General features: G+C 44.9%; 2 protein-coding genes across 3 annotated transcripts; one reads left to right on the plus strand and one right to left on the minus strand.

Annotated features, from left to right (window-relative positions):
• Positions 1-14,154: 14,154 nt before the first annotated feature.
• Positions 14,155-19,014, plus strand: LOC147123044 (liver-expressed antimicrobial peptide 2-like). Its single transcript, XM_085964261.1, has 3 exons — positions 14,155-14,303; positions 17,333-17,484; positions 18,761-19,014. The coding sequence occupies exons 1-3, from the start codon at positions 14,160-14,162 to the stop codon at positions 18,795-18,797; spliced, it is 333 nt and encodes a 110-aa protein (XP_085820387.1). The 5' UTR covers positions 14,155-14,159; the 3' UTR covers positions 18,798-19,014.
• Positions 19,015-19,118: 104 nt separating this feature from the next.
• scarb2c (scavenger receptor class B, member 2c) lies at positions 19,119-114,544 on the minus strand. 2 transcript variants are annotated; one of them, XM_085964247.1, is made up of 12 exons: positions 114,466-114,544; positions 76,023-76,180; positions 72,516-72,663; positions 71,371-71,562; positions 70,124-70,215; positions 69,622-69,741; positions 66,222-66,400; positions 62,472-62,590; positions 59,719-59,792; positions 34,015-34,066; positions 29,528-29,686; positions 19,119-22,808 (listed from the first exon to the last, which is right to left on the minus strand). In XM_085964247.1, the coding sequence occupies exons 2-12, from the start codon at positions 76,112-76,114 to the stop codon at positions 22,767-22,769; spliced, it is 1,269 nt and encodes a 422-aa protein (XP_085820373.1). In that variant the 5' UTR covers positions 76,115-76,180; positions 114,466-114,544; the 3' UTR covers positions 19,119-22,766. The 2 variants fall into 2 exon arrangements, with proteins under 2 accessions (XP_085820373.1, XP_085820366.1); XM_085964240.1 differs by lacking the exon at positions 114,466-114,544 and adding an exon at positions 107,615-107,924.
• Positions 114,545-144,179: the final 29,635 nt, after the last annotated feature.

The raw sequence follows: 144,179 nt of genomic DNA on the forward strand, positions 1-144,179 counted from the left end.
TTGTGGCCTTATCTACCCAGAAAGCCAATGCTCTAACATCTAGAAAAATTCTCGGATTGTCTGGAGTAAAGGCACACACTTGATGCAGAGGTCAGCTATACTGCTATCTAGGAAACTTCTTAGCTGACTTTCAATACAAAGGATCCCACCTGTGACAGCTTTCTTGACAAATTTAGATGCTGATTTGTGAGATTGCATGAAAATTTTTAAATAGTTGAGAAAAATCAGATAACTGTACACTATGTCCAGGGGTATATGTATCAGGCTGTTTATGTAGCTGTGTTACACAGTGAAGGAATATTTTAAAATCGTATACCAGTTTGCTGTTTAATGGGCCATTCAGCAGTACAGAAAATGGACTAGAATTCTCATCCATCCTTTTCCTCATATCTAAAAGAAGAGAATATAACTTTAATGAACAGGGTTTCTACCTCACCCCTCAACACCCCCCTCCCCCGGCTCAATAAAGGAGTATCACTGTGATCAGCTGCCCTCCCCCAGTTTCTATAGATCCACCTTTTATGTTTCCATAAACCCTTACTAATACTAATACTAATACTGCAGCAAAAGCTCTGCAGAGACAACAAATAATACAATATATATATTGTAAATGCTGTTAAAATAGATGAAACACACTGATACCATTGGGTTTTTTTATTGAAGAAACTAGGTGAAGAGCCAAGGACCATAGTTCAGGACATTGCCAGCATTGAAACTAATAGTGGCTAAGACAAGCTACATCAAGAAGCAGTGAGTAGGTGAACCCAAGCTTGGGTTTTAAAAGCTGTAGATTTTTAGGAAAGTAAGAAGACTCATTCGAAGGGGATGTCATAGAAAGGCCTGTTCATCGTTGTTTAACTGAAGGACTGGAGCCCAGGTGACTTACATTGTTCCACTGGGACCCCCTAAAGTATACTATTCAACAACAACTTGCATTTATATAACGCTTTTAATGTAGGAAAACGTCCCATGGTGATTATACTCTTGCTAGACATTTTACAAGGAAAGAACAAATAAATTACATGGGGCATATCTTTATATTCATTTTACTTAAAAGCAAAAAGAAAGACTTACATTTATATAGCGCCTTTTATGACCTCAGGACATCCCAAAGTGCTTTACAGACAATTAAATACTTTTGAAGTGTAGTCACTGTTATAATGTACCTTTAACCTTGTTTGGAGTGGGGAAGGGGAGAAAGTTAGTCATCTTTATTGAAGTTAGGGCTGCGCTAGAGAATTGCATACTTCAACGGTCAGGGCTTCTTGTATTAATAACACAAGTAAGTAGGAAGAAGAAAAGTCTTTTCAGCCAATTCAACTCTAATTATTGTTTAGGTTCACTATTGTGAATCTGGAAGCTGTTCCTTTTTTAGTGATTTAGGTGACAGCTTATTCATAAATTGACAACAGGATACAGAATGGGTTGGTAAATGGTTTTGTGTTAAAATATACCTACTATAAACAGAGAACAATCAATGGTATTTTATTGAATATGGCCATCTTAGAAAGAACTGAATAACTCAAGTGGCCCAAAGGTGCAGGAACTGTGTAGTTCCTCTTCACGTATAGAACAAATGCCTTAATTTGCAGCTGCAAAATATAATATCCAATTGCATTTTAATTTGTTTTTATGCAAGAATATGATTATCATCAGCACTTTTTATGAGGTAGTTTTCAGCTCTTTCCAAAGGCATTTGGCTTAAAAGTCCCTTCAGCAAGAAATTAGGGGCAGGTTCAGTCTCCAAAACAGTATGGGGTAAAATTTTGCAAGATAAAGGGCTCGATTTTAATAGCCCTGAGGAGGTGGGTTTGGAGGCGGGTCTGTTGCGAAAATCAGAAAAAATGGCTTCAGACACCCAACCCGCCTCCATCCAATTTTCGTGAGTGTCTGTTTAGCCGCTCCCAAACTGACCCGACTGGAACCAGTGGGACAGATAGTTAAGGCAGTTAACAGCCTGTTAACTGCCTTGCTAATCATATTTTCATAGTGGTTTCCCATTTTCCTGCTTCTGGCTCCTCTTTCCTGACTTGTCAGAAACAGGCCAGCTTCAAGGAGACGAGTTGCTGGAGGACATGATTTGTATGCATTGGTGGAGCGCTTTAAAAGTGCCCCTGAAACATGGCTGACATTCAAATGCAACAACTTTGCTGTTGTAGGTATGGGATAACATTTTGCACATCTACTGACCTTCTGACTGTTCAAGCTGACACCCATCTGCAGTGTGGCATGAATGGAATAATTTCAGGCCACTTCAACTGTGCACTTGCAAGATTGTCGCCTCAAATTAAATCTATAGCAAGGGGATGGGAAACATTTATGCCCTCTCGCCCTGGTCCTCATAATCAGAGGAGTAGCAGCCGCGTGGCTCAGCGCAGATCTGTAATGATCAATAACATGTCATTCTAGAGTGGTACACTAGATGGAGCCGTAGAGCTGTATATTTAGTTGTGTGTGTTTAAGACTACACTACCCACGATGTACTAGGCTAGCCCACAAGGCAGTAGTCAAGATGGCTGCCTGCACACAGAAGTACACATGCTGAATCTCTACAGATGCTGTACCTAGAGAACGTGTACTGAATAAATGACTAGCTAGAAGCTAGCTGTTCATAATAAGAATGTCTAGTTATTAATGAACATAACATGGCACCAGGATTGGTGAAGATCTGCTCAAAATTGTGAAACGCGACATGGAGAATTTGAAGCCACCGGAGTTTTTGAATCTCACGGGAAATGTCGACTACAATTGGCGGACTTTCAAACAACAATTCGAACTCTACATTGCTGCCAACGGGTTCGGTACAAAGCCAGACGCAAGGAAAATAGCGTTGCTGCTCACGGTTGCAGGCCCACAGGCGATAGAGGTATTTAATACATTTGTATTTAATCCAGAGGAGAACAGAGAAAATTTAGACGATGTGCTAAAGAAATTTGATACACATTGTTCTCCCAAAAAGAATGAGACCTATGAAAGATACGTGTTCCGTTCAAGGACACAGCGGCAAAATGAGACTTTTGATAGCTTTGTGACCGATCTGAAACTGAAAGCACAGATATGTAATTTCTCTGAACTGAAAGCATCCATGATTCGTGCCAGATTGTGTTTGGTATTCAGGATAAAAAGGTCAGGGAACATCTGTTGAGAGAAACCGAACTGACATTGGAAAATGCTGTGAAAATATGCCAAGCCAGTGAGCTAGCTCGACAGCACACGAAGACTTTCAGTGAAATCAATAATGGGCAATTGTAGTCAGTGCTGCTGTCGGTGCTGTATCCTACAAAGGAAAGAAACGTGGGCAGAACAGAAATGAAAAGCAATCGGAGGATGGAATTTTTAATTGTAAATGCTGTGGTTACAAACACCAGTTAAAACAATGCCCAGCATTTGGAAAAATGTGCACAAAATGTCATGGAAAGAATCACTTTGCCAAACAATGCTTTTCAAAAGTAACAACAAAGAAAGGGCAACAAGTCAATATGATTGAGGACACTGATTTAAGTGAGACATTTTTTGTACGAATGGTGTCATGTGACAATGTCAAAAATGATACAGAAAATGTGCAGCCCTCAGATATGGACAATGCTGAACATAAAATTAATGCAGTAAAAGAGGACAAATGGATGATCCCACTGCAGATAAATGGAGCATTAGTTACATTGAAACTGGACACTGGGGCAAAAGCAAACTTAATCAGTATGAGTGACATTAAAAACATGAAAGAAAAGCCCAAAATACAGAAAAAGTCAGTACTACTGAAGGACTATAATGGACAGAAAATAGATAGCTTAGGTGTATGCAGATTTAAAGTGACAGTCAAAGACAAAGTGCATCATCTCATGTTTTCTGTTGTGGCTGAAGGACTTGATTCACTACTGGGTGACAAAGCTTGTGAGGACTTAGAACTGGTCAAGAGAGTATACCATATAAACTGTGCCATAAACAGACCAGATGACTCAGTGGATTCTGTAGTAAATAATTTCCAGGATGTGTTCAAAGGATTTGGAGTTCTACCATTCACTTACAAGATCCAGCTAAAGGAGGATGCTCAGCCAGTGGTACATGCTCCACGAAGAGTTCCAGCACCCCTGCGTGACCGGCTCAAGAATGAACTGGACAGAATGACCACACTAGGAGTCATCAGGAAAGTCGAAGAGCCAACAGACTGGGTTAACTCCATGGTATGTGTAAAGAAAAAGAACAATGATCTAAGAATATGCATGGACCAAAGGACTTAAATGCAAACATAAAACATGAACACTACCAGATTCCCAAGCGAGAAGAAATCACCAGTGAAATGTCAGGTGCCAGATACTTTACAAAGCTCAATGCCTCACAAGGATTTTGGCAACTGAAACTGGATGAAGAGAGCACCAAATACTGTACCTTCAACACACCATTTGGCAGGTATTGTTTCCTCAGAATGCCTTTCGGGATAATATCTGCATCTGAAATCTTTCATAGAGCGATGGAACACATAATTGAAGGTCTGGAAGGAGTTCGGGTCTATGTTGATGACATCATCATCTGGGGCTCCACACTGAAAGAACACAATGAGAGACTGACTAAAGTGCTACAGAGCATATGCCGGAATGGACTGAAACTCAACAAAGCCAAGTGTCAGTTTGGCGTCCAGGAAGTCACTTTCCTAGGAGATAATCTATCTGGTAAAGGAATAGAGCCAGATATGGAAAAAGTAAACGCCATACTCAACATGCCCCGACCCACTGACAAAAAAGGAGTGCTACGCATCATGGGGATGATAAACTTCATTGGAAAGTTCATTCCTAACTTGTCAACCAAGACAGCCTGTCTGCGAGACCTGCTACATAAAACAAATGAGTTCGCATGGACAGAAAGACATGAACAAGAGTGGATGAACCTCAAAACAGTGCTGACAACCACACCTGTACTCACTTTCTTTGACCCGACAAAGAGAATCAAAGTGTCAACGGATGCATCAAAGGATGGCCTAGGCACGGTCTTGCTACAAGCAGAGGGTGAAGATTGGAAGCCTGTTGCCTATGCTTCCAGGTCTATGACTGATACTGAGTGTCGATATGCCCAGATTGAAAAGGAATGTCTAGGCTTGGTAGTTGGATTAGAAAAGTTCCATGGCTACATATATTGACTTCCCACCTTCACAGTTGAGACAGACCACAGCCCACTGGTTGCCATCATAAAATAAAATCTGAATGAGATGTCTCCAAGGATTCAACAACTCATGATGAAGCTGCAAAGATATGACTTTGAACTGATCTACACACCAGGCAAATACATAGTGTTAGCAGATGCACTATCCCGAGCACCCACAATGAGTCAAGTGAGTGCTACTGAAGAAGACGTGGATGTTCATGTGAGTATGGTCACTGCTGCGCTGCCCGTGTCAGACACAAAATCAAAGCAAATAGCAGAAGAAACAGTAAAAGATACAATGTTACAAACAGTAATAGAGAACATTCATCATGGTTGGCCAAAAGGTTCCTGTCCAAAATACTATCACATAAGGTCAGAGTTGACTGTCGTAAGAGGACTATTACTAAAACAGAACAGAATAGTCATTCCACAGGCTCTATGTCAAGACATGCTCAAAAGGATTCAGGGGGGACACCTTGGAATTGAAAAATGCAAAAGGAGAGCAAGAGACACTGTTTATTGGCCTGGCATAAATAAGGACATTGAGAACATGATAGGCATATGTGAGACATGTCAGAAACACCAAAACAAACAAACAAAGGAACCAATGATAGTAGCTGACATACCAACAGCACCATGGCAAAAGGTTGGTATGGACCTCTTTCATTTGAATGGTAAAGAATACCTAATAGTGATTGACTACTATTCTAACTATCCTGAGATGGCGCTGCTCTCAAGCACCACAGCAAACAGTGTCATAATGCATGTGAAATCCATCTTCGCCAGACATGGAATTCCCAGGATTGCCGTTAGCGACAATGGTCCATGCTTCAACTGTAAGGAGTGGCAACAGTTTGCAGCACATTATGACTTTCAGCACATCACATCCAGTCCTTTGTATGCTCAGTCAAATGGTAAGGCAGAGAAAGGTGTTCAAGTTCTCAAGCAGCTACTGAAGAAAGCGACAGAAAGCAAGTCTGATCCTTATCTCGCCCTGCTGAGCTACTGAGCCTCACCTTTAGAGTGTGGTTCTTCACCTGCTGAACTACTAATGGGTCACAAGTTGCGCACCACGCTGCTCTGCTGTGCAAATGAAAAGCAAAGTAAGGAACTAAGACAGAGACTTCAACTGTTAAAGCTGAAACAGAAATCATACTATGACAAGTCATCCAAAACTCTAAAACCATTGACAAGGGATGATGTTGTCAGGATTGAGGATCCAGATGCATGGAACAGGAAAGCTACAGTTCTTGAGGAAGTACACTGTTAGAACTGAGGAAGGACAGATTCTCAGGAGGAACCGCCATTCTCTCCTGAAGACACAAGAAACTATCCAAGAGCAGATTGATGACAATGCTACAACTGAATCTTGTCAATCACCACCAGAACAATCTCATGCAAACACATCAGACTTACCCGTGCTGAGAAGATCCACATGTGAAGTAAAAAAGCCTGATAGACTTAATCTTTGAGTACAAAGAAAAACTATATTGAAAATGTATTGACTGTTGTGAAAATGTTTATGTTTATAGAGCACTAACAAAAGTGTTACTGATATCATCTTTATCGTTTTTCTTGAAAGTTGATTGATATTGATTTTGTTAACCTCAAAGAAAGGGGGATGTAATGATCAATAACATGTCATTCTAGAGTGGTACACTAGATGGAGCTGTAGAGCTGTATAGAGCTGTATATTTAGTTGTATGTGTTTAAGACTACACTACCCACAATGCACTAGGCTAGCCCACAAGGCAGTAGTCAAGATGGCTGCCTGCACACAGATGAACACATGCTGAATCTCTACAGATGCTGTACCTAGAGAACGTGTACTGAATAAATGACTAGCTAGAAGCTAGCTGTTCATAATAAGAATGTCTAGTTATTAATGAATATAACAGGATCTTCCTGGGAAGAGGAGTAGGAGGAGGACGAGGGGCGCCTTGTATGCCCTGTTGTGACCAATGCAGCATCCCTCCAGTTCACTGCTGTCCGTCAACCAGGGTATGCACACTGCCATGCCACATTAGCATAAGCTTACTCTTCATAGGTGGCTACCATATGGCTCTGTAATTGCAGGTGACACTTGTCCAATGTCATACTTCATCACTGCTATACCCTGTTATTTCCTATCACTTTTACCATCTGCATTACAAAAGCAAGTCGCCCCGAGTCCTCAATGCGCTTTTGCCATTTCCCATAACACATAGGCCACACAATCAACTGTTTGACATAATTTATCTTTAACACTTAACAAAAGGATAATAAGCCAGCAAGAGTCAGAAAAAAAAGAAACATCACCCAAATGACTCCCCTTGTGATTATAGGTGCTTAATCTTTCTCTTACGCGTGTTTCTACATGGTGCTACCCCTGTGGCTTCAGCAGATGTAGAGGCACCTTGCTGACTAGGATGTTGCGCCTGCTTAGATGCCTTTGGTGGGCGTTCTCTGGGTTTGTGAGCCTGGGAAGGCTCTTCAACAGTCTGCTCTTCCTGCGGCTGTGCAGGGGCTGAAATGGCCATCTCAGTTGTCTCTGCAAAGTGGGTCTCTGACCAAGGGCTCCGCAGTGGCATGGTCATGTGAGCGCTTTGAGAGGAGCCCACACTTCCTTCTGTCCTGCCAACAACATCCCTCTCATGGGTCAGTCGCACCTCAGTGCTGGCAAGTGGCAGGAGAGCACCTTGCTGCATGTCAGAGGGACCATGAAGACCTGTATCTCCACTGGCAGTCCTACTCAAAAGGACGACCATGAAACTCTGGTCTCTCTGCTCAATAGCTGCCCATCGCTCCTCCATAGATGTCATTCTATTCTGAACAGCCACCATGTTTTCCTGACTCTGGCGACTTATTTCCTCCATGACCATAGCCATCCTTTCCACTGAGGTAGCCAGCCTTTCCACGGAGGCTGCCATCCTATCCATGGTGGTGCGTTCATGTGCCATTGCCTTCACCATAGCAGTGTTGATGTTAGAGATGGACTCCTACATTCTCTCCACACTCGCACTAACCCTGGAGGCAAACCCTTCCAGAGACACCTGCACTTGTTCCTGTATTTCACAAACCGCTCTTTTTCTGGATGGCCCCAGAGGCACAGCATCTACATGTAGCTCAGCAGAGCTAGGAGTCCTGCGACCTCCGCTGAGGACTCTCCACTGCTGTCGCTGTCCCCACCATCTGCTGATGCTCACTTGTGCACTGTGATAGACCAGGTGGCAACACTACTCTAACTCGCAATTGCCCCACCGAGCTGTGCGTTGCTGCGCTGGTGCTAGGTGTGCTGAGTCCTAGTGACGCTGCTCCCTCAGAGGCTTCAGGTTCCTCTGAGGAGATGTCCGGGTCTTTGTCCTGGATCGTGGGGAGCTCGATGGTCCTGTGGGAGAATAAAGGCGTGATTTAGACATCTGATATTGACGTAGCAGACACATCCTTTTGAGCAGCTAATACAATGCGATTCTCTATGAACATCATATGCCATTGCTTTCTGAGAGGGATGAAACTCTATTATGTCACCAGCTTCCTCTAGTGTGCCCGTCTCTCCATTGCCCACTTCCAGGTCCTCGCCACCTCCAACAATCGCTTTTGCAGCCTCCTCAGCACTGGTCAATGTTGCTAGGGTAGGTGTTCCTCCTCCAGCCATTGCTTGCTCCCTCTTATTATGGGCTATCTTTTCCTGCAAGGAGGGACACAAGCGGTGTTTCAGCCACAGTGATGGAGTGAGGGAGACGAAGATGGGATAAGGTGCCAAGAGGAAGGTAGCTCCCTGTGCGTTGTTAGCTGTTGTCACTGCATGACAGTGAGAGCAAGTCTAAGGGGTGCCATAGGCAGATTGCTGAAGTGATTCAGTGCAGAGACAGAGATGGATAGGAAAGGGTGCAAGGGAAGAAAGAGTACGGTGGGATGTGAAGGAGGAGGCTTACAACGCAGAGTGCTGGTGATGAGAAGAGAAGGGAAGCAGAGTGAAGGCAAATGAGATGGGATACTGACTTTTGATGTTCTCACAAGATTATTAAACCTTTTTCGGCACCGGATCCATGACCGTGCATAAATGGACCTTGCACTCACCTCCCGAGTAATGCGCAGCCAAGCTGCCTTGGTCTGCTGATGAGGCTTCCTCCGGCCATCAGGAGGGAAGAGAATCTCCCGGTGCCCTCTGACAGCATCAACAAGAATTTGGAGGGGCTCATCATTAAACCAAGGAGCTGCCTTGCCTCTGGAAGATGTCATAGCATTTCAATCAAGTGCAGGAAACCACAATAGAAAGGCTCAGGCTGGAAGGCAGCTTTAAAAGCAGCTGCTATTATGACATCACCAGAGTCAGTCAGCCGACCCGATTCCACTCATTGGCCCGGCCAGTGCACCTCCTTGAAATTAACAAGCTCATTGAATCAAAATTGGACTTCTGCAGCTGATCCCACCGGAAGCGGCTCCCGCACCTGCCCACCACGCAACCTGACTCCAACCCACCTCGGGAATTAAAATCGAGCCCATAATTTCTGGCATGGGACCTCATTGGACAGGAGTTCAGATCACACAATCACAGAATCACAGAATCACAGAAACCCCACAGTGCAGATAGAGGCCATTTCGGCCCATCGAGCCTGCACCGACACATATCCCACCCGATCCCCGATCCCCGATCCCCGTAACCCCTACATCAACACATATCCCACCCTATCCCCGTAACCCCACGTATTTAATCCCCCTAACACTAAGGGTCAATTTATCATAGCCAATCAACCTAACCGGCACATCTTTGGATGTTCTCACCTCCCGCTGACCCCTGGCCCACTTTCGCCTCCCGGTTACCCGACATGCTCTCACCTCCTGTTGACCCCTGACCACCTCCCACTGACCCCGGACCTTCACTCACCTCCCGCTGACCCCGGATCGCTTTCACCTCCCGCTGACCCCTGACCTGCTTTCACCTCCCGCTGACCCCTGACCGGCTTCCGCCTCCCGCTGACCCCTGGCCTGCTCTACCTCCGCTGACCCCTGGCCTGCTCTACCTCCTGCTGACCCCTGGCCTGCTCTACCTCCCACTGACCCCCTCTACCTCCCGCTGACCCCTGGCCTGCTCTACCTCCTGCTGACCCCTGGCCTGCACTACCTCCCGCTGACCCCTGGCCCACTCTACCTCCCGCTGACCCATTCTCACCTCCCGCTGACCCCTGGCCCATTCTCACCTCCCGCTGACCCCTGGACCATTCTCACCTCTCGCTGACCCCGGACCTGCACTCACCTTCCGCTGACCCCGGATCGCTTTCACCTCCCGCTGACCCCTGACCTGCTTTCACCTCCCGCTGACCCCTGGCCTGCTCTACCTCCCGCTGACCCCTGGCCCGCTCTACCTCCCGCTGACCCCTGGCCCGCTCTACCTCCCGCTGACCCCTGGCCCGCTCTACCTCCCACTGACCCCGGGCCCGCTCTACCTCCCGCTGACCCCTGGCCTGCTCTACCTCCCGCTGACCTGGCCTGCTCTACCTCCCGCTGACCCCTGGCCCGCTCTACCTCCCGCTGACCCCTGGCCCGCTCTACCTCCCGCTGACCCCTGGCCCGCTCTACCTCCCGCTGACCCCTGACAATAATGTTAATAGGTTTATAAAAAGAAAAAAAAATTGTTTCCAGAATTTTCTATTTTTATTTCAAAGTTCAGCAAGCATCTGTAAAGAGAAAAGACACATTTCAAAGCATAAAAGATAGAGAAATTTTAGGAAACAGGAAATGTAAGAAACAGAAAACAGTTAGTTCGCCCAGGAAACATGCCTCTTTATGGGTGATCTGGATCCAACTCTCTTGTCTTACTCTATAAACATATCTAGCTGTTTCCTGAATCCATTTATACTATTTCCTTCAGTTGCCTTCCTTGGGAACTTATTCTATATGTTTATTACCCTTTGTGTGAAACCGTTCTGCCAATTCCATCTAATTACTATATTTTTTTAAATTATAACTCCTTATAATTCCTCATAAAAGGAACAGAAAAGGAGCTGTTATATTGCTGGGTGTTTTCAATAGACCCCCAAATAGTGAGAAGGAGACAGAGGAGCAAATCTGTAGGCAAATTTCAGAGAAATGTAAAAATAATAGGGCAGTAATAGTAAGGGACTTCAATTACTCTAAACAGACTGGGAGAAAAACAGAGTAAATGGCAAGGAGGGTGAAGTAGTCCTAAAATTTGTACAGGAGAACTTCCTTAATCAGCGTGTTTCTAGCCCAATGAGGAATGAAGCAGTGCTGGATCTAGTTCTGGGGAAGTGGAATGTGTTGCAGTGGAAGAACATCTAGGTAATAGTGATCATAATATAATTAGGTATAAAGCAGTTATGGAAAGGGACAAAGAAAAATCAGAAGTGAAATTACCCAATTGAAAGAGCGCCAATTTCAGTGCTTTGAGAAGGGATCTAGCACAGGTGGACTGAAAACAAAGATTGGCCAGAAAAACAATTAATGAGCAATGGCATGCCTTCAAGGCGGAGATACTATGGGCTAAAATTTAGGGTGTTTTACGGCCACCCATTACCGGTATTAGGATAGTTGCTTTTCCTGTTATATATAAATGACCTGGACTTGGGTATAGGGAGTACAATTTCTAAGTTTGCGGATGATACAAAACTTGGCAATGTAGTAAATAGTGAACAGGTTAGTAGCAGACTTCAGGAGGACATAGACAGACTGGTGAAATGGGCAGACATATGGCAGATGCAATTTAATGCAAATAAGTGTGAAGTGATGCACTTTGGGAGAAGCAGTATAATCTAAATGGTACTATTTTGAGGGGGGTGCAAGAACAGAGGGACCTGGGGTGCATATTCACAAATCCTTGAAGGTGGTGGGGCAAGTTGATAAAGCAGTTAAGAATGCATACGGGATACTTGGCTTTGTAAATAGGTGCATTGAAAACAAAAACAAAAAAGTCATGCTAAACTTTTAAAAATTACTGGTTAGTTCTCAGATGGAGTATTGTGTACAATACTGGGCACCACACTTTAGGAAAGATGTCAAGGCCCAGGAGAGGGTACAGAGGAGGTTTACCAGGAATGAGGCAGTTCAGTTATGTGGAGAGATTGGAGAAGCTGGGATTGTTCTTCTTGGAGCAGAAAAGGTTAAGAGGAGACCTAATAGAGGCATTCAAAATTATGAGGGGTTTTGATAGTTTCTCCCTGCTTGCTTTATTTCCTCTGGCAGGTAGGTCAGTAAACAGAGGTCATGGATTTAAAATAACTCGCAAAAGAACTAGAGGGGAAATTAGGAGAAATTTCTTCACACAGAGGGTTAAGATCTGGAACGCACGACATGAAACTATTGTGGAATCAGATTCCATAATAACCTTCAGAAGGCAATTGGATGTGTACTTGAAGAGGAGTAACTTGCAGGATTATTATAGGAAAAAAGCTGGGATGTGGGGCTAAATTGGACAGCACTTTCAAAGATTTGGCACAGACATGATGGGCCGAATGGCCTCCTTCTGTGCTGTAAAATTCTATGGCCCAGAACTTGCGGTGCTGATGATGGTAAACTGGCAGCGTTCGCCGTCATTTCGCCTTTGAAACTGACCGCAACTTCAGGATTGAGCGCATGTGCAGCCTAACGTGGAAAACCTGAAGTTGCGGTCTGTCCTTCACTGCTCCTCCACAGGCTGCGCTGTGGACCCCCCCGTCCCCACCCCCACCAATCAGTGAAATCACTGATCTGAAGAAAACTTCCCCTTTTCCAAACAAATATCGCTGTTAGACACCCCATAAAAAGTTAGACCCATTCAAATGAGGTATAACTGGGTTTTTAACGGCGATCTGAGTAATAACTACTGATGAACAATCGTTCTCGCCCTGAAAAGCTAATTTTATAGTGGTAGAATGTCAAATTTCTCCATTAAGTTAAAAATTATTTGTTTTTAAAATTAATAACGTAAAAAAAAGTTTGTTCATGATACTTCAGCTTCTACCTTAACCCAATGTGTATGACCCAATCTTTATTTCGCTTTAATTTTTTTTTAGAAAGTAATTGATTATTAGTGCTTTCTATTTCCTGGTTCGCTGTCTGAGAGAATTCTGCAATGCAATTGGCTGCTTAGACAGCTTGTTGACGTCACAGCAGTTCGCACTATGGGATTTCAACTGCACGTCGGAAAAGCCGAACTTCTCGTCACAGAGTTCGCAAGATCTTTGTGGGAAGCTTACTTTGGGGCCAGCGGCGAACGCCTTTGCATTGCTGCTGACCGCAAATTACGGGCCATTGATTCCTTGTTCTTGAACGCTTTATCAGTACAAACTATTTGATTGAATGTTGTCAATCCTTTTTTTGAATTGTAAAACATTCCAATTAGATCACATTGAAACTGCTTTCCCAACAATAACAAGCCCAATTTCTTTAACCTTTCTTATAACTTGAAACCCCGATAAGCGTTAGGAGAACACCCTAACTTCTGTATACAGTGAAAAGGAATGAACAGGGACTAGTTTGGAACAGGAATTCATTACAAGAACATTATCCCCGTTGGTTTTCTTGAGATGATGGGGCTTCTCCTATGGTAAACAGAGAACAAAACGAATGAGGATTTGTGATAGCAAAGATCATGCGATCTCCTTACAAACAAAGACATTTGCTCTCTTTCTCAGATAAATGAACAGCCCATTTTGTTCACCTTGTTTTTTTCGAAGACGCTCATGGAAAAATACCTACTGTATATAATTATGAAAATATATATATATTTTTAAAGTAATTTGCAGATCCTCTGTGTTGAACCCAGATTTATAGGCTATTGTTCCACATGTAAAGTTATGAAAGTTAAAAAAAATCTCTTCACACAATTACATAATTCATGTCACTAGAACCCATCCCGTGACACTGTAGATGCTGCTCAGCTCATTCACACTCTTTAACTCTTGGGAGGAACAGACCGAGTAATAATCCATAGCAAGCAGAACTTTCCCCAGGCTGTCTGGTGTGTCATCAGTTGCCCTTTGTACAGCTTGTGTTCACTTCTCCTGTTCATTGACCGCCTTCCTCCATGATCAGGTGATAGTCGAATGCATCTAATAAATCGTTGCAAACCGTTCATGCATGTGTGCAGAGACCTGAAAGCATTGACTGGAAGAGCTGTCATCATGAGGGCTCAGCTGAGCAAGGTGTTTGCGGTCACAGGCATACTTTTATTAGTCTGCAGCATTACGGTAAGGAACTTAAAAAAAACTTACATTGAAACCATGAAGAATAAATGAGTCTGTTTTGTTAAAGAGGAAACACTTTGAAGGTTAAGAGAGCAATGTGTTAATGCGTTAATCAACTGTTGTACTTGGGTGCTATGGCAAAATGATTCCCTCAAGAGCATCTCCAAATCAGCTTGCTCACATTACAATAACTTAGAAACGTCAGGTGAATAAATAAGAAATAATACACAATAGGAAAACAAAATGTGGCTCGTTAGAGGCTATATGTGGCCAGATATGAAAAGTCCAGATGGGTCTCAGCAAGTTATGTTCTCAGCTGAGCAGAATGTCTGCTCCTGACCTGCTGGACCAATAATTATATAGAAAATAGTATAAGTTAGTATTTTCAAGCTGTTGAAGGTTTATTGTAGGAATGTGAAAGTCCCAAATATTCTGAGTAGTGCAAATACAAGTGACTTATGAGATCTTGAATGAGTTAGACCCAGGATACCACCATCATCAGTCTGATGGTCTACTTTATTAATGTAATTTTGAATTTAAAAAAAATCAATTCTGTTTTTCTAAGTTTTCAAATGAGAGGAGAGAGGATTCATACACTGCTTTGGTGGTAAACTAGTGCATTTAAAGAGATATAGCTTTCAAGAATATTCAAACTTTGTTGTTTTGGGAGGGAGAAAGGGCGGTAGAAATGGAGTACTTTTGAAGTTGATGTATTTCAGTGACACAATCATATTTTGCATTTCTAAGTGAAATGAAAAAAAGTTTGCCAAATATTTTTTCCAAGAAGCCAATGCTACTTTAACAGCAGTATTAGGAGCATGGAAGAATTCATATGTTTTAACGGCTGCCAGTTACATGAGTTTATCATCAAAAATGCTTATTTGTGGTGATAACCCTATTTTTAAACTTAATAAAACTGCACAGATTACCACTCTTAAATTGATCAAGAAATAAGTTTTAAATGGAGGGGGAAAAAATAAACAATGATGTTCCATTATGCTGCCTGATTGCACTGGAGCATGGAAGATTTTAAGTTTGTGATTATACAAATTAATTTTAGCAGAAATTTGAAGTGTAACCTAACCAGTTTCAAGACCACTTTGGGCGCACTTTCCTGATTGCACTTAAAGCAGAAACTCTACGCAGAGAAGTTTAATAGGTGTACCAAAAAGCTAACAATAATCTGCATGCAGCAAGAGCTTTTAACTTAAATTCCTCTCGGACCCAGCAATAGGAGACCAGACATGTAGTTTTAAAACTCCTGGTTTATGAAGCCGTCTTGCAGTACACAAATAGAGCAGGTTCATGAAATAAAATAAATCAAACTGAGGTCAGATTCAAATTTACATGTCAATCCAATACATGTCTTGTCCTGTAAACTAGGCATTTCAAGATGGAACCAAACCAGAGATTTAATGGGATATTGTTATCTAGTTTAGGCATTTCCAATAGAGATGGCATTGTAGAAGCTACGTCATTGGTTCACGTTCAATGTGTGCAATTTATTAGAGCGAATGTACCTCACCATTGCAATAACTCCGAAAACACAAGACACTTTGCTCAGATGTCAATAGGTTCTTTAAAAGATGGTAAATACTGGAACAAAGTACTGTTGTTCGGGACTCAATCCAAATATTTGTTTCAGATCTGTAAACAAATCAACTTTTAACCATAATTAATCCAAATATATTTTTGTCCAAATAATTTAACAGTAACTGTGTATGCATTAGAAACTGACTGCTTAATTGAGGGAAGATAGGTTTGCTCTGTAATTTATACAAGTCAGGTCAGTTACTAATTATTTATGACAGAACACAAATTTATAATAATCTGAATTTTTATCGTGCCTTTAACATAGAAAAACATCCCATCTCACTTCACATAGGTGTAATCAGACAGAAATGGACTCAAGCCAATATTAGGAGGAATGACAAAAAGCTTAATCAGAGGTGGGTTTTAAAGAGGATCTTAAAGGAGGACAGGGAGGGGAGGGAGGAATTGGGGGACAGAATTTCAGAGGATGCGGCATAGGCGGCTGAAGGCATAGCCGGCAGTTTTAGGGTGAAGGGGGGGATGCACAAGAAGCCAGAGTTGGAGGAACGGAGAGTTGCGGGGGGGGGGAGAAAGAGTATTGCAGGGGCATTTATATAATGGGACTTCTTATACATTAACATTATACACACCTTGAATGTATAAAACCACCCCAAAGTGCTTTACAGAAGTGTATTGAGACAGAAATGGGCACTGGGACAAAGAAGGAGATATTAGGAGGACAAAAGATTTGCCAAAGAGGTAGATTTTAAGGAAGGTCTTAAAAGGGGAAGGAGGTGGAGAGGTTTAAGGATGGAATTCCAGAGCATGGGGCCAGCAAAGGTGGGGCAATTTAAAAAAATTGAAACTTACTCCCACCCTGAAGATTTCCTTCCCTTTTTTTCCCCTCTCCATCTCCCAGATCCCAATTTAAACCACCAGGTTAGTAGATTGCAAAATAACAACCTTATTAAGCACTTTGTTGTGAGACATGAGTCAGGTCAACATTTCTTTGACCATCACAAGGCTTTGCATACAAAAGACCAACCAGATGAAATGTGTAAAGCAACAATCCTCAATTTGGTCCACTGATTGGAAAGGGAACATGTCTCTGCCGGGTTGCCCAGTTTATTATTAGCTGTATTTACATGAACTCAATGATACTCGGTTCATCAATTAGATTAGTTAAAATATATAAAGATGTTCCAGCGTGTTCACAGGGAAAATGTTTGTTAACTAGATAAATCGATTTGCCAACCAGGATTACGACATTAAGATCTGATAAATGGCTACAATCTGTTGAGTAGTTTCTATGATTTGTCAACACCATTCAAAAGTAACCATTTGTCAGAAAAAATATTTGTAGAATGACAAATTCTCAGATCTCAGTAATGCAATTCAAAACAAAACACAAGCTCTAACAAAGTCAATTGAAAGTTTGTCAATGTAGAGTTCATCGGAATGGGACAATTGAGTGTTAAATTGGCGCTAATTATTTGTAGGTCCAGTTATCTCCAGTTTCCAATAACCAGAGACCATTAGTTCAGCGGATTAAGAGATCGATGCTTTGGCGCTGGATCACTCAGAGACCCATTGGTGCGACTTGTCGAGTGGACTCCGAATGCATCACCAATTACTGTGCAACTCAGGATACGTACGTATTCAAGTATCATTCCCAGGCATCTAAATGGTTTACAAATGTTTTGTCTAAATAAAACTTGCTTAAAAAAAGAGACTCTGAGAAACCTCAGGTTTTAAACCATGTTAAATAGACATGTCGTTTACAAAATTCAATTTCAGTAGCAATGCAAATTGAATGGTGGTTTTACCAATAAGTTAATTTCAACGCAGCGCCAGGCAGGTTTAAAGCAAGAATTTTCTGCAAGTTTTTACTAGGGTTTCTCCATGAAAATACTACCCTGTGTATGGGAAAAGGGATCAGAAAATGCTGGGTTACACAGCACGTTTAAGTAGAAGAGAGAGTTTTGAACTGATCGGAGAATAAAAGGTCGAGAGCCGAAAGATTAACAGGCCCAGTTTCTTTCCAGATGCTAACAAATCTCCGGTGTAGATCCAGCACTGATGTTTTTATTTGTAGCTTTAAAGACTCTGGATAGAGAGAACTTTTGCCAGCCAATTAAACTAGTGTTTTAAACAAAGAAATTGGCAAAAATGTGTGTAGTCACAGACTGCAATGGTCATTCTGTATTTTATGTACTATTTTTACAGCCAGTTTGTTTGTATCTCATTGCGACGAGAGCTCCTAGTACATCATCAATATTTACTATTGCTTTGTTGACTTTGACGAATTGCAAAGATTTAACACCGACTACCAAAAGCTATCCTTGTTTTCTTCTTACAGGCTGGAGAGGTTTAAGGGTTACATGAGTCAATTTGCTCTTGTATGCAAGAGTATTCCTGGATAGACTTTCTCTTCATGCCCAGAAGAGTAAAGATTGACATTATCAAACCTCCCCCCCCACACACAAAATTCTGATATTTTATAATTGAGCAAAATACAGCACTTTTGCTCAGTTGAGGCATTGTATATTGCATTACCCCAATCAGTCACACTCATCTAGGGCAAGGGGGTGGTATACATTCCAGGCAACTTGTTGGCAATTTGTTAAATTCTATCCTGGATGTACATATCCTGCTTTACATTTAGCTGGCACAGACAGCCTGTTAACCGGAGGTCAAGGTACCTCCTCTTACTCACATTCCTGTAGGATACCAGCTTTCCTCAATTTACCTTCCTACATCTGTAGACCAGTAAATACTCCTATAAAATGTGGGAATTCCAGTACGTACAGGAGCACTGCAGGGCAGCCATGTGAAACACAGGCCAGGTTGCTCTTAGAAAGTAGAATAGCTTGAAGAATGAGGTGAACCAATACACATTGTGAACATGAATGTTTTCTCCCTAGCAGGACTGCACTTTGTTCCTTACAAACGTTCTCGGCCTAAACCAGCATTGGTCATGTGGTCCATCATCGGTATTTTGAAGTAAAGGAACTGCACTCCGGAAACTACACGCTTTCATCCTCCTAAAAGCGATCTGCAGGTGCAAACCTATTTCCCTTCCCCGAGGGTGAAAGAAAATACCTTTCACAGAAAAAGAATGGTGATTTAATAAAATCAGCTATGACGCCACTATCAATAAGTAGAAATTTTAGTATGTACTGTAGAAAATGGTGATTTAATACAACCCAACAATATTGATCTTGTGCTGTAAAATTGTATGAACATTTTTGTATGGACATTTTATAAGTGATTAAAATGCACAAATTGAATAGCACATAATTTATTAATATTTTGTAAGCAACATTGCAATTATAGACATTCTGCAGTGCCAAACAGGAGTCAGCAGTTTCATTAAATGCTTAAATGAACCACAAGGAAGTGTGTGTGTTTTAAAAAACAAAACAAATGCATCATCCAAAACATTTTTATCCTTATAAAAAAAATATATACAAGAGTGCATTATTTGTTAATGCGTGCAAATGCATGGTATACAGAGTGGAGGAAAGTAAGGGCTCTCCAAACGGTCACATTTGAGGTTGCTTTCCTGGAATTTTGTTCATATTTTGGGCGATGCTTCTTTGGCCTGAACCCAGAAGGATCAATTTGGAAATTTAGCCATTTGACATACAAGTGGTAAGGATGGATGGATTCTTAGCAGTGATTCAAGGATGCAAAATTAAGGATGGACACTAAATTGGTTATAAAATCACCTGAGAGCTGATGGCTTAACAACCTTTACAAAGTATTAATTTGATGCATAATACACCTTGGACCTCTATATTCCTTTTTGTTCCTACACAAAGCTGTGGTACACCACCATTCTCTGGCAAAACTTTCTGCATTACTTCAAATTTCAATTTTAATACTAACTAGTCCACAGTCCCACCTCTGGATTCACTTGATCACTAAACACAGGAAAAAAAGGGAAGTATGGCTGCATAATAAAGGTGTCTTTCCTCATATCTGTTCGATTACTTTTTAAATCAAATCTCAAATATCTGGGCCACTGATGGTGGCTGGAGCATGTTGAAAGAAGATCCTAGTACACATTAAGACCAGATTACTGTGTAGTATCAATTAGAGAGGGAATATTGTTTGGGAATAGGTGCTCCAGCTTAATTTTGATCACATTCATCCACTCTCTCTCCCCACCCACCCAGCACCTCCCCCCCTCGTCCCCACTTCTCCAAATACTAATATATGAGCAAAACCATTTTTGCATTTGCATCCATGCACAAATTGGAATTGTGGGGCTACTTGACTGCTGCCATCAATGCAGCCCTACTGTCTAATATCACAAGGTGATCATTTAAAAAAAATCAAGTCTTTCAGTCTATGTGGCAAGTGTAGCTTAAATATAATAAGTACAAGCAGGGTTTTTTGGTGGGGGTAGGGGGAAGAAATAAAAGGGTGGGGAGGAAAAGCAATAATCCTGAGGATTGGGAGCAGTTTAGGATTCAACAGGAGGACAAAGGGATTAATTAAGAAGGGGAAAATATAATATGAGAGTAAGCTTGCTGGGAACATAAAAACTGACTGTAAAAGCTTTTATACATATGTGAAGAGAAAAAGATTGGTGAAGTCAAGCGTAGGTCCCTTGCAGTCAGAATCAGGGGAATTTATAATGGGGAACAAAGAAATGGCAGACCAACTAAATACATATTTTGGTTCTGTCTTCACAAAGGAGGACACAAATAACCTCCCATAGATGCCGGGGAACAGAGGGTCTGATGAAAGGGTGGAACTGAAAGAAATCAGTATTTGTAGGGAAATGGTGTTAGGAAAATTGATGGGACTGAAGGCCGATAAATCCCCAGGGCCTGATAATCTACATCCTAGGGTACTTAAGGAAGTGGCCCTAGAAATAGTAGATGCATTGCTGGTCATCTTCCAGAACTCGATAGACTCTGGAACAGTACCCATGGATTGGCGGGTAGCTAATGTTAACGCACTATTCAAAAAAGGTGGTAGAGAAAAAGCAGGGAATTATAGACCGGTAAGCCTGACATCGGTAGTGGGGAAAATGCTAGAGTCCATTATAAAAGATGTAATAGCAGAGCACTTGGAAAGCAGTGACAGGATCGGACAAAATCAACATGGATTTACAAAAGGTAAATCGTGCTTGACTGGAATTTTTTTGAGGATGTAACTGGTAAAATAGATAAGGGAGAACCAGTGGATGTGGTGTATTTGGACTTTCAGAAGGCTTTCGATAAGGTCCCGCATAAGAGATTAGCATGCAAAATTAAGGCACATGGGATTGGGGCAAGGTATTGACTTGGATAGAAAGCAGAGAGTTGGAATAAACGGATCGTTTTCCGAGTGGCAGGCAGTGACTAGTGGGGCACCGCAGGGATCGGTCCTAGGACCCCAGCTGTTCACAATATACATTAATGATCTGGACGAGGGAATTGGATGTAATATCTCCAAATTTGCAGACGACACAAAGCTGGGTGGGAGGGTATGCTGTGAGGAGGATGTCGTGAAACTCCAGTACGATTTGGACAGGTTGGGTGATTGGGCAGAAACATGGCAAATGCACTATAATGTGGATAAATGCGAGGTTATCCACTTTGGTGGCAAAAACAGGAAGGCAGATTATTATTTAAATGGCAATAGATTGGGAGAAGGGGAAGTGCAAAGAGACCTGGGTGTTCTTGTGCACCAGTCGCTGAAGGGAAGCATGCAGGTGCAGCAGGCGGTTAAGAAGGCAAATGGTATGTTGGCCTTCGTAGCAAGAGAGTTCGAGTACAGGAACAAGGATGTCTTGCTGCAGTTGTACAGGGCCTTGGTGAGACCGCACCTTGAGTATTGTGTGCAGTTTTGGTTGCCTTATCTGAGGAAGGACGTTCTTGCCATGGAAGGAGTGCAGCGAAGATTCACCAGGCTGATACCTGGGATGGCAGGAATGACGTATGAGGAGAGATTGTGTCGATTAGGCGTATACTCACTGGAGTTTAGAAGATTGAGAGGGGATCTCAACGAAACCTATACAATTCTGTCAGGCCTGGACAGACCAGATGCAGGAAGGATGTTTCCGATGGCCGGGGAGTCCAGAACCAGGGGTCATAGTCTAAGGATAAGGGGTAAGCCATTTAGGACTGAAATGAGGAGGAATTTCTTCACCCAGAGTGGTGAACCTGTGGAATTCTCTGCCACAGAGGGCAGTGGAGGCCAGTTCATTAAATATATTCAAGAAGGAGTTGGATATATTTCTTGAAGGCTAAAGGGATCAAGGGATATGGGGAGAAGGCAGGGACAGGGTACTGAATTTGGATGATCAGCCATGATCTCATTGAATGGCGGAGCAGGCTCAAAGGGCCGAATGGCCTACTCCTGCTCCTATCTTCTATGTTTCTATCACACCTGAACAAACCAGAACTCAGAATAAAATAACTCACCCACAACTATAGCCATCAGTTTATCTAGTGCGGAGTTAAATATGCTAAATTACATATATTCCAATATACACACAAGTTATTTGGAAATCTCACAGTGCCATGCACAACACTGATACGAGAATAGCTACACTTCATCATAATTATTGTAGATCATAAGTAAAGGCTTAGTTACAAAAGGCTGCTCTACTTTTACAGACTGAAGACAATAGTCAATATTGCAAAACTGTAGTGGGTAGTTCCATTTAATATCAATCATTCTAATCACATCATTATTAAAGTTTTAAAAATTCCATTTGATACTAGAAGTAGTGTTACAAGCCATGATTTTGCAAGTTTAACATTGAAGAATTATTACTGACTTCAGTAACAGAATTTGACGACATTTTAGGGAACAGATAGTGCTCAATGAGACTCTGAAACCTGTGCAACTCTAGAAAATGTAAAAAAAACAAACATGCATCCTTTGCATAGCTGTTCTCAATCAGAGCTGCAGAAGTGCTGGCATGGAGGCTCAAGATGGTTTCAACAGGGGTGTCCTTTCTGCTTCTGATGCCTGTTTTAAAAAATATATATACTTCATTATAAAAACACAAGTATGGGGCAAGAAAAGGCTGCATCATTGACTGCTCCAACTCCTGAGGAAGATGAACATTTGGTTTCATATTTGAATATGGATATTACCGATACAAAAACATCTCAAGAGCCAATTTTAACGGGCCAGGTGTCATGCAGGTGAGGACCGAGGCTGATGGCAAACTGTCCGGACTTCTGAATCATAATCATAAATCATAATCAACTTTATTGTCATTGATAGTGCACAAGTGCAGTACAACAAAATGTAGGCTTGCGGCTCCCGAGAGTGTACATTTAGATTAAGACATTTAAACATTCAACATACATTTGGCTTGTAATACATTAACATAAACATAACCATAATAAAGTGCATTGGCAGATGTGCAGGCTTTAGAGTTTATTTGTGGAGTTCAGTAGGATGACAGCCCTGGGAAAGAAGCCGTTCCTAAATCTGGTCGTACGGGTGCGAATGCATCTGTAGCGTCTCCCAGATGGCAGGAGGGCGAACAGACTGTGGCTGGGGTGGGTAGGGTCTTTGATGATGGACCGTGACCTCCGTAAACAGCGTTTCTGGTATATGTGCTCTATGGTCGGTAGCCGGACCCTTCTTGGGCCCTTCTCTCCTGTCTCTTCCCCTTTCTGTCTCCCAGCCAGGCCACCTTTTATTTCTCTCCTCTTGGGTATTTTTCCTTCCCTAATCCCGATCCAACCCATCCCTACTACTCCATTGTCCTACTCTCCTGCCACCATCTCAGGTTTAAATCCCCCTTGGATAAGTCCACAGCTTCTCTCTGTGCCTCTCTCAGAATTCTCTGAAGGGCCCACCAGTCGCTGCTTCCTTACGAGGAGCAACCCCATCCTCCTCTCTCATCAACCTTCCCACTCAACGTGCCTGCTGGGACTAACCTCACCTTCATCCTTCCCATCCCACTCATCACTCTCCCCTTAGACACTGATAGCAAACCAACAATCGCCGCCCTTCTCCACATTTCCCTCCAGAACGTCTTCTCACAAAAAGGCTCTTGCCTTCAATTACCTTGTTGTAGATGACTGTATATATTTTATCATGGCTTTGATATCGATACAGGGCGATGGGGAAAGGGCAAGGGATTGGGACTAGCTCAAGTGCTCTTGCAGAGAGCCGCCACATGCTCGATGGGCCAAATGGCCTCCTGTGCTGTAACGATTGTATGATTCCATGATAGAAATTTGGCTCATGGGTGTCAACACTGTGCTCCTTACTGAAGCTTCCATGCCTGGCTATACAATCCACCACCTACCTCACCCAAACCCGACATGGGGACGGTGTGGCCCTCTTTAAAATCCTCATTTCCCCTCAAACCCCACAATACTCATCGATATATCCTACCTCCTTTCCTCCCTACACCTCTGTACCAGGGATAAGAAGTCACTCAATGATTTCAATCTCCATCACAACTCCCCCTGCCCCCTCTCCCCTGCTTTCACTCCCTTAACCTCTCCTTCCATATAAACTCTCCTATTGCCATCTCACATGGCCATTCCCTCATCTTTGCCATCTCACAAGGTCTCTCTACTCTCATGGTCTTGTCTGTGATCAAGACAAGACCATCTCAAACTACTTCCTTCTATTTGTTACTACTCACATTCCCCAAATCCTCTGCACCCGTCCCTGGAATAAACTATCCCCCTCAAGTTACTTACAACTGCACTTTTAAACTCCCAACTGTCGAGCCTTTAGCTCTCCATTCTGCATCTGTCAATTTGCTCAACCACTGCCTCATCTTCACCTTTGATGCCCTTGTCCCCAGTAAAATACTTCCTCTCTCCCACCCTGTTTGTTACTCTGGTATGGCCCCCATCTTTACTCCCTCAGGCCCAAGGCACACAACTGGTTTTGCCATCTAGCACCAGATCTGGCTGGGCCACATCAAGCACAATCAGGCCTTGCTCTCCTCTGCCAAAACAGCTTTTTCCAGGGTCATTTTGGAAAGAAGCGATAATCCCCAGCTTCTTTTCTCCACTACCAATTATCTTCTTAAACCCCTCTCCCCACCCCCACCCTTAACTCCAACAAGTACAAGGAGCTCACAGACTTCTTTGTCACCAAGATTCAGACCATCCATTCAGCAACCCCCCGTTTTCTTGCCCACCAAGCCAAACTTCCCCCAGGCTCACCCCTGCCCAGGCCTTGAACCCATGCTGTCAGTCCTAGACCTTCAGGCGAACATTAAGGATTCCATAGCAGCATTGAAGAGCAGGAGGTTCATCTGATGTCCTGGTCAACATTATTTAATGAGTAGGAGCAAAGGATTCTTGTTGCAAATTATATAGTTATTTGTTAATTGTTCTACCATGTTAATTTAAGAGTTAATTTCTCAATTCCAAATTCCTTAGCTATCACGACCAGCAAAAACAGATGAGCTTGTCACTCATCTAATTGGTGCATGAAAGACATTGCTGTATACTAAGTGGCTGCCATATCGCCTACATTAAGCCACTGAACTTCAAAATAATTGTGGTACGTGAAAAGCTTTGGGGTGCTTGAGAAACATTATGCACTACACAAATGCAAGTTCTTTATTTCCCTATGCTGCAACCTCAAGAGCACCAATAATTTTTCCTGTTAGGCTGTATCCCAAACTGCACAAGGTACTCCAGATGACATCTAACTAGTTTCTTTCACAATAATGCCACTTCTTTTTAATTGCATCTTATCCTTCTGCCAATGCAAGCCAGTGCTTTGTTTGCCCATCTTACTATAGCCACATGAGTCAAATCAGTTTTCAAATTTTCCTCAATAACTTCCAAACCCAATTTCTGATAAGTTTGTTGCTCCATTCAACATGCTAATTTTGGTTCCTTGCTCCTATCCTAATTTTATATTTGTATGCAGACAGTTTGCTCAATTGATGCAGGCTGCACTAGACAGATTTTTAAAAATGGCCCAAGAAATTGTGAGTGGAACTCAAAGACCAAGGAAGAGGCTACTTTTTAATTTTAAAAGTGAACTGATATAGATATTTAAGAAGTTTACGTTATGGAAGATGGGTTGGCCAACATTTTCTGTAAAAGTTAAATGTTAGCTTGCCTTTTCAGAGAACATTTTGCAAGATGAGATAAGGTATAGATTGGCTGAAAGAACAAAATGTTCAAATCACAGCTCATATCAGAACAATGACAAGTATTATAACTTTCAGTCCATATTTAAATCAACCCAAAACATTTAAGAACAAGATGCACAGTCTCAATGTGACAGGTTCCCCTACCCCACATTAAAATAGCCTGACCTAGGTTTAAAAAAATATTGGATTGCAATGTTTGTATACTGCTGTTCTCGAATTTTATAACCAGGACCTTGGACTAAGATCGAGTGATATCACAAAATAGAGGGAAAAAAGTCAAAACCAAAACATCAATTATTTTTCAAATTTTCAAACTGCCATGTTGGGATTTGAACTTGCATTCTCTGGATATTAGTTCAGTCCTCTGGATTACTAGTTCAGTAACATACCATGACCTTATCGTGCCCAAAATCTGAATGCACAGACTTAAAATGTATTAAATTGGGCCCAATTAAGGAGCGCACATGTGGCTTTCAATGGGAGGTGAAGTTTGACAGGGTCACGTGTAGGAGGGATGAGCAGGGAGTTCTCTACTGCTCAAGCTTGTGTCTTGAAAAATTGGCCACTAGAAGGGAAAGAACCTGTCCTCCATCAGAAGGCCACCAGAGCTCAGACATCTTCAATAGATCAATGCAGCTCCTTTTCAACCAGACAAGAGGCATGTTTAGGTAATAGTGAAAGGCAATCTTTTCTCTTTTCCCAATCAGCCTCTCTGAAAGCAGTGTCAATGTCAGGCAAGATTAGGTTACAAACTAGATTCTTATGTCACAGCTTAAAACTGTTGTAATCCAAAGTAACAATTTCACATTTGTACAGTTGGGCATGTTTAATATAGGCACATGGTCACATATTGCCTACTTTTTACATTGGAATTGCTTTGGTGAACCTTTGCCTCCATTTAGCTACTGGAGGGGTTGGTGTTTTGACTATGATCTATGGATTTGTCATTAGACTACTATAAAATACCACACTCAGCAAATAGTACATAAATGAAGACCCACACCAGTGTAAACTTGGGCCAGGTCAAATATAATCTGCATTATGAAACAATGCAAGAACTCATGGAAGGTGTAGGACCTACCATTTTTGGCTCATTTTCTTCCTATGGTAGCAGGCTGCTTCGTCCTAGATTGCTTCTTACCTTTATAAATCGAAGGAGGGCAGGAGCAATTTTTAATTTTTTTTTATTCGTTCATGGGATGTGGGTGTCACCGGCAAAGCCAGCATTTATTGCCCCCGAGAAGGTGGCGATGAGCCGCCATTTCAGAGGGCAGTTAAGAGTCAACCACATTGCTGTGGGTCTGGAGTCACATATAGGCCAAACTGGGTACGGATGGCAGATTTCCTTCCCTAAAGGAACTTCGTGTTCCTTTTTGGTTTTTACGACAATCCAGTAGTTTCATGGTCACCATTACTGATAGTAGCTTTTTAAATTCCAGATTTATTTAATTAACTGAATCTAAATTCCCCAGCTGCCGTAGTGGGATCTGAACTCACGTCTCCGGATCATTAGTCCAGGCCTCTGGATTACTAGTCCAGTAACATAACCACTATGCTACCGTACCCATAACACAACAATCTAATATGAATCAAATTCTTACTACAGACTGAGGAATTTGGTGAGCAGGTAGCAGACACACTGGAAATAATTGGTGCCTAGAACCTGAAATGGAGCAGAGCCCAATTTGTAACTAGCTTCAAGCCTTTGTTCTCAGGTAGTTACAAAATGTCTCCTCCTCAATACATGAAAGTTAGTTATTTATAGGCTATGGGATTCAATTAGGCAAATGATGACTGGTGAGCAAGAATGTAACCATTCTAGAGTTGGGCCGCCAGGCAAGAAAGGGAGCAGTTAATACATGGAAGGCAAATTTAATGGGAGGCTTTTTTTTAAACTCATTTGCTTCCATGTGTCATGGAAAATTCTTCTGAAGCAGTACACTTAAGGAAGGGGACAGATCTTGTTCAGGAACTACAGTGGAGGCCTTAATGACACAGAGCAACACACACCACAGTTTCAGTAAACTCCCAATAATATTTGATGCAAGAAATTTCAACATTTGGTCACTAAATGTGCATTTGTCTTGGAAGGTAGCTGCCAAATACGTTAAGGAGGATGTATGTTAGAGCTTCAATGTACCGCACCCCAGAATCATAGGACAGAAGTACATTCCTGGAATGCTTTTGTGCTGAGCTCCCAATCTCAGCTACATCATGCCACTGTGAGGTGCTGTTGGTTAGAGGCTGGGTGCTTCTTTAGTAGGAGTCAAGAAAAACAAAAAGTAAGTGGAATTGCCATCCTGTGCTGCTCATACACCATACATTTCTGGTTTCAGAGTGGCACTAAAAATGACCCAGGAGCAAGTTGCTCACTCATCCTCTCAGTTGGGAATACTACATGCCAAGAAAGTCAAGAAAAAAAAAGGAATGGGGATCAATATATAAATGGAATAAATAGAGGAAAAATGGTTTGAGAGCTATATTGGAAATTTGAAGCCCCATAACGTAAAATTAAAGTAAGTTTAACTGTAGCATTATTTTCCCTTTATCATTGCAATTTTAGGGATTGAAGGTCAATTGTTAATTTATAGCAATTGATTACAGATACAGTTGATGTCATAGTTAAGATCAGTTTGCAAGCTCATCAATTTTCAGGTAATAAAAGTTAACAATCCGGCCTTTATCTTCAGTTAATGTGCTCAACATCTAGTACACATCATGTAATACTAATGGAAAAAAATATAAATCTGAAAAAAAAGATTTAAAGTTTCAGACAATAGAAAGATTTGGTCTTTCCACCCCCTCAAGTTGATTTAGGAGAGTAATTTTCAGTCAAGATGATCAAATCCTCAATGTAGGCAGCTTTCCTATTTGTTGATGAGTCTTGCATAAGAACACAAGAATTAGGAGCAGGAGTAGGCCATACGGCCCCTCGAGCCTGCTCCACCATTCATTAAGAACATGGCTCATCTACCTCAACTCCACTTTCCTGCCCTATCCCCATATTCCTCGATTTCCTTAGTGTCCAAAAATCTACCTATCTCAGCCTTGAATATACTTAACAATTCAGCATCCAAAGAACTTTGGTGTAGAGAATTCCAAAAATTTGCAAAGTGAAACTTGCTTATCCAGCCTAAATTTTCCTTTCTTCTCCATATTTTCTCTTCCTACCCACTTCTCCTGAAGCCTGTGACTTACACTAGACAGATTTCATAAATATGCCTGGACATGGGAGCATAAGGAGGTGACCCTAGCAAGGGGCCATCACAAGGGACCATCACAGTCGATGCCCAACCAAATCCTTACTCAGTATCCACATATTTAAAATGACAACAGGAGGCAATCAGAAATGCTGGCAATGTGTAAGGCCCACGGTGCACTGGAGCTGAAGTCAGCTAACAGCGCAGGCCAATGGGCTGAAGCAGGAGCTTGCCTGGTCTATACGGATTATCACTACTCCACATAGTAAATTAAAAGGAATAATTCAAGTGAGTGGATAAATATACTATTTACTACTATAAACTCAGTGTTGTGTGAAATATAACTAAGGTACAACAAAATTAGAACACACCACACACAGATCATGAACACCCACCTCATTATCCACACTGCGATTAGTGCACACTAGTACGATGAAGATCAATCCAAAGAGAAGCCCCAGACCCATTATCATAAATGGAATCACAGTTACCACTTCTGCCTGCAGGAGCATGGAGTTCAACTTAGCAGCTGATAAGTCATCGATCAAAACACTCTGCAACAAGAAAAAAACACATGAAGCAAAGACAAAAAAACTCTTTGGATAAGATATAACTGTGTAACCACAACCTACAACGCACAACTACATTCTTTACTCTGAAAAGATCAAAACCCTTATTGTTCACTGCAATAAATTGTTCCATACTATCCACATTGACTTTCAACAGCAAAAGACCATTTGGCAAGTAGGCATAATTGAATGACTTAGCACAGAACTACTTATAAGCAGACTACGTCATAGGTTACATTAATACTATAGATTCAAGGTACTTTAAAGCAGTATTTTCACTTCCTGTATGTATTTTGGAATAGCCTAGCGTCCACAGCATTGTCTTGCTTTCTCATGGGGGGGGGGGGGAAAAAGTGTGTTCTAGATTGTCCATATCTTTCAAATGTCCAAATACCACTAATTCCTGCTGCAAGACTGATTAAATACTTGAAACGACAGTTCCAGTTAGCACTTTGTCTTTGGAATGGACAGGTCAGGATTGAATCATGCCTGTTGTAATGTTAAAACTTGCAATTTTCAAGTCTTTTACAAGATTATCCTGGGGATGGTTGGGTACAATTTTTTTCAGAGCTTTCTTTTCTTAATTAAAAAAAAACTTGTAGTCATTGTCTTAAGATTAATCAACAGACAAAATCCCAAATAGATCCCAAATCTACATCTGTAGAAGGCTTTGATGAGTTAAATGACCTATCATTCTACCCTTTTTAATGCAAGCCCAGGTCCAAGTAAAAGATACTGTAATTCCACTCACAGACTAATCCTTACCATAGTTGAGCCATCAATACCAAGACGACTATCTCATTAATTAGGCATAAAGAAATTTTGTTTTACATTAAGTTTCAATCAAAATTACAATACAGCCATGGTGATAAACTGCACTCCTTCCTCTGTCCAAAAAACACTTGAAGAGGCCAGTAATTTTACATGATGTATAGTGAACTTCATTTAAGGGAATCACAATTTAAGTAAATCATCCTAGTTATTGGAATTAAATTTTTGCAACCATTCTTCCTTTGAGCATAACTCACTGCACTAACCAACAAAACACCAATATACATTTATATAGCACCTTTGCTGTAGAAAAACTTCCACTGGCGCTTCAGAGGCGTAATCAGACAAAAATGGAGGCCAAGCCAAAGAAAATATTAGGAGGGGTGACCAAAAGCTTAGTTAAAGTTACGGGTTTCAAGGAAGATCTTAAAGGCGGAGGGGCTGAGGGAGGGAATTCCAGAGTGTGGGGCCTAGACAGCTGAAGGCATGGCCAATGTTGGGGCAAAGGGGGGGCGGCGAGAAATACACAAAAGGCCAAAGTCAGAGGAACGGAAGCTTTGGGGATTGGGGTGGGGGGCGGGTTACAGAGATGGGGGCGCAAGGCCACGAAGGGATTTAAACACTAATATGAGAATTTTAAATTTCAGGCGTTGGGGTCTGAAAACCAATGTAGGTCAGCAAGAACAAGGGTGATGGCTAAGCAGGATTTGGTGCAGGATAGGATAGTCAGCAAAGTTTTGGATGAGGCAGGGGGCAGAGGTGGGCAATGTTATGAAGATGGAAGTAGGTAGTCCTTATGATGGAGAGGATACGGGTTTGGAAGCTCAGTTTGAGGTTAAATAGGATGCCGTGATTGCGAACAGCTGGGAGGGGGATGGAATCGGTGGCAAGGGTACAGAGTTTGCGACTGTGGCCAAAGGTGAAGAAGGTTTCAATCTTCAGTGTTTAACTGGAGGAAATTGCATCTCATCCAAAAACTGGATTCAGACAAGCTGTCCAACAGCGCAAAGACAGTGGAGGGGTCGAGAGAGAGGTGGTGGAGAGGTAGAAATGGGTATCGTCAGCGCACTTGTGGAAGCTGACCCCATGTCGGTGGATGAAGTTACCAAGGGTCAGCATGTAGTTGAGAAAGAAGAGACCAAGAACAGATTCTTAGGGAGCTCTGGAGATAATGGTGATGGGGCAGGAAGAAAAGCCATTGCTGTAGATACTCTGACTAACTGGATAGGTAAGAGTGGAACCAAGTCAGAGCAACCCCACCGAGTTGGAAAATGGAAAGGTGTGGGAGCAGGACGGTGTGAAGGCTGGAGAGAGGTCAAGGAGGGATAATGAATGCACAGTCGGAGGATTCATTTGTGATTTTGGTTTGGGCCGTAACAGCATTGTGGCAGGGATTGGAAACCCGATCAGACAGATTCAAGCAGGGAACTGCAGGGGAAAAGAAAAATCAGGTGGTGACTCCATAATAATGTTCATTTTACTTGTAGCCTCTCAAAGTAATCTTTAATTTCCAAAATATAGCAATAGTTTCTACACACTGCTCTCAGCAATAAAGATCCATTGTGCTTCTGCCCATTTAAAAATATTTGTCTTCAAGACTCTTGATTTATTAAAACTTTATATAATTTGTACTTTAAAAAGCAGGGCAAAAAAAATGTTCCATTTATAAAAGATAAACACCAATAATCCCAACCAGCCAGATTTCTGTAATCTTATAAACCTAGTCCAATAGAAAAAAATATAAAGGCATGGTACTGGGAGCAAATGATCAAACTCTTACCAAACCAAACAAATTAGTTAATCTAGCATACGGTGATTTAAAAAAAATATAATTTGTGCAACAGCAAAAATAAAACACAAAACACATAGCACAGCAGTTCTGAATAAAATATATTTTACTGAGTAACTAGCCACAGTAAACTTGCACCTATACAGTGCTCTTTATTATTGATAAACCTGTTCCACAAGATTATTGCTCGATTCCAAAACATTCCTTGTGGAATACATACTGAACATAGCAAATGTCCCCTCCCACAGCCGTTCCCAGCCTTTTTATAAAACTGCATATATAGTTATAAAACAGTGCTCCACTTAGAAATGAAATGGTATATAGAAAACAATGCTTGCTAGCTTTTACAAGGAAGTAATCTATTTGAAAGGAATTTAAATAACTTACATTTTGTAATCTTAACCCCAAGATTAGATTGCAACTTTGAAATCCTTGCCAGGTGTGTTTTATGTTTTTATAACTACAGGAAACTTTCGTTTAACCGGAGGTTAAATGTCCGGAAAGCTCTATCTACCGGCAAAATTCAGGAGCCGTTTTCTATAAGTTTTTTTACTTCTCGTTGCTTTTTTTTTCCCCAGTCAGGCTCTGCAAGGTCTAGCTGAAGCTGTTGCTTAGCTACAGAGATGCTTTTAAGCTGCGGCCGACTGTTTTGAAGCTGTCAACAGGGTTTGTTGATTCACACGGAGCTCAAAAGCTCCGTATGTTTTAACATTAGCGCTGGTTTGTACGGCAGTTTTGATGGTACAGCACCAGCTCGGTCCCGTCAGTGCCGAATACCAGAAAGTTTCCTGTATATATGCAGTTATAAAAATTGTCTCTGAGGATGGTTTTGGCTCATCAATAGGCAGTTAACATTAATAAGGAGTTGGAAAGAGTGACAACATCTACAGCATTGGAGCAGATGGAGAGTTTGGCTGCAATTTTCTGGTTGGAGGCGGCTTCTGAGTTCCAGTCCCGCCCCAACGACATCCGGTCCACAGACGTGATTTTGTGTCAATTGGCCTTGCCAGCCAATTAGGAGGAAGCTGGTGTCAGATGACGTCATTTGATGATGCATCATCTGCCGATTTTCTTAAAGGGGCCATGCACATTTTTTTTTTCAAATAAAACAGCTGATTTCTCAGTGTTTGACAGCATGGAGGTACTGCAAACACTGAATCACTACAAAGGTGAGCTCTTGCACCCAGGCTCTCCAGTGACTCCCTCCTTAGGATAGAACAGATGGCAGCTGCAGGTGAGGTTACAGAAGCGATCCGTCAGTGGTGAGAGAGATTCTCCCAATGAGGTGGGATTACACATACAAATCAAAACTTGTTACCTACAGAAAAGTCTAAATGCATTAACAATCAATGCGCAAATCGGGGACCCGGCACTTGGGAAGACTGATTGGAGGCGGGATGACAGCGGGTTTCCGACCAGCTGTCAATCTTTGCTATTTTGCCGGATGTCCCCCCTCCAAACCCGCCCCCCCCGAGCACCAGCAAAATTCCGGCTGTAGACTTGAATGCCATTGGCACACATGTGAAAGCAGACCACCCAGCCCCCCACCCCTTATACAGAAAAAGAGAGGAAGCCTCAAGGACAGAACCCGGAGTCAGAGGTGATTGTAGAAGCAAGCAAGCAAAATCTACTGGAAGATAATGTAAAATCTAGGTGGGAATACATCAAAACAATGGCTTCACACACTGGCAGTAATAACTGCATATTCAATCTGAACATTAGATTCAATTTAAGCATTCTGGAATAGTCTTACCTCATTGAGATACATCACAGGAAAGATAAGTGTTTGAACATTCCCAGTCTGACTGCAGAAATAAAATAGAAAGTTTGAGCCATAAAATGGCAGACATTACTCCTCACCTTCTGTTCTGTAAGTTTCAAAAAGTCCTTCTATCCCTACTTATCCTCCCCTCTTCTGAAGAAACCTATCTGGAGCATGGTGTTGAAATCACTGGGCACTTCACACGTTTTTGACACAGGAGCATAGAAAGTGAACATCAATACAAGTTTAGCTGTGCGTGGGGCAGGAGGTGAAAAGGGAAGAGGACATCATAGCTGAGCCAGACCCCGTCCTCACCCAGAGTGTAGTTCCAGCAGGGTGTGCTGGATAGCGATGAGAGTAGGAATCCACTCTTCTCTTCCACCTCCCCCATGTAAGTCAAAGACAGAGACCAACTGAAGCATCCACCTCCCTGATTGAGAGCTAACTCAAGATTGGGGGATTGGACTTCAGACTTTCCTCAATATAGGTCAGCTAGGTACGCGATGCCTAGAATCAGTTTCGACATCAAAAGGAGGAGAACACAACAATCAAAAAGTGCAAAAAAATTGTACCTTTAAATGTTAAAGAACTTTTGCAATTAAAAAACTTCCAGAGTACAGGCAGCTCATTGGAATTAACCCAACATTTGCAAGTCTGTTGCTTTGAAAATCTTGTACTATTCTACTTTTGTTTAGGCCACAGGACCCAGAACGTCACCTGCATCCTAATTTTAAGTCCGAGCATATTTTGCCTACAATCTAGACATCAACTTTCAGTCAAGATTCAGTTCAGAATTACATTACAGAACCAGTTTTGTATTAAACCAGGTTTGATGGTGAGACTCTTATATAAATTAACAATAAAAAACTGAACCATGTCGGTGCCACCAAAGTCCATGATATAGGGGGAAAAAAATGTAACAATGAATAGTCTAACAACAGATGGTAAAAGTCATGATTCAATTTTTTTTTTAATATAAGGAAATCATTTAAAATAGAAGGGCATGTAAAGTATCAGTATTTTAATGTAATCTTAATATTCATTTGAGAACTGTAGCCAATGTAGTAGATGGTTTATGAGGTTGGGCAGTGAAATACACATCTGCTTTTGATGCCAAACAATAGTCTATGGGGTTGGGGGGGGGGGAGGGGGTGGAGGGGGAAGGTAAACTGCATTTCAAGAATTTCTACTGGAAGCAGCAAGACCTTGGCCTGCTGGAGACCCCAGTCCTGTGTACAATCTGCCTTAAATAACCGATGAGACCCAACCATATGCACAAGATTATATTTTATGGGCCCAGAATTTGCGGTCAGAGGCATAGCTCCAGGAGTATGCCTCCGACCCGATAAAAAAATCCGCATTTACCTTCAGGCTCCCAGGCTTCAGATCCTGTAGACATATGCCTGCGTGAAGGCCCACGGATGCCAGGGCTGCAGGTGGTTCCGAATCGTCCCTGGGATCATGTGGGCCAGGTCCTCCAATCAGAAAGGAGGATTTCCAATAAGAAGGATTTCCAATATGGAGATTCCATTTATGGATGGAATCCCCATAAGCATATGTGGAATCTCCAAATAATTTATAAACTGGACTAAAAATAAAAGTTCCCATTTTCAAATTTAATGAAAAATCCCTTCAATAAAGCATACAATAAAAAATTATTTTTTAAAATCCAGATCAAAATTTACAAACTCATTTTAAATGTTTGTGCATGATTTTTATTTTTAAAATTTTAAGATTTATAATAACACGCTGGTGAAAGCAGGCTCTACGCTGGCTTTTACCAGGCGTAAGGGTTTCGTGGGCATTTGCTGGGCAGTGGTTGGGCAAATAGCCCAACTCTGCGCCAGCGAAAGTCATTTTATTTTTGGTGCAGATGATCTGTCAAGGCGAACTTTGACAGATCGCAAGTTCCGAGTTTTCGCACGAGTAGTGCATGCGGAAACGCAGAACTTGCGGGACCTTTCTGAAGGCTTATTACAGCGTATGCATCGGCAGCGCAAAATCCGGGCCTATATGTATATTCCAGCTGCTCAGGGAAACAATGCTTCCCTGCACTATGCACAGAAATTCAATGTTTATATTTCTGCCCCAAAATGTGTACCTGGGAAATGAGAGCAGAGGAGAAATTTAGCTCTCAATTCTAGCATGCTGGGAAGGTTTACTTTTCAGAGCGTGTGTTTCCTCTGGGTCACCTTTTAGCTTACCCCAGTTGCCATCCCTTTCCAGTTTTTAAATGCATAAAAGTGGATCAGTTTGAGATTCTCACTTTTCGTCTTTAAAAAAAACCAAACTAGCCACAGGTACCAACTCCAATGGAAGCTAGGACATAAAAAGTACGTAATGTAAAGTGAAATATTTAGAAAGCTAAGATAAATGAGGAGATATAGGAGAGATGGAAAGGGTAGGGGAAAAATTAAAGATGGGAGAGAAAACAGGGTAACGGGATAGTGGCAAGCAAAACTGAAGTTTAAAAAAAAAGGTTGTAATTTTTAGTTCCGAGATATTACAACACAAGCTACTCTTGCCATTTGAGTAACTTATTAGCATTATTTCAGCTTCACTACACACAAGACTTTCATAATTTTCACATTACTACCTGTATTAGTTAAAATTAGTGTGACAGAATTGTGCTTCTGCTCAGCAATTTCTGAAAAACTGTTCAACGAAAAAGCACTTGGAGGTAGTGAAAGTTTTAATCAGTGATGCAGGAAAGTACACATTTCCAGGTTGTCTTTTAGCTATACCTGCCAACAGGACTGAACTTTATAACTTACTTCAATTTCATCAACTGAGGGCCATTGCACTGTACTGTGAAATTGATTAGAGGTCATCTCTTACATTGATTTACATAACTACACCCGTTATATAATTGAATCATTGCCATAAGCAACTTGCCTTTAGAGTGGGAAAACACTCTATAAGTGTATATCAGACACAATCTGTAACCTCATGGCCCGGCATATCCCTCACTCTACCATTACCACCAAGCCAGGGGACCAACCCTGGCTCAATAAGGAGTGTAGAAGAGCATGCCAGGAGCAGCACCAGGTGTATCTAAAAATGAGGCGCCAACCTGGGGAAGCTGCAACACAGGACTACATGCATGCTAAAAAGCAGAAGCAGCATGCTATAGACAGGGCTAAACGATACCACAATCAACGGATCAGATCAAAGCTCTGCAGTCCTGTCACATCCAGCCATGAATGGTGGTGGACCATTGAACAACTAACGGGAGGAGGAGGGTCCAAGAATATCCCCATCCTCAATGATGGTGGAACCCAGCATGCGAGTGCAAAAGACAAGGCTGTAGCGTTTGCAACCAACTTCAGCCAGAAGTGCAGAGTGGATGATCCATATCGGCCTACTCCCGAGGTCCCCACCATCACTGAAGCCAGTCTTTAGCCAATTCGATTCACTCCACGTGATATCAAGAAACGGATGAGCGCACTGGATACAGCAAAGGCTATGGGCCCCGACAACATCCCGGCTATCGTGCTGAAGACTTGTGCTCCAGAGCTAGCCGCACCTCTAGCCAAGCTGTTGCAGTACAGTTACAACACTGGCATCTATCCGACAATGTGGAAAACTGCCCAGGTATGTCCTGTCCACAAAAAGCAGGACAAATCCAACCCGGCCAATTACCGCCCCATCAGTCTATACTCTCAATCATCAGCAAAATGATGGAAGGTGTCATCGACAGTGCTATCAAGCAGCACTTACTCACCAATAACTTGCTCGCTGATGCCCAGTTTGGGTTCCGCCAAGACCACTCGGCTCCCGACCTCATTACAATCTTGGTCCAAACATGGACAAGGAGCTGAATTCCAGAGGTGAGCTGAGAGTGACTGCCCTCGACATCAAGGCAGCATTTGACCGAGTCTGGCATCAAGGAGCCCTAGTAAAACTGAAGTCAATGGGAATCAGGGGGAAAACATTCCACTGGCTGGAGTCATACCTAGCACAAAGGAAGATGGTTGTGGTGGTTGAAGGTCAATCATCACAGCCCCAGGACATCGTTGCAGGAGTTCCTCAGGGCAGTGTCCTAGGCCCAACCATCTTCAGTTGCTTCATCAATGACCTTCCCTCCAACATAAGGTCAGAAATTAGGATGTTCGCTGATGACTGCAGAGTGTTCAGCGTCATTCACAACTCCACAGATAATGAAGCAGTCCATGCCCGCATGCAACAAGACCTGGACGACGTTCAGGCTTGGGCTGATAAGTGGCAGGTAACATTTGCGCCATAGAAGTGCCAGGCAATGACCATCTCCAACAAGCGAGAGTCTAACCACCTCCCCTTGACATTCAATGGCATTACCATCGCCAAATCCCCCACTATCAACACCCTGGGGGGTCACCATTAACCAGAAACTTAATTGGACCAGCCACATAAATACTGTGGCAACAAGAGCAGGTCAGAGGCTAGGTATTCTGCGGCGAGTGTCTCACCTCCTGACTCCCCAGAGCCTTTCCACCATCTACAAGGCATAAGTCAGGAGTGTGATGGAATACTTTCCATTTGCCTGGATGAATGCAGCTCCAGCAACACTCAAGAAGCTCAACACCATCCAGGACAAAGCAGCCTGCTTGATTGGCACCCCATCCACCACCTTAAACATGCACTTCCTCCACCACTGGCGTACCGTGGCTGCAGTGTGTACCATCTACAAGATGCACTGCAGCAACTCGCCAAGGCTTCTTCGGCAGCACCTCCCAAACCTGCGACCTCTTCCACCTAGAAGGACAAGGGCAGCCGGCGCATGGGAACACCGCCACCTCCAAGTTCCCCTCCAAGTCACACACCATCCTGACTTAGAGGTATATCGCTGATCCTTCATCGTCGCTGGGTCAAAATCCTGGAACTCCCTACCTAACAGCTCTGTGGGAGTACCTTCACCACACGGACTGCAGCAGTTCAAGGCGGCAGCTCACCATCACCTTCTCAAGGGCAACTAGGGATGGGCAATAAATGCTGGCATTGCCAGAGACACCCTGATCCCATAAACGAATAAACAAAATTAAAAATTGGCAAAGCTAAAAAAAAAAATTTATTCGGAGGGATGACTAAAAGCTTGGTCAAAACGGTAGGTTTTAAGGAGGTCTTAAAAGGAGGAGAGAGAGCTGGAGAGGTTATGGGAGGGAATTCCAGAGCTTAGTGCCTAGACAGCTAAAGACACAGCTACCAATGGTGGGTGTGCAAGGGGCCAGAGTTGGAGGAACAGAGTTCTTGGGGGTGTTGTAGGACTGAAAGGAGGTTAGAGATCGGGAGGGGCAAGTCCATGGAGGGATTTGAAGGATGAGATTAAAATGAAGCTATTGGTAGACTGAAAGCCAATATAGGTTCAAGCGAGCATGGGGTGATGGGTGAATGGGACATCAAATAGTAGAATCTGGAAATGACAAAGTTTCAGCAGTAGTTGTGCCGAGGGAGGGGCGGAGATGGGCGATGTTACGGAGGTGGAAGTAGGTGGTCTTTGTGACGGACAGGATATGGCACGGTAGCTCATCTCAAGGTCAAGTAAGACACAGAGGTTGCAAACATTCTGGTTCAGCCCAAGATAGTGGCCGGGGAGGAGGATGAAATCAGTGGCGAGGGAATGGAGTTTGTGGTCTGGGCCAAAGACGATGGCTTTGGTCTTCCCAGTGTTTAACTGGACGAATTGGAGCTCAACCAGGATTGGATAAGTATATAAGAAATAGGAGCAGGAACAGGCCACTTGGCCCCTCGAGCCTGCTCCACCATTCAATAAGATCATGGCTGATCTTGGGCTCAAAGCCACTTCCCTGCACGCTCCCCATAACCCTTCACTCCCTTATCTTGCAAAAATCGGTCCATCTCCACCTTAACTGTATTTAATGACCCAGCCTCCACAGCTCTCTGGGGCAGAGAATTCCACAGATTTACGACCCTTCGAGAAGAAATTCTTCCTCATCTCAGTTCTAAAAGGGCGACCCTTTATTCTGAAACTGTGCCCCCGAGTTCTAGATTTCCCCACGAGGGGAAAAATCCTCTCTGCATCTACCTTGTCAAGCCCCCTCAGTATCTTATGTTTCGATAAGATCACCTCTCGTTCTTCTAAATTCCAATGAGTATAGGCCCAGCCTGCTCAACCTTTCATGAGTAAACCCCCTCATCTCTGGAATTAACCTAGTGAGTCGTCTCTGAACTGCCTCCAATGCAAGTACAGGTACACTATCCCTTATCCGAAAGCCTTGGGACCAGCTGAGTTTCGGTTTTCGGATTTCAGAAGGTATTATTATAACACTGGGAAATTTGTATTTAATATAAATTGTAAAAGTTCAGGCTACCTCTTGCGACTGTTCCGTGTCTCATTCCCCTTCCTGCTTCTCTGGAAAGCCGGATATCGGCTGACTCCTACTAAGCTGGCCCGCAAATCAGGTCGGGGGTCGGAGAAAAGAATATCGGACAGGCCGCGGTTCAGGTCGGGGTCGGTCCGGGGGGAGAAAGAATATCAGACGGGCCGCGGTTCGGGTCGGGTCGGGAGAAAAGAATATCGGACGGGCCGTGGTTCGGTTCGGTTCGGGTCGGGGGGGGGGGGGGGGGGGTGGTGGGGGGGGAGAAAAGAATATCGGACGGGCCGCTGCAGCTATCGGACGGGCCGCTGTATTGTTGGGTTCACTCTCCCGGTACCTCCTTCACACTGCCCGGCTCAGCCTGCAATCTCCTACCCAGGAGGGAACTCTGTGACCCTCTGCCCTGCTCAGCGTAAGTCGTGCGCCACTCTGGTCATGTCGTGCGCACGACTTACGCTGAACAAAAAAACTTTTGGTTTTTAGAGGTTTTCGGAAGTTCGGATAAAGGATAGTCTACCTGTATATCCTTCCTTAAATGAGACCAAAACTGTATGCAGTAATCAAGGTGTGGGCTCACCAATACCCTGTACAGTTGTAGCAGGACTTCCCTGCTTTTATACTCCAACCCCCTTGAAATAAAGGCCAACATTCCATTTGCCTTTTTGATTACTTGCTGTACCTGTATGCTAACTTTTTGTGTTTAATGCACAAGGGCCCCCAGGTCCCTCTGATGTCAGACAAGCAGCTTGACAATATAGAGGCAGTGGAGAGGTCAAGAAAGGTGGTGGAGAGGTAGAGCTGGGTGTCATCAACATACATGTGGAATCTGTTGCCATGTCTTCGGATGACGTTTCCAAGGGACAGTATGAAGATTCGGAATAGGAGGGGATGCAGGATATATCCTTGGTAGACTAGAGAGGTAATGGTGCAGAGGAAGGAAGATAAGCCATTGCTGGAGATTCTCTAGCTAGGGTTGGATAGGTAAGAGTGGAACCAAGCAAGGGCAGTCCCACTCAGCTGGACAACCGAGGAGGGGCATTAGAGGAGGATGTGTGTCTAACTGTGTCAAAGGCTGCAGGAAGGGCGTGAAGAATGAGGGGGGATCGTTTAGCAGGTCACAGTCACAGATTATGTCATTTGTGACTTTGATTAGTTCCATTTCAGTGCTGCAGCAGGGGTGAAAGGGTTTGCAGAGGTTCAAATATGGAGTTGCGGGAAAGAGGGCCACAGATTTGGGAAGCGACGGCATGTTCAAGGACTTGAGAGGGAAGGGAGTTTGGAGATGGGGTAATAGTTTGTAAGGACAGAATGGTCAAGGGTGGGTTCTTTGAGGAGGGGGTAATGATGGCAGTTTTGAAAGGGAGGGATAGCACCTGAGGAAACATGGATACCATATGGATTCAAACAGTTTGTTTTCTTACCTTTGGGACCTACATTCAAACACAGTTCAGGCAGCTAGGATTCAAGTTTTCACTTGGAAAGCCATAAAAATTCTTTGGGTAATCGCAATCCAGTTTGGACCTCGCATCAACGCACAGCATAAAACACGATAATTTGGGGTCAATTGGGCAATCAGTTGGTCAGTCTAGAGGGATGGAGAGTGTGGGAAATGGAAATATTTCCAGTGCAAGAAACTCTGGAGGTTGAGCTAGTGTAAAGGGAATTTATCCCTGCATCTGACCTAAAACTTCAAACATTAAATGACAACACTATGTGCAAAAAAAGTGGAAAACATTTTTAAAAAAGTTATAAAATGTGTTACTATTAGCACATTTTATGCATTTAGAGCAGTGGTGTCTAACCTGTAACTCTTAGGCTACATATAGCCCCAGAGCCTTGGCAACAGTCCTTTGTGTTTATATTTCCTAATTGCTAACTTGTCCTATTCCAATTTTATGGGCCTGAATGCTTGGAAAGGGCCGCTCGTGTATTGATGCTTCACTGGCAGAGAAATCCTAAATCAGAATAGCACAATCTGTTAGTATCAACAACATGGATACACATGCAAAATTAAGGAGAACACAGATTTAAACTAGTCCAAGGTTTCACGGTACATATCCATGTAGCCCATGAAAAAAAAAGGCTTGGGTGCCTGTTAGAGCATTAGTACCAGATTAGAAAAAAAAACACATTTCAGTTCTTGATAGTGCAAACCACCCACCCCAGCAAACTGTTCTAGATCCATAAACTATGCAGAAACATCACAGCACGAGGCATATTGAAGAATCTGTACTGCTGAGAATAACCCAACACAAGAGCTCAGTAAACAGAGTTTTATGCAAAATCTGGATTGCACGCTCACATTTTAGTATCTGAAATGAGGTTTTGAAGTGCCATCCATAACACTACCAAGGTGGTGAATTGTTGTCAGTATTACATAAATCTGCCAACATGTCTGATTTTTCACATTAAATTCATTCACTTCCAGGTGGCTAGGCATTGCAGGTATTTTTAGTATCAGTGCAGTATAATTCTTAGTAATTACATTGGTTTTGAAGACACAGTTCAGTCGCCTAGACCTCCATAGAGATCTGCAGAATCATTTACAAAGCCACATCATACATGCATTGTACTTTGGGTAGTTTGTATCTTTATACATAAGAACGTAAGAAATAAGAGCAGGAGTAGGCCATACGGCCCCTCGAGCCTGCTCCGCCATTCAATAAGATCATGGCTGATCATCGACCTCAACTTCACTTTTCCGCCCAATCTCCATATCCCTGGATTCCCCTAGAGTCCAAAAATCTATCTATCTCAGCCTTGAATATACTCAAAGACTCAGCATTCACAGCCCTCTGGGGCAGAGAATTCTAAAGATTCACCACCCTCAGTGGAGAAATTCCTCCTCATCTCGGTCTTAAATGGCCTACCCCTTATCCTGAGACTATGCCCCCTAGTTCTAGACACTCCAGCCAGGGGAAAACAACCTCTCAGCATCTACCCTGTCATCCCCTTCAGAATCTTGTATGTTTCAATGAGATCACCTCTCATTCTTCTAAACTCCAGAGAGTATAGGCCCATTCTACACAATCTCTCATCATAGGACAGCCCTCTCATCCCAGGAATCAATCTAGTGAACCTTCCTTGCACCATCTCCAAGGCAAGTATATCCTTCCTTAGATAAGGAGACCAAAACTATGCACAGTACTCCAGGTGTGGTCTCACCAAGGCCCTGTACAATTGTAGCAAGACTTCCTTACTCTTATTCTTACCTTTACTCTTATACTCCAACCCCCTTCTTCTCTTAGAACCCCTTGCAATAAAAACTAACATGCTATTTTCCTTCCTTATTGCTTGCTGTACCTGCATGCTAGCTTTCTGTATTTCTTGTACGAGGACACCCAAATCTCTCTGAACACCAACATTTGAAAGTTTCTCACCATTTAAAAAATATTCGTTTTTTCTATTCTTCCTACCAAAGTGAATAACCTCATTTCCCTACATTATACTCCATCTGCCACCTTACTGCACACTCACTTAACCTGTCTATATCCCTTTGCAGACTCTGTGTTCTTGCTGTCTGCCCCCAATCTCCATTAGAAGATAATTAAATCTGTTTTACTCTGTGGAACTTTAAACACCCTTCGTGCAAGTAACCATGGCATGTCTAAATCCAGGAGGCGTGTGTATTGATTTGTATGTGGGTTCAATTACGACACATTCATGAAAGAGATGTCTTTTTATCTAAAGTATGTTCAACTCAGTTAACAGCATTACAGGAGACACCATCTTAGAGATCCATCTAAAACGAAACTAAAACTAAACTGCTTGTCTCTCACATGCCCTCTGCTGGTCAGGCATAAATAATCAAACAGGCAAATATGCTGGTAAGGCATCATAATCAAACAGGCAAATACCATCACTATTTGCTGATATCATTACATCTCCCTTTCTTAAAACAAAAGTATTTTACTTTTATCTAACTACATGTTTTCTTTGTATTACTCTGCATTTTAACTGTAACAATTAATGAACTTACATTATCATTATCAAGGTTAGTTAACCTTGTTTTGTGTGTTCACATGAAATATGTAAATACACTAGAACTTGGAGAGAATAAGATAACATTACTTCCTTCTATAACAATAGTCCTTAAACTTGTTCAATGAGTCTCTCAGGAGGCTTCACGCGTCTTGAGGATTTTCTGATTGATTGTCCTTGAATCGGAGTTGTTGCCTCAGATGATGATTTCTCAGCTGTGTGATCAGGTTGTTCAACAGTATCAGTCTTTTGACTTGCTGTGGCTGGTCCCATGAGAAGATCTCGACAATTTCTTCGCAGAACAGCACCCTCATCTGTCTGAATGGTGTATGATCTTGGTTGAACTTCACTCAGGACAGTTCCCTTCTGAGTCCATATGTTTGTTTTGTCTTTGAACCTTACTTGGTCACCAGTGTGGAGTTCAGGTAGGTTTTGTGTTCCTCTGTCATAGTAGTACTTTTGCTTTTCTTTCTGTTGTTCTTTGAACTTCCTCACTTTCTCCCCCTCTTTTGTTTTCAGGAGGTTCTTCGGGATGGGTAGGTTTGACCTTAGCAGACGTCCCATAAGGAGTTGGGCTGGTGACATACCACACTCTAGCGGCGTTGTGCGGTATACAAGCATGCTCTGGTAGAAGTCAGTTCCACTGTCTTTTGCCTTGTACATCAGTCTTTTCACTGTCTGGACCGATTTTTCCACCAGTCCATTGGACTGTGGAAAGTGAGGACTTGACGTTGTGTGGACAAAGTCCCACTCTTTGGCAAAGTGTCGGAAACTTGCATTGTAAAACTGGGGTCCGTTGTCTGTGAAGACCTCGCTTGCCACGCCATGCCTGGAGAATATGGCTTTCATACATGTTATCACAGCATCTGCAGTGGTGGTGTACAGTCTACAAACCTCTGGATACAGGGAGTAATAGTCTGTGACTACAAGATAGTCCTTCCCTTGACATACGAATAGGTCAGCGCCTACCTTCTGGTAAGGTCTGTCTGGCGCTGGGTGTGGCTTTAGTGGTTCTACCGGATTGCTTGCTCGCTATTTCAGGCATATTGTGCAGTTTGACACCTCATTTGTCACATCTTGGTTGATTCGTGGCCAGTACATCACCTCTCGTGCTCTTTTCTTACACTTTTCGATTCCCAGATGTCCATGGATCCTTTTTAGCATCTCTTTTCTCAGACTCTTTGGGGTAACTATTTTACTTCCTTTGTAGATGATGTCTTCGACCAGTGATAGTTCCGCCCTGCAGTTCCAGTACTCTGCCATGTCAGGTGAGCAGTCTTGCTTCATGTTGGGCCATCCATCCAAGATGCTTTTCCTCAGTCATCTCAGTGTTTCATCTTTGTTTGTCTCAGTCTTTATGAGCTCCATTTTTGCATCTGCTATGGGCAGTGCACTTGTGATCATGTCCACGTAGGCGTTCACTTTTTCATCCATTTTGGTGTTTGCGGGCTCACTTGGGTCAACAGCTCTGGACAACGTGTCTGCTGTATACATCAGCTTACCCGGGGTGTACGCAACATTCAGTGTATAGCGTTGCAGCCTGATCATTTTTTGTATTCTAAGCGGACAGCTATTTAGTGGCTTTTGGAACAATGCAATCAAGGGCTTATGGTCAGTCTCTACACTGATTGCTTGTCCTGACACAAACTGGTGAAATCTTTCACAGGCGTATGTGATGCTGAGCAGCTCCTTTTCTATTTGAGCATATCGCGTCTCCGCGTCTGTCATTGAGCGCAATGCATATGCAATAGGTTGCCAGTAGTCATATTTTTGCAGAAGAACGGCACCGAGCCCACTCTGTGATGCATCTGATGATATCTTGATGGGTCTCGCTGGGTCATAAAACCTCAGAACTGGTTCCTCTGTGAGCAGTTTCTTTAGATCGCTCCATGACTTCTCATGCTCATGATTCCATTCCCATTCTATGTTCTTTTCAGTTAGTCTTCTCAGTGGCGCCATCTTTTCTGAGAGGTTGGATATGAATTTACCCATGTAGTTGATCATTCCATTAAACCTCTGCACGTCTTTTTTGCATTGTGGCTTTGGCATATTCTCAATGGCGGACACCTTTCTGGGATCTGGTCTGATGCCCTCACTGCTAAGGATATCTCCCATGAATGTCAGTTCTGTCACCCCGAGCTGGCATTTCTCTCTATTCAGCTTCAGGTTTGTTTTCCTTGTTGCTTCCAGCAATTTTTTCAGTCTCTCGTCATGCTCAGTTCTCGTGGTTCCCCATACTATGATGTCATCCATTGATGTATCAACTCCCTCCAGGTGCTCATAGATCATATGGATAGTTTTGTGATACACTTCAGGAGCTGAGGCAATGCCAAATGGTAACCTTAGGAATCTGTATCTGCCAAATGGACTGTTGAACGTGCACAGTCTTGAACTTGCCTCGTCCAATTTCATCTGCCAAAATCCTGATGATGCATCTAACTTGCTGAAATACTTTGCATTTGCAAACTGTGACATGATTTCCTCACGTGTAGGAAGCTTGAAGTGCTCTCTCTTTATTGCTCTGTTTAGATCTCTTGGATCCAGGCAAATTCTGAGCTTTCCATTCTTTTTGTCCACAACGACGAGGGAACTCACCCACTCAGTTGGCTCATCTATCTTCCGAATCACATTCAGGCTTTCCATCTTGTCCAACTCTGCCTTCAGTTGCTTTTGAAGAGCAAACGGAACTTTTCTGCATGGATGTATGACCGTTGGCATACTTTTATCTACTCTGATCGTGTGTTCTCCTGGAAGGCAGCCTAGACCCTGAAATAGGTCGTTGTACTCTTTCATGAGTTCATCATAGACTGTCTCTCCTTCGCTTTCCACAACGAGGACTCTCTTTACCAGGTTCAGTCTCTCGCAGGCTATTAAACCTAGTATGGCTTGCACATCCTTTGGCACCACGATTAATGCTAGCGTGTGCTCTCTGTCCTTGTGTGTCGCTTTGACAATGCATCTTCCTTTCACTGGTACATCAGTACCTGAGTATCCTGTCACTTTCACTTTTATTCCATGTATCTTTGGTCTGGGTCTAATTTTCTTAAAATCAGTCTCTGATATCACATTAACTTGTGCTCCAGTATCCAATTTAAATGGAATGTGTATGTCATTCACTTTTAGTGTCAACGTCCAGTCTCGTTTTTCTTTTTTGTTTTCAGACACAACATCTACATAGAACTCCTCTATCTCGCTTTCATCTACTGCATGGACCTTGCTTTGTTGCGCTTGGTTCTTACAGCAACAGGCATTATGGTTGTTTTTGTTGCAACTATTGCATGTTTTACCATATGCTGGACACTTTTTTGGTGGATGCTGTGTACCGCATCGACTACATGGCTTTCGATTGTCCCTTTCATTTTTGTTCGCTGGCCACGCCTCTTTTTTCACATTGGCGCTCTTTTTGTTAAACGGTTTGTATCCGTTCTCTCTCACTGCATCCACGTTGCAGCTACTGTCACTGAACAGCTCCTTTGCCTGCGACTTCACAGTCTCTGTAGCCCTACAGTGCTATGGCTTTTCCCAGGTCTAGATCTTGCTCTCTTAGCAGTCTTTCCCTTAGACCATTATCTGGAATACCACACACCAGTCTGTCTTTTATCAGCGAGTCTGTCAGTCCCCCAAATTCACATGTTTTGCTTCGGTTTCTCAGTTCAGTCACATACTGATCAATAGTCTCTCCCGTTTTCTGTACACATGTGAAAAATCTGTGCCTCTCAAACGTCACGTTACGTTTAGGTATGCAGTAGGCCTCAAACTGTTCCATTATTTTATCCAACTTCATTTTGTCTCCATCAGCAGCGAATGTGAAGTTATTATACACCTCCAGCGCTTCATCATCCACGACATGCAAGAACACTGACGCTTTCATTTTATCACTTTTCTCGTCAGCTCCGATTGCTGCTAAATACAACTCCAAACGTTGTTTGAATCTCCTCCAATTTTCAGCCACATTACCTGTCAACTGAAGCTTCGCCGGTGGGTGTAATCCTACCATTTTTCACTTCGTTAGCTATTCTCCAATGGTAAGTAATGATGTTCTCTTTTGGTTTGCTAATATGTGGAGAGCTGATTTAACTTCAGATTTTTCCTCTTCATCTCTTTCAATCACTTCTGACACCATGTATTGATTTGTATGTGGGTTCAATTACGACACATTCATGAAAGAGATGTCTTTTTATCTAAAGTATGTTCAACTCAGTTAACAGCATTACAGGAGACACCATCTTAGAGATCCATCTAAAACGAAACTAAAACTAAACTGCTTGTCTCTCACATGCCCTCTGCTGGTCAGGCATAAATAATCAAACAGGCAAATATGCTGGTAAGGCATCATAATCAAACAGGCAAATACCATCACTATTTGCTGATATCATTACAGAGTGAACGTTTATTTCATTGGAATGAAAGTGCCCTTGGATCATGTTTGGTTTTTAAACAGGTGACATTTTGTCTTTAAACTATTTCATTTTGTGCTTTTTCTCAGTGAAACAAATGAAAGAGGACTTTGTACTTGTCAATATTTTTGTTATAACAGATTTTGTATGACCAGGTCATTATGGACAATTCATCCCTTAAAATCTCCTTTGTTGCTACACTTGACAAATTATCAGGTTCCATTGACTTGTTAAAGAAAAAAAAACCACAGAAAGACTCTCTTAGGATAAAATTCACTTAATTTTAAAAACAATGTAATTGCTGGAAAATGTGGGAACTCAGTCCTGCCAACACAAAGCCTTTTTCGTACAATGCCTCTGCATGGCTAACAAAGGTGACTTCTGTGGGGTTCACCTCTCATCTCTGCCACCTGTGCACAATCTTATTCAGTCAAGTGTGAACTTCTGATTTACATTAGTGCTAAATATAAATTTCCAATGCCATAGCTGTAAACACGAGAGTGCGCAACTTTTTAATTATATTTAGAGTAGCAGTCAGCTTTGAACTGTCCAGTTTCTATTAGCTGAATGTAAAAGTATTGATAGGCCACTGTTCAAAGGCCAAGTTAAGAGTTGGAACTGCAAAATGGTATGCTCGCAATCTATGAACCTGGTATCTCTGCTATTAGGAGGCTGGGGTCAGACTGCATGTGTGTAAAGATATTAATTGCCCAAAATACAGTGCTACTGCTCTGTGATAGGACATGGTAAATGATTCTGTAGATCTCTAGTCTCTATTAGAAGACTGGACTGTGTCTTAGTAGGCGGAAATGTGGAGTTGAGGTCGAAGATCAGCCATGATCTTACTGAATGGCGAAACAAGCTCGAGGGGCCATATGGCCTACTCCTGTGCCTAATTCTTATGTTTCTTAATAACTCCATTTATTGCTAAGGGAATTATGCTGCACTGATAATAAAAATACTTGCAACTCCTAGCATCTTGGAACTAATGTAATTAATGTAAAAACCAGACATATTGACAGATTGATACAGTTCAGAGGATAATCCACCCTCTCGAGTGATCCTATGGATGGCACTTAATTAATACATTTTAATCTATGAAATTAGGTTTTCATGAGGTGAAACAAGCCACTTAGTTGCATCAAACTGCTACAAACACTGACTACAGCAGTTCACAAACAACCACCATCAACTTCTCAAAGTAATAATTGCAGCCTCGTCAACAACTTTCACAACCCAAGAATGAATTTTTAAAAACCTAGGACCAGTTTAAATCCATGTTCCTATTAATTTACATGCATGATGTGTTTCTGATACCAATTGATCTTGGTGTTCTGATTTAGGATTTTTCCTATCAGCAAAGCATCACTGCTAAAAACAGTTGGTAATTTCCTTCACAGCACCAGGGCCCAGGCAGTGGCAGTTCCTCCAGAATACTAGGGCCCAGGCAGTGGCAGTTCCTCCACAGCACCAGGGCCCAGGCAGTGGCAGTATACCAGACCCAAGCAGTTCCTTGAGAGCACCAGGCCCCAGGCACTGACAATAACAAATAATAAAAAGGTAAAACTCAAACAAAAAACAAGTAATTAAATCACAATTTCTCTAGCTACAGACATAGCCAAGAACAGTTAATACTGTGCTATGGGTTCTGGTTAGACACCCGAATTTGTTGTAGAGCAGGATGTGCCACCAGAATTGTTACATTGCCAGCTCCATGGAGCTCTCTCTGAACTTCAACCTGTCCTGGCATCTAAGGCAAGTATGGAGAAATTATTCGTCATTCATTCAGTCACAAAACTAGTTAATTCCACAGGATTTGACAAATGTTTAAATTCATATATTAAAAAATTAAAGAGATGGGAGGGGCTGAGGAGAAAGAAGAAAGAAAATTAAAGAGTGGCATTTAAAAAAATGAAGGAAAGAAAAATTTGGAAGGTTTCTTTGTTGTGACAGAATTAGATTTTAAAAGTTTTATTCTTAAGCATCAAAATGAACTCTCTGCCGCCCCCACCCATCACTACCCCAGGCAAATTCTGGGGAAGGGTGGGTAAAGCCCCTCAGTGTCAAATTCAAAATGTTTTCCCTCAATTAGAAACACCTCCACAGTCTCATCCCTGCCCGACTCTGCAGACTCCTGACTCTACATGCCTGTGCATACCAACCAATCTTCTGACTGTCCTCCTTTGCATTCCTCCCCTCCACTATCAATGGCAGAGCCTTCAGCTACCTCAAAAATACTCTTCCCAAATCCCTGTCTTGCTATTTCCTGCACCTCCTACAAAAAGCCTTTTATTCAAGAAAAATTCTCTTTGACCATATCTTTGGGCACATTCCCCAACTCTATACCCACCACTACATAAAAACATAGGAACAGGAGTAGGCCATTTAGACCCTCGAGTCTGTTTCACTATTCAAGTAGATATTGGCTGATCTGTATCTTAACTCCATCTACCCGCCCTGGTTCCGTAACCCTTAATGCCCAACAAAAATCTATCAATCTCAGTTTTGAAATTTTCAATTGACCTAGCCTCAACAGCTTTTTGGGAGAGTTTTCCAGATTTCCAGTACCCTTAGGCTGGAATTTCTCTTACCTTAGCGGGTCGGGTGCAGCCAGTGTCCGTGGCGGATCCCGACCCCGCTGCTGGCTCCATCCCGCTGTACAGAATAAACTTACCTTAATGGGGCCTATTAAGCCCACCCAGTTAGTTACCCGGCCCAATTAGATGGAGCAGGTCTGGTGATGTCACTCATGACATGTTTTAAGCTGGGATCCCTAAAGGGACCCTGGCCACATTAAATTTTAAATTCATTCAATCTAACAGTGGGTATTGAATCTTTACTGTACAATCATAATAAAAGTTATGAGTGACAAAAAAATATTTAAATAAAATTAAGTAATATGATGCCATCTACAAATACGATCAGGAACATAATTTAAAAAGTACATTAATTGGGAAGTTATTGGTGCTTTAGTTGCAAATCTATAGGCTTTTGTATCAGTAACTGGTACAAATAAAAGGTGTGTGTGTATATAGGTAACACATAAAATTAAGCAGCTTTTAAATGTAATTGTAAAGGAGTGGATTTACAATCTTATGCAAGTTCAGCGGAAGAGCTGCGGAATCCCTGACAAACAGCGCAAGTGGTGCTTACAATGTGTTCCTGGGATTTCTGCAGCTCTTCCGTTGAAGTTAACATTGGACAAGTGAGAGAACCTCTGCAGAAATTCACCCTAAAGTCTCAGACTGAAATTAAATTGGTCATATTCAGGACTGAAAGCAAATTGAACCAGTGGAATGAGTGATGAGAATATAAGAACATAAGAAATAGGAGCAGGAGTAGGCCACTCGGCCCCTCGAGCCTGCTCTGCCATTCCATAAGATCATGGCTGATCATCTACCTCAACTCCACCTTCCTGCCCGATCCCCATATCCTTGATTCCCTTAATATCCAAAAATCTATCATTCTCTGTCTTAAATATACTCAACCACTGAGCATCTATAGCCCTCTGGGGTAGAGAATTCCAAAGATTCACCACCCTCAGAAGAAATTTCACCTCATCTCAATCTTAAATGGCCAACCCCTTATTCTGAGACTGTGACCCCTGGTTCTAGACTCCCCAGCCAGGGGAAACATCCAACCTGCATCAACCCGGTCAAGCTTGTAAGAATTTTATATGTTTCAATGAGATGACCTCTTATTCTTCTAAATGCTAAAGAATATAGGCCTAGTCTACTCAATCTCTCGGTTACAGTGGAGTCAGAGTCATAGGGGGAGAAATTGGGTATGTAGCGCCACCTATTAGCGCCTAAAGAGGGCAGTCAGTGGCTGTAGCGCCACTGGCCGCGCCGCCCGCGATATTCAGCGGGGGCGCTAATGGTGGCGTTAGCCTGTTACGCTGCGCCGCCACCGATGAAATCATCGGTGTGTGAAGCGCCCCATTAGGTAGCGAACGCCGCTGTAGCGCCATTCGCTACCCGCACCCGGTTCACAGGGCCTTGCTGTGCCGGCAGTGGCGCAAGTTAAGGTGGAGGTGCGGGGCGGCCGCCTGCCAGCACCTCCGTCCCCGGCCTCCTGACCCCCCCCACCCCCTCGCGGCATTGCCGGCTATTTCCCCGAGAGCCCGGCACTTCTCCTCGGTGCCGGGCTCTCTTGCCGGCACTCGCGTTCGGGGATCGCGCCTTTGCAGGCCCCGCCCCCTTAACAATGGGAGGAAGGCCTGCAGTACCGCAGCGTGCCGTGCCGCAGCGTGTGGCGCTGCGGCACGTTGCGCTGCGACATTCCATTTCAGCGCCCAAGAGGGATGCGGAGCACCTCGAGCCTCGCCCCGTCTCCCTCTAGGGGCACTGAAACTGAATTTCTGGCATTTGTTAATGCTCCGAACGCTGCGCAAAAATCAGCGCCCAGGCGAACTTGGCGCCTCAACCCAATTTCTAGGCCATAGAGTCATAACAGCACAGAAGGAGGCCATTCGGCCCATCGAGTCTGTGCCGGCTCTCTGGAGAGCAATCCAGTCAGTCCCATTCCCCCGCTCTATCCCCGTAGCCCTGCAAGTTTACTTCCCTCAAGTGCCTATCCAGTCTCCCCTTGAAAACATTGAGGGTTTCTGCTTCCACCACATCCGTCGGCAGCGAGTTCCAGGTCCTCACCACTTGCTGCGTAAAAAAGTTTTCCCTCACATCCCCCCCTGCATCTGTGTCCCGTAGTCCTTGTACCATCAACTAGTGGGAACAGCCTTTCCCCATCTAGCCTATCCAAACCTTCATAATCTTGTACACCTCTATCAAATCACCCCTCAACCTCCTTTGCTCTAATGAAAACTAATCCAGCTTCTCCAACCTCTCCTTGTGACTAAGATACCCCATCCCCGGAACCATTCTGGTAAATCTCCTCTGCACCCTCTCAAGGGTCTTCACATCCTTCCTAAAGTGTGGTGACCAGAACTGGACACAATACTCCAGTTGTGGCCTAACCAGCGCTTTATAAAGGTTCAGCATAACTTCTCTACTTTTGTACTCAATACCTCTATTTATGAAGCCCAAGATCCCATATGCTTTGCAAACCACTCTCTCAATATGTCCTGCCACCTTCAGGGATCTATGCACAGGAACTCCCAGGTCCCTCTGTCCCGGCACACTCTTTAAAACTGTGCCATTAAGTGTATATTGCCTCTCCCCGTTCCTTCTGCCAAAATGCATCACCTCAGTTCTCTGTATTAAATTCCATCTGCCACTTGTCTGCCCATTGTGCTAGCCTTTCTATGTCCTGTTGTAGTCGATTGGTATCATCCTCACTGTTTGTTACACCCCCAAGTTTGGTGTCATCGTCAAATTTAGAAATTCTACTGTATTCCAATATCCAGGTAGTTTAAAAAAATGCAGTGGCCCCAGCACTGACCCTTGGGGAACACCACTGTCTACCATCCTCCAGTCTGAAAAACATCCATTTACCACAACTCGCTGTTTTCTGTCCTTATCCAAGCTGCCACTGACCCACCTATTCCATAAGCCTCAATTTTGTTAACCAGCCTTCTATGTGGTACTTTGTCAAATGCCTTCCTAAAGTCCATGTAGACACATTCATTGCATTCCCTTCATCAATCTTCCCTGTTACGTCATCAAAAAATTCAATTAGATTAATCAAACACGATCTGCCTTTTACAAATCCATGTTGGCTCTCCTTAATTAGCTTAAACCTCTCCAAGTGCCCAACTCTCCAAGTTGATGACTTGATTTAATGTGTAACTGGACAATCACAGTATACTGTGAGAAAAGCCTGACCAGAAACAACACAAAAATTTACTTAAATGATGTCATTTTTTTTTTTATAGTGCAGATCAATTCACTGCAATTACTGTTCAGTTGGAAGACAACAGCCAAGAATGGCCAGTAAAAAATTAACATTTATCAATAGCTTTTCAAGTAGAACAGAATCTCCATCAATCTGTTAGCTGATGTAATCAACATGTTTTTATTTTGGTTTGTTTTCTACGCTGTCAAGTAATCAGCTGGAACAATGGCCACAGAACTCACACCTCAGGTTGACAGACGTGGTTCCGGAGCTGTGTGAATTCCGTGGCCATGCAGGGGAATTTAAAAAGTAGGGGGAAAAATGCTCAAGTGCCTGTAAAGTATCTCAGTGATTTCAATTGGGTCCCCCGCTGCTGCAGGTCAGGTCGGCTCAATGCTGACAGATGCGGCTGTAGGAAAGGTACGTGGGAGCGAGTCGACAGCGGGTTCCTGAACCGCTGTAAAAAAAAACAACTTTCCGACCCGATACCGACTTGGAAAATTCAGCCCTTAGTGTTAGTTTTTCACTTATGAAGCACTCTGGGAAATATATTAAAAGACCCTATAAAAGTTGTTAATCCATCCAGAATGGACAATAAATTGGGGCCACAGGGGAAAGGTGCTCGTCGGGGCGTAGCAACGAGTGGCATGGGCAGTAGGATCAGAGATGGGTGGAATAGGCAGAGGAGCTTGGGTCCTGGGTAGTTGCTGGTTTGCAATGGAGACAAGAGCAAAGGTTATGCATTAAACAGTAGAAATCAGAAGCAGGTTACAAGGCCAAATAGTCTGACCATCCAAATCTGTTGAATAAGTTACAGGAGGCAGTAAAAAAAAAAGTCTAAAGAGAAAATTTACAATCTACATCAATGACTTATGTGAGGAGGCAGAGTATAATGTATACAAGTTATCCACTTTGGCATAAATAGAAAAGCAGAATATTTTTTAAATGGTGAGATTGGGAAATGTTGCAGTTTGTGAGAGCTTGTGGAGAGCATTTGTGATCCCAGACAACCACATCTGCAATAAGTGCCTGCATCTTGAGGAACCTCAGCTCAGTTTTTTAGCTGGAGTTTGAGGTGCAGACATTGCAGGGCATCAGGGAGGGGGAAAGAGTTACCTGGGCACTTTGATCCAGGAGACAGTCACACGCCTTAGGTTAGGTAGTGGTACAGGTCTGGTTAGTGCTCAGGGACAGGAGGGTGTGACTGCAACTCAGGCAGGTAAGAGGACCCCAGGTGCAGTGCTGGAGGAGCCTCAGCCTTTGCCCTTGTTCAACAGGTATGAGGTTCTTGCTGCTTGTGTGGATGAGCAGGCTGACCATGGCACCATAGTGCAGGAGGCCATTCAAGTGGGGGGAGTGAAAGGGAATATAGTTGTGGTAGGGGACAGTATAGTCACGGAGATAGATACTGTTCTCTGCAGCCACGACCGAGAGTTCCGAAGGTTGTGTTGCCTGCCCGGTGCCAGGGTTAAAGACATCTCCTCGCGGCTGGAGAAGAACTTGGAGTGGGAGGGGGAGGATCTAGTTTTCGTGGTCCATGTAGGAACCAACGACATAGGTAAAACTAGGAATGAGGTTCTGCCGAGGGAGTTTGAAGAGCTAGGATCCAATTTAAAAAGCAGAACCTCAAAGGTAATAATCTCTGGATTGTTACCTGAGCCACGCGCAAATTGGCATAGGGACAAACAAATTAGATGTTTAAATGTGTGGCTCAAAGAGCAGTGTGGGAGGAAAGGGTTTCAGTTCATGGGGCACTGGCACCAGTACTGGGGAAAGAGGGAGCTGTTCCATTGGGACGGGCTCCATTTAAACTGGGCTGGGACCAGTGTCCTGGCGAACTGAATAACTAGGGTAGTAGACAGGGCTTTAAACTAATGAAGGGGGGGGTAGGAGGATTCAGGAAAGAGCAAATTTAAAAGCAGCGAGAGAAGTGTCAAGGCTCTGGAGCAGAGTAGAGTTTCGGGTAAAAATAAGCAGAGGTCAGGAAGGGACAGAGAGAGTAACAAAGAAAATAAGGCATCAGTGACTAAGGTGACATCATGAAAAATAGAAATAAGTTAAAGCTAAAGGCACTATATCTGAATGCACGAAGCATTCGCAACAAAATAGATGAATTAATAGCGCAGATAGAAATGAACAGGTTTGATCTAATAGCCTTGACGGAGACATGGTTGCAAAGTGGCCAAGGTTGGGAACTAAATATTCCAGGATATTTAACTTTTAGAAGACATAGGCAAAATGGAAAAGGAGGAGGGATAATAAAGGATGGGATAAAGACACTAGAGAGAAAGGATCTTAGCTCTGAAAATCAAGTAGTAGAATCAGTTTCGGTGGAGCTAAGAAAAGCAAGGGGCAGAAAACAGTGGTGGGAGTTGTTTATAGGTTCCCAAACAGTAGTTGTAATGTAGGGCAGAGTATAAATCAGGAAATTAGAGGCACATGTAACAAGGGTAATACAGTAATCATGGAGGACTTTAATCTACAGATAGACTGGGCAAACCAAATTTGCAGTAATAGTGTGGAGGACGAATTCATGGAATGTATGCAAAATAGTTTTCTAGATCAGTATGTTGAGGAACCAACTAGGGAACAGGCTATTTTAGATCTAGTATTGTGCAATGAGAAAGGGTTAATCAATAACCTTGTATTAAAGGAGCCTTTAGGGAAGAGTGACAATAAGTTTGAAAGTGATTTAGTTAAATCCGAAACTAGGGTCTTAAATCTAAACAAAGCAGGTAGGTATGAGGGGCAAGTTGGCTAAGGTAGATTGGGAAACTGCATTAAAAGGTATGATGGTAGAGAAGCAATGGCTAGCATTTAAATAATTAATACATAATTTACAACAAATATACATTCTTTTAAGGCACAAAAACCCCACAGGAAAAGTGGTCCAACCATGGCTAACAACAGAAGTTAGATAGAATTAGGTCAAAGGAAGAGGCTTATAATGTTTCCAAAAAGAGTAGTACGCCTGAGGATTGGGAGGATTTTAGAATTCAGCAAAGGAGGGCCAAGAAATTGATAATGGGAAAATAGAATATGAGAGTAAACTAGCGAGAGACATAAAAACAGACTGTAAAAGCTTCTATAGGTATGTAAAAAGGAAAGGATTAGCAAAAGTAAATGTGGGTTCCTTACAGGCTGAGACAGAAGAAATTATAATGGGGAATAAGGAAATGGCAGAGAAATTTAACAAATACTTTGTGTCTGTCTTCATGGAAGAAGACGCAAAAAAATTCCTGGAAATAGTGGAGAACCAAGGCGAGAATGAGGAACTGAAAGAAATTAGTGTTAGCAATAAAATAGCACTGGAGAAATTAATGGGACTGAAAGCTGATAAATCCCCTGGATCTGATGGCCTACATCCTAGGGTTTTGAAAGAGGTGGCTAGAGAGATAGTAGATGCATTGGTTGTTGTTTTCCAAAATTCGATAGATTCTAGAACGGTTCCGGCGGATTGGTAGGCGGCAAATGTAACTCTACTATTTAAGAAAGGAGGGAGAGAGAGAGAGAGAGAGAGTAAAATGCTAGAATCTATTATTAAGGACGTGGTAACAGGGCACTTAGAAAATAATAATAGGATTGGGCAGATTCAACACGGATTTATGAAAGGGAAATCATGTTTGACAAATCTGTTTTCTGAGGTTGTAACTAGCAGAATAGATAAGGGGGAACCAGTGGATGTGGTGTATTTGGATTTTCAGAAGGCATTCGATAAGGTGCCACACAAGAGGTTATTAAACAAAATTAGGGCTCATGGGATTGGGGGTAATATACTAGCATGGATTGAGGATTGGTTAACGGACAGAAAACAGAGAATAGGAATAAACGGGTCATTTTCGGGTCGGCAGGCTGTAACTAGTGGGGTATCGCAAGGATCAGTGCTTGGGCCTCAGCTATTCACAATCTACATCAATGATTTGGATGAGGGGACCAAATGTAATATATCCAAGTTTGCTGATGATACAAAGCTGGGTAGGAATGTAAGTTGTGAAGAGGATGCAGAGGCTTCAAGGGGATATAGACAGGCTAAGAACATGGCAAATGGAATATAATGTGGAGAAATGTGAAGTTACCCACTTTGGTAGGAAAAATAGAAAAGCAGAGTATTTTTTAAATGGCAAGAGATTGGGAAATGTTGGTGTTCAGAGATACCTGGGTGTCCTTGTACAAGAATCACTGAAAGTTAACATACAGGTCCAGCAAGCAATTAGGAAAGCAAATGGTAGGTTGGCCTTTATTAAAAGAGGATTTGAGTATAAGAGTAAAGACGTCTTACTGCAATTATATAGGCCCTGGTGAGGCCACACCTGGAGTATTGTGTACAATTTTGGTCTCCTTACCTAAGGAAGGATATACTTGCCATAGAGGGAGTGCAACAAAGGTTCACCAGACTGGTTCCTGGGATGGGGGGATTGTCCTATGAGGAGTGATTGAGTAGACTAGGCCAATATTCACTAGAGTTTAGAAGAATGAGAGGTGATCTCATTGAAACGTACAGAATTCTTTGAGTGCTTGACAGGGTAGATGCAGGGAGGATGTTTCCCCTGGCTGGGGAGTCTAAAACCAGAGGGGGTCACAGTCTCAGAATAAGGGGTCGGCCATTTAGGATTGAGATGAGAAATTTCTTCACTCAGAGGGTGGTGAATCTTTGGAATTCTCTACCCCAGAGGGCTGTGGAGGCTCAGTCGCGAGTATATTCAAGACAGAGATCGATAGATTTTTGAATACGAAAGGAATCAAGGATATGGGGATAGTGCAGGAAGGTGGAGATGAGGTAAAAGATCCAACCATGATCTTATTAAATGGCGGAGCAGGTTCAAATGACCTACTGTTGCTCCTATTTCTTATGATCTTATGTTCTTAAAATGGTCTCAAAATGAGTTTCTATTTTTCCAATGTTTTGTGATCAAATTAATGAAGAGAAAATCTTCCAAACACAGGTCACAATAACATTTTATGGAAACACAGCCTTTCCCTCATGTATTGATATTAAAAATTTATGAGATAAACCAAAAGCTGGTTTCAAAACTGTTAGGAATCATAAATGGCTTTCAGAGGTGCAAATCCTCTATTAATGCAATTTTTGACAAAACATAAAAGCACTACATTTTAAATAAATGTAATTTTAATGATGTTTCCAAGAACAGTATTATCCCCAAAACCCTCCTCACCAAGCACTGGTGTTACACAATATTTTAAAATCTACTTACTGAAATCCCTCTATTTGCTCAACGTAAACATTGATCTGAACTCGTTTTGCTGCCCTCACGAGGAGTCCTGTAAGCTAAACAGTAAAATAAGTCAGTACAGACAGGTGTGCCCTTGTGTATTTAGACAGTAATGCAATTTAAGTCTATTTTTTTCCTGTGTGCTGTTCACCAATCTATAATAAATTCCTTACGACTGTAGGCATGGATGCAAGTCGTCAGCGATTCTGAACCCAAGGTGAGTATCTAGTGGAAAAAACCCCAAAACGCAACATTCGATGTGAACAAAGTTGACTACTTTTATATATTTGTAGGGATCTTCTTCAGAAGCCTATACATTTTCCAATTCATCCTGGCGCCCCCACCCCTCCCGACCCCAGGCAAATTCTGAAACAAACACTATGGCAATTTCAGCCAAGGGGGTTTCCCTGCAGCTCCATGATACCCGGCACTGCTGAAATCAGTCTGTTGAAGTAATCCAATCCAGCAATGTATAGCTTCAAATAGAAGATTGAAGGGACAAGTGTTTCCCAGTAGAGTTATTGCTTTTAAAAGTGACGATAAATGTATTTTATATTGTTGGTTATTTTACTTCAGCTAATTTGCAGAATGTCCTTGTAGAACATGCCATTCCCATCCAACTTTATAAGTCATTCATTAAGAGGTACAAGGGAGGCACCCAGAGTGATTTGCTCAAATATTCTTTCTAGTGGGGAAACAGTGTATACAAAGCTTGCTGTGCAGGGCATTTTACAACTTCTTAAATGCAATTGCCTTATCGCTAGAACATCAAGATTTATTAAGAATGAGACCACACTTTTTTAAACAATCACACACCTTGCACCATTAATTACTTCTAGATCTGTTAGAAACTACTAGAGTGACATGTAGTGGTGCCAAACTGATATGATTAAAATGGGAAGGAAAGATTACATCCACAATTGAGTACTCTGAAAGTAATAAAAAATAATGGTGAAACTGAGCGCCCACAGTCACATTGTTGCTCATGAGCAACAGTGAGTCTGGGAACCAGAAAATGTTTGTAGTGCTCCCAATATACGAAGCAGTGGGTGGATCTTTATTTACAAAATAAAGTAACATTTTGTTACTTAGAAACAAAGGCCTTAAAGTCCACGAACATGGACGGAGAGAGACTTGCTCGGACTTTGGGTGGGCAGAGGAAAGGAGGAGGGAGGGGCAGTTAGTGCCAGGTGGTGTTCCTAAGGATCAGTGCTTTTCAACAAATAGATTTGGGTCTATCTGCCTCGTGTAGCATTACTCACAAGTCAGCGATATACTTTTATAACAATAGGGGTGTTATGCCTCATTAATTCAGACCTACTTTTGTCAGTGAAATTGGATCAATACTTAGTTTTTAAACCAGTGTTTTGGGAGATCAGATTCCACGGTGCCCCGTTTTTCTGTGAAAACCTCAAACAAGGACCAATATGTTCCTTTACCTACATAAACAAGTTGAATCTTTTACTGTAAAAACAAAGTGCAACAATACCAGGAGGGTGATAGGGAAGATTTAATTGGACTTAGGTACCTGTTGCAGAGCATAGAGGGGGGGCTGGTTCCTGTAAATCACCTCAACTGGGATAGGGCTTCAGTAGAATGGTGGCGCAGGTGTTGAGATTGTCACAGGGCATGGTTCTTGAGTTTAACAGTACTAAGGTGGTCCAAAAGTTGTGTGTGTTGTTTTGGGGGGCGGGGGAGTGTTTAGCTCACTGGGGTGGGGTAGCACTTGTTGGTGGGTATGCAAGACCCCCAACCACCGGGTCTTACATACCCACCTGCCTCAGTTATTTCTCAAAACCCACTGCTCCCCAACACAAGATAGGTTCAGTTTTCACTTCCCTGTCCAACCTTCTGCTTGTGCCATTATCTTCCTAAAGTGTGCACCAGAGCCAACTGCCCACCTGGTGAGCGGTCAGGAATAGAACAGCAGAAATGACAGGGGGATGTGGTCCAGCAGAGGCAGGCTGTGAAGAGACCATATTCCATCTCCTCCCCTGTAACCCTTTCAACCTGTACCTCCTCTTTCCCTCTCCAACCCATCATAGTCCCAACTTCAAAACATGTATATTTATATCGTAGTTGTCAACTGTATACACCAACAACATTGTTTCAAAACAAGCCACCAATAACAGAATGCGATGTTCTAGCCTCTACAGCCCTAGCAGCACTAAAATAAATTAAAAGAACATTCTAAATAAATAGAGGCAAACTAAAGAACTAACCCAGCTTTAAATGGATATTAAAATTGCAACCATCCAGTCATACTCTGGAAAATACTTAAAAACATAGATTGCAGTTCCAACAATTACCAGTAGATGGCATGAGATCGTTACTATGCCATATCAAAAAATGCAACAAACTAAGTTATTGAATCTTCTGCCTTAAGGATTGTCCTCCTTCAATAAATGTGATTACAAGTCATTTAAGATAGCACAAAATGCCAAGGAAATGTCTCATCCATTTTTATTTTAAAGTTATAGTTCTTAGGTTACAATATATATATTAATATACATTCATTGTGCACCATATACAAGGTACAACGCCATAGTGAGTGATCGCTGAAGTGAAGCTTAGCTTGCAAAGGACACTGGGAAACAGTGACTGTGCTGATGTGTACTGTAGCACTTATCTTTGTGCAATGGACTTTGGTTTTGCTGTATGAGTTGCTATATTCAGGTGATGAGGCACATGCCTTATCCTTATTTTTCATTTTTAAGTGAATTACATTTACTTACAGGATTTATGTCCAGAAAAGTTTCATGATTCGCCTTGTCTGGATGCATTCCTGCGATATCATCAATATATTTTTGATCTGCCTGGTAAAAGTGTGGAGAAGAAATAATAATAGGAGCACCTATTGTATCAAAAGAAAAAAAACTTCAGTTGTTTGAGAGGGCCAGTATTGCACTCTGTAAATAAGGCGACGTTGGTTTAAATTGAAACTATACTGTGCAATGAATGCATGCAAATATTAAACTTACGCACACTAGCGGAGGAAAGAATTTTTTTTAGGGCTGGTTATATTCACTAATAGTAAATGGTGATCTGCCACAGTAACAAATAAAATTAGATATCTAGGAGCAGAGAAACAGACACCACCACAAATATTGTCTTTGTGTCAGCTTGGCCCAGCAGTAGCACTCTCGCCTCCAAGTCAAATCGAGAGTTCATCCCCCACTCTAGGTACTTGAGCACATATTCCTGACTGACCAGCTATGATGTTAAACTGAGGTCCAGTCTGCCTGCTCGAGTGGATGTAAAAGATCCTATGGCATTATTCGAAGAAGAGGAGCAGGATGGTTCTCCCAGTGTCCGGGCCAACAATTATCCCTCAAATCAATCAACACCTTCAAAATAAACAAAGCAACTGGTCATTTTAGAAACAATAACCAAGGACAAAATTATCACTCACTTGGACAAGTGTGGATTAATTAAGTAAAGCTAGCACGGATTTGTTAAAGGCAAATCATGTTTAACCAACTTGATCGAGTTTTTTGATGAGTTAACAGAGAGGGTTGATGAGGGCAATGCGGTTGATGTAGTGTACATGGACTTCCAAAAGGCATTCGACAAAGTGCCACATAATAGGCTTGCCAGCAAAGTTGAAGCCCATGGAATAAAAGGGACAGTGGCAGTATGGATACAAAATTGGCTAAGTGACAGGAAACAGAGTAGTGGTGAATGGTTGTTTTTCGGACTGGAGGAAGGTATACGGTGGTGTTCCCCAGGGGTCGGTACTAGGACCACTGCTTTTCTTAATATATATCAATGACTTGGATGTGGGTGTACAGGATACAATTTCAAAATTTGCAGATGACACAAAACTTGGTAGTCAACAGTGAAGAGGAGTGATCGACTTCAGGAAGACAGACAGGCTGGTGGAATGGATGGGCACGTGGCAGATGAAATTTAATGCAGAAAAGTGCAAAGTGATACATTTTGGCAGAAAGAATGAGGAGAGGCAATATAAACTAAAGGGTACAATCCTAAAGGGGGTGCATGAACAGAGAGACCTGGGGGTATATGTGCACAAATCGCTGAAGGTGGCAGGGCAGGTTGAGAAAGTAGTTAAAAAGCATACGGGATCCTGGGCTTCATGAATCGAGGTATCGAGTACAAAAGCGTGGAAGTTATGATGAACCTTTATAAAACACTGGTTCGGCCTCAACTGGAATATTGTGTCCAATTCTGGGCACCGCACTTTAGGAAGGATGTGAAGGCCTTAGAGAGGGTGCAGAAAAGATTTACAAGAATGATTCCAGGGATGAGGGACTTCAGTTACGTGGATAGACTGGAGAATCTGGGGTTGTTCTCCTTAGGGCAGAGAAGATTGAGAGGAGATTTGATAGCGGTGTTCAAAATCATGAGCGGTCTGGACAGAGTAGATAGAAAGAAACTGTTCCAATTGGCAGAAGGGTTGAGAATCAGATTTAAGGTGATTGGCAAAAGAACCAAAGGCAACATAAGAAAAAACGTTTTTACGCAGCGAGTGGTTAGGATCTGGAATGCACTGCCTGAAAGGGTGGTGGAGATAGATTCAATCGTGGCTTTCAAAAGGGAGTTAGATAAGTACCTGAAGGAAAGAAATTTGCAGGGCTACGGGGAAAGGGAGAGGGAGTGGGACTAGCTGAAGTGCTCTTGCAGAGAGCTGGCACGAGCTCGACAGGCCGAATGGCCTTCTTCCGTGCTTTAACCATTCTATGATTTATCTAACTACTACTTGTGAGATCTTGCTGTGCACAAATTAGCTGCCATGTTTGCCTACAAAACAGAGACTGCACTTCAAAAACCATTAATTGGTCGTGGAGCTCTTTGGAACATCCCAAGAACAAGACAGACACAGTATAAATGCTAATTATTTTTCTGTACAGCACACACATACAAAATGCTGAATGCCCTCAGTTATTTGCAAAATAAAAACCAGCTGGCTTTCAGTAGAATTATTAAAAACGCAACATCCTGTGAGCTTCAAATGCCAACTATGAGATCTGCAAGTGCAGCCTCGATATGAGTCACCCGTCACTTCCAATTCCCTGTCGCAATCCCACTCTGACCTCCGAAACAGTATAGAAGGCCAAGGATAATGAAACTCAACGCAAGCTCGAGGAAGAGGCAGTCTGCAACCCTAATAATTTCAGACTAATAATAAAGTAATAATTTCAGACCTCAACCCCAGCTCCCACTTTGTCTTCAGCAGGAGGCGCTGGCGATGTAGAACAGGTTTGCCACAATGGTGGGGTATGACTGAAATGGGTTGGTGTGAAGAACCTCAGTCAGAACACAGTGCTGGCAAGGTTGGCATTGACCTGATCTTTCCTCCCTTCTACCAGGCTCTGGGCCGCTGGCGCCTGCTCAGATTTGCGAGTTTTACATACTTCTATTTCGATGTGCCTCATCTGCCACCTCTTTCAGCTATGCACATGTTCTCTGTCATCTAAGCATCTTCTTATTCCTTTGATTTTTTTCATCGTGCCTCCCGTTATCTCGTGCTTATCTATCCCTTCTCCAGTTTTCCACTAAAGCACCTTACAGGTCATTTTGTGCACGCACGTACGTTTGGATGCTGCATGTCCTCCCTACCCCTTTGTCTGTTACTCTCTTAAAATGCTGTTCATCTGTTCTTTTCTCCGGTTCTGAGGGAGGGTCCACATCAGAAACAGCTACTTCTCTGTTCTCCCAATAGTTGCTGCCTGCCCGGCTGAGTGTTTTCAACATTTTTTGTTTTTGTTGTTTCAGATTTCCAGCATCTGCAGTATTTTGCTTTTCGTTCCAATTATGAGGTATAGCTACAAAGAATTATACAAACATTGCCTTATTTCCAGTAGCAATTTCAAAGAAGGAAATTGGAACACAAGTGCTAATTTCAAAGAAAGATTTGCATTTACATAGCACCTTTCACAACCTCAACACGTCCCAAAGTGCTTTACAGCCAAAATACTTTTCAAGTGTAGCAATTGTAATGTTATTTGCGCACAGCAAGGTCCCGCAAACAGCAATGAGATAATGACCAGCTAATTTTTTTTTTATTTTTTTATAAAAGTGATGTTGCTTGATGGATAAGTATTTGCCAGGACACCAGGGGAGAACACCCCTGCTTTGCTTCAAATAGTACCGTGGGATCTTTTACATCCACTTCAGGGGGCAGATGGGGCCTCGGTTTAACGTCTCATCCAAAAGACGGGCACCTCAGACAATGCAACACTCCCTCAGTACTGCACTGGAGTGTCAGCCTAGATCAATCTCAGTATCTAAAAACAGCAGTGCAGTCTACAGTAGATGACTGAACTGACTTCTATTCTGCTTGGTAACTTACTATTGGGAACATCAGAAGCAGGAATAATAAATGCTTAAAAGACTACAAATCTAAAAACCCTGCTGTTGTAATATTAGTTGACAAAAACTTTAATTTCATCTTGGAAGATCCAGAACTCCCCTCTTCGCCTACCCCACTATCATTTAACAACAGGTGACTTTAAGCCGGTTACCTTGCCTGCATGTGCTCACGTTCAGTACACCTGATCCCAGGCAGTTGCCGGCTGGAATACAGAAACCAGAATTTGCTGGGTTGTCAGAAACATTGGCAAAAATCTCACTTGGCAACACGAATCGAAAGACTGGTATCCCTTTGACACGAAGCTCCTGCTCAAAATTAGCATAGAGAGACCTGTTTTCAAAATAAAAAACCAGACACACATTTAAAAGCAGACATTATTACTGTTTTCAAAAGGAAAATGGACATCAAGGCAATGCAGAAACCAAAAATAAAAATCAACAGCTACACAATGGAACTAATGCTCCAATCATCGGGAAGCATCAAAACGCTCTGGCAATGGGCTCCCTCTCAATCCAAGTTACCTCTGACAAAATCTGAAGATGGCAGGAAATACAAACAGCATGTGCCAGTTGTTCAGTTGTTTGCCAAACATCTTTGTGTGATGGGAGCCTTCTAAACATTACAGCAATTATACTCGCTCCCCTTCTCCTGAAGTCATGAAGTCCTTGCTGTGGTGCAGTTCCACAGGTGCTGCAGGCTATTCACTGCAGATAGCGCCAAGCAGAGTCTGTTCTCATCCGATGTACGCACGGTCATCAGGAAAAGGACTTTCTCCTCCTTAACCAGAGGAATTTGGGCCAATTATAGCATCTCTCGATGCCTCCAATGAAATAAGCCAACTCAGCACAGGCTGGGTTGGAACTAGGACTTTCCTGGCCTGTATGCTCAAGACCATGTCCCGGAATTTACAGTCAGCAGCGAAGCAAAGGCATTCGCCGCTGGTCCCGACGTAAGCTTCACACAAAGATCTCGCGACTTCGGTCGAAAGGTTCGGCTTTTCCGACACGCAATTGAAATCAACGGCAATTAACAGGGATTCCCAGCGAAGAGCAGCTGCAACGTCAACAAGCTGTCTAAGCAGCCAATCAAAACGCAGAATTCTCAGACAGCGAACCAGGAAGTGGGTAAGCTCCTTTGATTCTAACTTTTTTTAAATGTTAGAGAGAGCAAAACAAAGATTGGGGCTCTCACACGGGGAAAAGACAAACTTGAAATAAAGATGAACAAACTTTAAAAATATTAACATTTTAAGTTGCTTAATTTTATTAAAAAGGAGGAATAAATTTGACACTCCACAAAATTAAAATTAGTTTTGCAGGGCCATAATGTTTGTTCAGCAGTCAATACGCAGTTAAAACCCCAGTTACACCTAATCCCTTTGGGTTTAACTTTTAAATGGGGTATTTAACAGCAGTATTACCACAGCAGAGCCAAAGTTTTCGGCAGTTTCCACTGTTTGAGAGATTTCACTGATTGCCGGCTCTGGGGAGGCGGGGGCACAGTGCAGCCTGTGGATGAGCCGGCTCTGGGGAGGCGGGGGCACAGTGCAGCCTGTGGGTGAGCCGGCTCTGGAGAGGCGGGGGCACAGTGCAGCCTGTGGATGAGCCGGCTCTGGGGAGGCGGGGGCACAGTGCAGCCTGTGGGTGAGCCGGCTCTGGGGAGGCGGGGGCACAGTGCAGCCTGTGGATGAGCCGGCTCTGGGGAGGCGGGGGCACAGTGCAGCCTGTGGATGAGCCGGCTCTGGGGAGGCGGGGGCACAGTGCAGCCTGTGGATGAGCCGGCTCTGGAGAGGCGGGGGCACAGTGCAGCCTGTGGATGAGCCGGCTCTGGAGAGGCGGGGGCACAGTGCAGCCTGTGGATGAGCCGGCTCTGGGGAGGCGGGGGCACAGTGCAGCCTGTGGATGAGCAGTGAATGACAGACTGCAACTGCAGGATTTCCGCGTTAGGCTGAGCACGTGCCAAATCCTGAAGTTGCGGTCAGTTTCAAAGGCGGAATGACGGCAAACTTGCCGTCATCAGGACCACAAATTCCGGGCCCATGAATATCCGAGACAATCAATCAGGGAACCCAGACAATAAATGCACTCAGGTAAAATTGTAATATAATTCCAAAGGACCTGAAGTACAAGCTACATGAATAATCAAACTCTTGCTTTCCTAACGGATTGGCAATCATCCAGAATTGCACACATTTCCAAATGTGCCCAAGGCCAGTTTAGTTCAAAGTCAATGTATTGGAAAATACTCCTTCCTGTTCGCCTTCCCCCATACCAATGAGCAAGACATGTTCCTCGTTAAAGTGGTCAGAAAGTATAAACAACAATTTGCATTTATATAGCGCCTTTAACGAAGTAAAACGTTCCCTCACGGCGCATTATCAAATCAATATACTAAAATATATTAAAGCATACAAGTTTGAAAACAGAAAATATTTTAACATGTTCTTAAAAGTAGTAAAATGGAGACAGATACGGCAAAGCAACAGTTCAAGTTGTGCAGACCTCTTCTTGGTGGGATGCACCAGTGGCTAAAAAGTGAGCGAAAAACTTCATTTTGAAGGAAGAGCTTTCCCAGCAGTGTCCCTTTCCAGCTGACAGTGCTTTGAAAGTTAAAAAAGGTTTTATTTTTCTTTTAAATTGCCGCCATTCCTGCCGGCACAAATGAAAGGTCCACAAGAGTGGCTGAGGTTGGCAACAGGATATCAGCATTCGGAGGATAAAGGTGGCCCTCAATCCATCAGCTGGAGTGTGAGTGTTAGACACTGAGGCAAAGCAGGTGAGCAGCAGATTGGCTGCACTCTGCCATGGTGAGTACCTGATGAATTAAGAGATTGGTTATTGGTGCTGCTGCAACACTGGTCAACTTCAGCTTTCTTTGCACCAGGAGGAGCCATAGATTCTTTTACAGAGATCCTGTGGTGGGGAAACTGGAGGGAAAGGTGGCTTCAGCTTGGTGTGTCAGATTTTCTTTTGTACTTTATCATGGTATTCACAAGCAATATGTGGGAAGAGAGGGGGTACAGAAAAGGGAAAATGAGGGAGAGAAAGTGACAAATATGCAAGAGAAAAAGAAACCTGTTCAAATCCCTCTATGGCCGCACCCCTCCCTATTTCTATATCCTCCTCCAGTCCTACAACCCTCGAGAGCTCAGCGTTCCTCCAATTCTGACCACTTGTGCATACGCCATACCCTTTGCCGCACCATTGGAGGCTGTGTCTTCAGCTGTGTAGGCCCTAAGCTCTGGAATTCCCTCCCTAAACCTCTCCGCCTCTCTTTCCTCCTTTTAATACGCTCCTTAAAACCTACCTCTTTGACCAAGCTTTTCGTCACCCATCCCAATATCTCCTCCTTTGGCTCGGTGTCAATATCTGTTTGATTACACTCTGGTGAAGCCCCTCGGGATGTTTTAACATGTTAAAAGGCGCTATATAAATGCAAGTTGTTGTTGATATCAGCTTTGCATATTTACCAGTACTCCTAGCTAGTTGGGTGTAACAAACCATGAAAGTGATTTGGTGGAATGCAACACACAAAAATCAACCTATTCTTACCGGCAAAGATCGGAAGAAAAGAAGAGAAGGGTTTCATTTTTGGTTATTAATGGGTGGAAGGAAGTACCATCAGTACCATTGATCATATTGCACGTATCTGTTGTCCACCAATCCAATGACCTAAAGATATTTTTTTGTTGGGGAGGGGAGGTAAGAGAAGAGAAAACAAGAGAAAAAAAATTTAGCGGGAAAAAAAGTCTGCATTAGAGCTGTAATAAAAACAACCACCAATGTGCATGAAATGCACTAGAAATTCTACTTTTACAAAACTGATCTGTACATTACAATTCATTATGATCAAAGAATTTAATTGATAATTCTGTACATTACCCCACTACCTACTTCACATCGGTAGCACTGAATATTCTACTGTAAATGGAGTAGGTAAAACTCGACCCTAGTTTAAAGTTTCCAGATTAGCAACTTTTTTTTGGTTTGGTCATTATTAAAATAACAGGTTTCCAATTAAACATTAAAAACCTAAAAAAAAAAAAATACTTACTTATTACCCCTCCATTCAATGATTCTAGTAAAATCTTTATAGTTTTCTTGCCCCGTGAGAAAACTATAATCACCGTCAGCTGTCCCATTCATCTAAAAACACAACGATGCATTACAAAGAATTACTGTAAAGCAACCTAGCACACAAAGAAAATAGGTCACCTGACCCGCACGTTAGAAGCCTTTCAAAATGCAAAAAATTCAAATTTCAAAACTTTAGTCATTTATTTCCCCCCTCTCCACACAAAATCAATTATTGAAATACTAAATCAATTATTGAAATACTAAAGAGAGGTGAGAATGTGGATCTCGCTACCACAGGGAGCGGTTGAAGCGAATAGTATAGATGCATTTAAGGGGAGGCTAGACAAGCATATGCGGGAAAAGGGAATAAAGGATTATGCTGATAGATTTAGATGAGGAAAGTCGGGAGGAGGCTTGAGTGGAACATAAATGCCGGCATGGACTGGTTGGGCCGAATGGCCTGTTTATGTACCGTATGTCCTATGTAATCATGGTATCTAAAACATAGGAATGTACAGACTCATCTGGTCAGTCCCATGGGAAAACACACTTGGCTTAAAAATACTCATTGGCTAAGGAATAATTGGGGGTAAATTTATTTTTAATCATTTTTAAAAAATGCTACATTCAAGTGTGTGCATTGCCAATCTTTCTTGAATTCAGATTCATTCTATTACATTCAAGAAATAAGTATTGCAAAGGCAGGGAATCCTTCTTTCTTCCCCGCCCCCCTCCCCACACACAAAGGTGGACAATGCAAAACTGTTGATTCTTTTAATTTGTGTTCCCAGTTCTGCTGCAAAATCAATTTTTAAATGCTGTTTTCCTACACAAGAATCCAGGGAAATCCTGGAAGTCCTGTATTAAGCCAGATGTATATTATTTATGTTAAAGCTGCTTTCAGCACATAGGGGCTATCCAAGAGTTATTTGGAACGCGCTGCGAGGCTTCCAAAAATGCCAGTTAAGTTGGCAGTACCAAGCAAACAGACACTGAGACACCCTACATTAAGGGGTGGGGGGGGGGGGAAACAGACCATAGTCAGCATCTGAAGGGAAAGATGGCCAACACTGAGTTAGACCCTTCATCAGAACTGGATTTGAACAGTTCCCAGTCTTTCCTTTTCAAAACGTTGACTGGATTGCTGTGCATTTTCAGTTTTGATTGGAGATTCCCAGCAGTTACAGTGCCCAGCAGTCAGAGTTTATGTACAAGAACGCTTACCTTATGATAGAGTCCAAAGTACTCATCAATGTCACTTTGGAAGCGATGAATGAATGCGAGTACTGGATCTTCATAACCCCAAAGAAACTCATGTACTGTTCGTGTTGTAAACAGACCTTCTTTTTCGTACATTAACAGAGCTTCAGTCAGTAAAATCCAGTGACTGGAATATCTGGCTATATTCATAACAGTCTATTTACCAAAAAAAATACATGCAAATCAATTAAAGCATAAGCTAAAATGAAAATAATTTCCAGCTTTCATATATAGCTGACTTAGAAAATAATTTTCTCTTTATATAGCTAAATACATAATAGGATAGATGTTCCACTGCCTTGCACCTTGTGATGGTTGGTGGGGAAGACATTCCCCAGGTGCAGGGCAAGAGAACAAAAAGGAGAGATCTGTTATGTCAGGTCCCTCCCCTTCCCCTCCCTATTGCACCACCCCAGGATTGCCTGGTGCACCCTCTACTTATGTAACCAAGTCTGCATTTGCAGGAGGCACAGACCCAACATTGCTATTCTAATGAGGTGGGAGGGGGTGTTTCCAGCCTCCCACCTCTTTGTCCAACAGATCTGCTCAATGGGTACTTCAGCACAGCAGGGCTCATGAGCAATTAGCTCTAAGGCCTACTCCCAACCTTGTCCCAACCTCAGGCCAACTGCAGGATCCACAGGGGTTCTAGGGGCAAGGATGAAGCAAGTAGCTTACACCCTCTTGGGACAATTTCAAGCACTTGGTAGCCATCTGACTACTGAACTCCATCAGAAAGCCCCGATGTCAAAAGTTCAGAGCACAGCCACAGTTCCCAATTTCTAACCTTTTAAAAAAATATAAAACACACAGATCCAGCCTGGAGTTCCCGGGTCATTTGGGGCAGCTCCCTCCTCAGGTGCAATGCACCTCAGACATTCTACATGGTGCTGATGAGAAAATCCCTCCCTTTCGATAATCTGAAATTCCATCACCAAAATCAGGAGGTTCTTTCTAAAACACTTTCTGGTTCCAAAGTCCCTTAAAAATCAGAAGCAGCTCAAACTTCAAAGTTGATCTCAAATACTTGCAAGATTAATCTGACTGTGCCTTAGGATGTTTGTTAAAAATTGAGTTTGAAAAAAAAAAAAAAAATGCCAGCAACTCACCACAACTGGAATATTTACTGTCCGAATCAAGTCAGTTTCAGGATCTCCTGTAGACAACTCAGGAACAAACACATAGGTCTTTGAGGTCATAGCAGACACCACCTTGCCATCATCCACAAATGTCACATTTTCTTTAGGTTTATACTCCCTGAAAGATTAAGCCAAAGCTAGTTACTATTAAGGGAACTAATTAAGGCTCAGAAAACATGGCTAACTACTCAAGCACATACAAGCCCGCCCCACCCCACTCCCACCCAAAGCCCATTCCGTCTGTCTTGATGCCTCAGTAGGTTTAGTCAGCCAGTGCTTGAGCAATACTGACCAGGGAGGGAGGCAAAAAAATTGTATTCAGATATTGCCTTTCACGATTTCTGGACCCCGCAAAGCACTTCACGGCCAATTAATTATTTTTGAAGTTCAGTCACTGTTTAGTAGGCAAACACAACAGATAATTTTCCACAGACAGCCATGAAATAAATGCCCAGTTAATCTGTTGCGGTAGCGTTGGTTGTGGGATGAATGTTGGAACTGGGAGAGTTCCTGCTTCATAAAATGTGCCAAAGATCTCTTATGGCCACCTGAACAGGCATATAGGATCTAAGTTTAGTGTCTTGTGTGACAGAGTGTACGTCCAACAATGCTCAGTTCTGCAGTGAAGTGTCAGCCTAGATTATGTCCTGGAGCAGGGCTTGAACTCCCAACTTTGACTCAGTATTACCAACTGATCTAAACTGACACTTTAATCCCTGGTCTATACCAAATTAGCCTATTTCATCCAGGGCAGCAGCAAGGGAGCCAAAATTGGCCTGAATGCCCTTGATTAGGGAAGGGGGGGGAAAAATGCAGCGTTTCCTAATTACTGGTGGGAGGCACAAGAGGCTAGGAGTCAGAGGAACAGTTTCAGGGAGGGGTTCTAGAGCTAGAGAAAGTTGGGGAGGGGGCAAGGAAAAACCACAGAGGGATTTAAAAACATGGAGAACAATTTTACATGAGGCATTGGAGACAGAGAGCAAGGGTGGTGTAAAGATTTTGGAGGCAGAGTTTTGGATGAGGGGGACTTCATGGTGGTGTGGGAGGGTGATGGGCAGGGAGAGCATTGGACTAAAATCAAGTCTGGAGGTAACAAAAGGCATTTAAGAGGGTCTCAGCGACAGATGGGTTGAGGTGGGGTGGGCACAGGTGATGCTACGGAGGTGGAAGTGAGCGGTCTTGGTGATGGAGAGGATATAGAGTCAGAAGCTCAACTTGAGGTTGACCAGGGAGGTAGCTAACAGCCTGGTCCATTGAGGTTGACCAGGGAGGTAGCTAACAGCCTGGTCCATTGAGGTTGACCAGGGAGGTAGCTAACAGCCTGGTCCATTGAGGTTGACCAGGGAGGTAGCTAACAGCCTGGTCCATTGAGGTTGACCAGGGAGGTAGCTAACAGCCTGGTCCATTGAGGTTGACCAGGGAGGTAGCTAACAGCCTGGTCCATTGAGGTTGACCAGGGAGGTAGCTAACAGCCTGGTCCATTGAGGTTGACCAGGGAGGTAGCTAACAGCCTGGTCCATTGAGGTTGACCAGGGAGGTAGCTAACAGCCTGGTCCAACCAAAGACCATTGGCAGGATGATGGAGTCAGCGGGAAGACTGAATCCATCATCATCTCCCACCACAAACTCCACTCCTCCCTCAGCCATGTTTAGCTGGAGGAATTGTAAACTCAGACTGGGTGTCAAGCAAACAGTCTGACAGCAGAGGGGTCTGGAAGGGTCTCCTCACTAAAGTTATTTGGAGCAGCTTCATGTTGCTACTTGACACAGCCAACAACACCCTAGGTGGCAGACTCCCGTTCCAACCCTACATACTTGAGCTTAAAATTCAATCTGCCAAGAAGTATTTTGAAGTTATTCTTAGGCATGGCATATTAAATATATAAAGATAAGTACTGAAAAAAACTATCAAGAGGAAGTATATTCATAAAGAAAGCTTTGTTAGACCTGGAGGAGGCTTTTAACAGTTGACAAGTTAGTGTTCACTCATGACAGACAACACTATGACCCACATGTATGCACTCACTGTAGAGTGGGAGGAAAAGGGGAAATTAAGTTAACGCAAGAACTTGCAAAGTATCAACTATCACAATAAATATTTTTCCTGCTGAGCAAGTACCACGAGATCCGAGGGGTAGGCTTTTGTTAAAGGCATGAGTCATGAAGTGACTGCTTCTAAAACTAAACCCAATTATACTGCAACAAGTTGATGTCAGTAAGAAAACAAAAAAACTGCAAATCAGGTTGCCAGATTATCACCAACACTATTTTGATTTAGGTTAAAACAAAAACAAAAAAACACTTTTGTACTGCAACACCGAAGTCTTGCCTTTCAGCACGTGTATTAAATTCAATCATGCCTTATTGTTCTAATTTCCAGAAGTTGGAGAATAAAAATGAAGCAGTTAATTTAAGAAAAAGAGAACCGAGTGAAAACTCTGGCTAGGAAGAGGTTCAATGGCAAAGTGCAGATACAGGCGATAGGAACATTAGCACCATGTAAATGTTATTGCAGGGACAGTTAAGATGTAGATGTAGGAGTTTTCACTGTTTGACTGAGGGAGAGAGAGAGAAACATAAATGCCAACTCTCTACATTTTTTACTGCCAGCCAGTGTTCTGTGGTCACAGTCTGCCTGTTAGCCTTTGCTGACAAAATTCTGGGACCCTCCCCTCAGTACTGCAGCTAATGGAAGTGATTCTGGCTGCTGTGTACTATGGATGAGAATTTTCCCAAGAATAAGAGCTCTTGCCTGCAGCATGCAGTTGCCCAAATCACCTCCCTTAGCAGTAGCAGAGGCAGGAGTGGGTAGGAGGAGGTCTCTGAGCAGTGACCAGAAGAGTTGGAGTGCCTCCAAACTGGGCTGGGGGGTGGCAGAGTGGAGGAGAGTAAAGTAAGGGAGATGTTGGAAAGTGACGATGGACTTTTGGTGAAGGTTGCACTATTGAAAAATCCAAAATGTCACTTTGATCATTAAAACATAAAAAGAGAACATTGTGAAGTGCTTAAAATGAACCAGAATGCACAATATTTAAAATGGAAACATTTAACGTAGTGTTCCCCAGTCTCCCCATGGAATAGTCCCATCAATGTTGTGCCTTCAACATTTGCATTTCTCCCTTCAGGATTTCACGAGCGTATATTGTTTCCCTTCCCTCCAATAACAAATGATGGAATGTTGTGTATACCTACATCTTAAATTAGTTTTCGCATGTCACAGGCTTATAAAATCAAGGCTGTTTTTGAGTGGTCAGCTTTTGGGGCTTCATCAACTTTTTTTGAAGTTGTTGGACCAGGTTGGCTTGCACAGAAAAACTAATGCAGCTTACAGGAGATTGAATGCATTGGACGGAGTCCACAATGGCGCACACTATACATGGTCTATGGCAGCAACATAGCAGTAAAAAAACACACCAGAATCTCTCCAAAAATATGAAAGGTACACTAACACATTAAAGTAGCTTCAGTTGAACATACCTGTAAGTGTAAGGGCCTTTCTCCTCAAGAAAAGGTTTTTTTCCATTTAGCACCTCATCGGGGTTTGTGACATTGAAGAAGTAAAATTGCATGTAAATTGGAGCAGGTGGATTTTTCCAAGTCTCAAAGGCAACCGTACCATTCCTCAGCTGTACTTCCTGCAAAAAGATATGAACAAGTGACAAAGGCTAGCAACATAGATGGGGCAAATCTTTAAAACAGAAGGACACAAGAATATAAGATGACAAGAATTAGGAGCAGGAGTAGGCCATACAGCCAATGTTTCCTTTAAGCTGCGCAGCTGTCTTGCGCTCCCACGCAGGCTGCTTGCCGGCTTTACAATAGGTAAACCCGCGTATGCATAGGAATTTGAATGCCCATTAAAGGGGCTGCGCACCCAAAAAAAAATTAAAGGGAACATTGCATACAGCCCCTCGAGCCCACTCAATAAGATCATGGCTGATCTTTGACCTCAACTCCACTTTCCTGCCCAATTCCCATATCCCTTGATTCCCCTAAAGTCCAAAAATCTATCGATCTCAGCCGTAAATATACTCAATGACTCAGCATTCACAGCCCTTTATGGTAGAGAATTCCAAAGATTCACAATTCTCTGCGTGAAGAAATTCCTCCTCACCTCAGTCTTAAATGGCCGACCCCTTACCCTGAGACTATGCCCCCTAGTTCTAGACTCCCCAGCCAGGGGAAACATCCTCTCAGCATCTACCCGGTCAATCCCCCTCAGAATCTTATATGTTTCAATGAGATCACCTCTCATTCTTCTAAATTCCAGAGTGTATAGGCCCAATCTACTCATGGGACAATCCCCTCATCCCAGGAATCAATCTAGTGAACCTTTGTTGCATTTATATCTGTATTCTATTGTTAAAGCAACAAAGAATAGATTTAATGGTACAGTCTAATAGGAACACTAATTTGAAACATCAGTTTTAGAAAACTCTCGTTAACAAGATGTTATTTTAATTAAAAGAAATATGAACTTCTATGTTCAATTCTCCACAGTGAAATCCTGATTTGGCAGGTACTGCTGTGCATTGAAGGTAGCTGACAAGCAGAGAAAATGTACTCGCTAGTGGGAGGGAACATTTGGAAGCAATCCGTAGGCGTGACCCTGAGCTTCTGGCTGTCTGTCACTTTAATTCTCCGCTCCACTCCCAGTCTGACCTCGGCCTCTTGTAATGTATATACCTTTATAAGGGGGGAACGACTTTTTACAGCTCATGTATACTGTAGTACTGGCAGTGACCACACCTGTATATAGCACTGAGTAGTAATCTGTACAGTTCAGTTCCAGAGTGAGCCACGTTGAGTAAACACCTGTTGTACCGTTCTCCTGCAGTCTGTGTCTTACTACTGACGGACACAACATTGGCGACGAGGCAAATTCGATCCTACCTGCAACTCTGCATCACCTCCCAGGGATTTGTTCCTGGAGACCAGTAGATTGGAGCTCAAGGCCAGAGACACTGGCGTCGACCATGGGCAACCGCCCAGTCATCCAGCAGAGGCTCGAGAATTGCGGGGGAGGTTGTTGAGAGCCAGGCTTGGCTTTCCAGTCGCGGCGGTCCAGCGAAACGGGCTGGCAACAAGTAGTGCGCAGACCTTTCCCGGACAGCGGCGGGCTAGAGCCCGACCGAGCGGCACAGCAAAGGGCCGAGCAGCATCAACGGGAGAGAGAGAGAGAGAGAGAGAGAGAGAGAGAGAGAGAGAGAGAGAGGGCAGAGCGCACAGGGCGCAGCCGGTGTTCAGGGGCCGAGCAGCGTCGAGGAGAGGGAGAGAGACGCGCAGAAACCCGCGAGGCGGTGCCGCCATTGCCACGAGGACTGCCGAGAGCGGCGTTGGCAGCAGTGCAGGAGAAGTGCGTGAAACCTACAGGGCGCCGCCATTGCCACGAGGACCGCCGAGAGCGGCGTTGGCAGCAGCGGGGGAGGAAGGAAAGTGCGGAAGACGCCATTTTAAACCACACCCAAAATGCCGAAGAGTGGCAGTATCACCGCATTTGACAATGAAGTCGAAGATTGGACTACATATGTCGAACAAATAGAGGTACACTGCAAGGCAAATGAGGTGTCAGATGACAAGAAAGCGCCGGTATTGTTAAATTTAATGGGTGCAAAGACGTATGGCTTATTACGAAATCTAGTAACCCCAGCGAAGCCAGTGGAAGAGTTTTGGAGACATAGTGACAATACTACAGGAACATTTAAACCCCACACCGCTGCTGATAGCAGAAAGATTCAAGTTTCACAAACGGAACCAGCATAAGGATGAAAGCAATGCTGAATATTTAACAGAACTGCGCAAACTATCGAACACTGCCAGTTTGGAACGGGACTGGCAGATACCTTAAGGGACAAGTTTGTGTGTGGGCTTCAAAGTGAAGGAACCCAGAAACGGCTTTTATCTGAAAAGGACCTTACGCTGGACAAGGCTTTCAGCATTGCGGTATCATATGAAGCAGCAGCACGGGGCGCTGCAGAGATACAACAGAGACCGCAAGAATATGGCACAAACGAAATGTCATATGGAACAGAGAAGTGCTATCGCTGCGGCAGAACAACACACGACCACAATGATTGCTGGTTCAAAGACAAAGTGTGCAGACAGTGTGGAAAAGTAGGACACATAGCACGAGTCTGCAGGTCGGGAAAGAAAACCAGCAATAAGAAATCTCCAAAAGAAAAGTACAAGAAGGTACATAAGGTGACGGAGAATAGTTCAGACGAACAAAAGTGTGATACCGACTCCGAAAACAGGGAGCTGAGTTGTCTGAAACTACATAATGTGATCAAAACGGAGGATCACCGAACCATTTGGGTCACTCTCAAGATAGGAGTCCAGGTAAAAATGGAATTGGATACAGGATCAGCCCTAACAGTCATAAACCGACGGGACTACGAGCGGCTATTCTCACACATACCCTTGAGAGACACAAAAATTATTTTGAAGACGTACACGGGGCAAAAAGTCTACCCCAAAGGAAAAATAAGGGTGACCGTTATATATAACGGTAAGGAAACACCAAAACTAGACCTGTATGTATTGCAAGATGGAGGACCACCATTACTGGGACGTGAATGGATCCGGAAAATACAGCTGGATTGGCATTCCATACAAGCACTGACTGTGGCTGCCAAAAAGGATGACGACGTCACACCTGGGCGACTGTCAAAGATCCTAACCGACGCGCAAGAAGTGTTCCAGCAAGGACTCGGAACACTAAAAGGCATGACAGCAACAATTAAAATCGAAGAAAACGCAAGCCCAAAATTTTTTACAGCCAGACCGGTACCTTATGTGATCCGCCCAGCTGTCGAAGCAGAGCTGGAGAGTTTCGAACGTTCAGGAGTATTGTCCAAGGTAGACTGGAGCGAGTGGGCTACACCCAGCGTTCCTGTGATGAAAAAGTCATTGAGCAGCACGCCTGGGGAACCAAGGAAGGTTCGCATCTGTGGGGACTTTAAGGTAACAGTGAACCCAGTCCTTCACACCGTGCAATATCCACTTCCGCAGATTGAAGATATTTTCGCCTCGCTATCTGGAGGGAAACGCTTCACTAAGATTGATCTGGCCCAGGCGTATCTGCAAATGGAGGTAGAAGAAGCATCAAAAAAATACCTCACAATCAACACCCATAAAGGTCTCTACCAATACAACCGGCTGGTATTCGGGGTAGCATCAGCTCCGGCTATTTGGCAAAGGGCAATGGAACAAGTCCTGCAAGGGATCCCAGGGACCCAGTGTTATTTGGACGACATCCTGGTCACGGGCGAAAATGACAGTGATCACCTTGCCAACCTGGAGCAGGTGCTCCCTAGATTGCAGGAATATGGGCTCCGAGCTAACCGCCCCAAATGCGAGTTTTTTTAGAAAACAGATCTCGTATTGTGGCCACGTTATTGATGAAGAGGGGTTACATAAGTCCCCAGAAAAGATTGAGGCAGTAGTCAAGGCTCCAGCACCGGAAAACGTGTCACAACTGAGGTCGTTCCTCGGGCTGGTAAATTACTACCATAAGTTCTTGCCAAATTTGTCTACAATACTACACCCACTGAACACCCTACTGCAAACTGGAGTGCCATGGGAGTGGAGTGACGAATGTAAATGAGCTTTCCAGAAGAGCAAAACACTAATCACATCGAAAGAGGTATTGGCCCATTTCAACCCAGCACTACCAATTCGGTTGGCGTGTGATGAGTCACCCTACGGCATTGGAGCGGTGCTGTCACACAAATTCGCAGACGGCTCAGAGAGGCCAATAGCCTTTGCGTCACAATCACTAACCTCAGCCGAGCGTAACTACGCCCAGATTGACAGGGAGGCCCTCAGCCTAGTGTGGGGAGTGAAAAAGTTCAATCACTATCTGCACGGGCAGAAATTCACCTTGCTGACTGACCACCAGCCTCTTGTCTCCATTTTTAATCCGAAGAAGGGCGTTCCGGTGATGACTGCGCAACGACTACAAAGATGGTCACTCTTTCTAGGGGCGCACCACTATGAGATTGAATATAAGGGCACGAAACAGCATGGAAATGCTGATGGGCTATCACGCCTGCCACTGCCTACTGCGGAGGAAGCACCAGCAGTGGATCCTGTCGAAATATTTCATTCGACTATAGTTGAATACCTACCGGTAACTAACGCTCGTATAGAAAAGGAGACCCGGAATGACCCGACACTGTCTCGGGTATATGATTTGACGGTGAAGGGATGGCCAGCACATGGCGACTCACTGTTGCCAGCATTCTCGACAAGAAGGGTTCCGGAGGTTTATGCAGAAGAATGGGGTAAGGCATTACACATCCGCCCCGTATCATCCAGCCACAAATGGATTGGCTGAGAGGTTCGTACAAACCTTTAAGAAGGCAATAAAGGCTATGTACAATGACAACATTCCGCTGCAGCACAAGGTGGACAATTTCCTGTTCGCCTACCGGAATGCGACACATGCAGTCACCAACCAGGCCCCAGCCATGATGTTCTTTAACCGAAGGTTAAGATCTCGCCTGGATTTGCTCAGACCAAACGTACGAAGAGATGTTGAGAGTAAGCAATTCCAGCACATCCATGAGAAGCCAACAAGGAGCTTCAATGTAGGGCAACCAGTCTTGGCCCGCGACTACCGAACAGAAAAATGGCAGCCAGGAACGATATGCACACGGCAGGGCCCACTAATGTACACAGTGGACGTTGGGGAGAACATCGTGAGACGCCATGCTGACCAGATCCTAGAGTCACAGGAACAAGTCGATGGAGGCAGGACTAAAACCCAACAAGTGTGATTTGGACAGGTTGGGTGATTGGGCAGAAGCATGGCAGATGCAATATAACGTGGATAAATGCAAGGTTCTCCACTTTGGTGTTAAAAACAGGAAGGCAGATTATTATCTGAATGGCAATAGACTGGGAGAAGGGGAAGTGCAACGAGACCTGGACGTCCTTGTGCACCAATCGTTGAAAGTAAGCATGCAGGTGCGGCAGGCGGTTAAGAAGGCAAATGGTATGTTGGCCTTCATAGCGAGAGGGTTTGAGTACAGGAACAAGGATGTCTTGCTGCAGTTGTACAGGGCCTTGGTGAGACCACATCTGGAGTATTGTGTGCAGTTTTGGTCGCCTTATCTGAGGAAGGATGTTCTTGCCATGGAAGGAGTGCAGCGAAGATTCACCAGACTGATACCTGGGATGGCAGGAATGACGTATGAGGAGAGATTGGGTCGATTGGGCTTGTACTCGCTGGAGTTTAGAAGAATGAGAGGAGATCTCATCGAAACTTATAAAATTCTAACAGGACTAGACGCTGGAAGGATGTTCCCGATGGTCGGGGAGTCCAGAACCAGGGGTCACAGTCTAAGGATAAGGGGTAAGCCATTTAGGACAGAGAAGGAGGAATTTCTTCACCCAGAGAGTGGTGAACCTGTGGAATTCTCTACCAAAGGCGGCAGTAGAGGCCAATTCATTCAATATATTCAAGAAGGAGTTGGATATATTTCTTAAGGCTAAAGGGATCAAGGGATATGGAGAGAAGGCAGAAACAGGGTACTGAATTTGGACGATCAGCCATGATCTCATTGAATGGCGGAGCAGGCTCGAGGGGCCGAATGGCCTACTCCTGCTCCTATCTTCTATGTTTAAGTGGGAGTCCCGCCTCCAAAAGCTCCCCATTGACAAAATCCAGCCCATTGTGTTAAGTGATCTATAAAAAATCCGACTTCCCCTGATAGGGACAGTGAATAACTGAGCTACAAGAGCAGAAAGCCACATTTTCAAATCTAGCTTGCATTGAATTAGCCAAATTTAGCCAGGGCAACCTCAATGCTTTTGAACGAGGGTTGAACTGAATTGGCTGGAGTCCATGTGACATTAAGCGGCCCAGTGTACTGGACACTGCAAAGGCCATCGGCCCTGGCAAGATCCTGGCTGTAATGCTGAAGACCTGCACACTGGAACTAACTGCCTCCCAGTCAAGCTGTTCCAGTGCAGCCATGACATTGCCATCTAGCAAGAAATATGCAAATTGCCCAGGTATGTTTCCTCAACAAGAAAAAAAGATAAATGTCACCCAGCCAATTACTACTCTATCAGCCTCCCAATGATCAGAAAAGTTATGGAAGGAGTAATCAATAGGGTTATCTCAAGCAACACCTACTCAAAGCTTAGCTTGGGTTCTGATAGAATCACTCGACTCCACACTTACATGCCCAATGCCAGTGGTGAAGAGCTGAAGGCCAGAGTGGTGATGTGAGTGACAATATCAAGGCAATGATTGACAGAGTACAGCATCAAGGAGTTCTAGCAGAACTGAGATCTTAGGGAAAAACGCTCCAGTAGCTGGAGTCATACCCAATATGCAAGAAGGTGGTTGTCAGAGGCCAATCATCACAGACCCAGTGCATTATTAAAATGGATCATCATGGATATTCAGCTGCTTCATCAACCACCTTTCCTCCAACATAAAGGTCAGGAGTGGGGCGATTCACTGACAATTCCTGTGTTCAGTTCTACAACTCCTTTGATAATTGAAGTAGCCTATGCTAGCCTGCAGTAGGTCATGAACAACATCCACATTCAATCTGACAAGTGGCAAGCAATGAACATCTGCAATTAGAAAAGTCCAACCACCTAGGCCCAACTAGGAAGGAGGCATTGCTGGATCTGGTGCTGGGGAATGAGGTGGGCCAGGTCGACCAAGTGTCTGTGGGAGAACACTTGGGTATGAGTGATCATATCATAAGATTTAGATTAGCAATGGACAGGAGCAAGGAACAATCTAGAGAGGAATTTCTAAACTGGAATAGGGCTAACTTCAAAGGGATGCGAAAGGATCTAGCCAGGGTAAAATGGAACCAAAGACTGACAGGAAAATCTGTAATGGAACAATGGGAGATCTTTAAGGAGTAGATGTTCCAACTACAGGCTAGGTACATTCCAACAAGAGGGAAGGGTAAGGGAATCAAAGCAAGGGCTCCTTGGATGACGAGGGAGATTGAGAAGATGATGAAACAAAAAGAGGGTGTATGATGCATGTCAGGTGAATTCTTCAAGGGAGAACCAGACCAAATACAATAAGTTGAGAGGGGAAGTGAAGATGAAAATAAGATCGGCAAAGAGAGAATGAGAGTAGAATGGCGGTTAACATAAAAGGGAACCCAAAAATCTTCTACTGGCATATAAACAGTAAGCTGGTAGTGAGAAGTGGGGTGGGGCCTATTAGAGACAAAGGTGGTGATATATGCTTAGACACACAGGGCAAGGCTAGAATACTCAATGAGTACTTTGTATCGGTGTTTACTAAGGAGGTGGATGCCGACAAAATATTGGTAGAAGTGGGAAAGATAGAAGCAATGGAAGGGGTGAAAATTGATAGACAGGATGTACTAGAAAGGCTGGGTATGCTTAGAGTGGATCAGTCGCCTGGTCCAGATGGCTTGCATCCCAGGGAATTGGGGGAGGAGATAGCAGAAGGGCTTGCCATAATTTTCCTATCTTCCCTAGATGCGGAGAGGTGCCTAAGGATTGGAAAGTGGCAAATGTGACACCATTGTTCAAGAAAGGGTGTAAGGACAATCCTAGTAACTACAGGCCAGTCAGTTTAACATCAGTGGTGGGTAAAGTTTTAGAAACAATAATTAAGGAAAAAATTAACAGGCATTTGGAGAGATTTAAGCTAATTAAGGAAAGCCAACACGGGTTTGTAAAAGGAAGATCGTGTTTGGCTAATCTAATTGAATTTTGTTGATGAAATAACAGAGGATTGATCAAGGGAATGCAATGGATGTTGTCTACATGGATTTTCGGAAGGTGTTTGACAAAGTACCACATAGAAGGCTGGTTAACAAAATTGAGGCTCATGGAATAGGTGGGTCAGTGACAGCTTGGATAAGGAATTGGCTTAAGGACAGAAAACAGCGAGTTGTGGTAAATGGCTGTTTTTCAGACTGGAGGATGGTAGACAGTGGTGTTCCTCAAGGGTCAGTGCTAGGGCCACTGCTTTTTTGATATATATGACCTGGATATTGGAATACAGAGTAGAATTTCTAAATTTGCCGATGGCACCAAACTTGGGGGTGTGGCAAACAGTGAGGATGATATCAATCGACTGCAACAGGACATAGAAAGGCTAGCAGAATGGGCAGACAAGTGGCAGATGGAATTTAATAGAGAAGTGTGAGTTGATGCATTTTGGCAGGAAGAACAGGGAGAGGCAATATACACTTAATGGCACAGAGTGTGCAGGGACAGAGGGACCTGGGAGTTAATGTGCATAGGTCCCAGAAGGTGGCGGGACATATTGAGAGAGTGGTTAACAAAGCATATGGGACCTTGGGCTTCATAAATAGAGATAATGAGTACAAAAGTAGAGAAGTTATGCTGAATCTTTATAAAGCGCTGGTTAGGCCACAACTGGAGTATTGTGTCCAGTTCTGGTCACCACACTTTAGGAAGGATGTGAAGGCCCTTGAGAGGGTGCAGAGGAGATTTACCAGAATGGTTCCAGGGATGGGGGATCTTAGCTACAAGGACAGGTTGGAGAAGCTGGATTTGTTTTCATTAGAGCAAAGGAGGTTGAGGGGTGATTTGACAGAGGTGTACAAGATCATGACGGGTTTGGATAGGCTAGACGGGGAAAGGCTGTTGCCACTAGTTAATGGCACAAGGACTAGGGGACACAGATTTAAGGCTTTGGGCAAGAGATACAGGGAGGATGTGAGGAAAATCTTTTTTTACACAGCGAGTGGTGATGACCTGGAATTCGCTGCCGACGGAAGTGGTGGAAGCAGAGACACTCAATGTTTTCAAGGGGAGATTGGGTAGGCACTTGAGGGAAATAAACTTACAGGGCTACAGGGATAGAGCGGGGGAATGGGACTGACTGGACTGCTCTGGAGAGAGCCGGCATGTACTCGATGGGCTGAATGGCCTCCTTCTGTGCCGTTGTGACTATGACCTCCCCTTGACCTTCAATGGCACCAACACTGAATCTCCACAATCAACATTTTGGAGGTCACCATGACCTTAATTAGAATTGCCATATCAACAGCATGGCTAAAAAAAACCAGGGCAGAGGGTGGGTATTCTGACATAGCTCATCTCCTTCCTGACCCCCACCCCACCAATCCCCAAAGCCTCTCAATCATCTACAAGGCTCAAGTCAGGAGCATGATGAAATGCTCACCACTTCCCTAGATGGATGCAGCCACAAGACTGAAGATCAACACCAACCAAGACAAAGCAAACCACTTGATCGGCACCCTACATAGAAACATAGAAGATAGGAGCAGGAATAGGCCATTTGGCTCCTTGAGCCTACTCCACCATTCAATGAGATCATGTCTGATCATCCAAACTCAGTACCCTGTCCCTGCCTTCTCCCCATATCCCTTGATCACTTTAGCATTAAGAAATATATCTAACTCCTTCTTGAATATATTTAATGAATTGGCCTCAACGGCCTTCTGTGGTAGAGAATTCCACAGGTTCACCACTCTCTAGGTGAAGAAATTCCTCATCTCTGTCCTAAATGGCTTACCCCTTATCCTTAGACTGTGATCCCTGGTTCTGGACTCCCCGCCATCGGGAGCATCCTTCCTGCATCTAGTCTGTTTAGTCCTGTTAGAATTTTATAAGTTTCAATGAGATCCTCTCTCATTCATCTAAACTCCAGCGAGTATAAGCCCAATCGACCCAATCTCTCCTCATGCTTCATTCCTGCCATCCCAGGTATCAGTCTCCATCTGGGGTAGTGTTTTTTTAATATTCATTCATGGGATGTGGGCGTCACTGGCAAGGCCAGCATTTATTGCCCATCCCTAATTGCCTCCGAGGTGGTGGTGTGAGCCTCCTTCTTGAACCGCTGCAGTCCGTGTGGTGAGGGTACTCCCACAGTGCTGCTGGGAAGGGAGTTCCAGGATTTTGACCCAGCGACGAAGGAACTGCGATATACTTCCAAGTTAGGATGGTGCGTGACTTGAGGTGGCGGTGGTGTTCCCATGCGCCTGCTGCCCTCGTCCTTCTAAGAGGTGGTAGAGGTACCGGATTTGGGCGGTGCTGCCGAAGAAGTCATGGTGAGATACACACTGCAGCCATGGTGGTGGAGGGAGTGAATGTATAAAGGTGGTGGATGGGGTGCCAATCAAGTGGGCTGCTTTGTCCTGGATGGTGTCAAGCTTCTTGAGTGTTGTTGGAGCTGCATTCATCCAGGCAAGTGGAGAGTATTCCATCACACTCCTTACTTGTGCCTTGTGGATGGTGGAAAGACTTTGGGGAGTCAGGAAGTGAGACACTCACTGCAGAATACCCAGCCTCTGGCCTGCTCTTGTAGCCACAGTATTTATGTGGCTGGTCCAGTTAAGTTTCTGGTCAATGGCAACACCCAAGATGTTGATGGTGGGGGGATTCGGCGATGGTAATGCCGTTGAATGTCAAGGGGTTGTGGTTAGACTCTCTCTTGGAGATGGTCACTGCCTGGCACTCTTGTGGCACAAATGTTACTTGCCATTTATCTGCCCAAGCCTGAATGTCGTCCAGGACTTAATGAAGCAGTCCGTGCCTGCCTGCAGCAAGTGAGGAGTTGCAAATGGAACCGAACACTGTGCAATCCATCAGCGAACATCCCCACTTCGGACCCTATGATGGACAGAAGATCATTGATGCAGCAGCTGAAGATGGTTGGGCCTAGGATGCTGCCCTGAGGAACTCCTGCAGCAATATCCTGGGGCTGAGATGATTGGCATCCAACAACCACAACCAATCTTCCTTTGTGCTAGATATGACTTCAGCTGGTTGAGAGTTTTTCCTCCGATTCCCATTGACTTCAGTTTTACTAGGGCTCCTTGATGCCACACTCTGTCAAATGCTGCCTTGATGTCAAACACAGTCACACTTGCCTCACTTTTGGAATTCAGCTCCTTTATCCATGTTTAGACCAAGGCCGAGTGGTCCTGGCGGAACCCAAACTGACCATCGGTGAGCAGGTTCTTGGTAACAAGTGTCACTTGATAGTACTGTCAATGACACCTGCCATCACTGATGACTGAGAGTAGACTGATGGGGCGGTAACTGGCCGGATTGGATTTGTCCTGCTTTGTGGACTGGACATACCTGGGCAATTTTCCACATCGTCAGGTAGGCCAGAGTTGGGGCTAGTTCTGGAGCACAAGTCTTCAGCACGATAGCTGGGATGTTATCGGGGGCCTATAACCGTTGCTGTATCCAGTGCACTCACAGTTTCTTGATATCACGTGGAGTGAATCGAACTGGCTGAAGACTGGCTTCTGTGACGGTTGGGACTTTAGGAGGAGGTGGAGATGGATCATCCGCTCGGGATTTCTGGCTGAAGATGGTGCAAACACTTCAACCTTGTCTTTTTCCACTCACGTGCTGGGCTCCACCATCACTGAGGATGGGGATGTTCATGGAGCCTTTTCCTCCAGATAGTAGCTTAATTGTCCACCACCATTCACGACTAGATCTGGCAGGACTGCAGAGCTTTGATCTGATCTGTTGGTTGTGGGATCATTTAGCTCTGTCTATAGCATGCTGTTTCGCATGCATGTAGTCTTGTGTTGTAGCTTCACCAGGTTCGCACTTCAATTTTAGGTACGCCTAGCACTGCTCCTGGCATGCTCTTCTACACTCTTCATTGATCCAGGGTTGGTCCCCTGGCTTGATGGTAATGGTAGAATGAGGGATATGCTGGGCCATGAGGTTACAGATTGTGGTGGAATACAATTCTGCTGCTGATGGCTCACAGGGCCACATGTTTGCCCAGACTTGAGCTGCTAGATCTGTTCTGGATTTATCCCATTTAGCACGATGCCACAGAACACGATGGAAAATGTCCTCAGTGTGAAGATGGGACTTTGTCTCCACAAGGACTGTGCGGTGGTCACTGCTACCAATATGGTCATGGACAGATGCGTCTGCGGCAGGTAGATTGGTGAGGACGAGGTCAAGTAGGTTTTTCCCCTTGTGTTGGTTCTCTCACCACCTGCCGCATGCCCAGATTGGCAGCTATGTCCTTCAGGACTCTTGGTGATGGACATTGAAGTCCCCCACCCAGAGTACATTCTGTGCCCTTGCTACCCTCAGTGCTTCGTCCAAATGGTGTTCAACATGGAGGAGTACTGATTCATCAGCTGAGGGAGGGCAGTAGGTGGTAATCAGGTGGGGGGTGGGGTGGGACGGGACGGGACATTTTTCCACAAACTCTTATCCAGGTCCAAACTCCTTAAAGCTAACCCTCCTGGTTAGGACAATATACTTTCAGAAGGCTTTCAATAAGGTCCCGCATAAGAGATTAGTGTGTAAAGTTAAGGCACGTGGGATTGGGGGCAAGGTATTGACTTGGATAGAGAGGGGGGATAGAGAAGACCTACGTGTAAATTCCTGTCTCGCCTGGCAGGGGTGTTTGGGGCCCTGGACAGTGGTTTCCCTCACCCCCGCCCCCTTCAAAACCATGACAGGGGCCCCCCCTCGTCCTCATCTTCCACGCCAACTGTCTCCCCATTTGCCATTTCTGCCCCCTCAAATGCAATCCCACCAACCAAACACATCTTCATTTCTCCTCCCTTACCTGCATTTCGATGGAACTAATCCCTCCTAGGCATCCTGGGTCACTCTCCCATCACCGCCACTACCTGCTCTCCTTCTCCTGGCACCTTCCTGTGCAAGCCCAAGAGATGGAACACCTGCTCATTCACCACCTCACTGGGAATGTGGGATGGGTGCAAGCGAGGTCAACCTGCTCTTTTTCTTCCACCCTAGTCTTGGGCCACTGGAACCTGTTCCACTTTACCAATTTTTCCATACTTTACCTATCCCTCTTTAGCTGTTCTCACACTCTGTGTCTTGTATGCATCTTTTTTCTTTGATTTCTCTCATTATGCCTCCTTTTGCTCCTGTGCACATCACTTCTGCTCTTTAACCATTTCCTGATCTCCACATTTGCACTTTACAGGTCTCTCTCCCCCTCCTTTTATTATGTTCCTTCTTAAATGCTGTTCAGTTCTGAGGAGGTGTTTATACTTGAAAGGTCAACTCTCTTGTGCTTTGTCTACAGTTGCTGCCTGATTAGCGTTTTCTGATTTAGTTCAATTTTTGACTACATTTAAAATACCTCTCCACTGCAAGAATGTAATGCAAATCAAAGCATTGATAAAACAAAGCAATCTATACTCGAGTTAGAGTAATTGGCTGCATATCTGACATCACAGCAACACCAAAAAAAAGACAGGTTATATCAGAAGTGTGGCTTCTTGGTTCAAACTGAAGTAAGAAAAAGGCACTTTGCAGAGGTTAAGTAACTTGCCATAAAAGGTGTAGAAAATAATACACTACAAAAGTACTTTTAAAATGAGAAACTTCCTTGAACAGATCTGATCTCTAAACAATGAATATTTTCAATATCCAACTAAAAGATAAAGTGACCCAATGAATTTGAATATATACAAGCAATTAAAAGGATATCTAATATTTGCTGTAATTTTAAAAAAAGTTACTCCCTCCGTAACAGATCACATTTTGAACTGGTGTTGGTAACAAGCCATTCTACGTCGAGCATACAATTCAGAATAACTTAAACAGTTGTGACCACAGTTTGTTCATTGTCTTCAAAATGAAAATCCCCACAATGCCAGATTAATCCTGGCCCAATTATTTCTAATGCCCTTGTGACAAAGTTAGCATCAACAACAAGAATTCAGAGATCCCAGAACTACTGTTGATTTCTGTTTAATTTTTTTTTAACAATGGAAGAAAAGGTTAAGGATCATTAAAGTCAGGTTTTATTTTTAAACAGATTTTTTTTAAAAATTTGTGGGGGGGAGGGTGTTAAAATGTATTTGATTGACAGTGCAAGAATCTCAATTTAAATAAACATAGCAATTGGGCAAAAAAAAACAATTCTCCCTGGTCTTCACATATCCTGAGAGGTAGCCACATGGGGCTGGATTTTGCCAGCCCCAAGGAGGCAGGACTGCCGGTAAAGTTGCAGAATGTGGAGGCGGCTGGCAAACCCGCCCCATCCCGCCTCATGTCCTTTCGCCGGAGGCGGGACCCAGGTCCCGTCTCCTCGAGTCGGGAAAGGGATTAAATCCTATTAACTGCCAATTAACAGGGGGAGATAGAAGAACAGATATGTAGGCAAATCTCAGAGAAGTGTAGAAATAATAGGGTAATAATAGTAGGGGATTTCAGCTTCCCCAATATTAACTGGGATAGTTAGAGTGTGAAAGGCTTAGAGGGTGCGGAATTCTTAAAGTGCATCCAGGAGAGCTTTTTGAGCCAGCATGTAGAAAGTCCTACAAGAGAGGGGGCGGTACTGGACCTAATTCTAGGGAATGTAGCCGGGCAAGTGGTAGAAGTGTCAGGAGGAGAGCATTTTAGTGTAAGTGACCATAATTCGGTGAGATTTAAGGTAGTCATGGATAAGGACAAAGATGGACCGGAAATAAAGGTTCTAAATTGGGGGAAGGCCGATTTTAATATGGTAAGGCAGGATCTGGCCAAAGTGGACTGGGATCAGCTACTTGTAGGAAAATCCACATCAGAGCTGTGGGAGTCATTCAGAAAGGAAGTAGAGAGAGTACAGTGCCAACATGTACCCGTAAAGGTCAAGGGTGGGACCAACAAGTTTAGGGAACCCTAGATGTCAAGGGATATACAAGAATGGATTAGGAAAAAAAGGGAGGCTTTTGGCAGATACAAAGGACTAAAAACAGTGGAAGCCCTAGAGGAGTATAGAAAGTGCAGGGGGGGTACTTAAAAAAAAGAAATTAGGAGAGCGAAGAGGGATAAATCCCCAGGCCCAGACGAGATGTATCCCAGGCTGCTGTGTGAGGCAAGGGAGGAGACTGCAGGGGCTCTGACACAAATTTTCAGAACCTCTCTGGCCACAGGGGAGGTTCCAGGGGACTGGAGGACAGCTAACATAGTACCATTATACAAGAAGGGTAGTAGGGATAAACCAGGGAATTACAGGCTAGTGAGTCTAACATCAGTGGTAGGGAAATTATTGGAAAAAATTCTGAGGGACAGAATTAGTCTCCACTTGGAGAGGCAAGGATTAATCAAGGATAGTCAGCATGGCTTTGTCAGGGGGAGATCATGTCTAACCAATTTGATTGAATTTTGAGAGGGGATGACTAGGTATATGGATGAGGGTAGTGCAGTTGATGTAGTCTACATGGACTTCGGCAAGGCTTTTAACAAAGTCCCACATGGGAGACTGGTCAAGAAGGTAAGAGCCCATGCGATCCAGGACAATTTGGCACATTTTGGATCCAATGGGCTTAGTGGCAGGAGGCAGAGGGTGATGGTCAAAGGTTGTTTTTGTGACTGGAAGCCTGTGTCCAGTGGTGTACCGCAGGGATCGGTGCTGGGTCCCTTGCTGTTTGTAGTGTACATTAATGATTTAGATATGAATGTAGGAGGTATGATCAGTAAGTTCGCAGATAACACGAAAATTGGTGGAGTGGTAAATAGCGAGGAGGGAAGCCTCCGGCTACAGGACGATATAGACGGGTTGGTCAGATGGGCAGAACAGTGGCAAATGGAATTTAACCCTGAAAAGTGTGAGGTGATGCATTTTGAGAGGACTAACAAGGCAAGGGAATACACAATGAATGGTAGGACCCTAGGAAGGACAGAGGATCAGAGGGACCTTGGTGTGCATGTACATAGATCCCTGAAGGCAGCAGGACAAGTAGATCAGGTGGTTAAGAAGGCATATGGGATACTTATATTCTATGCCTCGGCTAATGAAGGCAAGAGCAGGGAGGTTATGATGGAAATATCGTCAAAGTTATGATGGAGCTGTACAAAACGCTAGTTAGACCACAGCTGGAATACTGTGTGCAGTTCTGGTCGCCACACTATAGGAAGGATGTGATTGCATTGGAGAGGGTGCAGAGGAGATTCACCAGGATGTTACCTTGGCTGGAGCGCTTCAGCTATGAAGAGACACTGGACAGGCCGGGGTTGTTTTCCTTAGAGCAGAGAAGGCTGAGCGGGGACCTGATTGAGGTGTACAAAATTGAGGGGCATAGAGAGGGTAGATAGAAAGGAACTTTTCCCCTTAGTAGAGGGGTCAATAACCAGGGGGCATAGTTTCAAGGTTAAGGGGCAGGAGGTTTAGAGGGGATTTGAGGGAAAACTTTTCACCCAGAGGGTGATTGGAATCTGGAACTCGCTGCCTGAAAGGGTGGAAGAGGCAGGAACCCTCACAACATTCAAGAAGCATTTAGATGAGCACTTGAAACACCATAGTGTACAAGGCTATGGACCAAGTGCTGGAAAATGGGATTAGAATAGACAGGGCTTGATGGCTGGGGCAGACATGATGGGCCTCTTTGTGCTGTATAACTCTATGGCCTAGAAATTGGGTATAGCCCCGCTTGAGGCGTTAGAACTGGCGCTGCGCAAAGTTTATAGCCAGACGAAACTTATCGCTGCCTGGCGAGATATTGGGTTGCATCGCCCCCAAAGGGGATTGAGGCGCTAACTCAGACGTTGCACGGGGCTCCTAAGGTGCAAAAGTTCAGGCGCTACCCAATATCGTCGTGGACGGGCGCAGCGCAGGTGATCGCAATTACCGGAAACCACGAGACTTCCAGGCGCCGGCCGGCTCTTAAAGGGGTGGGTCAGTCAGCTTGAGCTGCTACACTCAACGCCCTGTAGGCCTCAGAATTGGCGCTCGCCCTTCTCTGGCGCAAGAAACTTGGTGAGGATGGAGAAGGTGAGACAGAGAGCAGAGCGCTTCAGCACTGAGGCCCTGGACCACTTGGTGTCTGCAGTTGAGTGCCGTTGAGATGTTCTGTATCCTGACAATGGCAAGAGGCCGAATCAAAAGGCTTACCGGCGATCTTGGAGGGAGGTTTCTGAGAGGGTCAACTCCAACAGCTTGGCGACCAGGACCCCTGTTCAGTGCAGGAAGAAATTCAACGACCTCACTCGGGTCGTTAGGGTGAGTGTTGGTTATGCAAACTTCTGATTCCCTCCATCTGCACCTAACTTCGAGGACCCTGTTGCCATGATGCCCCAATGGCCATCTGTCAGCAAGCACCCATGGCCCTTTCTGGGCACACATGGACATTTCTCTCAAGGCCACATGTAAGGGCCCTTGCACCATGGGGGGCATGAGATGATCTCTCAAGGCATCATGTTACAGAACTTCCCCTTCTTTCCCCTGCAGTCCAAGCTGGCGACGATGCGGAAGGAGCAGCGTCGAACCGGTGGCGGACCTCCACAAGTGGTCACTCTCACGGATCTCGAGGAGAGAGTGCACCAGATTCTTGGAGGACGTCTGTCTGGTCCTGTTACCACTGCAGCTGCCGACCCCATTCTCGACAGCGAGGGTAAGGCTCTCACCTTTTGCAACTGTCTCCTTCCACTTGGTCCCCCCGCCAGCATGCTTCCTCAATGTGCCGCAATCTGCCATGCCTTTCCGCCAACCTGTCCTTTTGCTAAAGCCACTCTTCCACCTCCCTGCTTTCAGATGATGCATCACCAACTGGGGCTCCATGCCCTGAAGCTGCCAGTGCCAGTGCCTCCGGAGGTGAGGATCAGGAGGAAGCCGGACCATCCGCTCCAATCTCAGAGGAGCATACACATGTACAGACTGGGGATAGTAGCTCCCTGGAGGAGGGGGGGGGGGGGCGGGGGGGCTCTGATGATCAGGCAGTTGCCGGACCAAGCGGCATGCAGCAACGCAAGGGGGGTAGGCAAGTTCGGCCACCGTCTCCCCGGAGGGCAAGGCAGGTAGTGATGACTGCTGCACAGAGTGCAGAGGAGGTGCATCGCCTGGCTGAAATGAGCACCCAGGCCCGGCTCAGGCACACTGAGCTGATGGCTGCAGTGGGGAGGATGCCTCAGTCAATAGATACACTGGCAAAGAGTGTGTTGGACTTTGGGGCAACAATGGAGAGGACTCTCCAGGGCTTCGGTGCAACAATGGACAGGACTCTCCAGGGCTTCGGGGCAACAATGGAGAGGTCTGTCGAGGGCTTTGGACCAACAATGGAGAGGACTATCCAGGGCTTCGAGGCCGCTATGGAAAGGACTGTTCAGGGCTTCGGACAATCCCTGGAAAGGTCTGTCTAGGGCTTGTCCGAGGCAGTGGAGCGGTCAGCACCGGCCTTGTCCGAAGCAATGGAAAGAACTGTCCAGGGCCTCTCCGAAGCACTGGCACCTGGCTCACAGGTCCTCACTGCTGCCACGCAGTCACTTGCCGGCCTCGTCCACACCCTGATTGAGGCAACGCGAACTCTCACTGCAGCCACCCTATCTGCATCAGCTAGGATCACCCCAGGCCCTTCCAGTCCCATACAAGGCCAGGAATCAGTGGAGCATGCGATTGTGGCGGATGAGCCGAGCCGGTCCCCTCAGAGAGCCAGTGTGTTGTCCGACAATGGTGCAGGTGTCCTCTCTCGGCAGGTGACCATTCCACATGCCAGTGTGGAAGTACAGTTTCTTACTTAGACATAAAATGGCTTCCTGGGCATAGAATAAAATTCATTTAAACTTTAAATGGCCAACAGCATGATTCACTAATCATGTTTCAAGGGAACGAGACAATTTAGGAATGCCACATACGTACTCCTTGTCTATGGTAAGCTTAACAAGGAGCCTCATTTACCAAACAAACAGCCAAGGACATGATAAGGTAAACATCGGCCCACAGGCCCAGTTGGTATAGTGAGAGAACAGAAGGAACAGAGAGATCCCATAATAAAGGATTAGTTAATCTTATCCCTAGGTATTTCCGTTCGTTATTCTAACGAAGCCCGGAATACGTTGTTTCAATAATTCGCAAGGTCTGTGCCTTTGTAATCAGTTATGATTCAATACTATGTCATGTGGCATAGAAAGCCTGTTTTGCTTCTGTACTGTATAAATATGTTACAAATTCTGTATTACTTTGAAGAGGTCTGATGTAGCCCTTGTCTACACAACTCTTCCCTTGCAAGCAAATAAAGCCTGTCTTTAACGATACTTTGTGTTTAAGAGTCTTACTCGGGAGTCGAGACTTCGACAGTATTACTTGGAGGTTCCACCGAGATCGCTTGCTACCTTTCGGTAAGTCACGGACAAGGGCATTGTGAATCTCTAATGACAGATCCTGAATGGCCACAGTGATGTTTTATCACATAAAAGGATTTCTCATTAGATAGTGAATTGGTGTGGTCTGTTTCTTCCGACGGGAGTACTGCGATCAAGTTAAGACTCGTGTTTCAGACTTGAGTTGAATCCTGTAACTTTTGCTTCTTTTATTGTTGACCACTGAAAGGAGGAGAATACGGACAACTCAAGACTTAAAAAAAAAAGTATCGGGCAAAGAAGGCAAGAGGAAAGTCGACAGGGCTGAGTCCCAGACAGATAAGGTACCAAGTTAAAAACTGCAGTATCAAGGGTGGGTCCCTTGAGCCGGGGTGAGAGACCCGCGGCAAAAAGTATCGTTTGAGGATTGTCACTGTGTTTTAATGACCTGTATTACCAGGCTCGGGACTATTCTCCGTTGAGATACCTTCTACGAGGGTTCAAGCCCCTCACATTAAAGCATAAGGATTTTATATGAATATAGAGGTTAAGAATTATCGCAACCATTGTTTTCCGACAGAAGACTCTCACATAAAGTATAAGTTAAATGTTAAGGACTCAGCTTGTAGTGGCGTACAACGCAAACTGAGAATTGACTATTTGTTTAGTTTAGAGTGTAAGATAAATGTCTGAATATTTGGTCTGTTTGCCTGTTTGGGCAGCTGCATTGCTTATCATTTCTTTGACTGTTGTCACTACTTGTTATTTTTCATCACTTGTGGTCCTTTGGACAGTCAGTAATAATCGTAAGGGGGTAAGGGGTGAAACTTGCGATCTAGAAGAAGAGAGCCTAGTTAAAAAAAAAAACCATACAAACTAAGATGGGAGCTGCACAGAGCAAGATCCCAGAAAAAAAAAGGAACTCCCGCTTCTTATGTCTTTACCTACTATGGTCAGATATCCATAAATGATTTACCTAAGTGGGCTAGATGGACCAAGAAAGACAGACACCCTTTCCCCGTGGATGGTACATTTAATCTAGATAGAATCACGTGTCTAGAAAACTGCCTAGCAGGCAGAGACCCAAGGAGAAGGGGTGCAAAGTCAGTAAATTGGTCTGCCTTCTCAGATTGGAAAAGGGAAGCAGAAAAACGTAAGGAACGCAGCATATTAGCTAGTAAAATTGAGAACAAAAATAAGAGATCTAATGAATAAATTGATTAAACAAGAAAAGGTTACGCTAATGCCTTTAAAATAAAACCCGAAGCCTACCGCTCCTCCCTGTGAATATCCTCCCACGCCCACGACTCATTCCAGTGATGACTAGGATCAGGGATGGTTCAGAAGACCAGCCCCGCCTCCTGAATACAAAGTGCAACAACAAGGCGCAGCGGGTGGTGAATCACCCGACCCCAGTGCTGTAAGTCAGGAGAATATAATCAACACTAGATAAGATAATTGAGACAACTCAGAAAAGGGATGAAGACGTTGAGGATTATATAGAAAGAATGGAAGCAGTTATGGGACAGCATTCGGGTATGACAAAAGAAAATTACCAAATCCTTTTAATTAACGCCCTTGTAAACAGCCTCAGAACAGAACTTAAGGAACCGTTGACTTTAGTTTGCCTTGACTGGAGACATAAAACCATTCCTGAATTGACACAAATCTTGAAAGGAATACAGGAAAGGAATAAAGATCAGAGTAAAATTTCTTTGTTAATGGAGCAAGCAGCTTCTCCAGCCCCGACCGCCCAGACTACCATTTATTATCAGGGCCACTACAGAGGACGAGGTAGAGGGTATAACAGAGGCGGATTTAGAGGAAATAGTAGAGGAGGGACTGGCAGAGGCCAGTGGAACGGAAGAGGCACAAACTCTCCGTGTTTTAACTGTGGTCAGATCGGACACTGGAAGTCCGACTGCCCGTTCCCCAAGCAGCAGAATCAAGGATGGGGAGGTGCCCCAAACAATGTAAATACCCAAGCCCAGGTTCACACTCGTCCGCAGGCAGGTTTTACAACAGGGAATCCTTGGGGAGGTCAAAATACGGAAGGACAATTCGGATACCCAGGGCAAAATTATTCAGCATGACACGGAGAAACGGCCCCGAACAATACACACACTCTCCAATTACCACTAGTATCGCTAAATTCTAGAGATGAGCCATATCTATCCATAAATATGCAAGGCAAGAAAGCCCCTTTTCTCGTCGACACAGGAGCCACAACCTCACTATTGACAAAACAATACGCTACAGGAATTCCATGCACTGACAAGGATGTTACCTGCATAGGACTTTCTGGTGTCTCACAGACTCTGACATGGTCACAACCGTTACAAATACGAGCAGATAATTTTTCTGGCCAACATGCTTTTTTGTTATCAGACGACGCCCCCATGAACCTTTTAGGGAGAGACTTGTTGTGCAAAATGCAGGCAACAATAATTTGTTCAGAAAAGGGACTGCAGATACACGTTCCGACCGATAGATGTACTATGTGCCTTTTACAAGAACAGCTGGCACATGAATCTGCATTGCACTGCCTTTTATGAAGGCACGGGAAAAGACACGACTATAAAAGACAGTTACTCAATTGGATCCCGTTGCATGCGGCCTGCCTGGATGCCTGCCAATTCTAGCTGCTGCCTATTACGCTGTACAACAGGCTCAAGGCATCACGCTTAATCACCGAACTCTTTTGTTTGTACCACATTCAGTAGAAGTTCTGTTATCAAAATACGCCACTCAGCATCTAACATCAGCCCGTAGCAGCAAATGAGGTTGAACTGTTATCCAACTCCAATCTCATAATTCAAAGATGTTCAGTTTTGAATCCAGCCACGCTGCTACCAACAGAAGAAGATGGAATCCCACACTGCTGTGACACGGTTACCCAGTTAGCTACTAAGCCCCGAACAGATCTATCTGAAACTCCTGTTCCTAATAGTGACTTGGTATTCTACGTAGATGGATCGGCCCTTAGGGATGACAAGGGATCACCTAGGGCTGGGTATGCCGTTTCAGATGATCATTCAGTTATGGAAGCGCTCTCACTACCTCAGTCATTTTCAGCGCAACAAGCAGAACTCTTCGCTCTTACCAGAGCTTGTATATTGGCTACTGATCAAACTGTTAACATTTATACCGACTCCAGGTATGCTTTTGGAGTTGCTCACGATTATGGACAGATCTGGAAATTAAGGGGGTTTCTAACTTCCTCAGGATCAACTATTGAGAATGCTGAGCAAATCAATAATCTTTTAAAAGCTCTAGTGTGCCCCACTAAGATTTCAGTTATTAAATGTCAGGCTCATACAGGCAGTCAGGATCAGATATCCTTGGGTAACGAGCGATGAGATAGAGCTGCTAAATCAGCCGCTCTGTCAGATACAGGGCCACAGGTCTCAGCCTTTGTTTTGCATCAACAAAAATCAGATAATGACCCACCTTCTATTAATGATGTTTTAGCCTTTCAGTCACAGGCTAACCCGGACGAAGTGTTAGCTTGGGCAAGGGATTTTTGCTTTAAAACGCCTGAAGGGGTATGGGTTCACCATGACGGCCGCATGGTGGCCCCAAAGTCTTTACTTCCATGGATTGCCCGATGCGTTCATGTTTTCACGCATGCAGGCAAAGGGGGGATGGCAGACTATATTAATCAAACATGGTATGCACCAGGTATTTCGACAATTGCAAAACAAATTAGTGAAAGGTGCACCATTTGCCAGGAAATGAATCCAGGCAAGACAGAGAAGGTACAGGCTGCCTCCCACCCAAATCCATCAGGCCCTTTCGTACATTTACAAATGGATTTTATTGAATTACCTCCATGTTTAGGATTTAAATATGTGTTAGTAATTATAGATATGTTTTCAAGATGGGTCGAAGCTTTCCCATGTAAAAAGAATGATGCTGTAACAGTAGCAAAGTGCTTGTTAAAAGAAATCATACCAAGGTTTGGAATACCTATGCAGCTTTCAAGCGACAGAGGATCGCACTTCACTGGAGCAATTATAAAAGAACTATGTAAAGCTTTGCAGATTAACCAGCATTTTCACTGCAGTTATCATCCACAATCCGCAGGACTGGTGGAAAGACATAATGGAGTGCTGAAGAATAAACTTTCTAAACTTTGCAATGAAACTGGACTTAAATGGGTCGAACTATTACCCTTAGCATTGATGATAATGCGAACAGCAACTAACAGGACCAATGGACTGTCTCCACATGAGATTGTTATGGGACGACCCCTAAGACTGCCATTCTCAGCACCATTTACGGTGAAACAAATGGACATTCATAAAATGGACGAGGCTATGCTAAACTATTGCATTGCATTAACTAAATGTATTTCCAGCTTTCACCAACAGGTAAAGGAAGCTCAAACGAGTCCAGCAGAGGGAAAGTGCCACGACTTGGAACCAGGAGACGACGTCTACGTGAAGGTTTTTAAAAGAAAGAACGGTCTGCAGCCACGCTTCGAAGGACCATATCAAGTGCTCCTGACAACAAACACAGCCGTAAAAGTCAAGGAAAGATCTTCCTGGATTCACACATCCCACTGCAAGAAGGCGCCGAATAAAGACAATTGATTTTTTGAAAGACTCTAACAATGAAGGCGTTACTTATATTTTGTATACTAATCGGACTACTGAGTCTAAAATGCCAAGGAGATGGGGAAAGATCCCGAAATAAACGAGAATTACACGTGAATACTTTTTGTACATGTCTTACGAATATGCTAGATGCAGTAAGTCAGTATGAAAACCCAAAGAACCAAGGCTGGGCTGACTGGATATTGGAAGGATGGCTGGGATCAGTAGGACAAATATTATTGCATGGACTAGTAATAGTGATCGCCCTGATTGTATGCATTGCTCTGTTTGTCACAATGATTAAGTGTTGTTGCAATAGGTTGGGCAAGGCAGTCTTGCCTGCGATGAATATGATGATAGAGAGAGAGGTAAAGTCAGTAGAGGAAAAGAATGGTCCCCTGGATGAGGAACTGAGACGATTGAATAAAATACAATTATAGGGATTAGAAAACTTAGACAAATATATACATATATATACACTCCACATGCTCTCCTCTTTCTGCAAAACACATTTTCCATTTAAATGGGAACTGCAGGCTAGTAAAAAGAGAGAGGACTCCTTTCAACAAGCCAGTGTCGTCGACTTTGTATATCACTTGGTCCGCAGTTTGGGGGCTTACATAGAAGCACTTGTGCTTTGGAGAACCCCACAGGTTAGTTATAAACTGTGTGGGCCATGAATTAGTCCTCCTCTATAAGCTGCTGTTCCCTATCTTTTAGAAAGTGCATAGTGGCACTAGAACTGCAGGCTAATATAAGCTGCAGGAAAATTAGAACACTGCAGGCTAATATAAGCTGCAGAAATATACAAAGACATAAACCTGAAATCAAATCAAACACAATTAAACCCCTACAAGAAAACACGCCCAAACACTAAAAATAAACAGAAGAAAGACGATCTTAGACAAGGTCAACCATCAATACAGGTAAATCCCGAGGATGGTTCAAAACGGCAAAGAAATCGGTATCCTTGGCTAAAATCTAAATTTAGTATGAGGACCGATAGGAAGAGGTTAATTTCAGTTATGTTGTCCTAGTAAGGACAAAAAGGGAAGAATGTGGAAGTACAGTTTCTTACTTAGACATAAAATGGCTTCCTGGGCACAGAATAAAATTCATTTAAACTTTAAATGGCCAACAGCATGATTCACTAATCATGTTTCAAGGGAACGAGACAATTTAGGAATGCCACATACGTACTCCTTGTCTATGGTAAGCTTAACAAGGAGCCTCATTTACCAAACAGCCAAGGACATGATAAGGTAAACATCGGCCCACAGGCCCAGTTGGTACAGTGAGAGAACAGAAGGAACAGAGAGATCCCATAATAAAGGATTAGTTAATCTTATCCCTAGGTATTTCCGTTCGTTATTCTAACGAAGCCCGGAATACGTTGTTTCAATAATTCGCAAGGTCTGTGCCTTTGTAATCAGTTATGATTCAATACTATGTCATGTGGCATAGAAAGCCTGTTTTGCTTCTGTACTGTATAAATATGTTACAAATTCTGTATTACTTTGAAGAGGTCTGATGTAGTCCTTGTCTACACAACTCTTCCCTTGCAAGCAAATAAAGCCTGTCTTTAACGATACTTTGCGTTTAAGAGTCTTACTCGGGAGTCGAGACTTCGACACCAGCGCTGGCACGTCTGCAGTGCAGCTGCCACCACCTGCAGTGCACACTGCTTCCAGCCATGCTCAGATCAAGCAGCCTGCGTCCGCACCCTCCAAGCCCAGAGGTCGGCCAGGCCGTCCCTCAGGGGCTTCTGCGCTTCCAGACAGTCAGCAGGCGTCCCCCAGCCTTCACCCCGCCACTGGGGTTCAATTACGTAGGAGCAGCAGGGAGGGAAGGGGCCGAGCGCGAAAGAGAAGTCGTTCGCCATCAAGGGGCCAGCAGTAGAGGGAGGTCCTGAGACGTTTCTTTGGCCAAACTCAAGGAGACCCTCACCTGTTGGAATTGTTGGAAATAGTTTGTTCAGTTTGGCGGCTTTGCCGAAGAGTTTACTGTTATTTTGTTTGTTATGGTTTCTGTTGACATGACGTTGTTTTGCTGTAATGAAAGACTTTTGTGACAATAAAGAGAAGTTTAAATGTGCTATGGTGTACGTGAATAATTACAGTGATGCTGGCCTTCAGATGCTTTCAAACATCCAAAGTGTGCAGCAGTTAAGACACTCATCATTCCGCCAGAGGGGCCTCGAGACGACTCCTCATTAGCCAGTGACGGATGGCCCTTCCACTTTCAGGAGCCCTTCCATCTTCCTCCTCCTGCTCCTCCTCCTCGTCCGCATGCTCCTCCTCCTCCGCCTGCTTCTCCAGGGTCAGAGGGAAGGTGATGAATTGACGCCTTCGCCTATAAAGGGCAGCTGTAACTTGCCGGATGCAGCAGTGGACTGCAACCCGAGAGATATTCGCGATGTCCCCAATGGCTCACTGAAAGGATCCGTTGCCATAAAAATTGAGGCCAACAGTCAGTTTAGCGGCCACCGACAGAGGTGTCATGCACCGTTGACGCGGCTGCAGATCCTCAGTAAGCAGGTGGCACAGCTCAGTAACAACGTCCATCCCGATTCGGAGCCTTCGCACACACTGCTCCTCCGACATGTCAAGGTATGACCCCTAAAGACCCTCGCAGCATACCCTCGGATTGGGCAACCTCCATTGCCCCTCCTCCTTCTGGCCAATCCCGGCCCTCTCTCCCGCCGTCTTTCTGCCCCTTCATAGTATTCGGCCATGAGGCCGTCGCCCTCCAAAGCATCTCCCATTCCGATGCCAGTTGGTCAAAAGGCTGTTAGGTCTACTGCTCCAACTGCTCCGGACAGGTTTGAGGGTCCCAAGTACTCTAATGCTAAAATCCAAAAACTTTGCTCCACAGTAGCTCCCCAACTCTCTCCACCAACGATCGCAATGAACAGGCCAAGTGGCTGAAGCTTCTATACTAGAGCTGTCCCCTTTAAATAGCGCCCCCCGACTCCGAGAAGGGCCTGCTAACGCTCCTTCGAACTGTCACTAATAGCGCTAGGCGTTAAGGCTCCGGGCGCTACCCAATATCCGCTCAGGTGCCCCTAAAAGGCGTTGCACCATGAAATGACGTCATTATGTGCTTGCGCTCGCGGGCGCGCGCAAACACTTTGCGCAGGCGTTAAATGTATAGTCAATATGGGAGTTGTCGCTATCTTCATTGCGCCCACCCCAACATTAGGTAACGCCCCAATTAGGCGCTAACCGCTGGCGCAAACAACCGAATTTCTAGGCCTATGACTCTAAGCAGGGGAAAATCCTGCTGGTTGGCCAAAAGATGATGGAGGTGGGACTGAGACCCGGCAAGCAGCAGTCCCGCCTCCATTGAAAAAATCCAGCCCATGGTGTTAGTGACATTACACATGTAATGTGCTAGTCAAGAAAGAGAGAAAGAGAGAAAGAGAGAGAGAGAAAGAAAGAAAGAAAGAAAGAAAGAAAGAAAGAAAGAAAGAAAGAAAGAGAGGCTATTTTGTTCAGAATCAGCAGGGATAAAAAAAAAATCAGTCTTACCAATCAAGATTTCATTTTTTTTTTAATGTGTAAAGCAATTTTAATGACCTCTTTTTAAAAAAAAATATAGTACTGGCCAGTGGCTGAGCACAGGTAATTTTGATTGAAGAATTATATTCTTCATTCTATTTTACTAAGAACAAGCCTTCTTAAAACTGCTCTTAATTAAGATTTATATCCCCACACATTTGTACTAGGAAGATGAGAAACAGCTTGTAGGACAGAGCAGGTGGTGGTGGCGAGTTTGAGTCAACACTGGTATCTATCCAGCTAGCAACATTTCTACAGTCAGTTGAACTATGTTTGTGAACATGACTAAAGCGTCTGCTTGAGAGATCTGGTTACTTGACTTGTTATATCATGCTTCATTTTGATATGAACAGCATTACACTAGTGCATCCTTCAGAGTAAAGTTCCATATGTATAAACATTTTCCTGCTGGCCACAAAAATGCTTTTTTACAGTTCATTTTAGTGAATCTTCTTCTCCCCCCACCACCCCTCCCAGTTTCCTCCCCTTCTGATAGCATTTAATTCTTGCTGGGGTATATGGTACCATGAACACTGGGTGTCCTATATCATGTCACCCAAGTAAACATTATTCACATGTGAGCTTTAACTACAAGTGTTGGCAGGCTATTCAATCATGGTAGTCATGAGCCCAGTTGTTTTCTCAAGACATTTACACACACACTGCTGGCAGAAGTCAATGGTTAGAAACAGAAAGCTATCCTAATGCAACACTAAGAACAGTTGTAGCTCCATTGCTGTTGCCCCAGCAAAAACTCATGATCAAAGCTGGGGACTTCTTGACCTCGACAGCGCGCTGCTGCTCATTGGATAAAACTTGCGGAGTCATTAGGAAGAACCCAATTTAGTTTTCTTCAACAGCATGAAAATAAGATCTTATTTTTTCCCTTTTAAATTTTTCTACACTACTTATTGTACTTGCCTCAGTAGTTTAAGCATTTATTAAAGAAATAACCAGCCAAACAAAAATGTAAAAGTGAAAGAGCTTAATTTGGAGACTGAACAAAAACACAATGCAGTATTAAAGTGGGCACTGCCTTTAATCATTTTTTGTTTGAGTAGGAAGAACAAGAATCATTTTTGCCAATCAGATTGGCTTCAGTGAGTTTCAGTGAATGTGATATGTTACTATTAAATGCAGGATATCAATTTTGGCTTCCTAAACATTCTTCCATTAAGACATGTCCATTACCAGTGTTTCAGCACCAGCCTAGGCCTGTTTTAGATGGGTAGACAGCATCAGACCAGACCACCTTAGACTATTTATTCACTAGTCTAAATTACACCAGTCACATGATCACACCACCAGGGACATGAACATAATGGCAATATGGCTTAGATAAGTTCCGCCAATTTATTATGGGCCAGATATTCCGATCCCTATGCGTGGGTACGCGCTGTGTACCCACCCGTAGGGACATCGGAAATGCCGGTTTCAGGCATGCACTGCGCATGCGCTGGAAACCGGTATTTCCGACCTGTCAAAAAAACTCTTGACAGATCCTCCGGCTGCCCAGGAGCAGGGCCTCTGTGGGCAGATGGTTCCGCTTTTTAGAGACCCTCCGCCCGCAGAAAACCCTTACAATTCTTGTACCTGGTAAAATCAGGCATAAGGCCTGCTTTTACCAGGATAAGAGTTGAAAAAAGTTTTTTAAAAAACCTAAAAAAAAGTTTATTTTTAGCCCTGTAAAAAACTAATTATTTTTTTCAAAAATTTAAAGTTTTGTTTAAAATAGTTAATTTATTGGACTCAAGTCATTTTAAAAATGTGATTTTTTAAAATATATATTTAAAGTTTTACTATGTTTTGGGGGTGATCTCCATTCATATATTTGACAGGTCTTCCTGTCAAATGTATGAAGGGAGATTCCCTTCTCTGATTGGCTCCCCATGGCCCACGTGATCCCAGGGATGCTGCGAACTACCGGCGCCTCTGGGATACATGGGCCCTGCGCACCAGCAGTTTGGAGAGGCCCAGCATCGGAATTGTGCGCGTCCCGGGAGCCCTCCGGTAAGGGCGCAGATTTTTCAAGATCACAGTCCTCCGCCTGCAGGAGGCCTGCGATCAGAATATCTGGGCCAATTTTGTTTAATAAGAGTAAATCACAAGATCTAGCATTTCAATAAAAGACATTTCTATTTACATAGAATTTACAGCAGAGAAACAAGCCATTCGGCACAACTGCTCTATGCTGGGGTTTATGCTCCACACAAGCCTACTCCCACTCTACTTCATCTAACACCATCAACATATCCTTCTATTCTTTTCTCCCTCTTGTACCATACCCTTACATGCTATTCGCCCAACAACTCCATGTGGTCAGACACACACACCAAGAAACAAATCGATCTTCATTAGCAAGGCTTTAAAGTATCAAGCCAACATTAAGCTGTTAACAGGACTGAGTACTAGGATGCACCTCAAGGACATCTACTAATTCAGAACAGGTTACTTTAGTTCTTATAAAAGTCATTAGTAAGAGAATTTTGCATGCAATTACCTTCAAAAAGGTCATTTAAATAACAAAGTTCCAAGTCACAGAATTACCCTCGTCACTCTTTTCTGGGTTATCACCAGTGCATCGATACCCCGTTCAACAGATTCAAAAATCCCACTTTAAAATGTGGCTGCATTAATAAAGAGCTGCAAGCTTAAAATTACTGGTTTCCATTTATCATCTGTTAGAGTCAATTGGATGCTCAGCACACCACAATATCAATCCATACAACAAAGAAAACCCATTTCTTAAAAAGAAACAGCATTATGTAACTCCAGCTTTGTGTGTATCCTCCCCTTCACCCCACCATTACCAGCAGAACTTTCAGCTGCCTTAGCCCTACCTTCTGGAACACCTATTCTTAAACCTCTGCATCTCCTCATTTAAAAAGCCATCTCAAAAATATTTTCAACCAAGCTTTCAGTTCCCCCTCCTTCCACAGTTCAGCACTCATTTCTTTACCTATTTTCCTTGGTGAAGCACCTTGGGACTTTTAACATCAAAGGAACTTACATAAATTGCTGTATGAGTCATGAGCCACCTTCACACCATGACTCAACACTCCAACATAAGTCCAAGTTTTTTTTATTCATTCATGGGGTGTGGGCGTCATTGGCAAGGCCAGCATTTATTACCCATCCCTAATTTCCCTTCAAAAGTTCAAGAAGCCGCCTTCTTGAACCGCTACAGTCCGTGTGGTAAAGGTGCTCCCACAGTGCCGTTAGGGAGGGAGTTCCAGGATTTTGACCAGCGACGATGAAGGAATGGCAATAAATTTCCAAGTCAGGATGGTGTGTGACCTGGAGGGAACTTGGAAGTGATGGTGATGGATTGCCAATACCCTGTTAATTGCATTATCCATCCCCACTTATACAAGCTATACATCAGTAGAAAAACAGATGGAAGTCAAAGTGTATTAAGCCACCTAATTAAACTACACTTAGTTTTAAAAAATACTGACAAAACAATAAATACTAACAAAACAATATTTAAAGGAGAACATTTCTACAGTATTAAGTCTTAATCACTAATTCTGCACTGCACAATTTTCATTCCAGGTTTGTTGTACAACATGCTTAACTGGGCAGAATATTCTGCTGTATTTAAGTATGCATGTTTCTTTTTTAAAGTCTGGAACAGAGCCCAATAAATAACAAAAGTATCTATTGTATACAACGTAATTCATTGATGCACCGGCCCCTATTGTTAATTTCCTGATGTCAGTATCAACCAAAAACAATCCATGTCTTAGTCAGTTCAAAAGATTCGTACATCCAAAGTATGAAATAGGTGGAAATGAGGATTAGCAAAAGGGAATTTATTCCCATGGATGTTGGGTTGGCTAAATCTAGCACAAAGAATGCTAATAATTCCAGCCCTTACCTTTTTAACGTAATTTTGGACGACAGTGAGGAAGACGTTGGCGACTAGGAGAGCAATGCTCACTATTAATAAGATAATGCAAAAGATGCCGATTGTGTAAGTAACTCCAGGCCGGATACCCATTATAACGAATGGCAAAAGCAGTCGGACGCGACACACATACAAAATTCACTATCACAGACTGCACTGGTTACAGTATCGCTGTCCCCGCACCAAAATGACAGAACCCAGCCAAACCCTGCCGCTGCCGCCTGCACTCGGCCCCAAGACACCACCCTCTCCTGCGCTTGCGCACTGACAAAAAAACAACAGGCGCGCGCTCAACCTGCCGGAGCGTGCGCACTGACAACACAGCAGATTGAAACAGGAAATGTTGCAAATGCACAGCAAGGCCTAATGTGAAAAAGCAACATACAGTATATTGGTTAAAATCAGATGCGGCCTCTCGTCAGAAATACGTGTTGTGCATGTGCAACGTTTTTTGTTTTTATTTCAGATCTATAGCATTCCCAATTTTTTTCTTATATCTAATTCATAAATGCCAACCTTCAGCATTTCACACAGACTCTGTGTTTACTGAAAAGAATCAACAAGGACTGTGCCTAGGGTTGCCAACCCACGACCACCTCCATCACCACACCTGAATTTTTACGCTACTTTCAGTTAGCTACAATGGACATCAACCACATCTGGACTGCAGTTCACAGCTGCATTAAGTAGATGACTGATGCCCTCTTTGCCAGGGCCAAGCAGTACATCACCTTCTCCATTGACCTCAGCATTCGACAGAACAGAGTTCATGGGTTTGTAGTAGTGGCTGGGTTCCCTTGCGTGCAGGGCGTGATTGACTGTGTGATACACAAGTGGCCATCGGGGTACCGGAACACGAGCCTGCAACATTTGTAAACAAAATTATACCATTCAATGTACAGCTAGTGGCCGGTCACAGGAACAATGTCATGCAGGTTGTGTAAGGTACCCAGGGAGCTGCCACAATGCTTTTATTCTCATTCTACCATCCCCCTGCTATTCGTCCCTGTGAGGAACGTAACAGGATGGCTGCTGGGGGACAAGGGATAACCCCTGAAGAGTTGGCCGATGATACCCCTGTGCAATCCCACCTAGACCGAGCAGTGCAGATACAGTCGAAGCTAGGGCATAATCAGGTTCACTGTAGAGTGCACAATAGGAATGCTCAAGCAATAGGTTTAGGAGTCTAGGATGCTTGGGGGGCTCCCTGCAATATCCCCAGATCGAGTGTCACACATCAATGTGGTCTGCTGCACATTGCTCAACATTTCATTGCAGAGAGGCCTCCATTTGGAGGAGGGAGAGGAGGAGCAGCAGCAGTCATCATCAAATGAGGAAGACCTGGGAGAAGGAGGAAGCAGCAGAGGGAAGAGGGCCACATCAGCGCTGTGCAGCAACAGATGTGAGGGATTAGCTCAGAGCTCAGCGATTCCATTCAGCTTCTTACACCTTTGCCCTGAGAACTGATAGAGCCCCTCTGCATAAAAGTCCTTGTCACATTCTTCACCACTCCTTTCATCCTGCATTGAACATTCAAACCATTTAGACAGCTTCCATATCAATGACATTCCAGACTTGCAGCTTCAGAGCAGGGCGAACACGGCTCTCCGAGTGGCAGTCAAGGTCACCGTGGCCCTCAATTTCTTCGCCAGCAGATCCTTCCAATCTGCAGCAGGAGACATAGCTAACATCTCACAGTTTGCCGTCCATTGCTGCATCCGGGGGGTCACTGAGGCTCTCTACACCAAGAGAAGGGATTACATTTTCTTCTCTCTGACTGAGCAGAGAGAAGCAGGACAAGCGCACAGGTGGCTTTGCCAGGATAGCGGGCTGCCCCATGGTGCAGGGGACCCACATGGCTTTGTGGGCGCTGTATAACAATCCTGATATCTTCCGTAACTGCAAATGCTACCACTCACTTAATGAGCTGTTGGTGTACGACCATGCCCAGCGCTTCCTGATAGTCAATGCCCAATATCCTGGCAGCAGCCATAATGCCTTCATCCTGCATCAGTCCAGTGTGCCAGCAATCTTCCAGCCACCATATGAAACTCGAGGGTGGCTGCTCGGAGATGAGGGCTATCTGCTCTGCACCTGGCTCATGACACCATTCCACCTTCCGGAAGGGCTGTCCGTGAATGCTCATCAGACTCCGATTCCAATGAATGAAACTTCAGATCCCCGTTGCTCACCACATCGCCATCATACCATCCCTCCTGGGCACAAAGCTCAAATGAGAGCCACCACAAAAGATTCCAATCAAAATTAATAAATGTATCAAAAATCAATTGACACATATTTACACCTACGATATGAACGAATCACCCTTGTGCAATCCCTTAGTGCCTGTCGTTCGGGTGTCCTTTCCTGATTTGGTGCTCCTACGCAGTGCTCTCCCAGTGGCTGCAGCATGGCCGGTGGAAGGCTGCTGAGTATCCATGGGGGAGACTTCAGATGGCTTTGCAGGATGACCTTGAGCAGCTCTGGCCCTAGAAGGCCCAGCTGTAGACTGCACCACCTCGGCATGGGGGCATCAGTCTGGGCTGGCTGGCTGACAGACAGCTGCAAAGGCAATGGCAGAGTGGCAGTGGTGGGAGTATGAATGCTGTCATCCTGAGCGAGAACAGCAGGTTCCTGCTCCACTGACCCACTGCCACTCCCCCGGGGAGGGGCCTCAGCATTCCTAGCAATCTGTTGGAGCACAGATTGCTGGTCTGCTGCGACACCCTGCAAGCCCCAGTCGACGATGGTAAACCCAGTCACGATGGCAGCAGTCAGAGCTTGCGTGGCATCATGCTGAGACTTCATGAGAGCAGTCTGAATTTCGATGGCAGCAAGCAGAGACTGCAGGAGAACAATCTGAGCTTCCACTGCAACACTAAGACATTGGGTCGTTTCCATCTGTGCTGCAAAGGAAGCTGCGACATCGCCCATCACACGCAGCATCATGTCTGGATCGACACGGTCTCTTTGGGAGTGTACCATCATTTCCAGGCTGGAAATCCTGGGCTCCAAGCTCTGCGCAGAGCCCCGTGCAATGTTGGAGATGGACTCCTCCATGCTCCTTGACGTTGCTCAGAGGTTTTCTGGCAGGTTTGCCATTGCACCTAGCAATTTGGTGTGCATACCCATCACCCGTCTTCTGAAGGCCGCCCCATCAAGGTCCTCATCTGATTCCTGTGCAGCAGAACTCGCGCGCGAACGTGCCCTCTGGGGAGCTGGCCCCCGAGCTACCCTTTCCCCAGGCATTACTGCAGCCCACTCATGCCCGGTGCCTCACCCTGTGCACATCCCGCTTCTACACTAGCCTCTAAAGTATGCACAGTGCCAGTTTCTGAGCTGGTGTCTGCGAGTGACAGAGGCAGTGACGCGGCGTCTTCTACTTCTCTGCCCTTGCTCTCCTGCATTGCCTCGGGGTCAGGCTGGTCTGGTGCATGGTCTTGATTATCTGAAAGCAGAAACGCACAAGAGTTATGTTATGGTGAGACGAGGGGCGGGGGAAGCAAGATATGCATGCATACAGCATCAACAGCTTGAAAGTGAGATGTCTGCACAGAGTGGTCTTAAACAGAGTGCACTTAAACAGAGTGTTGAACTTGGGAATTTGGAGAGAGTGGGAATTTGGAGTAGAAGGGGAAGGAGGTGCTGCTTTTTGCCTCCAATACTTGTAGTGCTTTGTGTTTTTTTTTATTCGTTTATGGGATGTGGGCATTGCTGGCAAGGCCAGCATTTATTGCCCATTCCTAATTGCCCTTGAGAAGGTGGTGGTGAGCTGTCTTCTTGAACTGCTGCATTCCGTGTGGTGAAGGTACTCCCACAGTGCTGTTAGGGAGGGAGTTCCAGGATTTTGACCCAGCGATGATGAAGGATCGGTGATATTCTTCTAAGTCAGGATGGTGTGTGGCTTGGAGGGGAACTTGGAGGTTGTGGTGTTCCCATGCGCCTGCTGCCCTTGTCCTTCTAGGTGGAAGAGGTCTCGGGTTTGGGAGGTGCTGCCGAAGAAGCCTTGGCGAGTTGCTGCAGTGCATTTTGTAGATGTTACACACTGCAGCCATGGTATGCCAGTGGTACAGGGAGTGAATGTTTAAGGTGGTGGATGGGGTGCCAATCAAGTGGACTGCTTTGTTCTGGATGGTGTCGAGCTTGTTGTTGGAGCTGCGCTCATCCAGGCAAGTGGAGAGTATTCCATCACACTCCTTACTTGTGCCTTATAGATGGTGGAAAGGCTTTGGGGAGTCAGGAGGTGAGACACTCGCTGCAGAATACCTAGCCTCTGACCTGCTCTTGTTGCCACAGTATTTATGTGTTTGGTCCAGTTAAGTTTCTGGTCAATGGTGAACCCCAGGATGTTGATGGTGGGGGATTCGGCGATGGTAATACCGTTGAATGTCAGAGGAGGTGGTTAGACTCTCGCTTGTTGGAGATAGTCATTGCCTGGCACTTCTGTGGCGCGAATGTTACCTGCCACTTATCAACCCAAGCCTGAACGTCATCCAGGTCTTGTTGCATGCGGGCATGGACTGCTTCATTGTCTGAGGTGTTGTGAATGGCGCTGAACACTGTGTAGTCATCAGCGAACATCCCCATTTCTGACCTTATGTTGGAGGGAAGATCATTGATGAAGCAGCTGAAGATGGGTGGGCCTAGGACACTACCCTGAGGAACTCCTGCAGCGATGTCCTGGGGCTGTGATGATTGAACTTCAACCACCACAACCATCTTCCTTTGTGCTAGGTATGACTCCAGCCAATGGAGAGATCCCCCCGATTCCCATTGACTTCAGTTTTACTAGAGCTCCTTGATGCCACACTCAGTCAAATGTTGCCTCGATGTCAACGGCAGTCACTCTCACCTCACCTCTGGAATTCAGCTCCTTTGTCCATGTTTGGACCAAGGCTGTAATGAGGTTGGGAGCCGAGTGGTCTTGGCAGAACCCAAACTGTGCATCAGTGAGCAGATTATTGGTGAGTAAGTGTCGCTTGATAGCACTGTCAATGACACCTTCCATCACTTTGCAGATGGTTTAGAGTAGACTGATGGGGTGGTAATTGGCCGGATTGGATTTGTCCTGCTTTTTGTGGACAGGACATACCTGGGCAGTTTTCCACATTGTCGGATAGATACCAGTGTTGCAGCTGTACTGGAACAGCTTGGCTAGAGGCGTGGCTAGTTCTTGAGCACAAGTCTTCAGCACAATAGCCGGGATGTTGTCGGGGCCCATAGCCTTTGCTGTATCCAGTGCACTCAGCCGTTTCTTGATATCACGTGGAGTGAATCGAATTGGCTGAAGACTGGTTTCTGTGATGGTGGGGACCTCGGGAGTGGGCCGATATGGATCATCCACTCGGCAATTCTGGCTGAAGATGGTTGCAAACGCTTCAACCTTGTCTTTTGCACTCACGTGCTGGGCTCCACCATTCACAACTGGATGGGGATATTCACGGAGCCGCCTCCTCCTATTAGTTGTTTAATGGTCCACCACCATTCACGACTGGATGTGGCAGGACTGCAGAGCTTTGATCTGATCCATTGATTGTGGGATCGCTTAGCCCTGTCTATAGCATGCTGCTTTCGCTATTTAGCATGCGTGTAGTCCTGTGTTGCAGCTTCCCCAGGTTGGCACCTCATTTTTAGATCTGCCTGGTGCTGCTCCTGGCATGTTCTTCTACACTCCTTATTGAACCAGGGTTGGTCCCCTGGCTTGATGGTAATGGTAGAGTGAGGGATATGCCGGGCCATGAGGTTACAGATTGTGGTGGAATACAATTCTGCTGCAGCTGATGGCCCACACCGCCTCATGAATGCCCAGTTTTGAGCTGTTAAATCTGTTCTGAATCTATCCCACTTTGCACGGTGGTAGTGCCACACAACATGATGGAGGGTGTCCTCAGTGTTAAGACGGGACTTTGTCTCCACAATGACTGTGCGGTGGTCACTGCTACCAATACTGTCATGAATAGGTGCATCTGCGACAGGTAGATTGGTGAGGACGAGGTCAAGTAGGTTTTTCCCTTGTATTGGTTCTCTCACCACCTGTCGCAGGCCCAGACTGGCAGCTATGTCCTTCAGGACTCAGCCAGCTCGGTCAGTAGTGGTGCTACCAAGCCACTCTTGGTGATGGACATTGAAGTCCCCCACCCACAGTACATTCTGTGCCCTTGCTACCCTCAGTGCTTCTTCCAAGTGGTGTTCAACATGCAGGAGTACTGATTCATCAGCTGAGGGAGGGCGGCAGGTGGTAATCAGCAGGAGGTTTCCTTGCCCATGCTTGACCTGAAGCCATGAGACTTCATGGGGTCCGGAGTCAATGTTGAGGACTCCCAGGGCCACTCCTTCCTGACTGTATACCACTGTGCCGCCACCCCTGGTGGGTTTGTCCTGTTGGTGGGACAGGACATATGTTACAGGTAAGTATTTAATTTCATCTACCTGGAACATAAACTAGATCTAGTAATTAATTTAAAACTAAACTGTAAGCTAAGTTAATTAAATACGTAGGGGAAAAATTCAGTGGCGCCCCCTTTGGGCCCCTGCGCCGTAAATTCAGTGGCAGCACCCCAAGCAGGAGGCTTGGGGCACTACCAGTGAATATTGCAGCACTACGTTGTAAAGGGTTCCGTTCCCTTCCTCCTTACAATGTTCTTCGACCCCGGAATTACAAGAACAGAATACACACGACAAACAGGTTTTGGCTCAACCTTAAATTCGTTCGTTTTTTAAACCAACAAAACCACAGTAGAAACCCCTTTTATGATTGATTTGACTGAAACTTAATTATTACAAACAAGTACAAACCCCTTTATGATTTGACTGAAACTTACAATCACCCACGCGGCTGGTCGTTACCGATGTTGATTGTATGCCTGGACCCAGAGATGACTGATCTCCATCCTTCTTCACCTGAATGCAGTTCCCACGTTTCGATGTTGTCCTTTCTTATAATGTCCCAGTCCTGCTATCACACACACCTGGGCCTCAGGCGTTGGTTCAGTTAACAGCCAGCTGAAATGCTGGGTCTTCACATCTTGTTATCTTGTTCTTTCAATCTCCTGAGCTGTGCAGAACTGCAAGCTCAGAGACAACTCCTTATCTCCCCCCCTGCTGTTTACACAGCAGAAAGATATTGTGATTCCCCTTACGGTGATGGGCGCTTAGCTCATAGCATTGTTCGGGTGTTAATGTTCCTTCCATTCTTGTCAGGAACTGATGGTTGTATATAATTGCAGTTAACTTGTGGTATTGTCCAGTTGTTAATGTTCTTCAAACCGATCACAAATCAGGGTTTCGGGTAACTCATTCCCTCTGTACATTGAGGTTAACTGTTTCATGTCCCTCAACGTCAAACAGTGCCATGCGCGTCGGCACGTAGCGCCCCGGTATTACAGGCCTCCCTCCCCCGATTAAAGGGGAGGGGCCTAGCGCTGCGCGCACTGGGGCCCTGCTGGACCACCAGGGAGTGGGGTGCCGGGAAAGCAGCCCAGCTCTCAAGAGGCATACCGGGCTGAGCAATCGTGGCCGGCACCCCAAATAAAAAAGGGGAAGGTGCTGGCAGGTGGCCAAAAAAAAAGGCCACCCGACACCTGCTTTTAAGTAGCACTGCCGTGGCTGCAAAAACACCACCATGACCTTGTCGGACATATCGTCTGGCGATAGGTCGGGGGCGCAACTGAAGTTTGCGGCCAGGGCGCGAGCGGGGCGCTGTGCATGGTGATAACTTCATCGCCGGGGGCGCAGCGCCACGGGGCATTACCGGCTACTGGCGCTGCTAACCTCCTGCTGAATTTCACGGGAGGCGTTAGCGGCGCCACACCCGGGCGCTAGGGGCTTTGCACCCCATTAGCGTCACCCAGGGGCGCTAAAGGGAGGCACAAAGCAACCCAATTTGTCCCCCATAAGCTTTAATAAACTAAATAATTAAAACAAAGTTATAAAGGGATGGCAGTACAGGTGAGGTGGTGTGCCGCAACTGCAGCATGTGGAAGTCTGTGGAGAGCATCGCGATCCTGGATGACCTGTCTGCAGTAAGTGCCTGCAACTCGAGGAGCTTCAGCTCAGAGTTGTTGAGCTGGAGTCTGAGGTACAGACATCGCGGGGCATCAGGGATGGGGAGAGTTACCTGGACACTTTGATCCAGGAGGCAGTCATGAAGGGATAATTACTAGTCCTAGCCCTTCCTGGGCTACCCCAGATCAGGCATATTCCCCAGACGTTCACCTTCAACTTAAGTTAGAGATAGCTGAATTCCATAAGACGCTTAAATGGGTCTAAAGGTTCAGCCTATCTCTCCCTGAAGGAAAGGAATGACTGAAGATGTTACCGTCCTCCAGATAGCACTTTTAATAAGTTTAACTAGACTGTAACCTTCCGGATATTATGAGGGTCCGGAATACGCCCCCAGAATTCTGCAACTCCTTACAAAAGAGTGTACAGAAATTGGGTTCGCGAGTTTATACAGATTTACTCTTTGAGACAATTCTAAAAATATAGTTTTATTTAAGAGCTGACATTCAATTAACAGCTGTTGAATCAGTCGCAACATTAACAATTCAAAATACAGATAGCTTACATTTCTTATTTCTCAGAGATCCTTATTCTCAAATCTTTACTTCGTAACATTTCTTATTTCTCAGAGATCCTTATTCTCAAATCTTTACTTCGTTACATTTCTTATTTCTTACTTATTTCTAAATCCAGATTATCCACCAAAATCAAATAATAGTACCTCTTTGATCACCCGAGACTCAAAGTTAAAGACTTACAGAGCTGCCTCTGAAGAGTTGAGAAACACTTTGCCTGTTCAGCGAGTTCTGACTTTCTGTTTGAAAAGCTCTTATTTTTATACCCTTTTGGCAGTGGTTTCTTCTTTGAAGATCTCTGCTGATGTCAGCTAATTGTCTTTATTGATACCTCTTTCGATGCTTTCTATCTTACTGTCAATTCAGCTATTGAATGCATAATTATGTCTCTACCTATAGGTGTTTCAAAAACCATCATAAAAACAATGACAGCAATGATTTCTGTTTGATGCCATTCTTATCGAAGATTCTCTCATTCAGTTCTTAATATTGACTTAACTGGTTTTTAGCAGACATTGTGACTCCGTGGTGATCCAAGTTTAATACAAACACAATGTAATTGCTTGGTGTCATCTATTGAAGTCATATCTTCAAAGCCTTCTTGTTGGTATGGTTTTTACTATATATAAATCAAAACCACTTTAACTGAATGTTTCATGCATTTCTAGCTATCTCAATTGGTTGCATATTTAATCGTGTTTCCTGTCATCCAAGTTTAACATAAAAACTATTTGACCAGCAGGTGTTTCTTTTACTTAATGTCATCTTTTCAAAGGCACATGCCTCTTTTAATGTTTGTGTTTCTGTTTTACGTGTTAGTTCTTAACACTTTAAACTGGGCATTTTCATTGTGTTCCCTCCAAACTCTAGACCTTTCGGAAGTGCCAAACTGCCATTTCAATAGGGTAATTGTTTTAATATATTTAACTAATTTCCATTTCAAAGCTTGTTTGGTTTTTTACAACTTTGTTAAACAACTGATCTTTATCTCAGAAGCCTGTATTTCTGTTTGCAGCCTGTGTCTCTGAGGCTTTAGATTTTTAAACCCAGTATATCATGTATTAATATCAGTATTCTGTTCCTATTATGGTGTACCTTTGTGAAATATGGCGTATTCCCTCACACCCACTTCTTGACCAAAAGATGAGCTAATAACATCAGGGCAGAGTTTGGTCAATGATCCTCATGAGGTTACAATAGCATATTAAGTTCACAAGATGCACAATCATGTGCTACATGAAAATTCCTTTGAAGTCATCCTAGGACAATGTTTTGTCTTATTTTAAATTGTACACAATTTAAAAGGATGATAAGTACATAGTCATGCAATTAGCGAAACAACAATGTCCTTAGAATGTCCAATCGGCAGATGTACGTTCCGTAGAGGTGAGTTATTCATATGAGTCAAGAAAACGTCAGTTGAAACTAGTTGAAGCTTGACACACTGTTCCTTCGATCCGGCGTGTGTACCGATGCGTGTTGTGGTAAAGGCCTTGCCATGCACTCAGTTGATTCCTTCTTTTATCAGGGATGTCTTCCTTCTTTGCTGAAGTAATTAGTTGATCTTTCCTTGTTTCAGTTGTTGCTTTTCGCAAATCCAATTCCTGATGCATTGCCAAGCAACGTGTGGAAGTGTCGGTGACACCTTCTGACTTCCCGTCGTCAGTATTTCGATCGCATCCATTTCCTGTGTCATGCCCCAAGCTGGGTCTTGAAAGACAGTGTACGACTGCACCTTGTATTGTTCCTCCTTTTCAGTATCCCGCAGGACATCTTTTGATATTGTCTATGGAGACATTTTTAAAAATATACTTGCCATTCGGCTGGTTAATATGTATTTGAACTGTTCTTTCGTTAATAACAGAATGTATTTGAACAGGTTTTTCCACTTCAGTCTTAAACCAGGTTTCTGCTCGAACTTCTTTTCCTGTACCCATTCTCTTACTATGGGTTGCTATACTTTATTTCAATTTTTTCTGCCTATTTGCTTCCCTTATCCTCTGATCAATTCGATGAATCTCCTTTGTTACTTTTTTTAAAAATTCTGTCGCTGTCAGGTCAAGGACTCAGAGTGTGTAGAGGCAATAAAAGAACTATGGGTAAGCAGTGTATGCATCTCAACCCCATACATCAGATAATATGGAGTTTCTTAGGGGACACTGTCCCTGATGCAGATTATTGAGTGATAGCTGTACTTCCAGAATGCTGGCGGTCCACTTATTTCCCTGATTCTCAACAGTTTGACCAATAACTTTATTACTTCCCGATTTTTCACATTCCACCAGCCCCGCTGATTGCGGATGACGTGGCATGCTGAGCTCTAACCCAATCCCCCTTTGTTTGCAATAGCCTTTGAAGACCTTGGAGACAAAGGCTCTGCCTTAATCGGAGAGTAAGATTTTGGGTGCACCAGCTACAGTAATTATATCAGAAATAGCCCTGGCGAGCAGACGAACAAGCGAAACGTTCGATCTGCATGACACCCCCTCAAGAGGGGCCTGCCAATGTTAGTGTAATCATTAGGGCAGAACAGGCAGCTAATCAGGATGAGGAACTGATTCAGCTATTAGACCCAATAACAGAGAATCCACCAGAATGTCCACCAAGGTACTTTTACTCGGAAACCCCTACGGGTATTGTACTAGTTAAGTTGCCCAAAGGAAACCGAGAAGTACCCCCGAGCCACAAACGAGAACAGCTTGTAAAAGAAGCTCACAAGGGCATAAGTCAATCATATTGTAGTGCCAGAATAACATTCTGCAAATTGACCCTCTTATATTGGTGGCCAGGCATGCTTAATGCCTGTAAAACATACGTGGCAAATTGTGAGCCAGGGGATACAGAATATCCTGTGGGATAATCAAACGAATACTCCAAATCCAATAAATTCCTTAATGATAAGATGCACACCTGCACAATTGGGAGGCCTAATAAATGGTGCCCAACAAGGTAGTGGCAACCATGGCCAAATAGCAGGACCCGGAGCAGCCTATGCTCCCGGGGGCCATGGATTCCGGTTAAGGTGGCAAACTCATGATGAAATAAATGACAACAATTTTCGAGATTCTTATTCTTTATATCCAAAAGAATTACTGTCTAAACCCCTTGGCCATAAGACAGTGCAATATGCTGAAGCCGCAGCATTACGGTATGTTTTAAAGAAAGCAGACTTTATTAAACTCACACTGTGGGAAGATATTCTCCATTCGAGAATGGAGAAAAAGAAGTGTCAGGTGATTCATATAAACGGGCATACCACTGGAACAGTACACTCAAAAGGTTTTGCTGCCTGTGTGGACGAGGGCAAGGTCTGCAGGGTGGATGATCAAACTGACCACGGTACCGTTGTATACAAGGCCATTCAAGTGGGGGGAGTGAAAAGGAATGTTGTAGTGGTAGGGGACAGTATAGTCAGGGGGATAGATACTGTTCTCTGCAGCTGGGATCTGGAGTTCCGAAGGCTGTGTTGCCTGCCCGGTGCCAGGGTTAAGGATATCTCCTCGCGGCTGGAGAAGAATTTGACGTGGGAGAGGGAGGATGCAGTTGTCGTGGTCCATATAGGAATCAATGACATAGGTAGAACTAGGAATGAGGTTCTGCTGAGAGAGTTTGAGGAGCTAGGGTCCAAATTAAAAAGCAGAACCTCAAAAGTAATAATCTCTAGACTGTTGCCTGAGCCACTTGCAAATTGGTATAGGGACAAGCAGATCAGAGAGGTAAATGCAGAGAGTAAAGAGGTTTCTCCTGAATTCCTTATTGGATTTATTAATGAGTATCTTATATTTACGACCCCTAGTTTTGGACTTCCCACAAGTGGCAACATCTGCTTTACATCTACCCTATCAAACACCTTCATAATTTTAAAGATCTATATTACATTATTACTCAGCCTTCTATTTTCTAGAGAAAAGAACCCCAGCATGTTCAGTCATTCTGGATACATATAACTTCTCAGTTCTGGTATCATCCTTGTAAATCTTTTTTGCACCTTCAATAGTGCCTCGATATCCTTTTCATAATATGGAAACCAGAACTGTACACAGTACTCCAAGTTCCAACGAAGCTCAACGTAAGCTCGAGGAACGGCACCTCATCTTTCGATGAGGCACTTTACAGCCTTCCGGACTCAACATCGAGTTCAACAATTTCAGATCATAACCTCTGCCCCCAATTTTCAGATGGCAGCTATTCCCATTTTCACCTCTTCTAGACCCATCTTTTGTTTCTTTACTTGTCCCATTACCATCTCCTTTTGCCTCGCACCATCATCCCCTTTGTCGTTTTATAATCTCCTGCCTTGCATCCATCATAGACCTTCCCTTTTGTTCTTTCCTCCCCTCCCCCCTTTCCCTGCCTCTGCACTTGCTTAAAACCTGTTACATCTCTAACTTTTTCCAGTTCTGACGAAAAATCATCGACCTGAAACGTTAACTCTTTCTCTTTCCACAGATGCTACCTGACCTGCTGAGTATTTCCAGCATTTTCTGTTGTTAGTTCAGATTTCCAGCATCTGCAGTATTTTGCTTTTGTGCCAATTAAAGCTAACCTGCAGTTCCTAAAGCCAGCCTGCACCTCTTAAAGAGGAGGTGCATTCTGGCTGCAGCAGGTACTGGAAGTCATTGTAGAGGAGTGTGTGACCTACAAGACAAGTGAAGCTGCTGCAACATGGCAGAGAGAGGGCTCCCAGATTTTTGGATGCAGCACTTGAGGCCCTGATACAGGAGGAGGACAGGAGAAGAGATGTCCTGTATCCACAGGCCCTCCAGACAGACGCTGAGAAGGGAGCAGATAACCATCACTGTCAATACAAGTAGTGTAGCCCTGAGGACCTGGATGCAGTACAGGAATAGGTTAAATGACCTCATATGAGTGGTCAAGGTCAGTGAATTCATCTTCAAATGCCATACCCCACAAACTGCACCACTAGCTTCAAACACTGCTCAATGCACCACACTCCCATCACTCACCTACCAACAATCTCTATCAATCACGACTCGTACATCACAATCATAGCTCCATCTCACCCTCATGCACTTACCACTGTTGCAAGCCTCACACCCACAGCTCACAGCTTGCATACACTGCCAGCTATTCAACCATTAACCACACTCACTGATACACTTCCCTCTCTCTTGCAGGACAAGGTGGCACACAATCGTAGGCAGTGGCAGCTAATCCGGAGGGGAACAGGCGCACCTCCATATCCTGGCCCCACTCGAGGAGACGGTGCCCGGAGTGGCGGTGCTGAAACCATTGAAGATGATGGTATGCTCATACCTAATCCTCCTTCTCACATCCCACTTCCCCCTCATTCCACAATCTCTTCTGACTTACAAGCTGCAGATGATTAAACCATGCACCTCTTGCTTTCCCGCACCACCCCCACCCAACCCCCTCCCCCCACTCCCCCTCACCACAACCCTACCCTTGCCCTTACCCAAGAAATCCGACCTGGCAAGGCAATGGTGCAAGAGGAAGAGGAAGAAACACTGTCACCCGATCTGATAGTCACAGCCACCAGCTCAGATACTGGCACTGCACGGACTTTAGAGGGTAGCTTGAGGCAGGATCTGCATGTGGTGAGTCACCGGGCACTAGTGGGCTGTAACCAGGGCAGGGGGAAAGGGTAGCGCAGGTGCCAGCTCCCCAAAGGGCAAGGCCGCATGCAAGTTTTGCTGCACAGGACTCAGATGAGGACATTGATGGGGCGGCCTACAGAACAAAGTTGATGGGTATGCATAACAAAATGCTTGCTGCATTTGCAGGCCTGCCAGAAAGCCTGAATGCAATGTCAAGGAGCCTGGAGCAGTTCAGCTCCAACCTTGCTCAGGGCTTTGCTCAGAGCTTGGAGCCCATCCTTTCCAGTGTGGAAGGGGTGGGCAGGTCCATTAGCACACTTGAGGATCCAGCCATCATGCAGCGTCTGGAGGCCGATGTTTCAGCACAAGCAGAAGCCACCCAAAGTCTGAGTGCTGCAATGGAAGCTCAGACATAAGAACATAAGAATTAGGAGCAGGAGTAGGCCATACGGCCCCTCGAGCCTGCTCTGTCATTCAATAAGATCATGGCTGATCATCCACCTCAACTCCATTTTCCCGCCCAATCTCCATATCCCTCGATTCCCTTAGAGTCCAAAAATCTATCTATCTCAGCCTTGAATATACTCAACGATTCAACATCCACAGCCCTCTGGGGCAGAGAATTCCAAAGGTTCACAACTCTCTGAGTGAAGAAATTCCTCCTCATCTCAGTCTTAAATGGCCGACACCTTATCCTGAAACTATGCCCCCTAGTTTTAGACTCTCCAGCTAGGGGAAACAACCACTCAGTATCTACCCTGTCAATCCCCCTCAGAATCTTGTACGTTTCAATGAGATGTAGCCGACATCCTGCTGGTAGACGGCAGCTCGCCCTGTTGTTGTACTGCGCTGCCGTTAAGGTAAATGGCTATAACAAAGTTGGGAGATCGGACATCCAGTGAGCGTTGCACGCTCACTGATGTCACGATCTCTATGATGACAAGGTCCCTGGCGATTGCGTTCAGCAGCTGCGCTAGGACCGATAGGGCCTGCGGCACTGGAACCGGTATCAGCTGTCGTTACAGTTGTCAATGGTGTTTTAGCACCATCGTGTGGTGCTAATGTGTGGCGCAAACCACACAGATTTCTCCCCCTTTATTTCTTAATGGAATGTATATTCATTGGGAATTTTGGAATATTTCTTTAAATGTTTGCCACTGCTTATCTACCGTCATACCTTTTAATCTAATTTTCCAATCTACTTTAGCCAACTCGCCCCTCACACCGACACAATTGTAAGGAAGGATATTAGCTCTGACGTGGAATCTGTATGGGTAGAACTGAGAAATACCAAGGGGCAGAAAACGTTAGTGGGAGTGGTATATAGACCTCCAAACAGTAATGTGGAGGTTGGGGATGGCATTAAAAGGGAAATTAGAGAAGCGTGCAAAAAGGGCACAGCAGCCATCATGGGTGACTTTAATCTACATATAGATTGGGCTAACCAAATTAGTAACAATACTGTGGAGGAGGAATTCCTGGAGTGTTTAAGGGATGGTTTCCTGGACCAATATGTCGAGGAACCAACTAGAGATCAGGCCATCTTAGACTGGGTATTATGTAATGAGAAAGGATTAATTAGCAATCTTGTTGTGCGAGGCCCCTTGGGTCGGAGCGATCATAATATGATCGAATTCTTCATTAAGATGGAGAGTGAAGTAGTTGACTCAGAGACTAGGGTCCTGAATTTAAATAAAGGAAACTACGATGGTATGAGGCGCGAGTTGGGTAGGATTGATTGGGGAATGTTACTCAAAGGGTTGACGGTGGATAGGCAATGGCAAACATTCAAAGATCACATGGATGAACTACAGAATTTGTTCATCCCTGTTTGGCATAAAAATAAAACAAAAAAGGTGATTCAACCATGGCTAACAAGGGAAATTAGAGATAGCATAAGATCCAAGGAGAGGACATATATTTTACTCTCAAACTCAATGTGAAATTCTATCGTATTACAATCACTCTTCCCCAGAGGATCATTTACTACAAAGTCCCGTCTTCACACTGAGAACACCCTCCATCATGTTGTGTGGCACTACCATCGTGCTAAATGGGGTAGATTCAGAACAGATCTAACAGGTCAAAACTGGGCATCCATGAGGCGCTGTGGGCCATCAGCAGCAGCAGGATTGTATTCCACTACAATCGTAACTTCATGGCCCGGCATATCCCTCACTCTACCATTACCATCAAGCCAGGGCACCAACCCTGGTTCAATAAGGAGTGTAGAAGAGCATGGCAGGAGCAGCACCAGGCATATTTAAAAATGAGGTGCCAACCTGGGGAAGCTGCAACACAGGACTACATGCATGCTAAAAAGCGGAAGCAGCATGCTATAGACAGGGCTAAGCGATCCCACAATCAATGGATTAGATCAAAGCTCTGCAGTCCTGCCACATCCAGTCGTGAATGGTGGTGGACCATTAAACAACTAACGGGAGGAGGAGACTCCATGAATAACTCCATCCTCGATGATGGTGGAGCCCAGCACGTGAGTGCAAAAGACAAGGCTGAAGAGTTTGCAACCATCTTCTACCAGAAGTGCCGAGTGGATGATCCATATCGGCCTACTCCCGAGGTCCCCACCATCACAGAAGCCAGTCTTCAGCCAATTCGATTCACTCCATGTGATATCAAGAAATGGCTGAGCGCACTGGATACAGCAAAGGCATTGGGCCCTGACAACATCCCGGCTGTCGTTCTGAAGACTTGTACTCAAGAACTAGCCGCGCCTCTAGCCAATCTGTTCCAGTACAGCTACAACACTGGCATCTATCCAACAATGTGGAAAACTGCCCAGGTATGTCCTGTCCACAAAAAGCAGGACAAATACAATCCGGCCAATTACTGCCCCATCAGTCTACTCTCAATCATCAGCAAAGTGATGGAAGGTGTCATCGACAGTGCTATCAAGCGGCACTTACTCACCAATAACCTGCTCACTGATGCCCAGTTTGAGTTCCGCTAGGACCACTCAGCTCCAGACCTCATTACAGCCTTGGTCCAAACATGGACAAAGGAGCTGAATTCCAGAGGTGAGGTGAGAGTGACTGTCCTTGACATCAAGGCAACATTTGACCAAGTGTGGCATCAAGGAGCCCTAGTAAAATTGAAGTAAATGGGAATCAGGGGGGAAACGCTCCACTGGCTGGAGTCATACCTAGCACAAAGGAAGATGGTTGTGGTAGTTGAAGGCCAATCATCGCAGCCCCAGGACATCGCTGCAAGAGTTCCTAAGGGCACTGTCCTAGGCCCAACCATCTTCAGCTGCTTCATCAATGACCTTCCCTCCAACATAAGGTCAGAAATGGGGATGTTCGCTGATGACTGCACAGTGTTCAGCGTCATTCACAGCTCCTCAGACAATGAAGCAGTCCATGCCCGCATGCAACAAGACCTGGATGACATTCAGGCTTGGGCTGATAAGTGGCAGGTAACATTCGCGCCACAGAAGTGCCAGGCAATGACTATCTGCAACAAGCGAGGGTCTAACCACCTCCCCATGACATTCAACGGCATTACCATCCCTGAATCCCCCACCATCAACATCCTGGGGGGTCACCATTGACCAGAAACTTAACTGGACCAGCCACATAAATACTGTGGCAACAAGAGCAGGTCAGAGGCTAGGTATTCTGCGGCGAGTGTCTCACCTCCTGACTCCCCAGAGCCTTTCCACCATCTACAAGGCATAAGTAAGGAATGTGATGGAATACTCTCCACTTGCCTGGATGAGTGCAGCTCCAACAACACTCAAGAAGCTCGACACCATCCAGGACAAAGCAGCCCGTTTGATTGGCACCCCATCCATCACCTTAAACATTCACTCCCTCCACCACCAGCGTACCGTGGCTGCAGTGTGTACCATCTACAAGATGCACTGCAGCAACTCGCCAAGGCTTCTTCGGCAGAACCTCCCAAACCCGCCACCTCTTCCACCTAGAAGGACAAGGGCAGCAGGCACATGGGAACACCACCACCTCTGAGTTCCCCTTCAAGTCACACACCATCCTGACTTAGAAGTATATCACCGATCCTTCATCGTCGCTGGGTCAAAATCCTGAAACTCCCTACCTAACAGTACTGTGGGAGTACCTTCACCACACGGACTGCAGCGGTTCAAAACGGCAGCTCACCACCACCTTCTCAAGGGCAATTACGGATGGGTAATAAATGCTGGCCTTGCCAGCAAAGCCCAGATCCCATAAGCGAATAAAAAAAAATTACAAATTAACCCTGTTTCATTACACAATACCTGATCTAAAATAGCCTGTTCCCTGATTGGTTCCATGACATATTGTTCTGGGTAACTGTCTCAAAAGCATTCCATGAACTCGTCTTCCAGACAACCTTTGCCAATTTGATTTGCCTAGTCTATATGGAGATTAAAGTCCCCCATGATTAGATTATTACTTTTGTTACAATCTCCTATTATTTCTTGATTAATACTCTGTCCAATGGTATAATTACTTTTAGAGGGACTATAAACTACTCCCACCAGTGTTTTCTGCCCCTTGTTATTTCTCATCTCAACCCATGCTGATTCTACTTCCTGATCTTCCAAGCCAAGATCCTTTCTCACTACTGTCCTTATGTCATCCTTTATTATCAGGGCTAACCCCCTCCTTTTCCATTCTGCCTATCTTTTCGAAACGTCAAGTACCCTGGAGTATTTAGTTCCCAGCCTTGGTCACCTTGCGTCTCTGCAATGGCTATTACATCAAAGCCATTTATCTCTATTTGTGCCACTAATTCGTCTATCTTGTAACGAATGCTTCATGCATTCAGATAAATAGCTTTTAATTTGAACTTTTTACCATTATTCCCTGCTTCCACCTTATTTGCTGATGCACTATTACTGTTCAACTCTCTGTCCCTTCCTGTCACACTTTGCTTGTCTTTACCCAAATCACTACATTGCTCCATTGCCTTGACTTTTCATTTAGATTTCTAAATTTCCTCTCTCCCGACAACTCCCTCCCTTTTTAGTTTAAAGACCTATCCACAGCCCTGGTTATAGAAACATAGAAACATAGAAGATAGGAGCAGGAGTAGGCCATTCAGCCCCTCGAGCCTGCTCCACCATTCAATGAGATCATGGCTGATCATCCAAATTCAGTACCCTGTCCTTGCCTTCTCCCCATATCCCTTGCTCCCTTTAGCCTTAAGAAATATATCTAACTCCTTCTTGAATATATTTAATGAATTGGCCTCCACTGCCTTCTGTGGTAGAGAATTCCACAGGTTCACCACTCTCTGGGTGAAGAAATTCCTCCTCATCTCTGTCCTAAATGGCCTACCCCTTATCCTTAGACTGTGACCCCTGGTTCTGGACTCCCCGGTCATCGGGAACAACCTTCCTGCATCTAGTCTGTCTAGTCCTGTTGAATTTTATAAGTTTCAATGGGAGCCCCTCTCATTCTTCTAAACTCCAGCGAGTATAAGCCCAATCGACCCAATCTCTCCTCATACGTCATTCCTGCCATCCCAGGTATCAGTCTGGTGAATCTTCGCTGCACTCCCTCCATGGCAAGAACATCCTTCCTCAGATAAGGCGACCAAAACTGCACACAATACGCAAGATGTGGTCTCACCAAGGCCCTGTACAACTGCAGCAAGACATCCTTGTTCCTGTACTCGAACCCTCTCGCTACGAAGGCCAACATGCCATTTGCCTTCTTAACCGCCTGCTGCACCTGCATGCTTACCTTCAGCGACTGGTGCACAAGGACACCCAGGTCTCGTTGCACTTCCCCTTCTCCCAATCTATAGCCATTCAGATAATAATCTGCCTTCCTGTTTTTGCCACCGAAGTGGATAACCTCGCATTTATCCACATTATACTGCATCTGCCATGCTTCTGCCCAATCACCCAACCTGTCCAAGTCATACTGGAGTTTCTTGGCATCCTTCTCACAGCACACACGCCCACCCAGCTTTGTGTCGTCTGCAAACTTGGAGATATTACAGCTAGTTCCCTCGTCTCAATCATTTATATATATTGTGAATAGCTGGGGTCCTAGGACCGATCCCTGCGGTACCCCACTAGTCACTGCCTGCCACTCGGAAAAAGACCCGTTTATTCCAAATCTTTGCTTCCTGTCTGCCAACCAGTTCTCTATCCAAGTCAGTACCTTGCCCCCAATCCCATGTGCCTTAACTTTACACGCTAATCTCTTATGCGGGACCTTATCGAAAGCCTTCTGAAAGTCCAAATATACCACATCCACTGGTTCTCCCTTATCTATTCTACCAGTTACATCCTCAAAAAATTCCAGTAGATTAGTCAAGCACGATTCGCCAGGACACTGGTCCCAGTCCAGTTTGAGTGGCACCTGTCCCAACAGAACAGCTCCCTCTTTCCTCAGTACTGGTGCCAGTGTCCCATGAATTGAAACCCCTTCCTCCCACACCACTCTTTAAACCACGCATTTACATCTCTGATCTGCTTGTCCCTATGACAATTTGCATGTGGCTCAGGTAACAATCCAGAGATTATTACCTTTGAGGTTTTGCATTTTAATTTGGACTCCAGCTCCTCAAACTCTCTCAGCAGAACTTAATTCCTAGTTCTACCTAAGTCATTGGTTCGTACCTGAACCACGGCAACTGGATCCACCCCCTCCCACTCCAAATACTTCCAGGATACCCACTGTGCTCAGGGGTCGAACTGATAACACTGCTCAACTAGAAATTACCCTAAAAATGGGACATATTTGGAAAAAAACAGGCCATGCATCCTCCTCCACCATACAGTGCAATTTCAAAACTACAATTAGATCAATAAAAAGTCTATGGTTTATTTGTAAATCACTATAACAATGACTTAGCATGATTTGTCCTATCTCTCCTTAGCTTTGCATAGATATATAGGGAGGTTAAATTAGTGATTAATACTCGGCCAGTACTTGTATATTTCTTTCTATATAACTGGCAATGATAAAATCGCCACTCCAGTACTAGGGCAAAGCTTTATAAATATTCAATGAGTGCAATCATCTCCAAAAAATCCATTATGAAAAATAAGAGATTTAAAATGTCAGTACGATTACCTAATTTATACCATGGAGAAAAAAAGACCATCCCCAACCCCTTCCCCAAATAAGTCAGTCCAATTTAGGGTTTAAAGCTACTTTTTTGAACCACAAGACAATCAATTGATTAAAATAGAAAATTGCTATTTTAAAATAATTATTATTGCCAACTCTCGCGCGCGATGGAACGGGCAGGGATGGGCAGCCAAGAGATCACCCCTTGTCTCCACACCACAATACAGAGATCAGTGGGGGATGGAGTGGGGGCAGTTAGCCCGCGAAAGTACCTACGTCTGCCGCAACCTCCCGGTGCCGTCCATTGAAGAGCGTTAGCTGTTGCCCAGGCAACCGGCTTGGTCGCAGCGGGAGGGGAGGAGTGCAGCAGCAAGGTCTCCAGGACACTGGAGACTGATTGGGGGTTAATGAGTTCTTAAGCGCACAAGGGAGGGACCCAACTCAATTCAATTCAAATCGCTTTATTGGCATGATAAGTTATCTGTCTGTATCTTATGTTGCCAAAGCATCAAAATACATTTATGGTTGAGCACATAAACGCAGTTCTATTCATACAGTGTATAAACAGGTATATCCCTGAGTGTATAAATATACATTCGCATTGTTTATATATATTCTTTTCTTAGTTTACTGGTTGTCCCTCTGTTCATGGCAAGCTGTAACGTAGTGTGCCGCCAGTGTTACACAGCTTCTCTCCTCTCCCAGTAGGAATGGGAGTTTTTGGTTGTCATTCAGATTTCTGAATTCAGGGCATATTTGTGAGAATTTTTGGTAGAAATTCTCCCTGATGCCCTGATATTTTCCACAGGCTGTGAGGAAGTGCATCTCTGTCTCCACTACTCCCTGACTGCAGTGAGAGCATATCCTGTCTTCTCTTGGCAACCTGGTCTGCCTGTGTCTGCATTTTTCGATCGCTAGGCTATGTTCGCTGAGTCTGTACCTTGTCAAGGTTCTTCTCAGTTTGTTATCCTTTACCATGGTCAGGTAATCAGCTATGTTGTATTGTCTGTTTAGGGCCAAGTAGCAATTGAGTTTGCTTTGGGTTTTTGTTGTTTCTGCCCAATATGTCAGATATTTTTCCTTTTGCTTAGCGACGATTGTGTTGGGTCGAATTCTTTGTGTTACCCTGTCACTGTCCTGGGGCTGGTTATTGTTAGTATTGTTAGTAGTTACTTCACTGAGTCCCAGGACTAGTTGACTGAGGGTATTCTTCTTTATGGTCAGCTCTTGGCATTTCAAGGCGTCGTAGTGATAGCATTGGGGGTTGCTCATTTGTAGGTGATTCCAAAATTTGGTGGCTCTTTTTTGGATAGTGATTATTAATGGACATTGGCCTAGTTCCGCCCTGCATGCATTGTTTACTGTTTTCCTTTGAGTCCGGAGGATACTTTTACAGAATTCTGCATGTAGGATCTCAATTGGGTGTTTGTCCCATTTTGCAAATTCTTGTTGAGTTAGCGGTCCCCATACCTCACTGCCATAGAGTGCAATTGGTTCAATTACTGATTTGAAAATTTTGAGCCAAATGCTAATTGGCTCAAAAATGCTAAATGCTAACTCACTATTGACTGTAATGTGAATGTCTTGTGATTTATTGAGGCAGATTGACCTGGTGCATGCAGAGTTAGGGGTAGCAGTCACTGCAAACATGAGATAATCTCATTCTGCACCCAATTAAATATGTTCTCAGTGTTAAAACCTACAATTTCTTCAGATAATAGCCTACTGACTGCAAAATTCTACATATGCAGTTGGATTGTAGCTATTGCTGCTATACTGGTTTATATTTTGTTTTTGCGTGTAGCACAAACAATGTTCTAATAAATTAACAGCCATTTTAACACCTAATATTTTCTGGTCTGTTGTGGTTTAATTACACTGGTACATTGAAGAGTGTTGAACACTGGCTTACAGGTTATGTTATCTCCAAGAAGAAAATGATTTGGCCAGAAGTCGATAAGAGCAACAACTTGCATTAATATAGCGCCTTTAATGTAGTAAAATGTCCCAAGGCTCTTCACAGGAGTGTTATCAAACAAAATTTGACACCGAGCCACCTAAGGAGATGTTAGGGCAGGTGACCAAAAGCTCGGTCAAAGAGGTAGGTTTTAAGGAGCATCTTAAGGAGGAGAGAGGCGGAGAGGCTTAGGGAGGGAATTCCAAGAGGCCCGAATTGGAGGAGCGCAGAGATCTCGAAGGGTTGTGGGGTTGGAGGAGGTTATATTCTGAAAGAGCAACAGTTAAAAGCAGAATGAGGCCGGCCTGCGAGTGATGCAACAGCAGGGCCACCAATCCATCCACTCCTACTCCTAGTTCTTATGGCCAAATGCACTTCCTGTCCGGGAGCAAAGATTGTGGAATGCACTTGCTATCCGGGAGCAAAGGTCAGTGAGTGGTCAGGCCGGGAAAAAAATAGCAACTCATGATTTCTTACCAAATCTCATGATTCTTAAGAGTTTGTCTCATGATTTATGAGATGGCGGAGTTGGCATTACTACTTTTATTGTAGTATTGTGGCCAAGAGGACACTGTGATGGTCAGTAACAGAGGGAAGGTAAGATGTGGAACTATTGTTGAATTTGGAATTCGGGTTGCACCCACTGGTACCGCAGTCAGATGAGCTGATCACGGATAGTCCAGGCAGAAAAGGGTGGTCTGGGTTACCTCCTCCCTTTTGCTTCCTCCTCTTCCACTTCCTCCTCCTCCCCTTCCACCTCTCCTCCTCCTCCTCAGCTGGTCACCGTATGCCTGGTGGCAAGGTCTGTGCCCTCATGATGGCGAGGGTGTGGAGCATGCAGCAGACCATGACGAATCTTGAGATGTGCTTTGGTGAGTACTGCAGGGCTCCTGCAGAGCGGTCCAGGCAGTGGAAGCATTGTTTAAGGATGTCAATGGTCTGCTCTATCAGATTTCGTGAGGCAGCATGACTTTCGTTATATATATGCCCACGTGTGTGTGGTCAGCGGATAGCCCTTGTCACCCAGTAGCCACCCTCTGGTTTGTCGTGGTGGTTCAAATGCTGATGGTACAGCAGACTGCCGCAGAATGAAGGCATCATGGCTGCTGCCAGGATATCGAGCATTTACTTGCACGATGTACTGACTATGGTCACATACCAGCTGGACATTAATGGAGTGGAATCCCTTCTGGTTGCGGTACATCTCCGAATTGAGATACGGCGCACACAAAGCGACATGTGTGCAGTCAATGGCACCCTACACCATGGGGAAGCCTGCTATTCTGGCAGAGCCGCATGCTCGCTCCGCCTGCTTCTCTCTGGCAAGAGAGAATGAAATGTATTCAGCTCTCCTTACATACAGAGCCTCACTCACCTCCCTTATACAGGAATGGACAGCAAACTGGGAGATGTCGCCTGCTCCAGCCTGGAAGGAGCCTGACGTGAAGAAGTTCAAGGTCACGGTCGCCTTTACAGCCACTAGCAATGCCGTCCTTCTCCTGGACTGAAGCTGCAGGTCTGCCTGCAGCAGGTGGCAGATTTCAGTGAGCACCTCCTTAGTAAAATGGAGACATTGCATGCACTGTTCCTCGCTGAGGTTGAGGTAGGAAAATTGCTCCCTGAAGACCCTGGGTGGCTATGGCCTCCTGCTGAGAGCCCTTCTCCCCTCCTCCTCCTGCCTCTTCCAGCAGCTTGTCCTGCTCTGTGTCACCTCTGCTCATTCTCCCTGTATTGCTGCAGCCCAAGGGAGATACAAACTATTGCACCCATGTCTGGGAGCAACTGGTCTGAGCAGACCCCTTGTAAATCAGTACCAAGCCCTTGAGCGTGTGCTACATCACTCCTTGTAGGCTTTAGGCAACTTTAAAGAAGTCTAGAAAGGACGAAATACTTCTTCAAACTCAGCAACAGCTAGTAGAAATCAACCAGCAATTAACCTGTAAATAGGTGATGATCCCTTTAAATAGCTCTGGTGGGGGGTCCTTCCTAATGCTGAATGCGAGTTCAGCTGTGCGAGGTTAAGAAACAACGTTAACTCCAGTGTTGAGGTCAAAAATGGCAGCACAGGCGTCAAATTTGTAGGGGTTCGCAAAATTCCCCTATTTTCCCTGAAGATCGAAAATATTGGTCCACATCGTGGATGAAGAATTGGGCGATGTGAATTGTCTACAATGTTTTAAAACGTGCCCAGAACCGCAAAAGGCTGCATTGAGATGGACAGCACGTGGACAACACTGGAATCGAGGAGCTCTGTGGAAAATATTCACACACCTTAAGACAGTACTTTTGAATAAAATTGTGCCCTTGAGCCTGGTCAATCACAAAAGGTTTTAAAATGGCCGTCAGAAAGCATTGGCCAAGACACTGGGGCTTAAAAAGCAGCTTGGAGTATGTCTGTGAAAAAGTGGGTGGATACAGTGGCAGTCAGACCTGTCAATCAAACCAGGGAGTTTCCCTTTTGTGGAGAGGCAAGGTTTGTTTACACGAAACTGCAGAAGTTTATTTACTTAAGGGATTAACCCACTTGAGACAAACCGCAGAACAATCGGCTTCTATTTACACAGAAATCCAAACCCATTCAAAGCACTTACACACAATGGCTACATCTAAACTCCGGAAAAAGGACTTTTGATATGCAACAGTTTAGGAATGACTGGGCTTTGAATCACCCAATTCTGAACAATAGGGCAGTTGGATTCCCTTTTGTTTTAGCCCAGGTGAACTCCGGATGTGGGCAGGAACATTTCGGCCCCAGAGTGCAGACATATTAAAACCACCCCAACCACTTTGAATCAGCCAATCATGGCTTTCTTTTGTGTATTGGAACTTTTGGGCGCGAGTTTTGCACACAGACCTTTTTCTGCGCCAAACAGGAGTTGGCAGGATATAAAAGGTAGCTCCTGAGAAGCTATCTCTCTCTCTTACTTCGCTGGACCCCAGGTGAGCAGGTTTTCTGACTCCTCAGCAAGGCAACCTAGTAAGGAGTTAGGGGGTGGTAATTTGGGGGAAATTGCTAAGATTGTTAAATTAACATTGTAGCTACTTACCCCTCGTTTTTGCTGTCTGCCCTCCCCCATTTAAGCAATTTTACTGTAATTACTGTGTTCGTGTGGTATAGTTTAATATTTGATTATAGTTTCTTTAGTTTAATAAAAGTTTGACTTTCTCACATCAAAACCACTTGTCTGTTTTTAATATATCATTAATTATAAGTCCTCTAGTCAGAACTGGAAGGTGGGTTAGCGATTCGAAACCGCTGTTTGGAAATTGGTTTACAGTGTAGCAGCAAAAGGCTGCCTGACCAGGTGAATTACCGTAAACCAGGTAAAAGATTGGAATTGGTCAGAGTGCAGGCAAAGGCTGCTGACCAGGTAAATTACCATAAACCACAGAAAAGATGCCCCCTACAAATTCTGCATACTGAAGGCATGCTCAGCTGTGTGAGGTTAAGAGAGGGCATTAGCTCCAGCGTTGAGGTCGAAAATGGCAGCACTGGCGTCAAATTAGCGTTACACGGAATGGTTCGTATGAAAGAAATAGCGAGGAGCTACTTCTGGTGGCCGGGTAAGGATGGACAGATTGAGGACAAAGCTAAAACCTGTTCCTCATGTCAGAGAGTTCGTAATGTGCCACAGCTTGCACCTCTTCACCCCTGGGACTTTCCGAAGGAAGCATGGCACCGCATTCATGTAGACTTTGCAGGTCCATTCGAGGAGAGAATGTTCCTGGTGGCTGTTGACGTGCACAGTAAGTGGCCAGAGGTTGTTATAATGAGGTCTTCTACCACTGAGAAGACGATCGAGAAGTTAGGTGAGGTGTTCAGCCGATTTGGATCTCCGATGCAACTTGTCTCAGACAACGGTCCACAGTGGGTGTCACAAGAAATGGCTACATTCCTGCAGGTGAATGGCGTACAACATATCAGGGCTGCACCATACCATCCTGTGACCAATGGTCTAGCTGAGAGGTTTGTTCAGACCATGAAGCACTCTCTAAAGGCATCGCAAGGCCAGGGAACGCTCCATCAGCGCCTGAATAGTTTCCTGTTGAGTTACAGGAACACACCACATATGACCACAAAAGCATCATCTGCCACTCTACTGCTCAAAAGAGAGCTACGAACCAACTTCGACCTGCTGAAACCGCCAAAGGTGAAAGACGTGGTACAGTATCAGCAGGACAAGCAGATCAAGCGACGTGAACAACGCTCCAAAGACAGAGTCTTCAGTCCAGGTGAACATGTGTTGGCACGTAACTACAGTGGTGGACCTAAGTGGGTTCCTGCTACTGTTATTGCACAGACTGGTCCAGTATCCTACACTGTACAGATACCCGAGGACATTGTCTGGAAGAGACACACCGATCAGCTTCTACGAAGTGCAGCAACACCCACTGAACCACCAACAGCAGTTTATCTGCCACTGGGTGACGCTGTGGGTTATCCGCCTTCTACACCGAGAGGCTCACCTTCTGAGGAAGCAGCCGCTTCAGCCCCTATCTCATCAGCAAGGGAGACCTGTATACAGGCACCTCAGCCGCCTACACCTATGTTGACGTCACCTGTGAGAGACAATGAACTGGAGAGCCAGGTTGACCGCCGGTATCCCACCAGAGAGCGACGGGCCCCTATACATATGAACTTATAGTTCAGAGGCTTACCCTTTATCTGGGGCAGAATAATCCCCATGGGTATAGCCATGGTTGGAGGAAGTCTACCTTCACTCCCAGGTTATTGTGTTTTAAAAATTGTGTTTTAAACATTTTGTGGTTCTATTGGGACATCTAATGTAAGAGGGGAGGAGATGTTGTGTATTTTGAATGTTGTATTTGAATTGTCCCACATAGCTTACCGTAGTTGGGATGTGCAATGCACTATGGGAAATAGAGTGCATTGAGTGGAGAAGAATCTCTTGCAAGATGGCTGTTAACTGAACTCTGTTTCCTGCGTACTCTTTTAATTGTTATGCAAGCAAGATTAATAAACCCATGAGATATAACAAACCACAACCATCTTCCTTTGTGCTAGGTATGACTCCAGCCAGTGGAAAGTTTTCCCCCTGATTCCTATTGACTTGAATTTTACTAAGGCTCCTTGATGCCACACTCAGTCAAATGTTGCCTTGATGTCAAGGGCAGTCACTTTCACCTCACCTCTGGAATTCAGCTCTTTTGTCCATGTTTGGACCAAGGCTGTAATGAGGTTTGGAGCCGAGTGGTCCTGGCGAAACCCAAACTGAGCATTGGTGAGCAGGTTATTCGTGAGAAAGTGTCGCTTGATAGCACTGTTGACAACATCTTCCATCACTTTGCTGATGATTGAGAGTTGACTGATGGGGCGGTAATTGGCCGGATTGGATTTGTCCTGCTTTTTGTGCACAGGACATACCTGGGTAGTTTTCCACATTGTCAGGTAGATGTCAGTGTTGTAGCTGTACTGGAACAACTTGGCTAGAGGCACGGCTAGTTCTGGAGCACAAGTCTTCAGCACGACAGCCGGGATGTTGTTGGGGCCCATAGCCTTTGCTGTATCCAGTGCGCTCAGCTGTTTCTTGATATCACGTGGAGTGAATCGAATTGGCTGAAGACTGGCTTCTGTGATGGTAGGGACCTCAGGGGGAGGCCAATATGAATCATCCACTTGGCACTTCTGGCTGAAGATGGTTGCAAATGCTTCAACCTTGTCTTTTGCACTCACGTGCACCTTCATTGAGGATGGGGATATTCATGGAGCCTCCTTCTCCCATTAGTTGTTTAATTGTCCACCACCATTCACAACTGGATGTGGCAGGACTGCAGAACTTTGATCTATCTGTTGACTGTGGGATCACTTAGCTCTGTCTATAACATGCTGCTTCTGCTGTTTAGCATGAATGTAGTCCTGTGTTGCAGCTTCCCACGTTGGCACCGCTTTTTTAGGTGCACCTGGTGCTGCTCCTGGCATGCTCTTCTGCACTCCTCATTGAACCAGTGTTGGTCCCCTGGCTTGATGGTAATGGTAGAATGAGGGATATGCCGGGCCATGAGGTTACAGATTGTGGGGGAATACAATTCTGCTGCTGCTGATGGCCCACAGCGCCTCATGGATGCCCAGTTTTGAACTTCCAAATCTGTTCTGAATCTATCCCATTTAGCACGGTGGTAGTGCCACACAACACGATGGAGGGTGTCCTCAGTGTGAAGATGGGTCTTTGTCTCCACAATGACTGTGCGGTGGTCACTGCTACCAATACTGTCATGGACAGATGCATCTGCGACAGGTAGATTGGTGAGGACGAGGTCAAGTAGGTTTTTCCCTCATGTTGGTTCTCTCACCACCTGCAGCAGGCCCAGTCTGGCAGCTATGTCCTTCAGGACTCGGACAGCTCGGTCAATAGTGGTGCTACTGAGCCACTCTTGATGATGGACATTGAAGTACCCCACCCAGAGTACATTCTGCGCCTTTGCTACCCTCAGTGCTTCTTCCAAGTGGTGTTTAACATGGAGGAATACTGGTTCATCAGCTGATGGAGAGCAGTAGGTGGTAATCGGCAGGAGGTTTCCTTGCCCATGTTTGACCTGAAGCCATGAGAATTCATGGGGTCCGGAGTCAATGTTGAGGACTCCCAGACCCACACCCTCCTGACTGTATACTACACTGCCGCCACCTCTGGTGGGTCTGCCCTGCTGGTGGGACAGGACATACCCAGGGGTGGTGATGGAGGAGTGTGTTTGGAATGACAAGAGAGGTGTCTATGTGGCCTTGTGATTGTGTGTTGAAGAATGTTATGGAGGGATGGTCATAGTTGACAGTGGTGGGGCAGAGGGTGAGAGGAGTGTTGTGAGTTACTGGTGAGAGAGGTGAAGAAATTAAGAGTTATACTCACCCTAGCTGCTCATGTGAGGTCATTAAACCTACTTCTACATTGAACCCAGGTCCTGGGCATGATGCTGTTGGCACTGAGCCCCTGCCTGACAGTGACCTTGGGGATGCTCCTATGGGTAATAGGGAATAGTACTTCCCTCCTGGCCCTCATTTCCTCGACTAGGACCTCCAGGGAGGCATCAGGAAAGTGGGGGTCAGCCCATTGACTCATTTTTGCAGCCAACAGGTCTTCCACAATTGGTCACTGAAAAATGCAAGCGGGGCTGCAACTTCACTTTAAATGGGTCAGTCTTTACGAAGGAAGACACAAAAAACCTCCCTGGGATATCGGGAAAAATAGGGACATTGGCAAAGGAGGAACTGACGCAAATCAATATCTCTAAGGATATGGTGTTAAGGAAGCTAAAGGGATTGAAGGTGGACAAATCCCCAGGGCCTGATAACATGCATCCTAGGGTACTGAAGGAGGTGGCCCTAGAGATAGCGGATGCACTAAGGATGATTTTTCAGAATTCATTAGACTCGGGAACAGTGCCGATGGATTGGAGGGTAGCTAACGTTACCCCACTATTCAAAAAGGGGGGTAGGGAAAAAGCAGGTAATTACAGACCTGTAAGCCTTACATCAGTTGTGGGCAAAATGCTGGAGTCCATCATTAAGGATGAAATAGCGGAGCACTTAGCAAATGGGGACAGGATAGGACAGAGTCAACATGGATTTACAAAGGGTAAATCGTGCTTGACTAATCTATTGGAATTTTTTGAGGGAGTAACTGGTAGAATAGATGGGGGAGAGCCAGTAGATGTGGTGTACCTGGACTTCCAAAAGGCCTTCGATAAGGTCCCACATAAAAGATTAGCATGGAAAATTGAGGCTCATGGGATAAAGGGGAAAGTTTTGGCGTGGATAGGGAACTGGCTGTCAGATAGAAAACAGAGAGTTGGAATAAACGGCTCATTTTCTGAATGGCAGGCAGTAACAAGTGGGGTACCACAGGGATCTGTCCTGGGCCCCCAGCTGTTCACAATTTACATTAATGACCTGGATCAGGGAGTCGGATGCAGCATTTCCAAATTTGCAGACGACACTAAACTAGGAGGGGGGGTGGGCTCAGAGGAAGAGACCAGGAAGCTCCAGAGCGATTTGGACAGACTGGGCGATTGGGCGGATAAATGGCAGATGCACTATAATGTGGACAAGTGCGAAGTTATCCACCTTGGGTGCAGGAACGGGAGGGCAAATTATTATTTAAATGGCAATAGATTGGGAGAGGGGGAAGTACAGAGAGACCTGGGTGTTCTTGTACACCAGTCACTGAAGGCGAGCATGCAGGTGCAACAGGCGGTCAAGAAGGCAAACGGTATGCTGGCCTTCATAGCAAAAGGGTTAGAATACAGGAACAGGGATACCTTGCTGCAGCTGTACAGGGCACTGGTGAGACCACACCTCGAGTACTGTGTACAGTTTTGGTCGCCTCATCTGAGGAAGGATGTTCTTGCCATGGAGGGGGTGCAGCGGCGATTCACCAGGCTGATACCAGGAATGGCGGGAATGACCTATGAGGAGAGACTATGTAGTTTAGGGATGTACACACTGGAGTTTAGAAGATTGAGAGGGGACCTCATAGAAGTGTATAAAATTCTGACAGGTCTAGACAGACTGGATGCAGAAGGAATGTTTCCCTTGGCGGGTGAGAACAGAACTAGAGGACATAATTTAAGGATAAGGGCTAAACCATTTAGGACAGAGATGAGGGGGAATTTCTTCACTCAGAGAGTGGTGAACCTGTGGAACTCATTGCCACAGAGGGCAGTGTACGCCAGCTCATTAAATATATTTAAGAGGGAATTAGATATATTTCTACGGGCAAAAGGGGTTAAGGGTTACGGAGAGAAGGCGGGGACGGGATACTGAATTAAAGGATCAGCCATGATCTCATCGAATGGCGGAGCAGGCACGAAGGGCCGAATGGCCTACTCCTGCTCCTATCTTCTATGTATCTATGTATAAATACAGTTGTGAAACGTGCCAGAAATTGCATGGGTCATGTAGCAGGCTGCTCGATTCTGCAGGCAATCAGGAGGGCAGCCCATTCTTCAAATGTTATTGAGGCCCGGGAGTTAAAATGGCTCGGGCATCACCCCAATAATGTCACCGGGGATTGCCACCCGCCTCACCAGCACAATTCGATCCCGAGTTAAAATTGGGGCCTTAAAAAGAGCTTGATTCTGAAAATACCACTTGGTTCTGCCTCTGCAATATTGCCTGGCTCCACCCTTACTGCACCCCACTACGGTTGAAATCCTTATCCCTTAAATGTCAGCTTGGCTCAGATGGCATTACTCTTATTTATGGGTTATATAAGGTTGTGGTTTCAAGGCCCACTCCAGAACACTTCCACTGAGTACTAAAGCAGTGCTTCGGTGTCAGGGTGTTTTCTTTCAGAAGAGCTAGACATAAGATTACATGGCACGATTCAAAGAGGAGGAATCATGGCTAACATTCTTTACTCAACCAAAAAACGATTAACTGCCTGAAAACTGAAAACTCTATCAATGCCCAGGAAGTCAGGCAGGATTTTTAGAGTGCTCGTGAGTGTAGCAGCAGCAAGATAAACCAGGTTAATGCATGGCTGGAGAAATAGTGCAGGAGGGAGGGCTTCAGATTCCTGGAAATTGGGACCAGTTCTGGGGCAGGAGAGACCTGTACAAAATGGATGGGTTGCACCTGTACAGGGCTGGGACCAATGTCCTCGCAAAGAGGTTAACTAATGCTATGGAGGAGGGCAGAAACTAAGAAGAGGAACCAGGATGTAGCATCAGAATATGAGAAACAATATGCACAGAGGACTGGGAGAGACAAATAGCATTAGAATAAAGAGTAGTCCCGAAAGTGGATGGACCAGACAGGGGAGAAATGGAAAGCAGACTAAGACAGGTTTGGATTGCTCATGTGTACATGCACGGAGTGTGACAAATAAGGTTGTTGAGCTTCAGGCACGAGTTACTAAATGGGGTTATAACATTGTAGGAGTCTACGTACTCCTAGCAAAAAATACTGAACTCGGAGAGGTTCAACAGAAAAGGTTTAATTCTTGAGACTGCATGTTGAACACAAAATGGCGTCAGAGCCTACACCAAGTCTGACTGCCTTTCATCAGTGCACCGCTTCGACTGCTCCTCCCCCGCTCTGGGCTTAACTATGTTGCAGATCGAGTTTCTTAAAGGTGTGATCCTTCTTAAAGGCATGACGCCTGATTTATAGTCTACGGACCGAAAAGCGGATTGTGTCCTTTCTGTGGTCGGTACGCCACACAGCTCCCCCCAGAATCCGCTAGTAGGGAGTGTACGCTTGATGGCACGGCCGGAACGGCTCTTGGCGGTTGGTGTCGGGAGCGGGGCGGTCGGACGCGTCGGGCTCTTAGGCGGTCTGCCCTGCGGTGGGGGTTGGCCCACTTGAACGGGTTCGTCGGGCTCTAGGTGCGCCAGCTTGAGCCGGTCGACCGACACCTTGTCAGTTCTGCCGCCCACTTCGAGGAGGAAGAACTTGTTCCCCGTCTGGAGTACCTTGTAGGGTCCATCGTATGGGGGCCGTAGAGGTCCTGAGTGGGCATCATGGCGCACGAAAACAAATTTGGCCATGTGCAGGCTAGGTGGTACGCAGGTTGCTGGTTCGCCGTGCCGGCCGGTGGGTACCGGAGCGAACTGTTGTGCTCGGTTGGCGAAAGCGCGGCGTTGCTGGTCAGCCGACCAGGGGGTCGTGGCGGTGGGCAGGAACTCTTCGGGTACACGCAGCGGCTGGCCGTACACGAGTTCCGCTGCCGAGGCTTGCAGGTCTTCCTTGACCGCGGAGCGTAGGCCAAGTAGCACCCACGGGAGGCGGTCGATCCAAGCCTCGTCCTCGAGGCTGGCACGGAGGGACGCCTTCATGGACCTGTGGAATCGCTCGCACAGTCCGTTGGCTTGGGGGTGGTAAGCCATGGTGCGGTGAACGGCCACCCCGAGGTTTCGGGCGATGGCGGCCCACAGATCAGAGGTGAACTACAGGCCTCTATCCGACATCATGACGGAGGGGACGCCGAACCGAGCGACCCAGGTACTGATGAACGCCCTCGCGATGTCGGCGGTGGTGGTGGACGTCAGTGGAATGGCCTCGGGCCAGCGGGTGGTACGGTCCACGATTGTCAGCAGGTGCGTGTGACCTTGTGATGGCAGCAGGGGGCCGACGAGATCAATGTGGACGTGGTCAAACCTTCTTTCTGGCACGGTGAACTCCTCGAGTGGGGCTTTGACGTGCTGGTGGATTTTGGCACGCTGGCAAGCTATGCAGGATCTGGACCAGATGCGCACATCTTTGCGCAGGCCGCGCCAGACAAATCGGTTGGCCACCAGTCTAATGGACACGCGGGTGCCGGGGTGTGAGAGGCCGTGGACGATGTTGAACACCCGTTTTCGCCAGGACGCCGGGACTACGGGGCGGGGTTGCGCCAAGGAGGTGTCGCATTTGACTGTGATGGCGGACGGGCCGCAGGCGACGTCGGTCAGTCGCAGCCCTGGGAGGGTTGTGGGCGCGGAGAGCAGATCGGGGTCGGTGTGTTGCTCCCCTGCCAGTTGAGCATAGTCCACTGCCAGGTGGGCGCCGTGGACGGCGGGGCGGGATAGGCAGTCGGCCACCACGTTGTCTCGACCGGAGACGTGCCGGATGTCCGTGGTGAATTCGGACACCGCGGCGAGCTGGCGTTGTTGCCTGGCTGACCACGGGTCCGCAGATTTCGCCATCGCGAATGTCAGGGGTTTGTGGTCGACAAACGCGGTGAAGGGGCGGCCCTCCAGAAGAAATCTAAAATGGCGGACTGCCAGGTACAGTGCGAGGAGCTCGCAGTCAAAGGCGCTGTTTTTGGCCTCTGGGGGGCGCAGTTGGCGGCTGAAAAAGGCCAGCGGTTGCCAGGCCCCGTCGACCCACTGTTCGTACACGGCGCCGACCGCGTGGTCGGAGGCGTCCGTGGTGAGGGCCACCCTGGCGTCGGGCTGTGGGTGAGCGAGCATGGTGGCGTCGGCGAGCGCCTTTTTGGTCGAGTCGAAAGCGGTCAACATGCCCGCCGACCACTCGATCGCCATTCTGTCTTTCTTACCCCAGAGGGCTTCGTATAGGGGCCGCATGAGGGAGGCCGCTCCGGGAATGAAGCGGTTGTAAAAGTTGATCATCCCCAAGAACTCCTGGAGGCCTTTGATGGTGGTAGGCTGGGGGAACTGCTGGACGGCTTACACCTTGGTGGGTAGGGGAATGGCTCCGTCCTGCATGATGTGGTGGCCGAGGAATTCGATCCTGCTGAGGCCAAATTGGCACTTGGCGGGGCTGATGATGAGCCCGTGCTCACTGAGCCGCTGGAACAGGGTGCGGAGGTGCTCGATGTGTTCCTGCTTGGAGGAACTAGTTACCAGGATGTCATCCAGGTAGACAAAGAGGAACTTCAGGTCCCGGAGGACCGAGTCCATGAGCCGCTGGAAGGCCTGGGCCGCGTTTTTGAGGCCGAAGGGCATTCGGAGGAACTCGAATAGCTCAAAAGGGGTGATTATGGCCGTCTTGGGAACGTCCGTGGGGTGGACTGGCACCTGATGGTAACCGCGTACCAGGTCGACTTTGGAGAAGACTGAGCGGCCGGCCAGTCTAGCCGAGAAGTCTTGAATGTGCGGTATGGGGTACCGATCCGGCGTGGTGGCGTCGTTTAGGCGCCGATAGTCCCCGCAGGGGCGCCAGCCCCCGTCGGGTTTGGTGACGATGTGGAGTGGGGAGGCCCAGGGGCTGTTGGAGCGGCGGATGATGCCGAGCTGTTCCATTGTGGCGAACTCGGCCCGCGCGATCTCCAGCTTGGCCGGGTCCAGTCAGCGGGCGTGGGCATACACCGGTGGGCCTGTGGTGGGGATGAAGTGGTCTACCCCATGCTTAGCAACTTTCGCGGAGAAGGTCGGGTTGGTGAGGGCTGGGAACTCAGCCAGGAGTGCTGAGTAGTCGTCCGTTGAGCGGGCGCGGCACTGCCACGCCATTTCGGTGGGTTGGGGGGGGGCCATGGCGCCCGGGATAGGTGACATGGTGTTCATGTCCACGAGGCGGCGCCGAGGCATGTCGACCAACAGGCCGTGCGCGCACAGGAAATCCGCACCGAGGAGCGGGGAGGGCACCTTGGCGGTGATAAACTCCCAGTGGTAGTGGCGGCCTGCGAGGTCGATGGTGACGGTGCGGGTGCCGTACGTCCGGATGTCGGTGCCGTTGGCGGCAGCCAGCGCAGGGCCGCGGCCGCCTCGCTGGATCTCGAGGGCGGATGCGGGGATGATGCTGCGCTGCGCGCCCGTGTCGCATAGGAAACGGCGTCCGGAGGCGCTGTCCGTAACGTACAGCAGCGTGCCTGCTTGCCCCACGGCCATCGTGTAGGCCGGTGTGGGGGCGGTTGGAAACGTGCAGGGATGGCTGCAGCGGCGTGCCCGTGTGCCGAACCGGGTATGGAAGTAGCA

This window comes from Somniosus microcephalus, chromosome 2, assembly GCF_052327205.1.
Source record: "Somniosus microcephalus isolate GS21.2 chromosome 2, FLI_Smic_1.0, whole genome shotgun sequence".
Lineage (NCBI taxonomy): Eukaryota > Metazoa > Chordata > Chondrichthyes > Squaliformes > Somniosidae > Somniosus > Somniosus microcephalus.

What these genes read in the sequence shown, in the direction of transcription:
- LOC147123044 (XM_085964261.1), top strand. Translation starts at nt 14,160, where the DNA reads ATGCATCTAATAAATCGTTGCAAACCGTTCATGCATGTGTGCAGAGAC. An exon ending in TATTAGTCTGCAGCATTACG is followed by an intron (nt 14,304 to 17,332) that starts GTAAGGAACTTA and finishes AATTATTTGTAG; the next exon opens with GTCCAGTTATCTCCAGTTTC. An exon ending in TACTGTGCAACTCAGGATAC is followed by an intron (nt 17,485 to 18,760) that starts GTACGTATTCAA and finishes TCTCCCTAGCAG; the next exon opens with GACTGCACTTTGTTCCTTAC.
- scarb2c (XM_085964240.1), bottom strand. Translation starts at nt 107,737, where the DNA reads ATGGGTATCCGGCCTGGAGTTACTTACACAATCGGCATCTTTTGCATT. An exon ending in ATTGAATGGAGGGGTAATAA is followed by an intron (nt 69,742 to 70,123) that starts GTAAGTATTTTT and finishes AAATATCTTTAG; the next exon opens with GTCATTGGATTGGTGGACAA. An exon ending in TTTTCTTCCGATCTTTGCCG is followed by an intron (nt 66,401 to 69,621) that starts GTAAGAATAGGT and finishes TTTTGAAAACAG; the next exon opens with GTCTCTCTATGCTAATTTTG.